General features: G+C 37.5%; 4 protein-coding genes across 4 annotated transcripts; 3 read left to right on the top strand and 1 right to left on the bottom strand.

The window, feature by feature from the left end:
- Positions 1 to 15897: 15897 nt before the first annotated feature.
- six3b (SIX homeobox 3b) lies at positions 15898 to 18393 on the top strand. The gene is made up of 2 exons (XM_065270429.2): positions 15898 to 16747; positions 17594 to 18393. Exons 1-2 carry the CDS (start codon positions 16056 to 16058, stop codon positions 17781 to 17783), a joined length of 882 nt encoding a protein of 293 aa, XP_065126501.1. The 5' UTR covers positions 15898 to 16055; the 3' UTR covers positions 17784 to 18393.
- A 3867-nt stretch (positions 18394 to 22260) lies between these two features.
- six2b (SIX homeobox 2b) lies at positions 22261 to 24397 on the bottom strand. Its single transcript, XM_065242810.2, has 2 exons — positions 23434 to 24397; positions 22261 to 22813 (listed from the first exon to the last, which is right to left on the bottom strand). Exons 1-2 carry the CDS (start codon positions 23991 to 23993, stop codon positions 22507 to 22509), a joined length of 867 nt encoding a protein of 288 aa, XP_065098882.1. The 5' UTR covers positions 23994 to 24397; the 3' UTR covers positions 22261 to 22506.
- A 12131-nt stretch (positions 24398 to 36528) lies between these two features.
- Positions 36529 to 104444, top strand: prkcea (protein kinase C, epsilon a). Its single transcript, XM_065270416.2, has 15 exons — positions 36529 to 37599; positions 58655 to 58718; positions 75844 to 76009; positions 76485 to 76519; positions 76671 to 76759; positions 78599 to 78728; positions 78832 to 78974; positions 80776 to 80875; positions 81123 to 81319; positions 81425 to 81598; positions 88384 to 88538; positions 97714 to 97852; positions 98400 to 98588; positions 99837 to 99983; positions 102073 to 104444. The coding sequence occupies exons 1-15, from the start codon at positions 37252 to 37254 to the stop codon at positions 102217 to 102219; spliced, it is 2223 nt and encodes a 740-aa protein (XP_065126488.2). The 5' UTR covers positions 36529 to 37251; the 3' UTR covers positions 102220 to 104444.
- A 1142-nt stretch (positions 104445 to 105586) lies between these two features.
- Positions 105587 to 137242, top strand: epas1a (endothelial PAS domain protein 1a). The gene is made up of 16 exons (XM_065270432.2): positions 105587 to 105889; positions 112939 to 113129; positions 115098 to 115249; positions 115380 to 115464; positions 117628 to 117746; positions 118000 to 118202; positions 120964 to 121070; positions 123154 to 123301; positions 124216 to 124430; positions 125469 to 125680; positions 129085 to 129186; positions 129539 to 129951; positions 131885 to 132005; positions 132088 to 132196; positions 132287 to 132436; positions 134964 to 137242. Exons 1-16 carry the CDS (start codon positions 105864 to 105866, stop codon positions 135113 to 135115), a joined length of 2505 nt encoding a protein of 834 aa, XP_065126504.2. The 5' UTR covers positions 105587 to 105863; the 3' UTR covers positions 135116 to 137242.
- Positions 137243 to 144179: the final 6937 nt, after the last annotated feature.

Genomic DNA, 144179 nt, shown 5'->3' with positions numbered 1-144179 from the left:
AAAATTTCGACATATGCGACTGCCACGAGAAATTTCGAGTGTTTGTGTTTCACCTCCCACCTCTACCATGGGTGTATAGGTGCACTGGAACAATCCTGTCTAAAATGCATTAAACTTTCGTTTACAAAGACGTGAAACTCACCGAGTGGTCAGGGGTGTTCACTGAAATGCTCACACAAAAATCGCTGCAAAAGATGCTTTCCAACAGGTGTTTTAGCATTCGTTGTTAACTTGTGGACCTATTTTTCCAAATGCCTCACACCCGTATATTCTTCCGTTGAGAGCTTGAATAATAGACACTCCAGCCCAGGTGGTGGCGCTAATCCGCCATTGCCAATAGCAAGAATAGAAACAAAGTTCCTGGCGCGGAGTAATACCGTACCTCACAGCACATCTAATACAAGTTGGAATGCGCATTTGTTCAGTGAACACCCCTGACCACTCGGTGAGTTTCACGTCTTTGTAAACGAAAGTTTAATGCATTTTAGGAAGGATTGTTCCAGTGCACCTATAAATCCATTGTAGAGGTGGGAGGTGAAACACAAACACCCGAAAATTCTCGGGGCAGCCGCATATGTCGAAATTTCAGTCAAAACCGTTCTATTTCATCATAAACAATCTGAAAACAGTGCTTTAAGTGTAAAATACAGAACTTGTCCTTTAAGAGGAGCCTCGCCTAGCCTCTGAAGGAAGTGACTTGTAGGATCCTTGACATTGAGAAACGGCCACAGACTGTAAAAAAAAGATGGACGACGGCCATTCGCTCTCTTCCATTGGTGAAAAGTGAAGCCGCCAGAGACCTGATACGGCGCTGACATCTTGGGTCTTAAGTCTGCAGTAGCGATTTCGGGACCAGTCCTGCGCAGTAGTGAGCAGGAAGTAAAAAGCCGCGAAATCAATGCCTTCGCAGAATGTGCATATCACAGCTGTCAATCATGATGTGACACCACCGTTTTTATAGCATTAGATAACTAACTAAAAACAAACTTATTTAAAAAACAAACACTTGAATTTACATCAGCGTTCTAAAAACTACAGTAAATGACAGAAACCAGTATCGGAAAAAAGATTATTGAAGTGTAATTAAATTGTTTAGTTGGTCTCAAGTCCCACTGAATAACATGGGGAGGCGGGGTTTATGACCTATACTGGGACGAGTCACTGGGGGGCGATCGAGACGTTTTGGCTTCACTTTACGGGGCTAGTGCTTGATGGGGATCAAAGACATCCTATAATTTTAAATGTAACTTAAATATAATTTAGAAAACTAAACACGTCAAAATAACACCTCTCCAGAATCACATTATTTTCCTTCAAACAACAAAGGTTCACCTGAATTTGTCGCTTTGCCACTTGCCTGATCAATGTGTAGGTATGATGACAGAATTTTCAAAAAGCCCAAAGCTCAAAAGGTATCACATGACTAGACAGAGCAGACATTCCCATTTACAAAGATACCTGGATTGTAAAATTTGTTGTTGAGGATTGAGAAAGTTATGATATTTTTAATATTAGAAATCAGATGAAAAAGTTATATACGGATGTCTATGGAAGGTGTGTGACCAAAAATGCTGCTTATTCACATGTTTTTGCTTGTAACTTTAGCATTTGATCAGATATTTGCATAAAATTTGAACAGAAGGTAGAATTTTATTAGTTCTTTCAAATTAAATCATGAACATTTACTGTTTTAGTTGGAAAGGGAATCAGATTTAAGTTGGAATGGGCAGTGGACCCATGGTAACCACGGTTTTTACGACAATGCCTGCAGTGGACATTTTGACCGAAAGTTCGCTATAGTCTGTTACCAGAAATGCGACTACCACATTTCCGCAATTTATTTAAATATCTTCTCCATCATAGACTTAGATTACCATGTTTCAGTACCAAGATAAAATATATATATTCATGTCCACCTACCTTTCATTAGTGTCCAGAGTTTATCGGAAGCAACCGGTTGAAAGTGACACAAATTTTCAAACAGTTGCTGTGAACTAAAAGCACCTTTGGGTTGAAAGCTGTTGATGTAATTATTGTCGTATTTAGTAAAAACATACTACAACCATAAAGCGAGGAGTGGATATTGCATGAGACGCATTGTAAAAGTCCCGCACGGGCAGAAACAGATTTTATGCCTAAGAATTTCAACGCGTGAGCCTGCGATGTCAGCATTGCTACAATGTGTTTGAAGAACACAGAAAACCCATTAGACAACATGAGCTCAAGACAACATCAAGATCACTTGCTAATGCAACCTGATTAATTGTGCACATAATTTATGTGTTTTTCAAGGACATTGTTGTTAATAATGGAACTACTCTTCTTGAGAGGAGGTTATAGGGGATATTCTTCATATTTCTCGCATTTTTCCATGCACATATTTCCAGTATTTCTGCCACATTACTGGCCGCAAGAGTGTACAGCACACCTGCGCTTGAAAAGGATGTCATGTCACCAACATAACATGTCCTTGTAGCGTGAATACAGAGCTACTTTTTGAATTGTAGCGTTATGCTGTAAGGTTCTGGATAGCTTTCCCCAGGCTTTATGAAAGAAAGAGAAACACATCAATTGTGATGTGTCACAAGCTTTGGCCTTTCTTTAATACATTGGCCTTGTGTTCTCACTACTGTATCTGTACTGAATGTATTTAGGTACACCAGTCAAACATATATAAGCTAAACAGAATATTTCTATGCATGTATTTGTATTCAAGGACATAGGTCCCTGCTCAGTCAGTAATGCTTTATAAACTGGCTTGTATTGTGTAATATTTCTTTACGGTTTGAATGCATACATAATAATGCATTGCACACATACCATGGGTAAGTAAATGGTGGTCAGCTAAAGATCTCCCAGGCTCCAGTTTTCTTTGCTGCCACACAAGATGCGTGTCTCAAGTATCTGTGACAAGCGTATTTTGGCCGGCCATCACAAAGCATGACGGGGCAAAAGTCCGGGAAGTTATTCTTGCTCCATCTGTGGAGGATTTGCTCAAGGGCTCTCAGCCGAGACAAAAAGAGCCAACAAACATATGCGTAGACTCACAAAACAAAAGTGACAAATCACCTCATTCACCTCCTTCCATGCTCAGATAAGGAACGCTTAGGGTAATGATATAACTCTGGAAAAGTTTGTCACACGAGTCTGCATTCTGTTTTAGGTGTGTCTGCGCCCTTCTGTGTCCTCCAGGATGAAATGCACCTGCACACAAGAGCTCCAGGCCACCCCTCTAACAGCACAGATACTGTAACACTGTGTCAATGACTGTGCCATTAACATTACTAAAGGAATCTCATTTAAGACTAATTGATTCAGGAGCTTATTTGCCTCGGCTGTAGGGCGTTGACTGCTGATATGTTTTTACACTAGCTGGTAAGAACAAGTCTCACAGTTAACATATTTGGGTTCAGTCTGTGTCAGTGTGTGTATTGTGTTTGTACTATGAGGTTTCTTTCTCATGGGAGCTGTTTAGTAAAGGCTTAGTACAACAAGTTTGTGGGTTTTAACATCAGTCTTTACATTTTTAACTATATAGCTTGCATGTTTAACAGTCTGATCTCATTGGAATTCATACTTATTTTACAAGCTGGTATAAAAAACATTCGATTACCATAAAAATCAATAATGAAATGATTTAAAAATCTTTCAAATTATTTTATTTTATAGTATTATTTTTAAATGTGAAACAAAATGCTAATATATAATAGGTAAGTATATACTGTATTGAATAAATAAATTTGTTTTCTATACCAAAAATGTGACAAGATGAAAACCACTATTTTCTATTAACAAACTTTCACATAGCATCTTTAGGTTATAAAAACATAAAAAAAATATCATCTATAATTATATTTTCAAAGATTTATTATAAAAACTGATTTTTTTTCTGCAAAATGCAGAAGTTTTTTCCAAAATGCTATAAAACTATTGAATCAATATATAAGTGTGCATTCATCTTTGCCATGTTATATTCATTTAGTTGACTAGTGGTGATTAAAAAAATAAACATTAATGTCTTTAATCAAAACACTTACTTTGTTATAACACTGTCATTGCTACTATCATCCTTGGGACGTTGTCACTGAACTTTTTTGACAGCGATCAGCTGTAAAATGTTTTGGTCCTGCTCGGTTCTGTTAAAATTATGGAAAGATCCCCTGGGGTCAATGTGTTAATATGACAGAAGCTTGGTGCTGTTTTGTGAGAACGAGCAACAGCCGGCATTTTTCCTTCGCCAAAGTGCCTCTTACGTAAATTATTTGATTTTGATGACTTACGTTTCTTCCCTGATACAGAAAACCACCACATGGTTTATTAATGCCATCAAAATTACTATTTTATTTTTGTTTGTTTGTTGATCACAAAGTGCAAAGTAGATGAGGAAAACTAGGATTCCGTGTGTATTCAACGCACCACCACCATTGTTGTTTACAATGCGTGAAATGGTGCGTTGTGATTGCTTAAGCGGATTTATTGTGTTATGCAAAGAAGGAGGACTGGCGTTTATCGCCTTTAGGTAAAAAAGGTGGCAGAATAACGCTGCGGATATTGGATTTTGCGTAAAAAAAAGATTTGACTTTTTAATACTGACCTGATACAATACTGAATTTGGCAGTAACAATTTTTTGAAAATGACGTTTATCACGTTTTGGAACCAAACTCTTCATATGTATGTAATTTTTAGTGTAAAAACCCCTATTACAAAGAGCCCCTATTACATTGCTAAAAAGAACGGTATTTGGTTGGTGTATTTGGTGTAATGCAATGTGTCAAAAAAACACATTATATATATATATATATATATATATATATTTCTGAAACGCATCGATTTCAGCATGGTGAAGCATGGTGCTCTCCGATTGGCCAGCTATCCAGTGCGTTGTGATTGGCCGAACACTTTAAGCGTGTTTCGGAAATGTGACGCTCCTCATTTGGAAGATCAGCTCCCAATAGGAGATAATGTTTTTACTATCTTATCAATAAGAGCTCGAATCTGATCCGGAAATTGCAGTTAACCTACCTGATCGATCAACTTTGCCAACACGCTTTGAGAGGAACGCTACAGATTGATAAGGTCATAGAAACGAGAAACAACAAGTGCTACTGTGCACTGCTCAAAACTCGTGTTTGAATCATGGTTTGACTAGTCAGTAGCTTATTCTTTAGCAAACTGATCTCACGGAAAGCCGTGTTATAGTCACGAAAAATGAATGGCACAAAATTCAGCTTTTTTTCCTGGCTTGAGCACGAATGTATTTTTCGTGACACTTGCACAAATTTCTATAAATAGTTTTTCGTGTTCATTGCACGACTTTTTTGTTTCATTTTATGTATTGTTTTCTCATTATTTTTTTTCTATTTTCTTACCATTGTCGCTTGGGGTTGGGGTTAGAATCACTTTTTGTTACATTTTAGACATGCTAACCCAAACCCCAAATCTAACCCCAACCTTAAAATAGGAACAAAAATGAGAAAACAAAACATAAAATGAAACAAAAAAGAAAATTGTGCCACGGACACAAGAACGTATTTAGAGAAACTTGTGAGAGTGACACGAAAAAGACATCCGTAGACTTTGGGATTTGTAACTTTCCAGATCTTTAACACGTACTAAGACATACTTTCACACCAAAATAATGAAAATTGGGCTGTTTAATTAGCCTAGAAATCTAGACGCACCCAGCGGCCGCAAAATATATTTGCTGCCAGGGTTTAGTCTAGGCACTCACAATACACTTAACAGCTCCAAAAACCAAAATTTGGTCAGGCCAATCACATCGTGTGTAGCGTCTGTGGGGCGGGCTTAACATGATGACGACAGAGCTGCAACGAATGGCTGCTGCTGCTGGCGAACAGCTTTCTTTTGAAGCGGCTTTGGCCGCGACTCTGGAGGACTTAGACTTATGTTTTTCTTTGAGAGAAGAGCAAATAACCCTACTGAAGTCCTTTTTAAGCAAGAAAGATGTGTTTGGAGTTTTGCCGACTGGTTACGGTAACTACGTCACCTTCTTCGTTGTTCTCATTGGTCATAGCGCTATCCTATTGCGTGCAGAGGCATTTTGAGGGACAACTTTATATCCCGCCCCTTGCATTGAGCCGTTTGTGTGAAGAGTTGCCAGACCTTACATCTTGATGTAGGTCTGGCTAACCAGGCTACTGTTTAATCATTAAGTAGCCATGTATATACAGTATGTATATTTTGTGTTGTTTGTGCAGTTTCTGATCGCTGACACATATAGCTGACACTGCATTTACCCTGTTTCTCAAAGGCATCGTCCACATGATCAGTCATCTTTCCAGATCAGTGCACGAGCTCCATAACCAAGCTCTGTTTTTATAGTGTTATCCATATCCTGCCGGATTATGGTGGAATTCTTTTCTCGTGTTTGCTTTGCTCACTGCTGACAGGCTCAGCTCTTCCCCTTTCTGCCTCAGCTGCTGAAAACTAAGCTACAACAAACCCTCTGTGTCATTTTCCACCTTCACTTTTGAGACTTTACATCAGCATTGTGATTCACCGATTTGAACCTCCAACCTCCCCGCCCCACCCTTGCCGACTTTAGAGTACAGAGAGTTCAGTGAACTGTGATTAGTAAGAGAAGACAGCTCCCCGGTGAGTCGTCTTTTATCGTCTCTTTGTCCGACACGATGAGTCATTCCCAGATGTCGCACTGGCCTCTGTGAATTCCCAAACGGTGGATCCCAATGTTCTCACTGAGACTACTGACTGTTCGTAGCTCCACGACGAGCTGACCACGGCATGATCCAAGAGAATAGACACGTGTGGCGGGCGGATCTTTTCAACATAGAAATGTACCCAGTAGGCTGCCGGTGAATTATTTACATGATCCGAGCAGAACATGGTGACCTAGAAGCTGGTGTAAAAGATGGTAATTAAAAGGCTCGTTAGATGAGTCTTGCATGGAGGTTGGGGTGGAAGTTGAACACAAATGCAATGCTTTTCTTTTTGATTTCGGCTTACTGAAGACAGATATGGTTTAATATTTCATCATCTTTCCGTCTTCCACCCGCTCCTGTGTCATATCTCCAGCTTGTTCTTCTGCGTTGTGAGCTCACACCCGGATGTGACAGGATATCTGCAAAGTTCAGTTTAGTGTGAGTTGCTTGTCATCAAGAATGATTTAAACTGCCTCCTGCTATCTAAAGATCTGTCAGAACCAGCCCAGTGTGAAGGTTGAGTTCTCTGGCACAACAAGGTCAATCTTAAACTTCAACGCTTCGTGTAGCAGTGTGATATGAAATGCACTGGGAATCGTTGGTCATCAGGATAAACAAAGACGGCTTTCTGTCAAAACTTCGGAACTGAATGTTCACGCCCTCCTATCTTTTGTTTTCTTGTTTCCTTATAAATAATGATGCAATCAACCCTCACTGCTTGATTTTCACACCGGGAGGCTGAACCAGGGGTAAAATTCTCATCAGGTTTGAGGGAAAAACAATTTAGGGGTGAATGCTGCTTAATACGTAAAACACATTTTGCTTTATATGGTAATGAATTTCAAATGTCTTTCTCACTTCAGGAGCAAGAGGCTGCAGTGAGGGCCTTACAGTGGTTTTGCGGAGATAATTGATTTTGGAATAGGCCGGGAAGAGATCGGGCAGGCGGGGTCGACAGTGTTCTACAGCAGGGTCCGAGCCAATTTCCGCAGGCCCAGTCCCTTTAATTACAGCGGTGCTGGAGCGCGGGACACGGCAGCGTGGCACCCTGGGCAAATTCAGCCCCTCACCGGTCCTGTCTTTGCCCTCCCCCCACCACGCAGAGGTCTGATGAATTTTTCATGGATCTGCATTTTTCTCCGGGTCTTTTGGTATGGCTGCCAGCAGTGCTGAGTTTTCAGAATAAGGAGAAAAAGAGAAATGACTGAGCCATCTTAGAAATGATTTTTTGAAAATCATTCTAATATCTCACTTATTTCTCCTAGACATCAATGAGAATAAATGGAGAGGGTAGGGACACTTTTGCTTAAGTCTATACCGTCTCAGATATTGATCCTGAAAAAAAGACCCACACGTATCCATTAAAGTTTCGCAACAATGTCGTAATCTGAGCTCAAATGTGATCCTGTCTGTTAAATCCAGGCTAAAGTCTCATTATGAGATTAGGCGCATCAAGTTTGATTTCAATCACACATTAACTTCAAATATATCAAGGTCACAGTATATTCTCAATGTATGTTATTTACACTGGATTTATCACAAAAAATTGCCAAGCAATCTGCAATCAAAGGTTAATAATATTGAAGATTTTGTATCAACTCTACTAATGAAGATCCAGATTACTCTACCTAACTTTTGACACAAACTCCATCAAATCTCCTGAGCTAGAAAGAGCAAACTGTGAACAACAACATTTTCCAATGTGTTTCCAAAGTGCACAAATCGTTTAAATCAGCTTTGGAGAGAGAATAAAGCGTTCCCACAGATTGAAGTAGAAAGACCAGCATACTTTACAAATATTTTAATAATTTTCCCACAATTATGTTGTGTCAATGGCTTCCCTCTTCATAACATACATAGGAAAGATGCATTTTCTTTTTAGAAAGTGATTGTGATAGAAGCTTTGTTCACTGAAGAAAGACAATCACTTATGTTCGGTAATAATGTCCGCATTTGCATCTCACAGGGATTCAAGCAAACATGGAAAAGTTTGGAGAGCGGAATAGATCAGCATCTGATTTTGGATTAAAACCATGTTCTTTTTTTAAACAAATTTTTATGTTGATAGAAATGCAAAGTGCAAAGTGACTTTTCATTTTGTTGGCTTGATCTTTACCTAGATCTGCACAACACTTGTGTCATGATGTTGGCTTGCGGGTAATGTAATTTACACCTTAATGATAAGTTTTCTTCTTACTCAACTTTTTAAGTTTATATCAAGCACTAAATGTGACCGTGTCTGTGAAAACGTAGCAAAATTCATATTTTTGTGATTTTGTGTTTTTTTTACATATAATATCTTCCTACGTACTGTAAAGAGCATTCTGTTCTAACCTTGATATCTTTAATACTAACTAATCCATGTCAACCATTGAAATCAATGTGAAATAAATGGCCAGAACTGTAATGCTCCTAATCGTATAATTAGATAATGAAACTTTAGACTGGTTTTCACAGACAAGGTCACAAATCAGCCAATGAGTTTTTGTTATACCAAAGCAAACCTCAATGCTGTCGTTGCGTTATTACAAAAAAATATGCATTTCTCTCCTTACATAATTGATCTTTCATGACTGCATTTCTGCTTCGGTGTGGAAGCCAAGGATGTTAAAACTGGAAGATCAGAGGAAAAAGAGATTGATTCATGGGCCTCAGTTTGGGTAAGCAGATAATCTTCCTTAATGATTATGTTACCAGATTTCATATTGATCTACACAGCATGCCTGGATATAAAGATGAGGGGCTATCCCCCAAATCTTCATTTTGTATCACAGACCCATTTTGTCCTGACCCTGCATGCTTCATTTTTATTTCTTCTTGTTCTCGGAGACCCAACAAAGACAAATCTAAAGGATTATCATATGCATTAACTGGACGAGACTACACAAGGAGATGAAGTTCAGAACTTCTGCTCAGTAACCACATTTTGAGAGTAAGAAAGCAGCACTTAACTGTTTACAGTTCCATGTTGAAACAACCCAGCAGTTGGGTTAAAATAACCCATTATTTGGGTAATTTTGACCCACCAATGTGTTCTGTCCGATAGTTACCCAGCCCTGGGTTAACAACAAGCAAATATTTTTTTAGAGTGTGGTGTATCCCAAGGTTTAAAATGTTTTATAGGATTTTATAGACATTATTTAATTTCTACACACAATATAGAGCTTAATCTTTACATTTGTGGTCTTGTCCTGCAGTGTGACACATGTTCACTAAAGACATTATACGTTTTCAAATTATAAGTCTTCCCCAATTAGAAGAGAAGACAGAGGCAGAATAGGGACAGAGCCTGACAAATCATTATTTCATGAGACGTGGGACAGGGATTGAGAGAAGGGTTATGGTATTGGGGTCCGCTTGTCCTCAGCTCTCCACAATCAGCTTGTCTGAAGAGTGCATTTCCATGTAGATCCAGGCTATGGTTTCCCCCAGCACTTCACCGGCATCCCTGCCCTGACTTAGCCGTCTTGATGTTGTCTCTCAGCCAGTCTCAAGGCTTTTTGAGGAACACACAGTCAGATGCTAAACCTTAAGCAGGTTTGTCAGGCTATATAAGTGAGCCCATATCAAGAGCTGCATGTCTCTTTCTTGATGTAGAGAATTCAGGCTCAATTCTGACCTTTATTTACAAGGGTTCATTAATCAGCTTGCACAGCATTAAGTACAGGCATCAATCATAGTTTGAGCAAATGGCATAGCACCACTTGTGGTAAATACTGTCAAGAATGTGCGCATCATTTGATTACAAGAAGCAAAAGCTTTAATCGAGAGCGATGTGAAAGTGAAGGGCTGAGCCACCTATTGGGATGGTATTCAATATTTAACATTTATTTTGTATGTTGCACCTAATAAGCATTGCTTTAATCTGTCTTTGCTGAATTGAAAATGTATTACATTTCTTTTTGCTTTTCACTCCATTGCTGCTTTCTGCCACTGGCAAACAAAAAGGCGATCTGGACCTAACCTTGAATCTGTAGAATCTAACATTTTGGCATACTATGTTAAAATGTCATTGTGAATGCGGAGGTCTGTGTGTTCTGCCCATCTCGATCTCTGTGTATTAGTATGCGTGTTGTGTTTACACCTGTGGAGTGGTTTATGAGTTCACCTTGATACGGTCCCAGCACAACAGACAATTATTGACTGAGCTGCACATGTTTAATGCATTTATAATGAAGCATGTGAATATTCGCTTAACTGTATATTTAGTGGGGAGATAGCAGTGACTGTCATTGGCTTGGTTTTGTTCCACAGCTGGAGGCTCTTTGTAATATTGCCTTTAGAGTCACCATGTAAACATCTCATCTTTAATCATGATGTGCATAGATTTAATGCTTTGCGCAACATGACATCTGCTGTCACCGTAAATTGGCATTAGCCCTTTAAGTCTCACACAGATTCACTGGTGTGCTTCCATTGTTAGATTTATTCGCCAGTTTAGTGGTCAGCCATGTTTATTTTGAGGTTACATTGCAGAAAATTCCCAAACCTAAGATACATTTAAAACCAGTCCTTTTTTGTTACACCAGTTCTGAGTGCTTAACAGTTATTTAATGTTATTCAAAACATTTCCACAGCATAATTAAGCACAAATTCAATCCTGAATGAATCAGTCAGTTCAGTCCCTATTCAGTCTCTGAGGCTTGCGTTTCTCTAAAACAACAAAAATGCTTGGCTTCATCTCCATTTTAAATTGAGAAGAGGTCCATACTCTCAAAAATGGTTAACTATTTCAGAGCAAACTATTTCAGGCTAGTTAAAAACTAGATCTCACAAAATAAATAGATACATTTATGTTTCAGGTTTTCTGGTAACATTTCAAACCACACTTTTTTAATAAACATTATTTTACATTCTTCTAATGTTGTTTTCCTATTGTTATCAAGTAAAACTTAAGTGCTTCATATTTATTTTATGTCCAGATGCTGAAGTTCTGAAATAAGTGCAAATCATATATCAGTATCTCCAGCAGTTTTACACAAAAATAAATTATGCAAAATACTGCCAATTACCAATTGCTCAGGTAATGGACATTGGTAAATATTAATGTAATTAATAAAATAAAACAATATTTACATACAAATAAAGAGTGAAAGTGTCCCAAAATTAAAATCATGTGATGTGATAACTATATATATGAAATTATAGCCCTTTTTATATTCAGTTACCACCGCCAATAGTGGCCAATAAATTTGCCAAAATTGGTGCTCAGCATTATTCATGATAAACTGCACTTTAAGTCTAGGCCCAAGAGTACAGAACAATGTGAAAACACAGCAGTCTGGCCTATTTATTATCATTTTAATAACACAGATATTTCTATTAGGCTAAGAAATTACGTTCAATAACCCATGTCCCACTGATGACCCGTCTACATATATCAAAGTGGATGTTTCCCCTTAGATGTGTGTGTGTGTGTATTGGTGAGAGCGACTGTATTGGAGAGCAAGGACTGTAGGGCTTTAGGTTACTCATGATGACAATAGGGCCTGAAGCCTCAGTTTCAGGTGCAAATTTAAATGAAGTTCCATAACATTTACTTTACCCATTTATAGGGTAAATTTCAGCAAAATGCATGAAAAAAAACATCTCGATGCACACAAAAGGAGTGAGTCCTTCAACCTGTCATGTCGCCATTAGCATTTCTAAACAAATTATGCTCTGAACCTTGCTCACATGGATCAAAGTAAACTGAACAGTGCCATTAGTCAGCTTGTCCCAATGACAATATTGTTAAACGCTCACTGTAAAAAAATTCCGTAGAAATTTCAATGTTATTGCAGCTGGGTTGCCGGTAATTTACCGTAGATTTACATTTATGTTATTTACTGGCAAGAGTTTGTTCAAAGTTAAATAAATTTCAAATATTAACAAGTCTTTATCTTTACAGAATAAAACTATACAATAACAGCCTCATGCAAAGCATTCTGGGAACCAGAAATCATCATCAACCTTTTTCTGTTTTTTGGTCCAGATTTTGTTTCCCAGAATGTTTTGCTTGATGCTGTTTTTTAGTTTTACTCTGTAAAGATAAAGACTTGTGAATGTTTAATTTTCATTTAACTTTGAACAAAATGTTGCCAGTAAAAAACATAACTGTAAATCTACGGTAAATTACCGGCAACTCAGCTGCAATTTCTACGGAATTTTTTTACAGTGTGGTTTATAGGCCACTGTTGCGGAAAATCTCACTTCAGACAGCTTATGTTTCTGTAAGTGGGCAGTGTTACAATTTACATTTGCAACAACCTAGCCAGGCATGTTCAGGCCAGACTGAACATTTTGAAACAAATAATAATAAGATTATCATAGCTGTATCTTTTGAGAGATTTGCATTAAAAGCTTTTATTATTAGAATAGCTTTGACAAAGACACCTTTATTCAAAATTTTACAGACTTTAAAATCAGACGTTATATGTATTTTACGTTTGTGACAACGTTTTGTGTTTTTCGTTGTATACTTTACCGTGCGCATGCGCATGTGCTGGCAAATAGTGCAGATCACAGTGGATTGGCTGGGAAAGCTAGCAGGGTAGATATAATTTAATTCAATGAATATTTTAAATACGGACTGATGAATATGGTTGGTGGCTGTAGACAGCTGTCCACTATAAATCATTCATTTAGTGCTCAGGTAATGTCTTTATATCCGGCAAAGCAAGTCACACTCAAGCATCATTCAGACGGCTCAACATCTGCTCTGTTGGAGAATATTAACACACTTCGTCTTTAATTAAATATGTATGAGGTATCTAAAATATGCTAGGCGGAAAATAACTGTCAATTTTGATATCCCCTATAATATTCTCTTCAGTTTTAATATAACCACTTACCTGTAAATGAATAGTTCTTACAATATGTATCATTTTTAGAAGCATATTTAATTAAAGATTAATTGAAGGTTTATTAAGAAATAATTATTATGATTAATTGAAAATGTAATTAAAATAATTTTAAAAGAGACTCATGATAACAATTAAATAAACAATAATATTCAGAATAATGAAATATATGGGCTAATTTCATGTTCTAAAAAATTATATAATATAAAATAATTACTACAAACATTTAAATATGTGAAAAATTCCAATAATAAATTTAAATAATAATAAATTAAATGATTTCAAAGGTTTTGTTATTTTGTATAACAGCTGATATTGCTCAGCACGGAAAGCAATGTCTGCAGATTATGCTTGAATGACTGAATCTCTCTCAGCCTCCTCCCCGTCCACAGAGCTGCAAACTCTGTGTAAAGGGCGACTTGTTGCATAAAGGATACAATTCACATTTCTCTTTATTCGCGATAACTTTATATTTAAAGATTTGGTTTTAATTAAGTAATTTTGATTTAAAACTGTTTGTGAACGAACCCATTCTGATAAACTGCCTTAAGCTCATGGATTATTAAGACTTCTCCAGCGACAGAAATGCTAAAGTAATCGCAGATTAATTTTGTATCCTGTTATCTGTAACTTTAATAAGTGAGTTTGACTGTTGGCCAATGAGGATTTAAAGTTTTAGTTTTCCACTAATCTAATGAAGTCTCATGTATCTGGTCGTCCCCTTGACAGTCCCCTTGACCGTCCCATTGACTCTTAGCAATACAAGGTCATCTGGTAAATTCAGATCACGTTCACTAAAACAGTTTGTATCACCTGATAGATTTGAACAGGTCAGTTTATTGAACAAATATTTTGTTCCAATACTTTTTTTGTGACTTGAAAATTGTACAATGTATAGAAAATCATTGTTTAATATAAGATTTTATATATATATATATAAGTTATAAGTATATATATATATATATATATATAATTAACAGTCATGATGTAGCCTATCTCACTGGCATGATGTAAATATAGGCTATAGCTTGTTACTTATAGGCTGTTCTTTTTGTAAAGTTGCAATGATCATGCAAAATAAATTCCTGCCAGTTTTTTTCTGAAAAAAAAAAATCTGCTCCTTGAACTGCTTGCTGTCATTATTTATGCGCGCAGTACGTGTGCAAATAAAGGTTCATATTTGCGGTGAACACGCTATTCAAACAATTAACTAATCCTGTTGAACAAAGCCGCCTCGTTACTTATCTACGGGAAGCAAGATTAGTGCTATTGTTTGCGGTTATTATTATGCCAACACCTGTAGCCGACATAAGATAATGTTTAAATCTTGCCTTGGAGCAATGCAGTTTATTCAAATAATTCATACCGCATATAATCGTCCGACAGTTTTTGTAAATACCCAATTAATAACAAATAATAAATCCGACGACATGATCGCCATTAACTGTACACATTAATCTTTAATCTTGGACAGTAGTGGTGTGCCCACTGTAGAGAAAGCCATTAAGCGCTAAGCCCCAGGATAAACAGACAATTAGGCCAAGTGAATTAACTTGTTTGTGGCATTAATTACACGGTTTGTGCAAACAAAGGGCCTTGTGAAAGAATGTTATTTGACTCAAGCCTAACAAGCCGATCTTGTTTCCTATTGACATTTTATCTTGCCTTTTAAAATGATAAGGAGGCAAATAACAGTAATAATAATAATTACACTGAATAAGCCTTGCCAATCGCGTGAGGAATTGTTAAAGTATATAATTTTAACAATTGCATGTCGAATAAAGACATTCTTTGAGGTTGAAGTGTTTTTTTCTTTTAATTACAAAAACCGTGTAATTTTACCAGGAACTATGTTTCTTGAAATTCATTTAGTAATATTTAAAATGTATTTTTTCTTGTAGTCATAAAAAGTAAATTTGTTATCCAGTGCTTTAGCCTTTTCCATCGCAAAGAGAAAAGAAATAGCAACTGTAATCTAATTCATCGTTCACCTGTTATAAAAAGCATATTTGTCTTTCACACCTTATATCTATTTTAGGCTATAAATATTTAGTAAATAACTAAACCAGCGTTTGTTAATGCATTTGTTAAATAGCTCGCAATCTTTAACACCCACGCAGGGTAGCATTATATTCGCCTTCAGCAATATTAAGTTCGCAGTAATAAAGCAATATGCTACCTATTAATCCTCCTACCGTCGAGTGAACTGGCGCACCATTCGCCTGCTTGAAAACATCCCGCAGTGAGCGGCCTGTTCTGATTGGAGCGACGATAAAGCCGTGCGCGCGAAGCGAGTGTGCAGTAGGGCAGTGCGCACTCTCTAATGACGGGCATGCTTGACAGTGATTGGCAGGGCTGCCATGACAACCACAGCACGACATCAGGAAGACCAATAGAAAAGCGAAACAAGATGTTTCTGCGTTGCATTTGAAGTTGATTAAGGGTAGATATTACTCGTGCACTGATTCCAGCACAAACACCACGTTAGTTTTGCCGTCTTTCCCCATCCGTTTGTCTCTCTGCAGCGACTCCATGGTTTTCCGATCTCCTTTAGAGCTTTATCCCTCGCATCTTTTTTTGCCCAATTTCGCGGATCGCCCTCTGCTTCTAGCGGGCAGCATACCCAGGGCGAGGTCCCCGGAGGACTTACCGATGTTTCAGCTACCCACCCTAAACTTCTCGGCGGAACAGGTGGCCAGCGTGTGCGAGACGCTGGAAGAAACCGGGGACATCGAGAGACTTGGACGTTTTCTTTGGTCTTTGCCCGTGGCACCCGGAGCTTGCGATGCCATCAATAAGCACGAGTCCATCCAACGAGCCAGAGCGGTGGTCGCTTATCACACCGGAAGTTTTCGTGAATTATATCACATCCTGGAAACCCACAAGTTTACCAAAGACTCACATGGAAAGCTCCAAGCGATGTGGCTGGAAGCGCACTACCAAGAGGCCGAGAAGCTGCGCGGTCGCCCTCTCGGGCCCGTTGATAAATACAGGGTCCGCAAGAAGTTCCCCTTGCCACGGACCATTTGGGATGGCGAACAGAAGACCCACTGTTTCAAGGAACGAACTCGCGGCTTGTTGAGGGAGTGGTACCTACAGGACCCGTACCCCAATCCAAGCAAGAAAAGGGAATTGGCACAAGCCACTGGACTGACTCCCACTCAAGTGGGCAATTGGTTTAAAAATCGAAGGCAAAGAGACAGAGCAGCAGCTGCAAAAAACAGGTCAGTTTAATGATTTTAACTGAAACTGAGGGTGGCTATACAGTGAATACTGTATAGTGTAAATACGAACAATTATAAGTAACTTTAAATAACAAATACTGGCATTGTTGAATCACTAAATATGGTTAAATTCGATTTTGTAAAAGAAATGTGATATTATTATTTTATTTATTCGAGAAAAATAAATCAGTTTGGGTTTTTGTAGCTTAACTATTTATCATTTCCTGTGATTGAAATGTAAAATCTTTAGAAAAGTAAATTATATTATTAATTTTGTAGTGTTTAGTTTGCTGTCAAATATAAAAATGTTTGCAAAACATATTCAGCATAAAAACATGTTCCTGGATGTTCAATTGTCCATTAGTTTTGTCACTTTAATACTATAATTTATTTTAGAAACAATTACATTTTTAGCTTATTTTGAAATGCATTTCTGAGAAGCAATGTGCAATATTATACTGAAATGAAATCAAATTTGACAGAATACCTACACATAGTAGGGACACAGCATAGTTATCTTCAAATCCAAAATAGATTAACCAAATTTAAACAAATCTAACGGTGGCTGATAATGTTAACCTTATTAAATTTGAATAATCTATAGCTCAGGAGAACAGTTCTGCCTGAAAAACAAAATTAAACTAAGTCCCTTTTGTCCTTTTTAATGCGGTCTTCTCTCCTTATTTGAACAAATTCAGGTTTACATTTCCTATAGTAGAAACAGTGCATTATACATTTGTGATCTTTGTAGCCCTTAGTTTAATTATTAAATACAGTATGTGATGTATCTATATTTTAATATTGTATAGAAAAAATATATTTTAACCTAAACATTTCTCTATTTAGGCTTCAGCATCACGGACTGGGTCAAAGCGGCCTGCGCTCCATGTCAGAATCGGGGTGCACACCGCACAGCTCGGCTGAATCCCCGTGCGCCGCAGCCAGCCCAACTACCAGTGTCTCCAGTATGAATGAACGAGGCGATGTCGGTACAATTCTCTCAGTTACAGACAGTGATTCCGATTTCGACGTATGATACACCGTCAGACAAAAATGAACATTTTGCCCAGTGATAAATGAACTTGTGAAAAAATGGGCAACAAGAGGCCGGCCATTTTGCCACATTATGTTCAACAAAAGGAGAAAAGCATGCTGTTTTTCCAGCGCTTCAACGGACTGACGCCCTTTCATTTCCAATGCCTACACGACCATTTTGCATGTTCGTTTGTGAATATATTACATTTTTATTAGGCATTTATGAAGTGGATTCTGAGAGAGTATAACTCCTTGACGTTTCCAAATAATTCAGTGAACCTGGAGAGGCATATTTGTTATTTTGTGTTTATCAGACAATCAAAAGCACCTTTATTCCCCCCGTCGTTTACTTGACAGCAGATGTTCATACTAATTTTATCTCGAGATTTATATTGAATTGTCCATGTCTGATCTGAAGTTTTCCTTAAATCTAGGCTTGTCTAGATATGCTTGTATAATATCGCAATTAAGCCAATCTCTTTCCTACAAATTTCTTTATGTTGTGTCCATAAATTGTGTGTAATTGTCTGTTAAGTGCTTGGAGATTTTAAGTGTCTATTCATTCTGCTCGTTTTTATACTGTAAATGGGTTATTGGCGCTGAAAACACAGTGTTATGGGTCACTTTTATGCAAATAAATATAATTTAATATAATGACTATCAGTGTATTATTTGGTTATTAAGTGGGTTAACACTGTGACGGTTTCTGTTAAGAAAATTCAGAAAATTACAGAACTTACCGTCCGTTTCATTTTTCTTTAGCTTTTCTTGGAGTTCTTCAGAAGTCTTTAACTCGTCCTCTTATTTTTTTCTCTGAATATTATTATTGTAAACCTTAGTGGAAAGGCGGAGAATGCATGAACTAATTCGATAGTAGAGAATACATAAAATCTAATTGTATAGAAAATGGGTTATAGTTTTAGTCCTGTCAGTCGTGTCAGCTAAATCTGGTTATTTGCTTGTCATATCCTCTTTTTTTACTCTTTCCTTTAAACAAAATGAAAGTGTTTGCAAAACAACGGGACGCCCTACAAGAAAAAAAACAATTTCCGTTGCACTAGATTTTGTTTATCCAAACAAATAAAATAATAAAAAATTGTAATGAACAAATAAATGACAAAGGGGAACTGGAAAACTAGAATCAATTTCTATTTATTTTTAAAAAAACACGAAGAATAGTCTAATAATTTTGGCTATATATATATATAAATGTCTGACGTGTATGAAAAGCCGAGAAAAAATATAATTAAATAAAATCATATAAAAACTTTTTTACAGATCCAGAAAAAAACTTACAACAAATAATTAAACAAACACATTAAACACAAAAATAAATTTATACAAACTGGACTTCTGAGGAAAAAAAACACTGAGATACCGAAAATAAAATACATTTTATTATAGTGTGCACTAGTTGTCTATGGGTATATTGAGCAGATTCAATATTTTTGTGTACCTGCAGAACCCGCCGCGCATATTTTAAGTTAACTTATGCCGCGCTATTAATTTCACATTGTTTTATTGACGCATTTTTTCCAGCGTTCAAACATTTATCTGTTTAATAATGCAATAACCTAATATCAATATATTTTCTTTCTCTTACCAATCATAAGTGACATGGGAATGGCTTGTTTTGAGGTTTTCTATTAACATTCCATACGAGAGAGAGAGAGTGTGTGTGTGTGTGTGTGTGTAGTTACTGTGAGAGGATTTCTTTTCCCTCTTCTCCCTTTTGATTTGACTAAGCACAACTTTTTATTCGTGTTTATTCACGCGGCAGATCCCCTTGACCTGGCCTGGATTCATTGTGCTATTTGGAGCCGCGCAATAAAACAGCGCACCTCACCTTGTGTTTGTACAATGACGTGCAACTAGATAACCAGTTTAAGGCAAAGTTACAAATGAGTAAAAGTATAAACCTAAACCAACAAGTGTTTGGATATGCCAACGTAATTAAAAGACCTATAAGGCCATGAACTACTGTATGTCGTTGCTGTGGCGCATAGCTTTCCATGTTGTCAATTGTTACAGCTTAGTCTGATTCTCACGATCTCGCAAAATGTTGTCGATTTAATACACACAATAAGTTGAGCGAACTCCTGTCCCCCAATCTTTGAACTTCAGTTCAGTTGACAGATGGGATCATGGTCTACAGTAGCTGCATGGTCGGCTTTAGAACAATTTGATTGGAGTGACTTTGGAAGCATTGAATTACATTAAGAATCACTTATTAATAAATCAAGAATAACTTATTTATTTCTTTATTATATATATATATATATATATATATATATATATATATATATATATATATATATATATATATATATATATATATATATATATATATATTTATTTTAATGTTAGCCTTAATAAAAGTAATACAGTGTTTCCTGACGTCACTGTTGTCCCAAACATGCACACGTGCTATTACGCTCTTACGCGGCTGACATTCTTCTTTACACATTAATTTTATATTTACTGCATTTAGACAGCGACAGGGCATTCACGTGTGCTTTTCATTTTCTAAGCGAGTAGCTGTGTTATTTCAGAAAATTGTCAATTATAAAGTTTACTATTATTCTTAGTTAACCGTAAATTGTTGTGCTATGCTTATGGCTTGCGAATGTAATGCTCAGTTAACTTAAACTAGGCTTGATGACGTATGCAGCCTGCATATACGACCTCCGGAGACTGCAGCCTTGCGCGTGCGTGCGTTTCCTGGGTCGAACCAATGACCTTTTGAATTACGCAATGCGTTATCAATTGAGCTACAAAAACATAAAAAAATAAAATAAATAAAAAAAACATTAAAACAATTAAAAATGTTTATCAACACAAATAAAACCACATCACTGTTAACTGGCAGTGAAATATTAAAGATAACATTTACTATATGTGTAAAGCGAAAGAGATGTCAAAGATGAACACTGCCCATTTCTATTTTATTCATGTGCTTGTGTCGCCATCATGTGGCCAATATTAGATACGACAATCTGAGAGAAACTTCCTGTATCTTTGTTTGGTTCCTTAAAAAGCGTATCAATGAGCATTTGAAAAAGCGTTCATTAACAGGCCAAGAGAAACACTAACCATTTTGGTAATACATTTTGGTTTGGGTAACGTTTAAAAAAAATGTTTACCTTGAAATGAAATATTTCATGTTAGTTTCTTAAATATTCACCCTAACATAAATATGTACACGGTCAAGTTTTCAAGTTGGCTATGTGTTTACTATTGGCTATAGTGCACTAAGGAAGCTGGGCTTTCATCAATCAAATGCTTTGTAGAAGCAATTCCTCCTAAAGGATGATGGGGCAGTTTACACAATTTGACTTTAAATTATTCTATATATTTATATTTTGTGTATATAATATAATATTATGCAGTTTTGATAAAATTGTATTATTGATTGAAATAAATGAAGTATAAATGTGTTTATATATTTTTATTAATGTCACAAGATAAAAGCTGTTGGTCTTGCATGTGAACAAAAGCAAAGCCTTTATTTAATAGAAAGTATATCATTTATTTACATAAAAGTTAAAGCTGCATGTATGGCAAAGAATCATAAATGTATTAGGTTTGAGCAAGTCTGGCATATCATGTATTTAATGGGAAGTAGAAAAAAATGACTTATTTTTCAGCGTGTACTCCTTAACATTACCAGTAGGGGGCACTATAGGCTTATGATTGCTGTCCCAGGAAAAATCGTGGTAAAATGTGATGTTATGAATGTTAATTAAATGCTCTCAATGAAAATATTTAATTCACAATTATTTAACACTAGGCATTAGACGCGATAAACGTTTCGTTTGTGAACTTCATAGACCCGGTTTTCATTATTGCGTTTCTCATTATTATAATTAGGCTATTATATTCAGATTTATTCCAGTTCAGGCAAGGAATAAATTAAACTTAGATTGTTATATTGTTAGGGTGATGTATTATAGTTTTACACTATATTTATTATAGCTAAAAATAGATATCACACTATTTCTAATTCACCTGTTTTCGCTTCTGCAACGTGATATTAATATTCTTGATGTGAAGTAGATGAATTATGCAGTCATTAATAAACACATAAAGCATATAAAAGACAAAAGATAACTGTATAACATTCTGCGTAGAAAATGTGCAAAAGCTGTCATTGGGGCGGTATCCTTTCAAAACGTACTACACTGGTACCTTAAAGTTACATATCTCTACTATGGTATTGGGACCTTTTTAAAGAGTATCGTATTGTGACAGCTTTTGTACTTTTATTTCTGACAATGTATTGGTGTAGGCTATATAATTCAGGCGAAAATCTCATGATCATTTACACAAACTCAAATATAGTCTACAGCAGTAACATTTTGACATTTTCACCTCACTCTCAAAAATAATAATATTAAAACAAAGCTCTGCGTTAAAGACGCGCAAATATTTTTCTTTCCAAAAACGACAACATATTTCGACCTTTTAAATATATTTTATTGGTTTATTTTATAGCTGCACATATCAAAAACTATTCCTTGGTTATATTAAATTGTTACAGTAATATCTGATGGAAACATTGTTCTTCAGGTAGGTCCTATAGGTAAACTTGCACGTTGCCGTCTTCTGATAGTTTGGGTATTTTGTTTTCTAATGTCCTGTAAGCTCGACTAATAAAATGTCTTGTATATATTAAAGAAGCCATTTGTTGGGGAAAAAAGTCAAAGATCATATAATGTTGTTTCTTATGATCCAAGTTCCACCAGGCTGGCCGTCATGGTGTTGAGAAGGCCGTCGTGTATAGAGAAGTGATGGTGACTTTCAGAGCTGCTGACCGGGATGATGCAGCCGCTTGGGCCTGGCGGAGGAGCAAAGCTGTGCAGGGGTGGCAGACCAGAACTGGAGGGCATGAGGAGGGCAGGGCTCATGGAGGTGTGATCTGGGGTCGCAGAGGGAGATTTGTCGTCCTCTGAACTTTCACATAGAGATTTATTTTCGTTCACGTGAGAGGTCAATGAGTTGTGGCCGTTTGGATTTGCGCCCTCGTTTTCCCTGTTGGAGGAGATTATTCAAATTATTAGGGAGCCAACAAAAACAACCACCGTTTGCTTTTGCACATAAAAACAACTGAATCGTGCATATCCAAATGTGTCAAATACAAAATCGTTAAGGGGTCATTGGAGGTCTTTTATTTTAACGTTGGCATGCAAGAGATTAAACCAGTAATGCCATATCAATGCAATTTAAAATTTATTTAACCAATATTTTTATTTAGAAACTGTATTATATAACTAAAATAGGCTAATAATACGTATTTTTGATTAGAAGCCCGTCTTGCTTCACTTTCAGCAATTAATAAAGCAATTAAAACAATTAGGTAAGGTTACGCAAAATTTAAATGTTTTTATTATTTGTGTGTTCAGAGAATGATTGGCTTCATATAACTAGACAAAACAAAACAAAATTAAGCACGTCATTCATAAAATTTGGTATACAGTAGCCTATACAATATTTATAATCCGATTCAAATTGCATAATAACAAGGCGCATTGGTTGCTTTCAACATTCACTAATCTTGAATGTGAGTAGTTTTACATTTCTTACAGGACCACAGTAAAAAAAAATACTACTTTCTTTTAAAAGTATGTTTTTAAAAATGTATTTCTTCCTACCTTTCTTTTGCCTCCGCTGCCCGGTCCCTCTGTCTCCTGTTCTTGAACCAGTTGCTGACCTGCGTCGTGGTGAGGCCCGTGGCCTCGGCCAATTCTCTCTTCTCCCTCGGGGAAGGGTACGGGTTGTGAGTATACCACTCTTTTAGCACACACCGGCTCTTTTCCTTAAAACAGTAACTTGTCTCCTCTCCATCCCAGATTGTGCGAGGAAGAGGGAACTTTCTGCGGACGCGGTATTTTCCCACTGCGCCTAGAGGACGACCGCGCAATTTCTCCGCTTCAACGTAGTGCGCTTTCAACCAAAGTTGTTGTAGTTTGGGGTGGTTGTGCGGTGAAAACTGATGGCTCTCTAATACTTTGTAAAGCTCCCTGAAGTTTCCTCGGTGAAAGGCTACCACGGCTTTGGCTTTCAATACACTCTCGTTTTTATGGAGGTGATCACAAGCGGGTAAGGACCACAGAAAGCGTCCGAGGCGTTCAATACTCCCACCTTGCTGAAGGACCTCGCAGACACAGGCAACCTGCTCTTGGGTAAATCCAAAGCTTGGAGGCATGGACATAGTTGAGGGGAATAATGCAACTTATCTCCTGCAAGTATTTTACTCACACAGCTGCTGTATGAGGCGATATCCACTGTGGAGACCCTATGAAAAACTTTCCACCAATATTAGAACTTGATGTACATAAAAAATGATTTAAACAGTCCATGCAAAAGAATAACTATAAAAACAATAAAAAAGTTTTCCAGACAAATCCAAATTAATTGTTTAATTCCGTCTTTTGCATTTCTCAATATCAAGTGCACTATCGCGAGGCGTTAATCATTTCATTCTTGTCGTCGTGTACAATAGTCTTTCCTCGACTGTCCTCAGCTACCAGCCCGCCCTCTGGTTATCATATCTCTTACAGATTCGCCAGTGTGTAAGGGCGATTAGCGCATCCTCATGGGCAAGTGTAGAGAGAAGTTGTGTAGCAGAAACTGACCCTGCCTCTTTCACATACTTACTGACACTTGGATGTCACGCACCGCGGGGAAGGGAGTGCGCGCAACACACTTACGTGATATCCAAAAACAGACGCCGCTCTTATTATTTAAGTAAAACACAGGGGGATCCATTGCTAACAGACAATTGTGTTCGTTATTATTTGTTATTTAAAGCTTATTACAAAAACAAAGTCTTAAAATTCCAGTTTTCATGAAAAAGTCTAAAAAAAAAACACTAGATGAAATTTCCAAATACGAATAAAATGAACTTTATTACAGGATTTTTTTAGAATCCTATTTTATGCGTTTAGTAACCATTGTGATTTCACATTAAGAACATTGAACTTGACAGACCCTAACTTATAAGGGATGTATCTATAATACGGTCCCACACTGTAAAAAGATTCCGTAGAATTTACAGTATTACTGGCAGCTGGATGCCAGTAACTTACTGTAGATTTAAATTTATGTTAATTACCTGCAACAGTTTGTTCAAAGTTAAATGAAAATTAAACATTAGCAAGTCTGTATCTTTACAGAATAAAACTAAAATAACAGCATCAAGCAAAGCATTCTGGGAAACAAAATCTGAAGGAAAAACACAGAAAAAGGTTGATGAGGATTTTTGGTTCCCAGAATGCTTTGCATGAGGCTGTTATTTTATATTTTTATTCTGTAAGACAAAGACTTGTTAATGTTTAATGTTCATTTAACTTTGAACAAACTGTTGTCAGTAAATAACATAAATTTAAATTTACAGTAAGTTACTGGCATCCAGCTGCCAGTAATACTGTAATTTCTACGGAATCTTTTTACAGTGCAGATTTTGATTTTTGTATTTACATTATTATTATTATTATTATTATTATTACTATTGAATGGTTGGAAATAAGAGTAACGGGGAAAGTGAAAAGCATTTGCATATGGCTAAGGTTGATCATTTTAGAAATGATGGATGGTGGGCACTTGAGGTTTGCTGGATTGATGTTAGTGTCGAGAAGTCTCTGGTGTAGTGTATCTGAAGAGTTATTTTGAAATGTAAGGCGACTCCAGCGTACTTTTTCATATGGACATTGTAATTCTAGCATTTGGTTCCAGAGGGATTTAGATGTTTAGCAAATTATTTTATGGAGAGCTAATATTGCTAGCTCTGACCCAGTCACAAATATAATATAATTTAATTTTGTTTAGATCTAATACAAGCAAAGTTTTATTTTAACTGGACACCAAACTGTTACTTGGTTACTTTATAGATTTTTTTCTTTAAATGTAGCATTTAAATATTTTATTGCATTAATAGGCTTAAAATATAATGCTGTTGAAGTTTTTGTACATAAAAAAGTCTAAAGAGCAACCAGCCTACTGTACCTCATGTTTGTGCAATTCTTTAATGATCATATATATTTTTAAATTAGCCCTAAAGTAAAAACTGAAACATTATTACCGTTCAGAATTTGTGGTCATCTGTTTCCCTAAAGTACCTTCAGATTTGCATTGCATATTAGGCATGTTTGCATTGTGTGATATAGTGTTACATATTTTGCTTGTGTTTTTGTTAAAAGTCCACACCCGTCTCTATAGCCTGCCAACACACATGCTCTCACATTATCTCATGCGCATACAAAACCACACGCACAGACGTAAAGGGTTGAGTTTTCAGTAAAAGGACCTGATTGATTATACATGGCTAGGATCATTTACCAAGGAAGGGGAGGAGGTGTCTGAGCAGACTTTAGCCAGTCTGAGACCTCCTGAGGGTAGCCACACCAGTAGCGCAGAAGGTTTGACAGTGGAGGTTTGGTGAGTAGATGAACAGAGGGAGTCAGTTCGAGTCCATTTTGAAACCCATTCTTTATTCAGCTTCACGCTAGCTTTGCTGTGTCATTCTAAACCCTGCGTCAGAGACGGTGAGCCGAGCTTGGCTGCTGTCTGGAGCTTCAGCCTTTGACCTTGATGATGGAAGAGTGAGCTTTGGAGGAAGAGATGATGGAGAAAAGTGCCTCCTAAAATCTATACACTCACTCCTAAACTAAGATTGCCATGCAGTGATGGACAATTTCTCTTCAAACATACATTTTGCAATGTTACCAATTGACCAATAGGTTTCCTATCTAATGATGTGGTCACGTTATTGGTAACCCTGCACTCTCAGAAAAAGGTACAAGAAGGTGTACAAAAGTTGTCACTGGGGTGGTGCCTTTTTGAAAAGTCCCCCTTTGTAAACTGTGCCTCAAAGGTACATATCTGTACCAAAATTGTACATATTGGAACCTTTAAAAAAGGTACCGTCCCAGTGAAAACCTTTGTACCTTTTTACTAAAATTGTGCGTTACTGTGAGATAATAAATTTTTTTATACAAAGTCTTCACCAAAACTGTTAACTGATACTTTACGAACCATTTAAGTGGCATTTGGTATTCTGAGAAATGTACATCACCACCTGCACCAGGAGAGGAGGAACAGGCAACCCAAGCACTTCTCTGCACACACCTGCACCTGTCTAATGTTTCGTGGGCTTGAGGTAGAGGTCTGCTAATCTGCCCACGCGGCCAGACAACGTTCATTTCTCCTGGAGGCCTGTTGCTGACCATGCAGTGGCCTGAGTCTTTCTTTATTCAAATCAAGGCGGTTGTGTAGGGGGCCATGAGACACCCAACACCCGGCAATCACACTGTCCTCCACTCACAGCGCACACTCTAAATGATTAATGAAGCTGGCTCACCTTCCCTCTCTGGAGGGACGCGAAACCTGATAGCGCCGGGAGAGGCTGCGCTCAGCCGTGTGTGTGTGTGTGTGTAAGTTTGCATGAGCGAGGACACCAGGAGAAGAAGAGTAAGGCCTTCAGTCCATATAATATAAGTATCATTGTCTGGCCATTGACGCAGACGGAAGTTACAGTGGCGTATTGATGACAATTTTGTAATAGATGATCACTTCCTCTAACTAACAGCTTAACAGCTATTGGATCACGTCTATTGATATGTTGTATGGCATGAGAACATGTTACACTACCATGAGCATCTCTTTTGAATCTGAGTATTGCAGCATTATCTAAGATGCTAAATCATGTTAGTGCTTGTTGTCTCTCTCTCTCTCTCTCTCTCTCTCTCTCTCTCTCTCTCTCTCTCTCTCTCTCTCTTGTCCTCCTGGCCCCTTGGGTGCTCAGGTTTCAGCCCTGTGTCCTCCAGGCAGGCAGAGGGATTAAATGTTCATGCATAGGGAAGTGACACCACCAGTGTCTGGGCAGGAACATGCTTCTCAGACTGTAATCAAAGCACTATCTTTCATTCTCTCTCTCTCTCTCTTTCTTTCTTCACTTGTCTCTCTATCTTTCTGGCTCGCATTTATGTACTGCTTTTATGTCCACTCACTATTTCATATTATCTTGTCACAAATTAATATTAATATATAAACAAATTTATCCAATAAGTAACTCTATTTACTTTATCATCCAAAATGTGTTTCTATAATTATTTATCTATGGTATAATCATCCGTGTAAACATATTTGCTAATCCAGTACCAACGTTATGATGTGTAGTGTGTCAAGCACCTGTGACATATAAATCTAACTTTGTCACAGATTTTATTAACAGCTGATCATCTGCATTCCCAAGTGTTTTATTGGGTATGGCTTAGCAGATGAGTGGCCTGGTCAGGAAATGACAAACTCCCCTAATGTTTCTTATACATTTGAGGAATGTGTCCATATGTGTAGTACAGAGTGAGCATTGTACATTTCCAGAACCGTAAACTGAGCTTAGCATTTATAGTTTATTTGTGTTAAGTTTATTTGTGTGAATAGTTTTTTTTATGTGGTAGCGGCTAAAAGCGAAAATCCAACTTTCAGGTTTTCTTTTTTATTTCAAATATTTTATAAAGATGCATAGAAGTTTTTGTTTGCATGTTGCATTGGTGTGTTTGGAGTTAAAACTGAAGTTCAGCTTTGCGAAGAATTTAAGGGAGCTTGGCCAAAACTGACATACAACAATGTGCAACATTTATAAAGACATAGACACAGAATATTACCACAAAAGAGGATGAACACATATCAATAACAAATAAAATGGTAGTCAGTGTATGCTTTATAACCTGGAGCTTTCAGTTTTATGTATTTTTTTGCATTCGAATAAATTCGAATTTGTCTTTTTGCCAAATTAATTTAAATAAATACCTCAAAGTTTAAAGTTTTGTAGCATACAACTCATATTGATGGTTTAATCTAACCTGTGGAGGCAAATTTGTACAGATTTTTCCCCTGGACATCGCTTTTGTGTGTACAGTTGTACAAAATACATAAGGTAACAATATTTGTCATCATTTATAATGCCATTGAGTTATTGTAGCAGATATTTTGCATACATTGCAAACGGTGATTACGGGAAACATGTATCGCAACCACAAATCCAAAGTTTGTTTTAAAAAAGGTTTAATGTTTCAAAAGAACATTAAGGGCCCAAAATCAACAAATTGATACCATACGCTCTTGTCTTTCAATGAAGCAAACCCTACAAATTTTGCTCTACCCGTAAACTAAAATTGAAAGGAAATAATGACTGATGTCGCTCTTGGTCCTGTTACAGCGATTATTGTCCACTCAGAGATAAAGCCTTCTTGTTTGTTCTCTTCTGCTTGTTCTGGGGTTATAAAGAGTGTCCTGTAAATATTTTGTAACCGTCCACCGTTCAAGTGAAACCATACACTTGCTACAATGTGGAAAACATTCTGACTACATACTCGGCTTCTGCTTGCCAGATACTGAAAGCAGATCTTGGAACTTAGGAATCAGTCCAGTTGACTGGGTCATCTGACCTGTTCTGAGGCAGCTGTCTCACTTGCAAACCCCTTTCACCACGCTGAATGAGGGTCAACACATTTAACTGTGAAGTTATGGGAGCAATTCGAGGAATAAGCAGACAGAGGCTTTTGGGGAACCCTGTACATAAGGCTTTTTCTGACCAACTTGACCTTTCAATCGTGACACTTTAACTAGCAATTCAAATTCCGGCTGATTTGCCAACATGCAAAAGTTGCAACAAATTTGTCATGAGGTTTAATAAATCAGCAGCAGGGTCCTGTTTTAGGGATCTGTCAGAGTAAAAAGCGTCGTGTTAGATTAGGTCTGCATGTATGTTTGAAGTTTACCATGTCTAAACAAGGTTGTTAAACGCGTGCTGATAGGCCTAAATGTGCACAAATGATGAAGTGTTAATAGAGAGTTAGGTTGCAATTGATACTCCAACCCTGTGCCTTTCCCATTGGGTCAATGGCAGGATTTGACACCCTGTTGTACTTGTACTAGAATGAGGAGACCCTATGTGTGTGCTGGTTTGTGTGTCTGCTCACTGTGACCAAGTTTCTTTGTATTATAAAACTATATCTAGGTTAACTATTGACCGGATATAACACGGCTTTATGAGTAACCCACTTCTAACCAAAAGTAACTTGAATTTGGTTTGAACTTGGTTTGCCAAAAACAAGATATGATATTTTATCCTGTAAGCAAAGTCAGTGATTACAAGGGGATTACATTTATTTATTTTATTTCATGGTTAGACATCTATTTAATTTTCATTTACAGCCCAAAGTTTATTTTTTAATGCAAAATTGCTTGCTGGGTTTACATTTATAGAAATGTGTCAACAAATAGTATAATAAATATTGCTTTATAAATAAATAAATATAATTATTATAATATTACATTTGAAATTATAAATACACACATTATTGTATGGTTCATATGATTGGTATTGCTATTATTAACCTAAAGGACAAATTGTTTTACCTGTTTGAAATGCTGTCTATACGTTTACCACTCATTTACATTTTTACCCAAAAGGGGAATGTTAATGCAAATACATTTGCATTGTTTGCTTCATGGTTCGTGGTTGTGTTAGTTTGTGTATTTAAGACAAATGAAATGTCTTTCACATTCACAAATCAATTGTGATACTTAATTCCCTAGAAACATGCATGCTTCTGTGGCAGGGGATAAATCATATAAATATTATACACGAACACACAAAATACATATACATAAATACAAATTACACTGCAAAAAAATTAACGTCTCAGTATTTTTGTCTTGTTTTCTGGTATAAATATCAGAATATTCTTGAATTGAGATACATTTACTTGGTAAGCAAGTGGCTTAAGATTTTAAATCTTGTTTATTGAAATAAATGATGAAAATCAAAAGGGTTTTTACTTAAAACAAGTCAAAATATCTGCCAGTGCAGTAAGAAAAATAAACTTAATTCCAGTTTCTACTTAATTCAGTAAACTTAATTTAAGTTGATTTTTCTTACTGCACTGGCAGATATTTTGACTTGTTTTAAGTAAAAAAATCTCTTGATTTTCATCATTTATTTCAATAAACAAGACTTAATATCTTAAGCCACTTGCTTACCAAGTAAATGTATCTCAATTTAAGAATTTTCAGATATTTCTATTAGAAAACAAGACAAAAATACTACACTGTAAAAAATACTTTGCTGCCTTAAATTTTTTTGTTGAATCAACTCGGATTTACAAGATATTTCAACTTACTATTATTTATCTTGACTAGAGATGAGTTGTTATAACTACAGGTGAGTTGTTATAACTTATAAAATTAAGTTGACTTTTCTCAACTATATTTTATAAGTTGTGACAACTCATCTCTGTTGACATGACTTGTAAATCTGAGTTGATTTAACAAAAAATTTTAAGGCAGCAAAGTATTTTTTACAGTGTAGTAAGACAGTCATTTTTTTGCAGTGTAGGCTTATAAGTTCAAAATAAATAATGTTTTGAGAGACAACCATGCATAAGAAAAGTTCTCACGGGTTAGGTGATCTGTTATCAATATCATATGACCTGAAACCTTCAATTAAATCACAGACGTTGCACTCATAGCCATATACACTAATGCATGAACACACAAAACATGTATTTTTGGCCTAGTCGGTTGGACTGAAATGAGCCCTCTGTGATTCTCTAAGAGTTTAGGGTGTATAGGTTTACAGTGTATGCCGCCGGCACATCCTCTCGCTAATGTTACAATGCAATGTTACACCACCATTGTTCGGATCCAGAAAATGACACTTCCCTTAAGGGCACGCACATCAACTTACAACCTCCATTCAGTCACACACCCCTAATAGACCAACTTAATTTTGCTTAAGTACAATCCATCAACAGGCAAAACTCGCAGGAACAATATATCTCTGTCAGTAACTGTTTATTTCCCTTTTAAACGGATTGCAATGTTAAACAGTTCTAACAACTTGCATCTTGTCTTAGCATTTATGTGTCTCATGTGTCCTTGAACTGAAGACACTCACTCAGTGTTCATTTATTGCTTTCTGTACACTATATAATCAACTTATGATTAATTGAAAAATGCAAACTTTATTTTTTATAGCCCACAGTATACAAATTGTGTCAATTTAATACACTTTGTACTTTTGTATTAATACACTGTTTTCTGACAGGCGCCATTGCCTTCGTCTCACAGCAATTGACCACTGCTCCCGTTTGTTATTTCTCATTTGGATAAAGTTAAATAAGCATAGCTTTTCATGCTCTCGCCATTTGTTTATCTTCCATAGAGACGAATAACACCCACCACTGCACGACTAAGATTATCTTATTCAACATTATTCATGTAAGCACCATTTTTTTACAACTCAACAATTACATTGACTTGTGCTTTTATTAGAAAAGGAGCATTCACATTAAAAATGATGATGGTCTCCATTTAATTAACTGAATGTGTCCTCTGTCCCCTGACCTTTCACATTAGACACCTGTGTGAGCAGACAGCAGGTTTGCTCACCTGAAAGGAAAAGAATTGAGTGCACTATTAAAGGACCACACAGTCCTAAGCAGCTGAGTCTAGAGCAAATAATCACTTCTTCATAAACGTCTGGAATTAAGCAAATCAATGCACCTTTGTGCACCTTAAGCAGAGAGGAACTAATGCCAGCTGGGGGTTCTAATAATGCTTGGCTTGCAATCTATGAATTCATTCGAGAGCTTCAAAGAGCAAGATCTTATAACCTCAGCTGATTTTATCAGCTGTTCTGGACAGACATGCCAATAAATGTTCAGAGCGAATGCACTTACTGTAAACAAACCATAATAAAATGTGACTGATTTTCTTAATTATGTTTCCAAAAATCATCATTGCTTTGGATCAAGCTATTTTTTAGAATAAGACTTGGTTCTCTCTCACAAGAGCTACAGAATTTAATTGCACTGCAACAAATGTCGAAATAAGTCCCAGAATGATACCAAATGAAGAAAGAACAATAAAACACAGCGAAGTTGTGTACAGTTCATTAACTTGTAATCAGTGTGATGGTTGGCATGGGTATGATTATGGCAGAATGTATAATTCAAACAAGGTTTTCTCTTCTAAAAACATTTGAGTTTTTTTTTTTACTGCAGAATGCTTTAATTTCTGAAAGAAGTCTTCCTTTTTTTGGATTACATATGGTCACAAAGTAAACTCTGTTTCTCAATCATCATTTTAGGCATCTGACAACAGCTCTGTTGTTGTAATATCAAAAAGTGGTGTGAATGCATTAAATGAAATTGAGTATTTCAACCACAATAATAATTCTGATATAATTTTCATTGGAAAATAAAATATGAAGTGTTTTAGTCATGTAGGTCTTATCAAACAGTGTATTTTACACTGACCACAGATGCCCAGTTTTAAATGTGCAACACTGTAAAAAATTGCAGCTGGGTTGCCGGTAATTTACCGTAGATTTACATTTATGTTTTTTACTGGCAACATTTTGTTCAAAGTTAAATGAAAATTAAACATTTACAAGTCTTTATCTTTACAGAGTAAAACTAAAAAACAGCATCAAGCAAAACATTCTGGGAAACAAAATCTGGACCAAAAAACAGAAAAAGGTTGATGATGATTTCTGGTTCCCAGAATGCTTTGCATGAGGCTGTTATTGTATAGTTTTATTCTGTAAAGATAAAGACTTGTTAATATTTGAAATTTATTTAACTTTGAACAAACTCTTGCCAGTAAATAACATAAATGTAAATCTACGGTAAATTACCGGCAACCCAGCTGCAATAACATTGAAATTTCTACGGAATTTTTTAACAGTGAATGTGGAACTTTAAGAAGGATCTCTTGACAGAAATGCAATATAATATACATAATGATATAATCAGTGGTGTATAAAGACCTTCGAAAATTAACTGTATTGTTTTTATTACCTTAGAATGAGATGTTTTTATACACCGTGTGTCCCCTTTACATGGAAGTTGCAATTTTGCACCGCCATGTTTTTACAGTAGCCCTAAACAGACAAACTCTTTAGAGCGTGTTTTGTCACTATGTTGTCTTGTAGTGTTTGTCCTGTGGTGGCTACCATAGCTTCACTATGCGTTTCGAAAGGGAGGGGTGCATATAATAAAGCTCACTGAAGCATAAATCTGGAGTTAGAAGCAGACTAGACACATGTTTTCATGTAGTTTTATGTTTATGTAATAACATTGTGCAGCTAAGGATTTGTAATGACACAAGGTGAGTAAATGATGACAGACTCTTCATTTTGGTTGTCCTACCCAGTGTTCGAATGGGGGGGAGTCCCGGGCCTCCTATAAGCATTGAGGGACCCCCTATAAAGCATAAAAATATAAATTAGAGGGGGGTCCCCTGGTTTTTATTTAAAAAAAAAAAAATAAAATACTACATAAATTTAAAATTCTTGTGTTGGCTGTCACAAAGCAATGCTATCCATTATTTGCCCTAACTTCGAAATAAACTTATACAAAATATTTCTGTATGAAATAAATGTAAACACTTAAATGCACCTCACACTGTTTTCTGGAGGAATTGACAGATTGTTAGATTTAGGATTGGAGTAGGGGCTATAACTTAAGGGTAATTAGGTAATCATACCTTACTTTGTAAAATCACTGCAACCCTTTACGAGAGGTGGGGAGGGGCTTTGCCTGGGGGGTGGTTGTTTAGCTGGGGACCCTCATAATCTTTGACAATTCGAACACTGGTCCATCCCATAAAAGTTATTTCTATCTCAGCATAGTTTTTATAATTTCCTGGATATAAGAAATTTGAAACCTAACACAAATAATGCAGAAATACCTTAAAGGAAGCATAGAGGGATCAGTCTGTTCTGTTGTAACATGCACCGCCTGTTGTGCTTCCTGGATTATAGGTGAGAAAAAGATGTTATTTTGTTTTGTTTTGTATATCAGACATTAAGATCTTAGCTTCGTGTCAATCACAAATTACGGTGCTCTGTCCATTTCTCTATACATTTGAGCTCCCATGAATGACAGATTAACTATATTAATTTCCCTTCTGGAGTCGAAATAAAACGCAAGAGTCCCCCTACAGGGCTATACTGGTACTGCAACTATGTGATGGGGCGGAGCGACCCTCTCGTCGGGTGGGGGGTATTGGCTAGTTACCCATAGATGCACTTAACTACACCCGTCTTGGCTCAAACAACATGTTGTGTATTTTGATATTTAAAAGACAAAATATTTTTTTTTTCATGTATGAAATGTATGAATGCGTCTCTTTCTGATGAGTTTGTGGCTATGCACCAGGTCAGTGTTCCTCAGAAGGGGGGTCTCAAGATTACTTTAAATGATCTCAAATAAGATAAAACAAGGGATAAGAAAAGCTTGATTAAAATCGATTTATATAGTTTAATTATATATGTTTATAGTTATGCCAAGCTAGGATATTTTATTGGGTAGAAATAAGTGCGTGCCTTCACAATGCGGGAAATCCAGCAAAACGGTTGAGATCACCTCCCTGTAGCCACCATTTCTTTCCTGCTCTTTCTTATTGCTAAGGTTAAATATTTATTATCTATGATAATATAACTTCCTGAAAAAAGACATGGGCAAAAATGGGTAAGTTTGACTTAAGAATGACAGAAGTGCTGAACATACAGTGCCACCCACAGGAATAATGCTCTCATTGCATGCCTTAGTAATACTGATATTTGATGTCTGCGCTATGGCTGTATGTGCACATTAAAATAATTCTCTTTATATTAAATTTGTTTGTTTATAGTTCTATGGCAGCTGTCAACATGAGCATTTCTCACATGATTTCTGTTAACTTGCTCTAACGTGAAGTGAAGCAACCCTGCCTGTGTAGCAATATTTTTAACCACTAGAGTTCACTAAATAACAAAATTATAACAAGTTCCGCTTCAAACAAACAAAAAATCTCTTGTCACACAATAAAACGTTGAGCATTTAATTTCCCTAAGTAACCATCATACAATATTTCTAAAAGGATTAACAAATATCTAATTTAATATTATTATTTTTAACAACGAGTAGATTTGGGCACATAGTCTGGTATTCTTGCCTGAGAGAAATATTTTCAATAGATGTTTCAATTTTAAAGGTTGGATTTAAGCCCCAGAGTAGCATGTGATACAGGCAAAAATATAGAGAGACTTTTTACCCTCACATTTAAAAATACTGTAGTATTTACTACAGTAAAATGTAGTAAAACCCTTATGAAAATAACATTTTTGTAAGGAAAAACCTAGATTATGTAGTGTTTAGGACCTATAGTATGTACTACGTACTACGTTTTATCAGTTCACAGTTGTCAGTACTAATGAATAGTATAGATTAACAAAGTTTAGAACAAAGTTTAGAAATTGCTATACTATACTACAATTTGCTATAGTAAATACTAAAGTATACAACATTATTTTTCATATGCTTCTATGGTACATTTTCTACATTACTTTAGATCACACTAATAATATAGTATAATTTAATATTTACTATAGTAAACTTCAGTATATTATAGTAACTACTACACTTTATAGTGTATAATGTATATATTTTACCATTTATATACTGCAGTAATGTGTAATCTTTGTGATACCATGTTTGTTTAAAGTAAATACTAAAGTATCTACTACAGTATTTTAATGTGGGTATGCTTTACAAACAAACGTTATCTGTGACCCCAACACATACAGGCGCTTTAAAACCAAACCCTTGGGTGTATTCCTGCCTCTCTGTTTACAGTTTTAGGCGATGCTGTTGCTCTCTTCTTCTGTCCGTACACACACGCTCCCCCATCCGGCGCAGAGTGGACGCGGCTAGGCTTAAATCTTCTGACGTGTTTTGCGCATTTCCTGAACTGGCGCTCGGGAGCAGGGAGGGAGAGAGCAGGGAGGAAGGCTGCAGGAAACCAGTGCACTACAAACCATTACAAACCATAAAGCTGTAATAGTGTCCTTTTCAACCCAACAAAGACAAGCAGCAGCTCAATTTATCGGCGAGTGGATGACAGTAGTCTCGAGCAGACTGAGAATGAAGATTCCCAAACGCCTCTCCCACATAGCGCCTGCTGGGAAACGAAAACGAGAAGACTGAGGACCATCACGTTTTGGATATTTTCCTCCGTGTTATTGCCTATACGTTGGGGTTGTAACTCAATCGTACAGTATTTCCTTATCAACCGAGCCCTGTTCCAGACGTTGGGAATTTCGCGTGTTTACGTATGGTTCCCATCAGAAAGACGGTAAACAAAAACAGGATCACTGAAACGTCTGCTTTTACCATATCGCTTTTTGAACGCTTTAATACTTTGCTCAAATGAATAATTCAAGTTGATACGCTTGGTTTTAGACTCAAATCTCATCTAGTGATCGGGGATTAAGTCATCAGCATCCGTCTATACATGCATGTATGCATATTGATGGCGTGATGGCATCGACGGGTCTAACGACGCCCTGAATTATAATCAGCATTTAAACCCGTTTGATTTTGCAAAGAAAGCCAGCTGCGTTGCACTTCATCGTCATCATGGTGGTTTTTAATGGAGTGCTGAAGATCAAGGTTTGTGAGGCTCTAAACCTGAAGCCCACACCTTGGTCACTCCGGCACGCCGTCGGACCCAAAACCCAAACCTTTCTACTGGACACGTACATCGCCCTTAACGTGGATGATTCCCGCGTGGGCCAAACTTCAACCAAGCAAAAGACCAACAGTCCAGCCTGGCATGATGAGTTCGTCACTGAGGTGTATGATGGCAAGAAAATTGAATTGTCGGTCTTTCATGATGCGCCAATTGGCTATGATGACTTTGTAGCCAACTGCACTATTCAGTTTGAAGACCTGCTGCAGAATGGAAGTAGACACTTTGAAGATTGGGTATGTTCATCTTTGAACTTACTGACATTGTGTTTTGATCAAATAAAATATCAATTCTAATACATAATACAAACACCCATTAAAACAATTTCAAAATTCCTTCATGTAGTGTTTTAGGCCTTATTCCAATGCTTTCAATAAATGATCTACAATTTGCAAAGCTGCATTGATCCCCGTCTGCCAGATAACATCCCACCTTTACAAAGCACACACATTATTACCAGTAGATACTATTATAGCTTCCATTAAAACTAATACAATTTCCATTTACTTCAATGAACGTTTCTATTGGGTTTTTCGTTCTAGCTCTGCGCATCTTGCATGTTTTGGATGTCTAAAAAATCTGACACACCCAGTTCATGCTATTCAGCACCCCTAAACCTAATAAGCTGATGGGTGAAATCAGGTGATGTAAGAGAGACAGGCAGGATTGTAAAATAATGGGGGAATCTATTCTGTAGGTCATGGGGGCTGGTCGGTTTAAGATTCTCCCCAGCAAAGCCCCTTATTTCCCAGCCTTCATCTGTCTTCCACATGGGTTCTCACGCTCTTGGGGTTTTCCCATTTCTCCACAAAACATGTTCTGCTGCTGCTGCTTGTATCTAGAACTGTTTTCACCTCTTCTGTCAAATGAAGAAGTTTGTCCAGATTCCCTCTGTGAAATGTTGCACTGTAACTAATGTAGCAGAGGGAATGAATCAATGTTTAATTATGCAAGCTGTAGAACTAGTTTGACACAGTTTGATAGTGTATAAGTTTCAACCTGCCCTAATCTGACCTACGTTTGACCATCTTTTCAAAATAATAGTCAGCAGATTCAAATAGATCTGAGCATGTGAGTCACCTCCACTTGGCTTTTGGTATAACTAGAGATCAAGTCCACTTAAGAACAAAAAGGACATGTGATGCTCAGTTCACTGCATGCTCCTCAACAGAGTTTTGGTAATGTTCGTGTTCAGGACATGTTATGTAATCTTAGTCCACCATAAGGCTGCAGTGGGCAGAGCTTTGCATGTTTGATTGTTAGACACCAAGAGAAAGGTCGGCATATATCGATTATGACGCTGAATTGGTCAATCTTCCTGACTTGTCACTGGTAGCTCATGATGTAAACTTGTCAGGCGAGAGAGTGAGAAGGAAATCAATTTAATCTCTGTATTTACCCATCACTCGAGTTTACTAAGCTTCTGTCTCATCACTAACCCATTTTTATCATTGCGTTGTTGTGTTTGCCTGCTTAAAAATGTCCACATTTTTTGCTGGACTAACAATGAGTTGTTGCGTAATGTTGCATTTTAAAACACTGACAGCACTGTAACTGTCCAAAAAAAATCAATAGCTGTATTTCACAGTGGGGGTAAAACTGTTGGCATCAAGATGCAGAAGTGCATGTTGCCCTTAAAATCGTTTAGAGGAACTTCTGGCTTCTGAAATTCTTGGTTCACAGGTCTCTTAAAGCTTGTTTTGAGAACTTTTATTGCGTCTATTATCGTGAAAGAAATAGCTGAACAAAAGGACAGGGAGATGTTAATCATGGCAAATGCATGTGACATCATTGGAGCCGAATGTTTTGTCGGACTTAATAATTACAGATGCGCTTGTTAACAGAGATTCAGACATAGAAGCTCTGGCATGTCTAATTTCCCAGAAAGGCGGAGAGGTACAATCATCATATGCCATGTTTCATTTACACAAATTAATGCTGGATCTTTTTAGCAAGAGCTTGATGACCGTAGAGGGTGAAGGTGTCTGGTAATGTGATGTTACAGGCCATTGTATGTTATTGGAGCATTACTGTAGTAGGGCTATAATACTGTTGTGGAATACTCATTAAGTTTGCAGCTTTAAATTGTGAAACTTCGCATTTAGTGTCTCAAATGAACAGTGGTATATATGACACTGAAATAGAAACCAAATGACGCTAATTCTTGGGTCATTTAAACACGTCAAGTGTCCGTTCAGAAACATGTAGGGGATTCTTGTCGCTCAGTTAGAGCATTACATTACTGTAGCAGTGGAAAGATCATGGGTTCAATCCCAGGCAACACGCATAATAAATGTATACACTTTATTGCACTGTAAGTCACTTTGGATAATACATAAATAATATCAATGTAAACCTACAGGGCTCGACCCACAGCGCCCTCCAAACAAGGAGAGCATGCATACTAATTTCAATAACTGCCCCTACTTCAACAACACAAATATAACCTTTGAGAAACAGTAGCAGCACTGTTGCAATAATGTTCAGAGGGAGAAAAACACAAGCAGGCCTTAAGACTTCATATTTAAAGTGATTTCTGTAATGAAGACACTGTTGTGTCATGTTTGTTGCTTACCACTTCTCTATTGGTGTTTTGGCCTGTAATCTTTCCAAAACCACATGTTGTGGTTCCCGGTAAGAAGCAACAGAATTTTCAGAAATTGCACCACTATAAGGCACGCTCATCTTGACTGAGACTGAAGTTGTTTTGTTTTTGCAAATAAATGCCCTTCACCCTCAGCTAATGCTACACTGTCAAAAGAATACTCTGAAATGTACTGCAACTTGCTGGCAGCAGTTAGCAAGTATGTTGGTGTAGTATAGTTCACAGCATGTTTACCAAGTGTAAATATATAAATGTTGGATTGCCTAAATTAAATGATCTAATCAACATTCAATACAATGCTTCACTTCTTTATAAACCAGTACTAAAGTCTTACTGTGCATTCAGACCGCCACCGGCGAGAGCGTCAAAGTGGCCGGAAGTCATTCATTTTCAATGAGAGCCGGCGGCGAGCAGCGGCGCGTCAAGTACAGCGTGAGCGTCGAGGAGAGTTGAAATCAGCTCAACTTTATGCTAATGAGATATGACGCGGTTCGGCGGCAACCAATCGGAAGGCGGAAATGTTCACCGGCAACCAATCGGAAGGCGGAAACCTCCGCCTGAGAGTAGTTCAGAGAATGCATTCGAGCGTCAGAGCGTCCACTACAACTTTTCTTTAGCGTCGTTGTCAGGGCAGCCAGAGCTTTTATTGACACTCTCGCCGGGGCGGTCTGAATGCACATTAAGGGGGCATAGCCTACGCAATGCCTAAGCCTAAAGTGCACTTCTCCCAAAATGTAACGGCACGTCAAAGCTACACAGACCAGCACAAGCACTGTGATTGGTCTGCTAGAATCCCTCCTGTCAGGTCAAAAAAATCTGCATCGCATTTCCTCATATGGTTTTCTGCTTACGACAGTAAAAACAAAGATTGGCCAAGTTGAGATGTTATATTAAACTTAAACTGCAACAATTTTTGCTGTCTTTACCTCCAGCACTCCAATTATATACACAAGCTTCTTCGTCATTTGTGGGTTAACTGGGCAAGTTGCTTCTTCTTCAGCTGTTGCTCTGCTATTGTGGGTTACATGTGTGGATACTGCCTACTAGCGGTCTGCATGTGTAATTGCACGTCGTCGTGAACAACGATGCAGAAGTACGAATGAAAACTGACATGTAGCTTACGGTGTTGAGGCTATGGTGTATGCCCTACGCAGAAGTATAATGAGTATGGCTGTAACGATTAATCGTGTGTCCCATTAAAAATGCCTGTTTTAAATCAATTCTGAATCGCTGCGATTCTGTGTTTTATGCACAGCGTGTGCGTATACTATGGCATTTGGTCAGTAGGAAGTCCTTATCAATCTAAAATCATTACGAGTCGGAGTCATTTATGATGTGCATTTAAAAAAGCCACACTCTCTAAACAAATTCATTCAAAATATTCTTTATTATCGTGAAAATACCTAAAGCAATTTGAAGAACAGCGATAAAAATATTCCTTTAGACATTTCCTGGAATAGCGTTTGTAATGCTACTACTTCTGTGGCACAAAGGGCGTTTCTGCATGAGAGCGCCCCCTGGCTTTTGGATGTGCTTGGATTTCACCGTAATTCATTAAAATTCATTCATTGAGAGTGCGCATTTGCATGATTAATCGTTACAGCCCTAATAATGAGCACTTTACCTGTTGATTTGTTCTCCTTTAGCTTGACAATAATTCCTCCTCATAGTATCTAGGAACAAAAAAAAAAATGAACAAGCTAGGCTTGTTGCAATAGTCGTTATAACTTGTAATTCCTGGTGCTTCAGCCTCTCACCGGTTAGATCACTTGCCCACCGCGACATCATCTCTCACCGTCGTTTTGATATTTTCTTGTAATTCAATCATTTAGTTTAGTTAGAGAGAGCTTTAAATTGAGAAAGAGACGGTTACTCACGGTTACTCGCAGGTTACGGACCAAACTGCTCAAAGTCCGGTCGCACGTCTGCATGCACATTTCAAATTTTGTCACCGCAATAATCCTAGAACAAACGTCTTTAAATGGGCAATGCATGTTATATATGATAATACTGTGTTTTGGTCAATCGGATCACATGTGGACGAAGCTAAATACAGGTGTAAATGTGAACTTAACCTTTTTGAGCTCGTCCACTTTCGACCACATACAGAGGTAGTCAAAAACAGATTTGATCTGATTGGTTTGTGGCTCATGTGGTCCAAGGGCACAAGAACACCATTTTCAAATTGATCATGACTTTTAGCACAACATTGTTCGGTGCCTTCTTTAGGCTATCACCGCTATAACAAAACCGGCTGTTCTCTTACTCTTTCATTTTGCGAGCGTGGGAAAGTTGCGTGAGCTTATTTCGGCCATTGTACAAAGCGTTGTGCATCATGTTTACTAACAACACAGTGGTACTACAGTGCATGTAAATGGTATCCCTCCCGCTTGTATTTTAACAAAAGCAGATGGCAGAAGTTTTTTGTAATAGGCACACAACAGCTTACCGCAGCTCTCAACAGATCAAACTACTTAAAGTCTATGATTCAGAAAAGTCTGAGGCAATTTCATATTTAAGTTTATTCTTGTAGTAATATACATAGAAGCTTACCATCTAAAGTTTAGAATTACTGTACTATGATTCACAAGAATATTACTATATCGCTAATAATATTAACTGTAATGTTTCCACCATTGAAATGTACCCATGATGCTTTTCAAATCTACGGCAACTCTACAGTAATCTTCTGTACAGATTGTACAAAGGGTATTTCATCATTGTACAGTAACAATGATGTGAAAACTACAGAAATTTGTTACAGAGTGTTAAGTTGGACAACTTGTTAGTTGTTTATGTAGCGTTAATTGGAAGAGGTAATTAGAGCCGTGTGCTAGTCTTTGTGGATGTATCTCAGACACTATTCAGACACGGCCTCCTATCTTTGTTTAGTGAAGCAGGAACGGACTGAATAATTTAAAAGCCTTCCATCAGCTACTTTATGGCATGTCTGACCCCACGGAGATCATCCGCAACACCCTCAGCTCAAGTTAGCAACACTCCCATTATCCCCAGAGAAAGTGGCTCTTATCTATAGGGGGATATATATCTCCCGCTCCCTCGATTACCAGTCTTTTACTGTGAAGTCATACAGTATTTAAGGAGCGGGAGAGAGAGAGAGATGCTTTGGTATGGAGGGGGCTTGCAACGGTCGAAGGATGGCCTGTGACACAGGAACTTTTTTGAGCCTGTCGCTCAGTGTGTCTTTTTTCCTGGTTAATTCTTTATCTTTCCTTGTATTGTCCTCCTCCAGCTGTCCTTTTGCTTCCTTCACCTTTTCTTTCCTGGGTTTTCCTCCCCTCTGCTTTGTGTGGAGTTCTTGTTAATTTCATAGAAATTTATGGTACTTACGTTATGTCCATCACAAACCAGCTCTGCAAGATCAGACCAAATGCTTAAACCACATTTCACTCTGAATGTTGGTTTAGCCACAGATAATGTGCTTTAAAGGCATGCCGTTTCCTTAATGTCTTTCCACTGCATTAAAGCTTACATTAGTTATCGACCGTACTCTGTATTTTACAGGTTTATGCCCAGTAGCTCATTTTCTGTTGTTTCCTATAAAAAAATTGGGGTTAGCTTTACAGCACTTCCTTGTTACTGGACATAGACATCAGCTGCCGCCAATTGGCAGAGCCGTATGTGCACATAGGCCTAAAACATCTACCCGTCTTGGCACACTGGTACCCATATCACCCTCCCGGAAAGGCAAAACTGGGCGTGATGAGATTTGGTGTTCAGTAAAGATCAAGTCATCCACCTAATCCATTTTATCACCATGCAGATAAATGCTTGTATATGCATGTTGAACTGAATTGCTGTTACATTTTGTTCTTTTAATTTTGACATTTAATAGTGTTTGTCCTCAGTTGTTCCCCTTGTATATAGCTGCTAGTGTGTTTTGGAGCTTTGTGGATACAACTGCTCGTTGTATCGCTTTCACATGCTGTGTTGAGCTCTTGCCTGGGGCACACTGAGCATACTTACAGTAAAAGGGAACAATACAGGTGACATGAGGTACTCCAGCAAATATGCCAGATCTGCACGGCTATCTGTATGACCTAGTTTCACTGTCATCTCCACAGCATAATACACCGATTCATTCACCACATATTCAAGTTAAAACCTCTTACATGTGGATTTTTTTGGTTGGATTCAGAGACAGTAGTTGTGAAGTTATCTGTAGATTAATGGTAAAGCATGGCATTAGCAGTGCAAAGGTCATGGGTTCAATTCCCAGCAACGCGCATATTGATAAAATGTATTGGACAAACAGCGTTGGGTAAAAAAGAAACTTTGTACAAAACTGTCCATGATTGGCCAGCTAATCTGTACGTTGTGACTGGCCTGAATACCTCTGACGTCAGCAGGAAATGTGACGCTCCTTACCATGTTTGAAAGATTCGCTCACATTGCAATGCTAACAGGAGTTAATTTACAGGCTGTGAGTCAAAGCGGGAGGAATTATGATAATGCCGGTCTTGTCTACATCACCAATATCAGGAAGTAAACTGTTGCCTACAATCCGTGTTTGTTGTAGTTCAAGAAAAGAGATTTACGTTGGAGAGGATTACTCCCGTTACTTTTAATCAACGATAGTCAGACATATGGCCGATTGCGAGCTTTCATGATGATAGTTGGCGATAGTTATTATTATTATTATTATCATCAAAGTTTCACATTATCATGCACATTGCATGCTTTTCCTCGCATGAGAGGGTTTGTGGGCTTTACTTTGCACGAGAGAGCTTGTAACATGTGCAGATTCCTTCTCGCGCGCACATGGACTTCTGATGCGCGCGTCTTGGACTCTTGCTCGGACCTGAACGCGTGCAACATGGACTCCTTCTAGCACTTGAATTTGTAATGCGCATGACTCGGACTCTTCCTCGCAACTGAGCTTGTATTACACGCGGCTCTGTCATTTCCTTGCACTAGAAAAGTTAGGCACGCAGGGGTTTAAAACCAGCGAGTTTGTTCCAGCTTCCTGGCACTCAGGAAATTTCAGATCGCCTGAGCTTTAATGATGCACTCGGATTAATGGCATCAGTTTTAAGCATAGACCATAAAAAATATGGAAGTAGTATACGTGACGCCACCCATTGGTTTGTGAAGATCGTTTTAGAAGCTTAAAGTAGGCGTTGCCTGCCGTCCCCATCTTGGGAGCGCGTCACCGCGAACATAGATAGAGGCTTAAACCACGCCCACCTAGCGCGAGTCTAGTGACAGCAGTGGCTGTTCAACCGTCACTCAAGTAGCCACGCCCTTAATTATGCAGAAGTTTAAGGTTTAATATAATTTAAACGGATGAGTTACAAAATAATTCACCCCCCTCACAGTTGTCATGAAGGGGAAAATTAGCTATATAGACCAAAAACACTTTTTGTACCAGGTTGTAATCATATTATTTTCTACTGTAAAGTTGGGCATGTTTAACATGGAAGTCTATGCTAATTTACTCCCTTTTGGAGCCAGCCTCAAGCGGCCAGTCGATGAATTGCAGTTTAAGTCACTTCCGTATTGGCTTCATCATAGAGATCGGAAGGTTGCCCCTCGGTTTTAAGACATTCATGACAGTGTTGCCCTTAGAGTAGACCCTCTGCTTTCAAACAAAAAAACGTTTCATCCTACCTTTAGTGGTTCTTTTGTAATCAGCTTTTGAATATGGATAGGTTTCTGCAAAAACACCACATTTTGAGCAAAAAGCAGAGATAATTCCATTTTTGTGACGCACTTTTCATAGAGATCCCATTCAGAGCGATCATTAAAACAGACACGGACATGCAGCCGCTTGCCATAGGGCAATACTTCCGTGTTTAAAATGTTGCGGAAGGGATAATAGCGGTATTGCGGAAAGACGGAAAATCTCGTCATTGGCGTGGAAGCGTTTTCTCTTAATTGACGAGATATCTCGTCAATGGTGGGGAAAGAGTTAAGGGACATCTCTGGGTGGTGAGTTTGTGGGTTATTTCAATGTGAACCTGCAAAACATAACTGTAACATCAATAGAAGAACTTTAGCCTAAACGTTAGCATGTAGCATTAACTAGCATATAGCGCTAATTTAACAGTCACAGCTTTGTTTTTAGCATTGTAACAACATTAATTTAATGTGTAATTTAATATTGGGGACGTTCATCACGCCTGTAATATCTCAGTCTGTGTAATTTACATAAGAATGAGGAAACATCCGTATTTGAGGTAGAGGTCTTCTCTGGTCCAAAGAAATGTACCCAGCCCGAAATGACCCGAATCACTTTATACCCGAACCCGACAGGCATAAATATGTTTATTTGTTTTTATTAAAGGAAGACCCGGCCCGAGAAAATTAGACACGAGTCCGACCCGAACCAGTGGCAATTGTTTTTTAACCCGACTGAACCCAAATTTAAACGGCACCGATGTGTGTGCATTCTGCAGCCCTGCACGCAGCAGTCAGACAGCTGGTCTCGCAACCAATTTGGCGAGCTGCTACATTTATTTAACTTGAGGCATTCAGGCCTTGGTGACGACGACACCAAGGTAACCTCTATAATTTGAAATTTACTGACATGTCTGTCTCAACAAAAATGAACCTACCACCAGCCACACAAGGTCTCATGCGCTCTTGGCAAACAGAGGAGAGGTTTGAAAAGGACATTGACGCACACAAACGAGAGAGTTCGGGTCTTCAGGTTTGTTCTGCAGAGACCCAATTCTGCTATTATTATACCCGACCCGCGTCCAAGGCACACGTCAAACTTTTAGACCTGAACCCGATCGGGTCTCAGATCGGACCTCGGGTTTTCGGATCAAAGTGGACCCGTGAAGACCTAGTTTGAGGCTCACGATATGTCATTACCATGTACAGAACTTTTATTATTCATCTATGCCTACGTTAATACAGGTTTTCATTCTACGGCACCTTTAACCCGACAAGTTAACACTGAAGTGCATCTTGAGTGCAGCTCTGGTTTAAAGCATGCTAAAGTAAAACCAGGTTGGAAAACCAATAGATGGTGGTATAGGTGGATACGGGGTAGCAGATTCGGTGCCTGTATGGCCCTCACTTGAGTGAGAATCTCTCCAGAAACCAGCAGCAGACCTGACTCAGCACCCTGTTCACACTCTGCGTGTTCACCCACAGCCCAGCGCGCTACAACCATCTGCGTATGTGTGTGCACATTTCATGCCGAGATTAAATCAAAGTAATTCACACCTCGTGATGTTTGCCACACAAAGGCTCATAGTCCATCAGGCCATTTTTATATCCATGGTACCATGGACGTTTCATCTCCAGACGTCTGTTTTCGTTTTGTCTGGCCTTTGTTTTGCTATTTACTAAATTAAAGCTGTCAATCCCTCTCAGGACCCGGTGTTTATTCAAACTGAATTCCAATCAGACCTTCAAAGGCTCTCATTATTAGTCTCTGTATCATGAATTATGCACCGTTAGCTCCGGTGTGGTGTCCTATTAGTAATTCATAAAGCTCTGAAGGTTTCGCTCAGAGTCGTGTGTTTGCGAGGACAGTTTGCTCGTGACTGCGCTCGTATGCCCGCTTCGGCGTGTGATTTCGAGTGTGAATGGAAACCGTGCACCCAGCCCAGCCTCCATGCTGAGACTTTGCCGTCGACAGATGGATTGTAGGAGGACCGAGCTCGAAACGCTTTGGAGACAAAATAAGAAATGGATGGAGGACAGTTTTTAAGGAGGAGAGAGTGTAATTGAGGCGGAGGAGGGGGGAGGAGAGATTGAGGGGAGAAAAGCGTTCATCTGTGTCACATTTAATCATTGCTGAGAGATTAATGTAGAAATTAATGGCACATGTGTTTAAACCTTCTCAGGCCTACTTTCGTTTCCCAAATGATTTTGAAATCACAAATGACCACATTCTTAGACTGCAGTGAGATTTCATAAAAATTCTGATGAAAAAAGACATTACGTATGATTTGATTTTATCAAAAGCATCTTATAGCACAGTCAAGCTATATAGCATGCGTTCATGCGTTGAACTACAGGAAGACCAAACTAACTTCAGATTTTTTTATAGTTAAGTAAAAGATTTGTAAAATTGTGCTCAGATTTGCAGACATCAATTAAAGTCAGATATTACCATATTAACTTATTGCATTTGTGTCAAATTTCATTCAATTATCTACACTTTATGTCTATATTGACCTGTATTTATTAGGGCGACAATCACAAAAAACATATCATGACATGATGTATGGGTTGCGGTGCAAAATGTTGCGCTACATTGCGATACTGTAACTAGGGGAAATTTTAGGGTATTTCCTATTTTAGGAATATAATAGGATAGCATTTTAGTAAAGCTGTCATTGGGAACATACCACTATATGCAAACTTTAGCAAAAAAACATTGTAGTGCAGCCCTATGCATGTACTTCTTGTCACAGTTTAATTTCAGATATAAGAAGAATGCTATCTAGTAGTCGGGATGTAAACTCCAAACAAAACGACTGTGATGAATTTTTGCTTTTTTATTGATACAGTATTGCCAAACAAAATATCACAATGCTCACATGTAACACTATTTTCTTACATTCTTAGTATTTATGCTGTTTGATGGTGTATATTTTAACCAAAGTCAACTGTCCACTTATTTGTGTCCAATTTTATTTCTCCCATTATCTTTAAAAATAAACATCTGAGCCAACACTGCAAAAAATGACTTTCTAACTCAGTATTTTTGTCTTGTTTTCAGTAGAAATATCAAAAAATTCTTAAATCAAGATGTATTTTCTTGATGATCAAAATGACCTAAGAAAATAAGTTTAGTTGTTAGACCAAAAAATATGCAATTTAAGTGAATTTGTGCTTAAAACAATAAATTTTCTCGCCCCATTGGCAGATATTTTTGCTTGTGTCACAAATTCAATTAAATTTTATATTTTTTTGTCTGAAAACTAGATTTATTGCTCATTTTGATATCATCTATCGACGATTGTCAGACATATGGCCGATAGTGGGCCTTCATGACGATAGTTGGCATCTTTGCATGTTTAAAATTATTATTATACAAGCTTTTTGGTCCACCAATACAGTGGCCTGTCATAAATAAGTAAAAATTCACAAATAAATAACCCCTCCACCCCCCCAATACTATCGTGTATTGCCGATCTCATTATGGGGCAGGGCTCGCAAAATTTCAAAATCCCTGGTAGCCCTTTGGGCAGGCACTCTTCAGTTTTTAGTAGCCCGAAATGAATGCAAGTAGCCCGAATAAAAAATACATTACTTTTAATGTAGAATATTACGACAAAACATCTATCAAAACACAAATAACACGTATCAATTTTCAGTACATATCAATCATCAGTACAAATTTTTCTTCTAACTGAAGTGAAATATCTATAAACTTTAGATTCTGAATCTGAAATATTAACTGAAGTCACAGATAAGAAAATGCCACTTGACTTTGTGGGCATAGCACAGGGTTCCTCAATTAGTTTTACCACAGGCCAAATTTTGCCAATACAAAGCCAATAGGCCCTCTAACCACAATGTTAAATCTGCTATTCTTGTTGTTTTGATGCTGTTGTTTTTTTTACAAAAAAAAAAACTGGATTTCCATGTAAACCAACTGTTCCTGCTCATCTCCACACCAGATATACTAACAATTTAAAAGTGGTTTAGTGGGTCACAAAACTCACAGTTTCGATCATCCAGTTACAGATAATTTTTATGATCAAAAAACAGGGGCTACTGTCGCTTTAAGAGCGATTCTGCACAGAGTCACTCTCTTCACTGCCTGTACAATCTATACTTTAAAGCTTGCTGCGAGAGATTTAATTTTCTTACGTGAGGATAGTAATGACTGACAGGACGAAGTTGGAGGATTTGCCCAACAAATCCATGACAAATCAGTACGGATTGCTTCATGTACTGCGGCTTTTCGCGCGATCGCGAAAGTGAAAGTAAAACTCGAGCGCACGCTCAAACGTAATTTAAATACCCAATGCCTGAATTTCATACACCATTATTACCCATCCAAATCTGTGAGAGAATGCATATGCATTTAAAAATATTTTTTCCTCCCTATAAGTCAAGATAGCCCGACGGGCAGGGCGGGGATGCATTTTGATAGCCCAACTGCAAAGCACAATAGCCCCGGGACGTCGGGCTAGCGATTTTGTGAGCCCTGTGGGGCATGTCACGCAACACTTTCTGAGCCAAAGTTAGATACTTAAAGCATACAGAGAACTCTATAAGATTTCCTGAGCTGTGAAAGAGCAACTTTTAAGCTATAATTTTTTCCACGTAGTAAACAGTCTTCAGTCAAATTCATGTGCCATGCCTTTCTCTTTCTCCACCCATACTTACAGAAGACTCTTAGTTTTATTCCCTGGTCAGATGAGTCCTAATAGGCCTAACAGCTTAATAAAATGTACCACTTTAACACAGCCTCACCCCCTTTGATTTGTTGTGCACACCCTTCTGTTTTTATGAAACAGGCAGCTCTGTTTCAGATAGCCGGAGATTGATGCATCATTATGGTTTTATATTTAGTCCTGGGACATGGATCCATAAATGATAACCACCTCCACACTCAGCTTTAGTGCTGAATGTACAGCATTAAAATGTTTTACATGGGTTGCTTTTTCAGTCCCTGGTGGCAGTGCAGCATGCATCTCAACTTGTAGAGCATTGGTGCGAATAACGCCAATATTTCGGCTTTGATTCTCACAGAATGTCCATATAGTTATACTTGTAGCTTTTATTCATCGGTTGCTTTTGATAAAGGCATCTGCCAATTGTGTAAACAGAATGTGAGATGTGGGCTGCATTCAAACGCTCTAAAATGCTGCCTCGGAGACAGCGTTCCAAGGCAGGAAGGCATCAAGGCACATCCGAATCCAATGTTTGCTTTACTTCCTGTCTCCTGAGATGCCTTCATCGTCTTGTCCCACACTTTTATGCATGGGCGTGCATGTGGAATTTGATTGGTCGAGCCTGGTCAAGTAAAAGAAATAATGAAAAGCGACTAGTTTATTTTTCACTTTTTACACCTTTCGAGTCCATTTCTAGCAAGAAATGAGTACTGTAGTTTTTCAAATATGGGAATCACAAAGGTGCTCTCTGTTTATTTTTCCAACAGAATTTCATAACGCTACCTATTAAGGCTGTCTGAATCCGTTTCCCATAGCTGCCTTCATGCCGACGAAGTTGTTGCTAAGTCAAACTCTGCAGGACACCGTCCCTCCGCGACCGAGTTTTGGCATCCCTGTTTGAAACCATGTCTGGGTCAAATATGGACATTTTCTAGGTTAAACCACCCATTTGGGTTTGTCCAAATTTTACACAAACAATTCATGTTTGAATTGCTTAGCATTCATGGTCCAGCTAAAGGCTTGAGATGATTTTCCATGGAGACGCGTGTGCTGGAGAGCGCAAACGACTTGTGTTCTCTGTGGCTCGTGGTATCTGTTTGCACAACTGTGATTAGAAAAGAGAGAGGGCAGGCGAGAGGCCAATGATGGGTTCTCGTTCAGGCACTGGATGACAGTAACCAGAGCAAGAGCTTGTTTTGATTTTGTTGTACATAATACTGCATGTACACTATATTAGCATAAGAGACTGTCTGAAATGAATGCGACAAAGACTGTAGAAAGGATTTAATCTCATGTTGACTTAGTTTGGCATGATGATATTATTGTGGAAATAGTGGTCTATATTGTAGATTTATATTTTTGTGTGTCTTTGCCTGACATCTGTTACATCTTTAGATCAACTTTGTCTCAGATGTTTGCCATTAATTTTCTATTTGAAACAAAATCTAAAATGTAATCAAAATAGACAAACAGTAAGAAGATAAAGGTACATCATTATTGTGGGTCTGGTTTAAATAATTGGACATTTGGATTTTGATGAAAATGTTTCAGTTTATATTGAAATTTCTGATTGCAGACTTTGGTATCTTGGGAAATCTGAGCAAAGAATTTAAAGCTGTGGAAAATATACATACCAAATTACTGTGGTCTTATTTGGTTGAAAAATACAGTATGAGAAGCAGCACACAACAGAAAAGGTCTCCATTTTTCATTGATGTCATCTCATCGTTGTCTAGGAGACAGATTTGAGATATTAAAGAGACCTCATTTGCAATTTTCTCTTATGTAAGGGGAGGGACAGCAATGCTCTTGAGCTGTTGGTGTGGATGAGGTTTAGCTAAAGGCTGTTACATAAGAAAAGCTGATTATGTCCCACAGCTTATCTCTTCATTTTAACCTACTTTTCTCTTATTTCGCTCTGTTTCACTCCTATTTTTATTCCCTAGAGATTTTCTTCTCATTTTATACATTTGATGCCCTTCGTTATTGACTCCATAGTAGAGTTGGGCAAAAAATCTCATGCGTATTGCCTCAGTAAAGCCGGTTTGGTGATTAGTAGTAAATCGCCATAACCTGCTTTCAGATGGAGCGACATTTACTATGTATTTCACAGAAGCTAGACAAAATCATGTTCATAATCATGGAAAATCGCCTCCAATAATGTATGCGATTTTACATAGCTTCTCTGTAAAATATGGCTCTGTCTAGTGTCTAGTAAATGCTGCTCCATCTGAAAGCAGGTGATGATGATTTACTAAATCACCAAACCGGCTTTACTGATGACATATGAATGAGATACGCAGGTGACTTTTTTTTCTTCTACTCCTTAGCATCCACTGTTTTTTACTGAATTTGTGTGTTTACAGACATCTTGTGCTAAAGTCTTCTGCTGGCTTGTGTTAACCCCATATATCTGCACGCAGTTTCTGTCTTCATTTTGTGTAGGTGTATACTGTCAGTTTGTTGGTACATATAATTTGTCTTTCAAAAAGGAGAAAAATAAGGAAAGAGACTGAGAGAGTTAGAAAAAGAGATGCCACAAAAGAAGGAAGAGAGAGAGAGAGAGAGAGAGAGAGAGAGAGAGAAAGACAAAGGAAACTCTTCTCTTTGGAAGTAATGTAATCTAATGCAGCACAGCAGTTGTGTTGTACATTATTCAGAGGGGCAAATCAGCATTGATTGACAGGCTGCTGTCCATTTGTCTGTAGTGTATGTTTACGTATGATGTACCCTGTGGTTCCCATTTTGTTTTGAAGCCATGTTGTGCCCCAATGTTAACCTATGAATTTATAAAAATGCAACTTGTAGTGCATTTGAGTGCATGTGTTTTACCATGTCCATACACAATTACTGGGAGCTGAACCCATGAGTCTGGAGTTGGTAGCGTCATATTTCACCATGTGAGCTAGGATTGTTAATGATACAAAGGTATGTAATAAAGGCAGGGTGTTTAACAATTTAACAATAAACTTTATTATACAAAATGAGTCTGACATCTGTCACTTAGCGAAGGTATTTGTGTACAGTATGGTAAAAAGTATGAGACCACATTGAAAATCTGCCATTAAAAATTAAAAAGTAATTATATCAAATACTGTATTTATTATTAATTTAAATGCCTTACTGAAATATTTACATTAATTAAAAATAAAGTATACAAACATAAAAATACAAGATATATTGCAAAATGTTTTCTTATGTTTTTTTAGTAGTAAGTTCACAGTAATTGAAATGCCTTATTTCCTCAAATCTGACATTTGTCATTTCATTGTTATTTAACAAATTTGACTGTCTTTAGCTGCAAAAATGAGAGCGAGAGAGAGAGAGAGAGAGAGAGAGAGAGATGTGTGTTATGCACTTATTTTTAATTTGTTTATCAAATAAAGCAAATTTGTAAGGAAAAAAAAGTGAGAGAGGCATTTTTATTCTTTGTAGAGTTTTGGATCCCATTGCATTTTTACAATGTGGATGCTATTAACATACAATAGTAGGTTCACATTTGCAGACTACTTACCACAGGAGCATCTTTTTACACAGACTTACTTCCTTCAGCACTGGAAGATCAAATTTTACTTTTTTAAAAGTTCACCTCTTGCAGTGTGGGGCTTTGTGTTAGATGATGCTTGCACACATTGTGGACTTTGCCTACCTTTGTGTGTCCCTGAAAACCATGTGATAATTTTTTGTGTTGCTTTATGATTCAAAAGGGTGCACTGTGTGCCATGAGCCCTTGATGCTATCTCATTTTTGCTGAGGCAACACTGATGTGAAGTTCCCAACAGCCCATGCAGCACAGAAGAGTTGAGGGTCATATTCGACACAAAATTTTGACATGAAAGAGGACCACAAGTGCTGGGGATTAAAGGCGGAGTGCATGATTTTTGAAAAACACTTGGGAAACAAAAGGGAGTCGAGCTGAGTACCAAAAACACTTGTAGCCAGTCAGCAGTAAGAGGCGTGTCTACTAAACGACATCGTTGCCTGGGTTGCGTATGTGTGGGGCGGGTCTATCAAAAGAAAGTCCAGATTCTATTGGGGTAGGGGCGTGTTTGTTTAGGTGATTTCAAATGTCAACAATGGCTTTTAGAGATCATGCACCCCACCTTTAAATGATTGGATTGAAATAGAGCTTGGCTGCATTTCTTTCAAATGTGTGTATTTGCTCTCGAGTGTACTGTAACTGGACAGTGCTAAACTGCTGTCTGTTGCCTGATCAATGCCACAGCAGCTTTCGAGCTTTCAAACTGACGGATATGCACACTCACAGACTCACGCACACTTAAGCATCTGAGCTGTCTTGCCAACATTGTTTAGCCTAGCGTTATACTTGTTTCCTGGAGAGTATCATTAGGGAGAATAGTACACACCACTTCATCCCTACGCACACATACACGCAGTGGCCTTTCCTTCCTTTGCTAAATTTAGTGGCTGGTGTACCTCTGAGACAAACATACTCAAGGAGGCTCTTGAATGGAATCTTGTGACATCACAGGAAGAGGGGGGTGAGGGGAGGAGCCACGTGGCTGAATAACAGACATGTCATCACCCTGTTAGCATTTCACATGACATCATCAAGTACTTGCGTAAAGTTATTCTTTTCACCACAATGCGGCTGTTTTTAAACTCCTTCATTCAATGATTTAAAGGAAATGTTTAGCCAAAAATGAAACTGCTTCATTAACTCACCCTCATAACATTACAAACACAGATTACTTTTCCTAATGCAGATCACATGACAAGATTTTTGAAGGTCGTTTATGCAATTACAGTGAGTGAAGACTGAAATGGATGCAAAAATTGGCATAAATGAATCATAAAAATCAGTCATGGGCTACATTCATGTGATAAATACGTGGGCTACATTCATGTGATTTGTGGGGAACATTCATGTGATACATACGTGGGCTACATTCATCTGATGCATACGTGGCTACATTCATGTGATAGATTTGTCGGCTACATTCATGTAATTCGTGGGCAACATTCATGTGATACATATGTGGGCTCGATTCATTTGATACATACGTGGGATTGAGTCATTTGATACATACGTGGCCTAGATTCATGTGATTTTGTGGACAACATGTATGTGATGCATACGTGGGCTACATTCATGTGATACATATGTGGGCTAGATTCATTGCATAAGTGGGCTTGAGTCATTTGATACATACGTGGGCTAGATTCATGTGATTTGTGGGCTATATTCATGTGATTTGTGGGCTATATTCATGTGATACATATGTGGGCAACGTTCATGTGATGCGTACGTGGCCTACGTTCATGTGATGCGTACGTGGCCTACGTTCATGTGATGCGTACGTGGCCTACGTTCATGGGATGCGTACGTGGGCAACGTTCATGTGATGGGTACGTGGGCAACGTTCATGTGATGCGTACGTGGCCTACGTTCATGTGATGCGTACGTGGCCTACGTTCATGTGATGCCCACGTGGCCTACGTTCATGTGATGCGTACGTGGCCTACGTTCATGTGATGCGTACGTGGCCTACGTTCATGTGATGCGTACGTGGCCTTTCATGTGATGCGTACGTGGCCTACGTTCATGTGATGCGTACGTGGGCTACGTTCATGTGACGCGTACGTGGGCTACATTTATGTGACAAATAAGTTGGCTACCTTCATGTGATAGATTCGTTGGCTAGATTCATGTGATGCGTACGTGGCCTACGTTCATGTGATGCGTACGTGGCCTACGTTCATGTGATGCGTACGCGGCCTACGTTCATGTGATGCGTACGCGGCCTACGTTCATGTGATGCGTACGCGGCCTACGTTCATGTGATGCGTACGCGGCCTACGTTCATGTGATGCGTACGCGGCCCTTGTCATGTGATGCGTACGCGGCCTACGTTCATGTGATGCGTACGCGGCCTACGTTCATGGGATGCGTACGCGGCCTACGTTCATGGGATGCGTACGCGGCCTACGTTCATGGGATGCGTACGCGGCCTACGTTCATGGGATGCGTACGCGGCCTACGTTCATGGGATGCGTACGCGGCCTACGTTCATGTGATGCGTACGCGGCCTACGTTCATGTGATGCGTTCGCGGCCCTTGTCATGTGATGCGTACGCGGCCTACGTTCATGTGATGCGTACGCGGCCTACGTTCATGTGATGCGTACGCGGCCTACGTTCATGTGATGCGTACGCGGCCCTTGTCATGTGATGCGTACGCGGCCTACGTTCATGTGATGCGTACGCGGCCTACGTTCATGGGATGCGTACGCGGCCTACGTTCATGGGATGCGTACGCGGCCTACGTTCATGGGATGCGTACGCGGCCTACGTTCATGGGATGCGTACGCGGCCTACGTTCATGTGATGCGTACGCGGCCTACGTTCATGTGATGCGTACGCGGCCTACGTTCATGTGATGCGTACGCGGCCTACGTTCATGTGATGCGTACGCGGCCCTTGTCATGTGATGCGTACGCGGCCTACGTTCATGTGATGCGTACGCGGCCTACGTTCATGTGATGCGTACGCGGCCTACGTTCATGTGATGCGTACGCGGCCCTTGTCATGTGATGCGTACGCGGCCTACGTTCATGGGATGCGTACGCGGCCTACGTTCATGGGATGCGTACGCGGCCTACGTTCATGGGATGCGTACGTGGCCTACGTTCATGGGATGCGTACGTGGCCTACGTTCATGTGATTCATTTATCAAAGTCCCTTTAGGAAAGTCGCGTCACTAGCTGTCATGTTTGCAACGCCTCTGTGTAGCTATTTCATTCAACTAAACTCTTATCAACTTAGATAGGAAACATATATTTTTAAAATTGTTAGGTAAAATCATATTTTATAATTTATACATATTTCTGACTTTTTTATATTCCAGAAGGCGCCTTACTAATTTAAAGCAATATTCTCAGAAAGTAATCTATTCGATTTCATTAAATAAGAGCAGATGACCGGTACAGACACTCTCGTGTAAGTGTGTGTATCTATGTGGAGTGGACGGGGTATGAAGTAGGGCAGTTTTGTAACAGTGCGACAGGCTCAATTTTGATAAATGCAGTCGACTTGATGATTTTATCGGGAATAGACAGAACAGATCTGTTTTTTCTTTCCCAGCCCAGAGGGCAAGTTAAACCTAGGGTGAAATGACAGAACGGCAACCACCCCCCACGGCACAAACTGTGACTGAAATCTGTGCAAACAACTCCTGCAGCAGAGCCCATTAGGAGAGCTTGTGTCGTTCCTCATGTCCTAATTCCCACATTCAGTAAAAGACTAAAACTGTAAGTGCTGATCTGGCATCAGTTCCACCGTGCTCACCAGATGAAGGGAAAAATAAAACGGAGCTCCTATTTTGAGACGCTCGGTGAATGCAGCTCAATATCTCTCTCCGACACCTCCATCCACCTCCACATATGCACACGCTTTCTCTTTCTCTGCATAATAGGATTAAGCAGTGGTTTCCTGACATTGTAGGTCTGGTGCCTCTCCCAGCTCTTCTTCCCCCCACGCAGTGCTGATGGTGAGTGGGTGTCGAATCTCGGCTAGGCGCCGGGCCCGCGTAGGGTCTGCGTGGGTCGTGTTGGGATGGGCTTTGCTGGCAGAAAAATATGATTTGAAAAGGAATCATAAAACCGAAGCAGTTTCCCTGCTGACTTTTTGCCACCCTCCATCCATGGAGACAACAAAAAGAGGCAAAGAGCAGGAAGTTCCTGTAGAAAGAGTCTCACAGAGGGAATCTGTTACTAAGATCCTGAACTTTGGCACCATCTAAAAATAGTAAAGTGATGAGAATAAGATGGAGTGACTTTACTTTAAGTGGGGTTTAGGCCAGTTAAAGGTGCTGGGTTGCCAAATCGTAACTGGGCTTGTATACGGCCCTAATAATCATCAACATAACGTGGCTTCATGCTTATGCAAGTTTGCAATATAAAAGCCCTTATATATTTGCTTTCACTGGTTTTAATATAAAGACAGTCTGTTATATATGAGAAATGCATTGCTTTCCAACAAATTAAAAAGGCGGGTGCATGATTTATGAAAAACACTTTGGAAAAGGGAGTCGGGCCAACTACCAAAACACCCTTGTAGCCAATTAGCAGTAAGGAGTGTGTGTACTAACCAACACCGTTGCCTGGGTTTGCGTATGTGTGGGGCGGGTCTATCAAAAGAAGGTCCAGATTCTATTGGGGTAGGGGCGTGTTTGTTTTGATGATTTAAAATGTCAACATTGGCTTTAAGAGATCATTTACCCCACCTTTAAGTGTGATGCCTGCAGGCCAGCAGAAAGGTTGTTTATATTCTTGGCTTAACTTTTATGGTAAAATGCTTTTCTCTGATTGGTTTCTCTTTGTTTCCTCTCTGCAGATTGACCTGGAACCAGAGGGCAAAGTTTACGTCATCATTGATCTGTCAGGATCCTCCAGTGAAGGTGAGAATATTGAGTCTACAGCGAGTTAATGTCAGAAAAACAATGACATGCATGCAACACTTTCAGGTTTCACTGATGACCACTACAGTGGTAATGGATTCATGAAATCCTCCAGCTGATGTAATGCATCAGTATAACAAAAAATGCCCTTAATATACAGCACTTGTGAGTGAGAGGAAATGTGTGTGTGGCAGAGAAAACAGCAGTGTCCATTAGGGAAATCCCACTCTTTAACTCTCATAAGGATGTGCGGGGGCTGTAGCTCTCGTGTGTGTGTGTGTGTGTGTGTGTGTGTGTGTGTGTGTGTGTGTGTGTGTGTGTGTGTGTGTGTATGCATGTATACTAGAGCATATGTTCAGAGAGCCCACTCACTGCCGAGACCCGAGGCTGGTGCGGGGGGAACCTTATGTAGTTGAGCACAAGTAATGATGCATGGCTAAAGACAAAATGCTGGATTACGATTCAGCATAAGCTCCATTGAAATTCACACCATGGTTATAACTTGCAGACAATCTTCATTTTATTACAATTTCAGTTTAAAGGTGCAATCTGTAAAATTCTATTAGGATCTATTGACAGAAATGGAATATAATATACTATGTTTTCAGTGGTGAAAAGACCTTACATATTAAACAGATATGTTATTGTTAGTGATGCACCGATGTATCGGCTGCCGATTTTTGATGAATTTGAAACCATCGGCATATCGGCAATAGCACGAGAAAGGCCGATACTGATTGTTTATTAACTAACTGCATAGAGAAATCCATTATATTTAAAAAATGAGTTAATATTGTTAATAAAATAAATGCTGAATAGCAAAAACCACCTTTGAAGGTTGTCATGCTGTCTTATTATATTTGTTTTAGCTTAATTTGTGCCTCTCTTATTATGTTGGTCAGTTGAGTGTTAATTAGATCCAATCCATGTTCAGTAAAAATAATTTGATGCAGAAATAAACTAGATCATAGACCAACTGTATAGGATTGTATACAAGTGTTTAATATCGGTATCGGCCAGAAGATGTCTGTTAAAATCGGTATCTGCCCAAAAAATCCTATCGGTGCATCCCTAGTTATTGTTACCTTAGAATAAGCTGTTCTTTCTACATGCAACCCGGGTAACCTTACATTGAAGTCGCCGTCATGTTTCTACAGTAGCCCTAAAGCTGAAGGTATACTAGGGACATCTGTGTATGTGCGCCGTCCGCATGACGTAATTTTCCTCATCAGGGGGCCCAAATTTTGAGGCCGTGCGGACAGTCCGCGTAAATATTATGACGGGACACTCCACTACAAACAATTACACAAAGGCATTTGCACACACACTATTGTTTTTTCTTCTTTTATTTTCACTTATTTCAAGAACAGAATCCTGTGGATCATTTTTGTCACCATTATTTTTTTATTTCTGTCCTTTCTTTTTCTTGTTGTTTGTTCTAAACTTTTTTTGCAATGGTGGATCCGGTTCTTTTCTTTGTCATCCTATTTTTTTATGTACCATAAATGTCGTGAATCCGTTTGGTCCTGCTGGCCTGATAGAGTAATAATTTGAATAAGAAATCATTTGTATTGCATATACGTGTCGGGTATACATGGAAAGCTGCGCAGAGGCGTGTGCGCGCAAGCCGGACGCGGAAAAAACTATATCGTGGCCTTGATAGGACAAACTGTTCTATAGATTGTGTTTTGTCACTAAGTTTTCTCAGACAATGACGTTTGTCCTGTGGAAGCTACCATAACTTTTATATGTGTTTTGAAAAGGACGGGTGACCTTTGGATTGAACTGTTGTTTGAAATCTCACCACTAGATGCCGCTAAAACTCCCTGATTGCATCTTTAAATTCAGGCCCTGTCCACACGTACACAGGTATTTTTAAAACGGTACCTTTTTCTATGCGGATTAACAGTTCGTCCACACGCAAAAACAGTATCAGGGAACTGAACTTATTTAACCCTGGAGAACCCACAGGTCAAATTTGGTTAATGTTAATTGATTCTTACTGTGGGTTTACACCAGACGCGAATAGATTACATACAAAATCAATGCAAAGATGCGATCAGACTCGTCCTTGTGTGGGGTGATGCGAATGACGCAATATGGGCGGCGCAATATGGGCAGTGCGTTTGCTGTGAAAACACGCCCTATTCGCCTCAAACGCGTCTTCGCTCAAGTTGAAAATATTCAACTCGAGCTAAAAATTCACATGACATGAACTTAAATCCCACGAGTAATCTAGAGCGAGTAACCCGATGCCCCGCGTTTGGTGTGTATGTAGCATAAGAGAAGGGTTCTTGGGTTCTACAGGGTTGAAACTCCTGCTAGGGTCAAGATTTTCTAGATCGGTTGCAATGTTGTAGTGTAAGTAGTGAAACTGGAGTTTATGGCCTGTTACGTGCTTAGGGGAGACTCTGCAATGGCTTATGATTGGCCAACATGGCTTTACTGTTAGGGATATATCGCCATCTATTGGTCTGGCATGCTCTTGACAGCCCTTCATACCAGATTTTTGCGTGTGGACATAGAGATTTTTTTAACAAAGGAGAGGAAAATACCTGTGTGTGGACTAGGCCTCAGATAATGGAGTGATTTACTTGTGTGTGATTCCAGTTCATTTTTTTTTAAATGTATTTACCCATGTGCATAAACTCAAACTTCATAAAGCACTAGTTTTCATTGATGTTTTACGTTTAACATTTTGCAGATGCTTTCATCCAAAGTGACTACAATGCATTACAAACTATAAATTTTATCAGTATGTGTGTTCCCTGGGATCGAACCCCACAACCTTTTGCGCTGCTAACGCAATGCTCTCATGAACATGACGTTTGTCTTTCAATACAGTAGACTAATTAACCAATGAGCTCTGATAACAAAATTTTTGTTTACAGTACAGTTCCCACGCATACACACACTATTGCAACAGGCAATAAAACACTTGCATACCAGCTGAGTATGTCTAAATAACAGTTGTGTTGCCTGGATGTAATGTTAATCACAGACCTCTGTTCAGAGGTGTCAGGAAACCGAGGATGAGCTTGGCTGGAGACCACTTAATTCCAGCATCTCTGTGCAAACAGTCAGTTACTGCTAATGTGCGACTTGCACAGACTCAGCATCCTTCTGCCTCTGGGTTCAGCAGGTTTTTGGATTCAGTGACCTCACTTAAACCTTGTTCTGTACAAACGTGTATCCACACATTTATTGACCTCTGGTTGATCTTTCGTATTGATCCAAAGCACTTTGTTGTGACCTGACTGGGTGGGGTGATATGACATGGGCGTAAGTATCCCAACAACACACTGACTCAGAAGAAAAGAATAGGCCAATGCAAACTAGTCAGATAGGATGTGTCACTTTCATAGTATAGCAAATTGTGCACAAAAATGGTGAAATGGGATTGTGCGTTATTATTATATATTTCGCTTACATTGATTCAACTTAAACTGCCCAGGCTTTTGAAGGGAAATACACAGCAAAAAGTCCAGGTTAACAGTGTATGTAGACATTTGGAAATTTACTTGGGTATATAAGGTTTCCCATTTTCTCCTTGACCAGGGACAGCTTAAAAGCACCAATAAAAGCACTTACTATATTAGACAACACTATTCCATTCATGACCCTTTTATGTCATGACCTTTAATCTTTGACCACACCACAAGCAGGTGAGAGCAGTTTTTGGTACCCAGAGGTGGGAGGTGTTTTGTTGTTTTAACAGACAGATCCAATCAATCAGTCTTACACACACACGCACATATACAAACAGGCCAGACAATCTCTCGAGATATGAAGGGCAGTCGAGCTATTTTCAGTCGCACCTCAAGCTAGGCTGACCAGAATAGCTGAAGCGCTGCTGCTTGTCTGTACAATTACTCACGTTCATACCTGCCTGACCCTGCGTCCAACCAAAACCAATTCAGCACTAAAACGTCTCGGTTTATAGACTGATGATAACAGAGCTGCCAACTTCTGAGTTCAGCTTGGAGTGAGATTTTTTTTTTTTTTTGGGGGGGGGGGGGGGGTTGTGGTAATAATTTTTTATATAAGTCCTAACCATTTGCCAATTGATAATAGTGTGGATTTTAGCTATTTCTGTGTTAAATAGTTGGAAAAGACTGCGTTAAAATGGTTCAATACAAATCGAATCATATTTTAGAAATTAAATTGAAATAAAAGCTTTTACTGAGTTTAAATGCCTGAGATTAGAGTCTTTACTATTGTTTTATACACTTATGCTTTCCTTCTGATAAAAGTGCCAAAAAAGTTCTTAAAATCTAATGAATACTGGTCTCTGTAAAATGTATAACTGCAGATGACAGCAGCTTTGATTCAGTTTATCCAGTGAGAAAGAGAAGCGTAAAGTGATGATTTGTGATTGGTGATAGAGGACTGTCACAATCAAATAAACCAAATTAGTAGTTTATATTAAACTAAAGCAAGAGATAATGTGTACGTCAAGACCATATAATTATATTTCGTATATATTATTGTTTATAGATGTCAAATATAAATTGACCTTTTTCTCTTTTATTAAAACCTGTCACCGCAAACATCACGCAGGCTTGTACTGCTTGCAAACATACACACGTGACGCGAGTGATGGTTGATTAAAATTGCTGTTTTCTGAGGGTATCTGCGTGCGTGGAATCCGGGCAATTCTCTGCTTTTCATCCAGACCTTGACGCTTTGTGTGTTCGACTGGTGCAGAGCTGACTGATCGGCGTATGACATCAGAGTCACGCGATAGCAAAGGTAAAGGCGGACCCTTTTGTAACATTTCGACTTGCTCTCGCGGTACTCTGATGTCCTCGCTGCCGAACTTCCTGCGCAGCGCCACATAAAGTGAAATGCTCTTTGACTCTTTGCAGCAAAGTACCAGCAACATGAGAAGTGGTGGCACATAAGACAGTGAAGGTACGCTAAAATATAAAAGTGTCAATAATGTGAGCACTGCTTTAGCTACTTACATCGTGCGTTGCTCTTTCACCATCGCGCAGCCGCGCACTCGCTCTCTGTAGTTTGTAGCTGGCGCTTCGGCATTTGTAGACAATAACTCCACCTTCTTTGATTTGATTCGCCTTCGCATCATTTGGACTTTGACGAGCGCTTTATGCTGTTTGAGGCACGCCAGATAGAGATAGGCGTTTTACAGTATTTACAGTTAGGTATTTTTATAAAATTATTTAATGTCTTTTATTAAACTCAATGGGAATCTAAATGGTGGGCACGAGCCTGCGTGAGAAAATGGATGTGTGGCGTGAGAGCGTGAGAATGGGGTCAATTGCGTGAGTCTCACGGCGAATGCGTGAGAGTTGGCAGCTATGTGATAAGAGCTTCTTCTCACTTGAGCTGCAGTGGTCACAGATGGTTCATTCAGGTAAAAGAAATATATTTATGTCTCTTTCTCTACTTTAGTGTGTACATACACACATAAATCTTGATATTCTGTAGAGGAAAAGAGACTAATAAAGCATCTCATCTCCCACCTGCTTTGCATAAATTTGTCACTTTAGCTGTTATCAGCTGAGCCTTCTGATTGGAGGTGACAGACGCTTTGAATCTATCTTTATCTCCCTCTATTAATATCCTCTCATCAGCCGAATGTATTCAGACCTGTGACTCATCGCATCTTCAATACATTTAGCCATTTTAAACTAATACAGGTTGGAAAAGGGATAAGTGAGTTTGTATGTTGGCGCATGATTGGACGCGTTTTTGTTGGGTGAAGCATATAAGTTGTTCTGGACCTACTGTCTAAAAGTAGTCTAAGCCATGGATTAGGAGATAGAAAGATCTTGTAGGTGAGCTTTAACAGTGGTGACACATTAAGTCATGCTGATAATATTGCATAATTGCATAAATGTAAATGAATACATGGCAGAAATCACCCATTTATAAGTTTTGTTTTTCTCGGTCCCCATTTCATTTGCTTTAAAAGGGACATTTCACAAGACTTTTTAAGATGTCAAATAAATCTTTGTCCCCAGAGTACGTATGTGAAGTTATAGCTCAAAATACCATATAGATAATTTATTATGGCATGTTAAAATTGCCACTTTGTAGGTGTGAGCAAAAATTTGCCATTTTTGGGTGTGTCCTTTAAAATGCAAATGAGCGGATCATTCTGACATCACAAGGGTAGCCAAATTTCAATTACTTCAATTACTTAATAAAGCAATAAATCCCAAGAAGCAGTGGGTTACCAGTGCATTTTATAATGGCTAAGGGGCGTTGTTAGGCACCTAAAACCCCCTTAGCTGTTATAAAATGCACTGTAACCCCACTGCTTCGAGGGGTTTATTGCATTAATAAAACTGTTACTTCATATGCATAACGTTGTAATTTGTAATTATATTAGTACAAATAATACTCTTCCGCCAAACAAAGTAGTTTCTCAGAATCAAGTGTGACTGAAACAGAGCGCAGTTCCCAACCAACAGAGATGCAGCAAAGACACAATGAAAATATAATTTAAGACTGTGGTGTTTATTTTATAAATCACCATTCATCTAATTTATACATTAACATTTATATTGTGCAACTGTTGAAGTGATGATCAAATATGCTTGGAAGCATGCTGAACTGTTTCCCCGTCAGCGTTTTTTATTTTTTTAAGTTGCCACCCAGTTTTAGTTTAATGCCTTGCAGAAAAATGATCTTCTTTAAATAAACAATAACTATCATATGAAAAAACAGACCATTCCACTTTTCATATTAAAAATATGATAAAAGACTGTGGCGTTTATTTTCATAAATCAGTACGCAGCAACAGTGGCGCAGTGATACTTATGGCGCATTCACACGGGGCGTAAGCGTTAACGCCTAACGGAAGGCTTGTCTGAAGCGTGATCAACAGCCAATCACAGTGGCCGCCCGCTACTCATGCTCCGTTCTTCCATAAACGTAATTGGCTGGCTCTGCCTAGCTTATTTGCATAAGGCGATCTGATTGGCTGACCCACACGCGTTGCCGCTTGAAAAGTTGAGAAATGTTCGACTTCTGCCGCGAACAACGGCACTGACACGGCGCTGACGGATCCACAATTCAGTTCGGCAACCCATGACATCACCCATTAAAAGTGAATGGGAAGCGTTAACGCTAACGCCCCGTGTGTATGCGCCGTTATGTAATGTGGTCTGAACCATGGGATTACCGGTGTATTTTATCACGGCTTAGAACGCGTTTCAACCAATCAGAATGAAGAACCAGAATTGCCCGTTTTATAATTATATTTTTTTACATGCTGCAGAAAATGGTTTACCAAGATTAAGTTACTGATGTGTTAATTTTTTTTAATTTCAAAGGTACATAATGAGGAAGAGCCAGATGTCAGTATTGGCCAACTTAGTTTTGAATACTCCTGAAACACACACAACTCTTATAATTTACTTACCTTAAGGACATCCCAGATGTATATTACTTTCTTTCTTTAGTTGTTTTTTGATTGTGCATTTCAATTAATATCAATCAAACTGTACTTGGTTTGTTTTGATTTAAGCCTTCATAACTAAAAAAAAAATACTGCTAAGTAGCACACTAAAACACAATAAAAACATAATAACATAGTAATAAACATGTTTTGAGAAAAAGTTTAAAAACGGAAATCTCTTTTTGGAACCAAACTCTTCATATTATCTTTTCATCTGGGTTGTCAGCATTGCAAAGCTTCAAAAAGTAAATACATTCCAAAGTAATATTATCAAAGGAATATAAATGACATCAGTGGATTAATAAATGTATAAATGTTTGGAAATTTACATTTGTGGGAGAAATTATCATTATGTAAGCTTACTTAGTAATCGCATATCCATGAAAATAATGTGAAAAAGTCAAATATGGAGACTTGTGGTTATCAAATCTGACCTGTTGGTTTTTACATGTTTTGTCACAAGCCACAAATAAACCAATGAGATTTTAAGTTATTGCTGTGCCACCATATTTTGATTTAGTGCACTGATCTGTATGTTTCCATAGATACCCGGAATATTAAAGGATTAGTCTAGTTGCTTTAAAAAATCCAGATAATTTACTCACCACCATGTCATCCAAAATGTTGATGTCTTTCTTTGTTCAGACGAGAGGAAATTATGTTTTTTGAGGAAAACATTCCAGGATTCAGGATTTTAATGGACTTTAATGGACACCAACACGTAACACTTAACTCAACACTTAAGTTTTTTAACGGAGTTTCAAATGGCTTTAAACGATCCCAAACGAGGCATAAGGGTCTTAACTAGTGAAACGATTATTATTTTTGACAAGAAAAATAAGAAATATGCACTTTTAAACCATAACTTCTCGTCTATATCCGGTCCTGTGATGCGCCAGTGCGACCTCACGCAAAACGTCATCATGTCAAGAGGTCACAGATGACGTATGCGAAACTCCGCCCCAGTGTTTACAAGTGTGGAGAAAGAGGACCGTTCCAACGTTGTTGTATGTGGAATGATACTAATTAATGTCTTTGTGTCAGTTAATTGTTTAAAATGGTCCGCAAATGTGTGTTTCATATATGTAACACGTGACCTTTCTACGTCACTACGCAATAACGTGAGGTCGCGCTGGCTCGTCACACAGCCGGAGGAAGAAGAAAAGTTGTGGTTTAAAAGTGCATATTTTTATTTTTCTTGTCAAAAATGACAATCGTTTCACTAGATAAGACCCTTATGCCTCATTTGGGATCGTTTAGAATCCTTTGAAACTCTGTTGAAAAAATTGTTAATTGTTGAGTTAAGTGTTTGTGTCCATTTAATGTCCATTAAAATGAGAAAAATCCTGGAATGAACAAAGAAAGACATCAACATACTTGGATGACATGGTGGTGAGTAAATTATCTAGATTTTTTTTTTTTTTAAGAAAATGGAATAATCCATTAAGTGAAATAATCTGGGATGGCATGAATACATTCTAAAAGAATTTTCATATTTTGATGAACTATTATTTTATTGAAGCACACAAACACGTTACAGTTATAAACATACATAGTGGGACAACCATGACAGACCCTTATAAACTGCTTTAACATCATTTCTATCCCTCTGTCTGTGATTGGCTGCCATTTCCACTTCTTGTTCAGCCCACACTTAAACTTTCTCCAAGAGTTTATGTTCTGGTGAGTTTCCGATTCTGTTCAATTACTATGCAAATGTATGCAGGGCTGAAAGGAGAGTTGGTATCAGCTATTTTTAGATTTTACATTTCTCTCTCTTTCTCTCTTACGCTTAATGAGTTCTTGAATAGATGGCTGCAGTGTGCTTAATTTTCTCCCATCAATTTTTTTTCTCACCTTAACATCTTCTGTCTCTTTTTTTTTAAGTCTGTCCTTCTGCATGGAGAGCAGGGGATCTTCTGTGTTCATTACGTGTGTTTGTTCATCGGGGCGGCTTAGGCTCTGAGATGGTTTAGATTGCAGGGGTTGTCATGGAAACGAGCCTGTGAGCTCACACTTTTCGATGGATAGAGTGGGTGAGAGGTCTGAGAGCAGGAGAGAAAGAAAGAGCGATGGAGAGATTGGATGAAAGATTGAACAAGGTCAAAATCTAAACAATGACATTGCTATTGTAAAGCGTATTCAAGTCGTAGAGCAGCAGCTTTGCCAAAGATGTTTGTAATTCAAATCTAGCTGTAAAAGACACCACCAGTAAATACATGTTTTGAAATTATTTATGTATAAAATTTGTTCTACCAGTAGAAGATACTTTTATGTAGTCAAAGAGCCTTATCAGAATAATCTGTGCCTATTTTGTAAATTGCAAAAAATGAGTCATGTGACAGATGGCAAGTTAGATAACATCTCAGATCTCTATGCCACTGTAGCTCAGTTATATGACTGTAATACCACCTGTCAAGCTTGCCAAAGAGAGACATCAGTGCTTAACCATTTCGCCCATACCATCACATACAGTATTTGTCACAGTTTAAGATGCCATTAACAGTGTACCACCTAGAGCCCGACCGATATGGTTTTTTTGGGGCCAGATACCGATACAGATATTAGTGTGTAAAAAGGCTTATAACAATATATCAGCCGATATTTTTTTTGTGTATATTATTATAGTATAGCACATTTATAGTCAGCTCCATAAATATTAAAACAGAAGCACAATTTGTGTTATTTTAGCTGTTTACCAAAATGTATTCCAGTTGCAGTCATATAATGTGCGGATTTAGCTGTTTGTAATGAACCCTTTTTAAAGAGACCAAAAGTAATGGAGCAGTTGAATTAAAAACTGTTTTATGGACAGGTATTGGCTATTTGTTAAATCATTTAAAAGAGAGGTCTCCTACCTTTCTGTGTGCAATGTCTACCTTAATGGATAAAACAATATGAAGGGCTACTTTTTGAAATGGTCTACTCAAAACTTTTTTGTTTTACTTGTTGATTTTATTCTATTTTACTTGTAATAAATAAATATTACAAATGAGACTATTAATAGAATGTGCTTTGGCGGGCACCTCACAGACTCTGTGCGTTGGAGACCCCTGATTTAAAGCATGTTAAAGTTCTGGAATTGATTTTAAGTGTGGCATTTGGATTTGGAAGCTTTAGCTGTGAACCCAAATCTTGTGGTTCAGGGAGATCTTCATGCAAGTGAAACAGACCATATTTAGGTTTCAAAAACACAACAAATCCATCAGAAAGATAGTAGGAACATTAAGAGTGGCCAGATTTTGGTACATTCTGACAAAAAAATACACACTGACACTGGTGAGCTCAGTGACATAAAAATCTTGTAAGTCTATACAGGATAACAGTGGTGGATGTCCGCACAGGGCTCCAGGCTAATTTAATATATATAACTGAAAATTTTAGGGGCGCAACCAGAAAATTTAGGGGCACACACCGTAAATCAACATGCTAACCAAATATTCACATTTCTACTAATTTCACCTGTATTACTAATAAATACTTTGATGATAAATGCAGAAAGTACAATGTGCTGTTTCAAATTCAGTGTCACATCACAAAACATAAAAGGTCAAATTTACTGGTCGCACATGTGCGACTGCATGTAAAATTCAGTGGCACACTCTCAAATATTGGTGGCAAAATGCCACCATTTGGTGCCAGTCTGGAGCCCTGTCGCATTGCAGATTTTTCATGGAAGAAATCGAATGGCCAAAAATCAGACCCGGACAACTTTAACTCCCTAACATGCGATTGACAGCTGGACATTTTTTGTTTTGTTTCGACCGTTCTGTGTTATGGACACAAAGATCTTATATTAATGTGTTTCTGAAGGGAACTCTAATTTCAATTAATTACAGATTATGTAAAAAGTCAATATGACCTGTTAACAAGCAAATAATCATTTTGTTTACAGTATCTACTCTTTTATTATTTCTTGTCTTTTGTTTAAACCAGGGGTTTTTAAACTTCTTTCTCAGCCGAACCCCCTTGATCTAAATTATTTACTTAAAGTACCCCCTGAGATTTAATGTAGATATTTCAATAATTTTATACCACATTTGCATGTTTAGTTTTAAATTCTTTTAAGAATTTTTATCAGTAGGTATGATACATAGTTACTGTTATTATTACATGTGGACCTTTATCTGATAATTTTCTTTTATTAGTAAATGAATCATTTTCTCAGTTTTCTGATATTGTTGTGTTGTTTAATGGTCACATGACATGCAGATTAAAAAAAATGTTATAATTATTTTCCATCAACTCATCGGTCATGAAAACTCTGTGCATGTTTGGTGCATTACTAATAAATGAATTACTAATGTTCCTCGACAACGTTCTTCTCTTGTGTTTTGGCTGCAAAGTGACACCAATGTGTGTCACTAATGCTCTTTTAAACAAAGGTTTGCACTTTAAATGGTTAATTTATTTCTGTCATCTACTATATCAAACTATACCAACATATAACACATATTCTAGCGGATATGTTATCAGCGTTTAGTTTTCATCTGCTGCTGGATCAGCACATTGTTTCCAACTCTCCCATCTCACACAATAAAACTGACACTGGGTGCCCGGCATGAAATTTAAAAAACATGGACGAAAGGGAGAATAACATAATGACTGAAGGTGTCCATAAGAATCTTTATAATTTCTTTCCCTTTCCTTTTGCCTTCACGCACTTAACGTTTTTTGCACTGTTACTAGTGTCTACTGTAAAAGAGTTATCAATATGCCAAAATATTTTTTACAAAAACTTGCAAATAGCAAGGGATGTGTAAACTTGTGCGTGCCATGCATTGAAATTCCATCCGAATTTGCTGAGCTTTCTGTGTAGTACAGCACACATGAAGATTACATGATCTAGTTTTATCGTACACAACACTGCGAGATATTTTAAAAGTGAGCTTTGTCTGCATCCTTTTCATCTGCAGCAAACTAAAACCTGTTGGCACTGTTGAGTCTGGTCTGACTTCCTTTTTGCATGTTACTCAATAGCCTAGTACAAAATCAAACATGGTGTCATGTTTTTAACTTTGTTGGTTGGCAAACGTGAGACACGAGACTGTGACATTCGCTGTTCCTGCCAACCAACGCAGCATGTCACAAACTCTCTGACAGCTGACGGCTATCAATGCCGAACTGAAGGATGCATGGATCATCCACCACTAGCTGTTATAGGTGGACTGTCATTGAGATATAAGCAGATTTCCAGTCCCTTTCTCTATCTCTGATTGATGCCATTTTAATTGGTTCCATGCTGTGCTCTGGCTGGATAAGAGAGTGCTTGTGGGTGGCGTGTCTGGGGCTGAAGTGGCATCGGTGTGGGTGGCGGCTGCCCCGAGCTCCTCGTAGCTGTCTGACTGTGGGCGATGTACACACTCTCATCAGCTCAGCCGTCCACTAGCCAGAAAGGCGAACAGAGGTTGTAATATAGACAGACAAAAAGAGAAACAAAGGGAGGTGTGGAACGATGAGTACAATGTCGATGGAAAAAAGAGAACGTGGTTTGGAGGAGTGCACATATACGGTTGTTCAAGATCACCATGGACACTGTCACTAGGGAATGTGTAAGTCTGATGTCATACATTCTCACCTGGTGCATACCGTCAGACTTAATAAGATAGACAATAAGTCTAAAAGTGTGACTGTGTTTAGTGTGCCCTTTGTTGAACTAAAATATAAATTAAGTAGGTGCTTGTCCACTGTGAGAGACATAATCTAAAAAAAATCCAGGAATCACAATATAAGATTTTTTTACTATTTATTTGTATGATGCAGCTGCAAATAACTATTTGAACACCTGTCTATCAGCTAGAATTCTGACCTTGAAAGACCTGTTAGTCTGCCTTTAAAATGTCCACCTCCACTCCATTTATTATCCTAAATTAGATGCACCTGTTTGAGGTCTTTAGCTGCATAAAGACACCTGTCCACCCCATACAATCAGTAAGAATCCAACTACTAACATGGCCAAAACCAAAGAGCTGTCCAAAGACACTAGAGACAAAACTTTACACCTCCACAAGGCTGGAAAGGGATACGGGAAAATTGCCAAGCAGCTTGGTGGAAAAATGGTCCACTGTTGGAGCAGCATTAGAAAATGGAAGAAGCTAAACATGACTGTCAATTTCCCTCAGATCCATGCACCTCGTTGGGGTCTGAATTATCCTAAGAAAGGTGAGAAATCAGCCCAGAACTACACGAGAGGATCTGGTCAATGACCTGAAAAGAGCTGGGACCACCGTTTCCAAGGTTGCTGTTGGTAATACACCAAGCCGTCATGGTTTGAAATCATGCATGGCACAGAAGGTTCCCCTGCTTAAACCAGCACATGTCCAGGGCCGTCTTAAGTTTGCCAGTGACCATTTGGATGATCCAGAGGAGTCATGGGAGAAAGTCATGTGGTCAGATGAGACCAAAATAGAACTTTTTGGTCATAATTCCATTAAACGTGTTTGGAGGAAGAAGAATGATGAGTACCAAGAACACCATCTCTACTGTGAAGCATGGGCGTGGTAGCATCATGCGTTGGGGGTGTTTTTCTGCACATGGGACAGGGAGACTGCATTGTATTAAGGAGAGGATGACCGGGGCCATGTATTGCGAGATTTTGGGGAACAACCTCTTTCCCTCAGCTAGAGCATTGAAGATGGGTCGAGGCTGGGTCTTCCAACATGACAATGACCCGAAGCACACAGCCAGGATAACCAAGGAGTGGCTCTGTAAGAAGCATATCAAAGTCTCCTGACCTAAACCCAATAAAGAATCTTTGGAGGGAGCTCAAACTCTGTGTTTCTCAGCGACTTTTGTTCTGTTCCTGTTTATATAACTCAATGGTTGCGCATTGCTTAGAGCGCCGCAAAGGTCACGGATTCAGTTTCAAAGGAACACACATATAGATAAAATGTATACCTTGTAACTTACACTGTATGTCGCTTTAAAAAAAGTTCCTGTCAGATGTATATGGAATTTAATATATTCAGGTTTTAAAACTTTTTCAAAACCATGTATACACGTGTGTGTCTGTACAGTATGTTTCTGTTCCTTCTGAAACACAAATCTGGGAATCTTCATAGACCTGAGTCAGAAAAGGCTGCACATTTAATTTAGTGCAAACATCAGTTGCTCCATGTAATATGTTTGAAAGCTCTTGGTTATTTCTAATTTTCACCCAGGTTTATCTTTCCATTTGTGGAGGGATTTGTTCACTCTTTTCCCAAACCTGCTGGAGTTTCCTTTACTAACTACTACCTACAGTACATAGTATTCAATATATGTTGCATAGTTTGAAAGTAGCTTTATAACAACGTAAACATGATTTATGAGGACACATGGTAATTTTATATTAATTAAAAAATTTTTTAAAGTGCTCTACTCTTCTGCCAATCCACCACTCAAATGAGAGAGAGACTACAAACTTTCTTGTTTAGTTCTAATAAACTTATCAAACTCCACCTCCGCTTCTTGTCTTTCTGTGCAGCGGTGTATATGTGTGGGCTGCATTATTTTAATGCTGTCTGTAAAGACAGTGCCGCTGCAGAGGTGTTATTACGTCTGAAATCTCTCCATAGGGCGGCATACAGCCCCTATAGAGGTACTAGGTTAGATATTTATATATATAAAGATGTTGATGCGTCACTGCTGTAGCTACTGTATGGGGGAGATCGCAATGGTCAATATGGCCACTAAAAGACTTTGGGTAGGATATACAATTACCTATTCGAAGATCCTTTAGGAAACGCAGTGAGTGTGTGAATATCTCTGTGTATCTGCTGTCTGTCTCGTGTCAGGATGCTCCTGGGGCAAGTTGTGTGTGCACGTGTTGTCTGATATTAGACAGTGTCTTATGGAACAGGCAGCTGCTTAGGAGAGAAGCACAGCGGCTAAAAGCACCATTAGTGGGATAGATGTGCTTATATAATACATTATCCATCTGTTCAAAACGCAAGGCTTAACCACCTGTACCTGCATCTTCCAGCACAACCCTGTTCACCTTAGGGGACCACAAATACACACTGATTAGGGCTGTGCAATTAATCGTTGATTTTCAATTACATTTTTTCAAACAATTACAAAAAACAAGATGTATAATATACATCCCTTAGGATCCAAGCAGATAAAAAATATGTACTATATTGTATGGAGAAAGAGCACTTAGTTTGCAGCACTTTGACCTTGGCGCGCAGTAACACCATCACTCCTGACTACTCACCATCTCGCTACCCAATTTTTCTGCGCCCGCGGTCGAGATAAGTTAAGGTAAGAACATAGTAAAATATTGAAAAACTGTGTTTTTTCCTTTAACATAAGTTGGAGTTACATAGGTTTGTGGTTACAGTATTAGAATATCACATTGTAAGTTTGCTACCATATTGCTTGACTACATGTCCTAAAGTCTCAGTATAGACTACAGTTTTTCATGCTGTCATTATAAACATTTGTGCCTAGTAAACCATTTATACCAGCACACACATATATCATAGGCACTGCCACAACACATACACTAATAATAAAAAATTAAAAGAACCTTTTTTTGGTTTCTTAAAGAACCATTTAGTCAAAGGTTCTTTAAAGGACCATTTCCTTCATAACCCTTAGAAGCTTTTTTCACCTTATAGGACCTTTTGTGAAACAGAAAAGTTCTTCATATGTTAAAGGTGCTTTTAAAGAAGCATTTAGACTGAAAAGGTTTTACTTTGGCATCGTAAAGCACCATTATTTTAAGAGTGTAGTGATATGAATGTAATTTCACACTTGCTGTGTGATGAAAGCATGCTGTCTAGCCCTCAAAGGCATCACCTGACTCCTGGAATGCATAGAGCGCGGCAGTGGTCACATGGAGGGTCAGGTGGTCCTTGGCTTCCAGTTCCTCTCATATATACACAATTATTGCAGCCCTCAAAGGGGCAAAGTGAGGGGAAGAGGGCATGAGATCAATGATGTGTTTGTTCAAGCTCTCTGCTGGTTGGGTTTGACTTTAGATCATGAGGATGTTTAAGGACATCTTAGTTTGGTGACTGACCATTATCTTAACAGGGTATGTGGATATTTGTGACCCTGTGTCTATAAAATCCATACTGAAGACTCACAATCAAATTAGCAGGATAGAAGCATCAAAGTTCGATTTCAATTATTGGTTTTACATTGATTTCAATCTGTTACATGGCCTTACTTGGTCAATATTAAGGATATCTAGGTTATATTTAAATTTTTATTATGTTGTTGGGTGATTTTATGTATGGTTTGGAAGCTGCTGATGTCACTTTTGTTAAAGAGGACATATCATGAAAATCCGACTTTTTCCATGTTTAAGGGCTATAATTGGGTCCCCAGCGCTTCTATCAACGTAGAAAATGTGAAAAAGAACAACCCAGTAACTTAGTTTTGGTAAACCATTCTCTGCAAGCATGTGAAAAAATAGGTCCTTGAAATTTGACTTCCCTTGTGATGTCAGAAGGGGATAATACCACCCCTTAATCTGCACTATAAAGGACACACCCAAAAACGGCACCTTTTTGCCCAGACCTACCAAGTGGCAATTTTAACATGTTATAATAAATTATCTATATGGTATTTTAAGCTAAAACTTCACATACGTTCTCTGGGGACACCAAATATGTATTTGACATCTTAAAAAAAGTATTGTGAAGTATACCCTTTAAGCATGGCTAAGATAGACCCACCTAACCCCCTTTCATTTTTTCATGGCAGCTGCGACATCTAATGAAAATGAAGAGAGAGTCTTTCGAGAGCGGATGCGGCCGCGGAAACGGCAGGGGGCGGTCCGGAGGCGTGTCCATCAGGTTAACGGACACAAGTTCATGGCCACTTATCTGAGACAACCCACCTACTGCTCCCATTGCAGGGATTTCATATGGTAAGACCCTTAACTCACCTCACCCTTAGCCCTTCTCACTATACAGGGCCACCTTTATTATAAAAAGCATGTTTTTTTTTTTTTAGGTGAAGCAAGACAAATTTAAATGCTACTTAACCTTCCTTACAATAAATGAGTTTTGTGATGAAAATTATTATTAGAAAAGGTTCAGCAAATTAGGACCACTGTCAATATTGACCTGTGCATTCACAGATTAGAAAGATGTTTGCTGTTTATTTTTACACCTGAATAAAGTTTATTCCTGTAATGACAGAAGTCTAGCAATTTGTTTACCTGGTAAATAGTACATCTGTTTGGCTCCACACAAATGTTGCCTGTTTGTCTTTTAAAGGGTCACTCCGGTAGACTCTGTATTGTAGCAAAAGATCCCCTCTGCTGGTCACACACAGAACTGCATGTTACAGTTTTCTGCATGATGAGAATCTAATGCATTTATTTCACTCTGGTTCTGCAGGGGTGTGTTGGGGAAACAGGGTTATCAGTGTCAGGGTGAGTTGGACTCATTAACTGAAATAAAATTGTCATATCAGTTTTGTTTTTAGTACTGAATCCATTGAAAAAGATTGTTTGATTACCATGCAAATGCATTTCTCCTGGATTGCCTTTTTTATGCTGTTATCATATTGTCCAAATCTCTCAGTGTGTACCTGTGTGGTTCATAAGAGATGCCACGAACTCATTATAACAAAATGTGCTGGCTTGAAGAAACAGGAAGACACTCCTGAAGAGGTTTGTTACCAAAACATCTCACTTACAGAAGCAAATACTTTAAGAATAACTTCTTGTACTATTTCTGCACTGTACAGCATGTTGACTGAGCATTATAAAGGTGTATGTTTAATACATGACCATGGATGTCCACCAATGTGCAGAAAGCAACATAGCACCCTATAGAATACTTTAATACAAAAAACAATGCGAGTGATTGGACCTTCTATTACTAGTTTGTAAAATGTATTGAAATTAAATGAATAGTTTACCCAAAAATGAAAATCTGTCTTTATTTTAATCACCATCAAGCCATCCTAGGTGTACATGACTTTCCGCTAAACACAGTAGGAGTCATATTAAATATCCTGTCTCTTTCCAGCTCTATAATGGCATTGGATAGTGCCCCATTTTTAAAGCTCCTAAAAAGCGCATCCATTCATCAAAAACTAATCCATTACAGTTAATGTCTTCTGAGGTAAAGCAGTTTTTGTGTTTGCCTAAAAGAAGAAACTCATATACACCTAGGATGGATTGAGGGTGAGTAAAAATGAGCTGATATGAAAAATGAAAATGCTGTCATCATTTACTCACCCTCAAGTTTTTCCAAACTTGTATATTTCTTTGTTCTTCTAAATACATAGAAGACATTTTTAGATTGTTTGTAACCAAGCAGATGTGGGGCACCATTGACTTGTTGAATTACATGGATGTGAATGGTGCCCCAGATCTGTTTGGTTATTAAAGGATTAGTCCATTTTCTTTAAAAAAAATCCAGATAATTTACTCCCCACCATGTCATCCAAAATGTTGATGTCTTTCTTTGTTCAGTCGAGAAGAAATTATGTTTTTTGAGGAAAACATTCCAGGATTTTTCTCATTTAAATGGACTTTAATGGACACCAACACGTTACAGTTTTAATGCAGTATAAAATTGCACAGTTTCAATGGAGTTTCAAAGGACTCTAAATGATCCCAAACGAGGCATACGGGTTTTATCTAGCGAAAGGATTGTCATTTTTACAAGAAAAATACAAAATATGCACTTTTAAACCACAACTTCTCATCTATCTCCGGTCCTTTGACATGCCTTCGCGACCCCACGTAATTGTGTAATGCCATGGAAAGGTCACGTGTTACATATATCAAACGCACATTTGCGGACCATTTTAAACCATAAACTGACAAAAAGACATTAATAAGTATCATTCGACATACAGCAACGTCGGAACGGTCCTCTTTCTCCACACTTGTAAACACCGGGGATGTAGTTTCGCATACATCATCCGTGACCATCATCCGTTACGTGTTGGGGTCCATTAAAGTCTATTAAAATGAGCAAAATTCTGGAATGTTTTCCTTAAAAAACATAATTTATTCTCGACTGAACAAAGAAAGACATCAACATTTTGGATGACTTGGTGATGAGTAGTTTATTTTTTCTTCATTTTTCTACATTTTTTCCTTTGCATTCAGCAGAACAAGGTTGAGTAAATGATGACAGAATTTCCTTTTTATTGGTGAACTGTCCCTTTAATATTCTTCATATTTTTAAAAACAGATTCTCTACCATCTTTTTATTAATATTTGTATACAAAATTGGATTAAAATGATTTGTTTTTTATTTCAGATTATAGTTGGACCTTTTTAAAATGTTAATTTAACAATAGGATCTTGGGGTTTAAAAGAAATGTTTGTAATTGCATAATTCATACTGTTTTACATCATCAAGCAATGTATTCTGTGCACTATGCAGTACTCTAGTATTTCATTCTGAATATAACCCATGTACCGACTCCTCAACAGAGCGATCAGTTGAATTGTGGGAATTGTAGTTTGCATAATGTTTTGTTGTGACAGGTCGGCTCCCAACGTTTCAGTGTAAACATTCCCCACATGTTCAGCATTCACAATTACAAAGTCCCCACCTTCTGCGACCATTGCGGCTCTTTACTTTGGGGACTGATGCGGCAGGGACTGCAATGCAAAGGTAAGCGAAAGAAGTTTTGCAGTGTAGTGAAGAATTATTTTTAGTCAAGCACCTTTATTCTTGTAATGTGCTGTAGCCACTTACTGTCTGGCTCTGTTTTCAGCTTGTAAAATGAATGTCCACCGGCGCTGTGAAAGTAATGTAGCTCCTAGCTGTGGCGTTGATGCCAGAAAAATTGCTAAAGTGCTGTCTGATCTCGGAGTGACGCCAGACAAGATCTCCAACAGTACACAACGCAGGAAAAAGGTGAGTCGCCTTAAATATCTTTATTCATATGTTGATACAATAATAGATTGTTGCTAAGGGGGTCATACAGTAGTGGCCAAAAGTGATGTCCAATATTCATCATTTTTTTTTTTTTTAAATAAGTGACACCAGACAATTGACATCTTCGCTCTTTAGTCAAATATTTTACTATGCATTCAAAAATGTTGTAAAACTAAAGCTCAGTTCTGAGAAGAATTTAACCTCTCGACGCGCACTAGTTCGTGTGCGGGATGACGTCAGGGTTTTTTTACGTTGCTAACAATATCTATATAGCCTATTGTCTACAAACATTAATATTATTAACATTACTATACATCGTTTAAAAGGTATAACTTACGAGTTTAATTCAATTCAATTCAATTTTTTTATTATTTTGTGCAGCAGTCCAGATGACAACATGCAAAATATGAACGGGACTTCTTACCTTTGTGTAGATATAACGATCGCGAGTTGTATCCAGTCTGTTTCAGATGTGTGAATAACCCATGAAAACGGTCTAATAGAATACATCCAATGACCATTTTTGTCCACAAATGCGTATAATCCATGAAATGTAGATATATAGTCTGTTGTTTACATCAGATTGCGCATGAACGTCTTGTAATAGAATACAATCTGCGGACTATTTGCGTCGTAACACTGTATATAAGATTACACTTTAGGTTCCGCTAAACACATAAACACGCGGTCAAACTTTGTTTCCAAAGTAGGCGGGAATATAATACCTATTATTCAAACAGCGCTGTCAAATATCGTGACGTCATCTGACGCTCGTTGCCAAACGTGAAAAATAACTTCTTTAGACTTGTGGCTTTGGGATCATTGTATAAGTTTTTTTAGTATTAAAAAAGAAGTTATGCAAAAAAGTTTTTTCCAATGTACTTCAGCCTCTCAAACTTTTTTTAATTTTTAACTTAAGATAATGTTGCGACCTGGAAAATGAAGCTCAAAGTGTCTTCTCTCTAATGATACCATAGTTATGCTTACACTCTGAATGGTTTAGTAAAAACAACCCTTTTAGTAAAAGTAGGTCTTTTTATGGTTTGGGCTAAAATGGGGGTGCTTTTCTTTAAGGGGGCTTTGCAATTTTTTTATGTTTATAAAGACATAATTCAGGACATTGACTTCAAATTATTACCACAAAAGAGGATCAATAAATATTAATGGTAAATACAATTGTAGTTAATGTTTGCTTTATTACCTGTAAGCTTTTTGTTTCTCCATGCATTTGTTTTTTCCAGATTCCCTAACATACTGTGGTTTGCTTTTTTGCCAAATTTGTCTTATAAATACCTAATAAATATCTAATAAATATTTATGTTTGTCCATTTTGAACCATACACCTCATATTTTAATGGATTAATATAACTTGATGGGGAATTAAAAGCAAATATTTTACAAATTTTCCTCTGGACATTACTTTTGGCCACTACTATATCTTGATGTTTTTGTACTATGAATACTGTAAATTTAACTCCCCCAGTCCAAAAAATGACATACTTGAAAGCTAAATGTTACTAAGTGTTTGTTAAAATCTTAGAGAGCAAAAACGGCCTGTTTGTTTAAGGGGCCAGGGTGAGTGTGGAAATATAGTCAAGAGAACTAAATTATGATTTTGTTGGCACAAAAATACTACAAACATTACAGCTTGACCTCGGCCAAAATAATAATAATAAAATGACAAATTTAAATAATCATGCAGTAAAATGAGGCAAGTGATGATTGTGATGATGAAAAAAATTTGAAATATTACTGTTGATAAAAAAAGTTTTTTCATTAGCTGACCCCAGGACAGGACCCTCAACAACCAATATCAGAAGCCCTCTCAACAGAGGATTTGGACCGCTGCAAATCGGCTCCAACTTCACCATGCGACCAAGGTACAGATTTACTTCATCTCTTTCTCTTTCTCTCTCTCTCTCGCTCTCTCGCTCTCTCTCTCTCTCTCTCTCTCTCTTGCTCTCTCTCTCTCTCTTGCTCTCTCTCTCTCTCTCTCTCTCTCATTCTCTATCCTTCATGTCATTTCTGGATAACTTTCTTTCTTTAATAACACACAAACAAATTTCAAGCTGTTTAGATTTTGCTCTGTTTCTCACTTAAACCTGTGTTTGTGTTTGTCTATTGCAGAGCTGTCAGAACTGGAGAGCATTCGTAAGGCTTTGTCATTTGGCCAGGAGCACAAGTCTTCCTCATCTTCCTCCGGCATTCAAAGCGCTGCTATCGAGGGCCAGGAGAATGGAGATGTGAAGACTATCCAGACGAAGAGGATGACTCTGGCAAACTTCTCCTTTATCAAAGTGCTGGGAAAAGGCAGCTTCGGCAAGGTGAGGGATATTCAGAGTCCGTAATATGTTAGCTAATATATTCTCATGGGTTAAACGCAGTTAAAAACCTCCTCACCATCTCTCCTGATTTTCTTCATACTGTAGGTAATGCTGGCAGAGCTGAAGGGTACAGATGAAGTCTACGCTGTGAAGGTGCTGAAGAAAGACGTCATCTTGCAAGATGATGATGTGGACTGCACCTTGACTGAGAAACGAATTCTTGCCCTTGCAAGAAAGCATCCCTATCTCACCCAACTGTTTTGCTGCTTCCAGACAAAGGTATGAAAGACATGTGTGACCCAGTCTGAACATCCAGCTAAAGTCATTTCTTTTTTGTGATTTACTGTTTTCTATACATAACCTTGATGTCTTTAAAATTGACTAAGGTTATGTCAAATCAATGTAATTTTTAGATTAAGACTTTAGCCTGGAATTCATAGACAGGGTCACAAATAATAACCTCAAATCTACTGTAGTCCAGGACTCCAAATAAATGTAAGAGCTTTCCAAACGGAAAACAACTTGCACTGACATATCTTAAAATACATCAGTGCCCTTTGCTTTGCCTCAAAATGCACACAAGTAATGTTTTTAATGAGGCATGTTTGTTAAAATTAGTTATATTTCCTAATTAAACTAACCCGAGTTCGGTTTTAAAATAATCCCTGTCTGGGAAACTAGCCCATAGTCTTTTTTATCTGCTCAAATAAATCACTTACTACAAGTTTCTGGATAAAGACATTAAAGTATTTCTTTAGGAATAAAAAAATTTGTAAATACATTTGGCATATGCTTTTTCTTTGAAACACAATCCATTTTCATAAAATCCATAATGAAACAGACATATCAATGTCTCCAGCAGGTGGCAGAGCCACACACTATAGATGCGTTTATCAGAGCTGCTCAAATAGTTGCACAGGCTCTCCAGTAGGAGGCGTCATTCTGACTCAAGGAGTGTACCCTATTATGAACCAGGTTTCTTAAGATGCCTCATGTGGTTTTAGGTGACAGTCCCATGAATCATTGTTTCCAAAGTGGCTGAGAGGTCAAATAAGACTTTCATGAGGCTTTTGTAAATGTTTCAGAGCTTAACAGAGTTTGGGAGTACATTTTATGTTACGTTTTGGAGCAGGTCTTAAGCCTAGTCCATGCTGTTTGAGCTCCATTAACTGAATCAGTGCATTTGTTCTGTCTGTAGTAAGATGCACACCAGACACCAATAAAATTGTTTGTAAGGTATTTGTAAAAACTACTCAAGGCCTAGTCCTGGCCTAGACTAAATCCTTTAGGGCAGTTACCCAGACAGGGTTTACAGTAAAGGACTAAGCTTTAGTTATATTAGGACATTTAAGTAGTTTTTACAAACATACTTTACTGTACAAAAAACAATACTGGTATGCATCTTTTGGCAAAACATTGGTACTGATATATGTGAAGATATATCAGTGCAAGTTGTTTTTAAAATGAATGCCGAGTTCATACTGCATGATTTTAAAAGTAATCTGGACACAGATCTTTTCACACTGCATAACTATCTGGGGTAGAGTTCAGTCGCTGCTGTGTTAACACTGCACGATGGACTGGTGACAGTGGGTTTCACACGGCATGATTTTACCATAGAAAGCATCGCAGACAACTTTGTACCGGTCCGCAAACTACGTCTCACAACCAAAACGCTCGTGAGAAATGATAATATAGCAGCTCTGGGTCAAGCATTTTTTTTTTTCGCTGCAAATGAGCACACATGCAAATTGAATGGCAATCTCACGGGTGTCTGCGACTTGTCAGAAATTTTCTCAAATCGCGTCTTTGATATTTCACACTGTTTGTTCATGAGTGAAGAAGCACCGATTTGCCTGTGAACCGCACCATTATGTCTTTTACATTTCTTTAAAGAGTAACTAAACCCTAAACCAACTTTTTTTAGTTAATGATCTGTAAGAATGATGCTTTATTAGTGCTGTTCATTGATTTTAGTAACTTTTTTGCCATTTGGATATAAAGTGTTTCAATACTGCAATATATGGTGTAAAAACGTCTGAGTGCTGCCCTCTTCAGGTTGAACGGTGGCTACTGCAGTTGAATTTTCCTATTGGATGTTGGGTCCAAAAAATGACTCGTGACGTAAGAAGGTTTAAGCTCACCACGCCCTTGTTACGATCTCACCACACACTTGATACGAGCTTAGTTCGTCCCCTCTATCTCCGTTGGGATCTTCCCACTTTTCTTGCATTTTTCAAATATTGCCAGTGGGCGGAGTCAGGCTCTGACCAGGGGTTTAGTTACGCTTTAAAGTGCTCCTATTTCATTGCTACAAAACAACTTATTTTGTGTATTTGGTATAATACAATGTATTCGAGTGGGTTAAGGTTCAAAAATCTCTTTTCTTGGATTACAACAAACACACGGATTGTAAGCAACAGTTTACATCGTGTGATTGGTGATGTAGTAAAGACCGACATTATCATAATTCCTCCCACTTCGAACTCACAACCTGTAAGTTAACTCTTGTTAGCATTGCGAGTGAATCTTTTAAACATGGTAAGGAGCGTCACATTTCCGGCTGACGTCATTCAAGCCGATCACAACGTACAGATTAGCTGGCCAATCAAGGACACAACACTTTTCAAATCAATGAGTTTTGTACAAAATCAGTGCGTTTCAGGAAGACAGTATATCTGGAGCTACAAAAATGTACTGTATGTGGAAAATAATGTGATTTACGTTGGAGAAAATAACTTGTGACATCGTTTACTTTGGGTTATGTACCCAATGCATATTGTTAACATGTACTAATACACACCTGAACACCAAAGTAAATGTAAAATCGTGAATCGGACCATAGGAGCTCTTTAAACCTTCTTTGTTAATTGGTACCTAAACCCACAACGTCCCTATCTGCTAATGCAGCTCTGTGTGAAACAGCATTCAATCTATCAATGAATTGCACTCATTGCCCATCCTTTTTCACAAAAGCTTTAATCTGTCTTTTTAATTTGTTCTTCTCTATTTTACACTTTCACTTCATTTTAACCTCTGGCTCCGTTTCCCCTCCCGTGCCCTAGTTACACTCACTTTGATATCTAGTGTCCTCATTTCTTTTTTTACTCTTCACCGCGATATCTCCCCTCTCATTTGCCCACATCTAAGAATGCAGGCCGCACGGTAACGGGTGGGTAACAAAGAAAGAGATGCAAGAAAAGAGAAGACGACGTTATGGGGGAGCTTTGTACTTTTTGTGAACTGGAAGCTTTGGCTTTAATCAGCCTCGGGATCGCGGCCATATTCTTATCGAGCATAATTACGCGGCAGAAATGTAAATACTGTTACACAACTGTTTCTGATGAGGCCTGTTGGGACCGCGGGTAGACATGCTCGAGCAGATATAAAATGGGAGAGTAGGGGCTGTGTTAAAAGACCACGAGGACATCTAAAGTCTAAGGCCTGGGGATATAAGGAGGGGTGGAGATTTAACTCATGCTTGAGCTATTCAATGGGGTTTTAATAAAATTTTACTTTAGTTTAAAGTGACAGATTACCCTGCAATAACCTTTTTTTTGTAAATGCAAATGATATTTACTGAAAGTATCAAGCCCCAAAATGTACAATAATGTACTGGAAAGTATAAATTAATTCATAAATAAATAAAAATGTCAATAGAAAGCATACCCATAGATGGTATGTGTCATACTGTGACTCTGGGTCAATAACACTACAACATTTTTTTTTACATTTCATCTGGCAGAACACAAACTCCGCCCACTGCAGTTATAATTTTCGCAATCTGTCAACAGAATCGCATGAGTCAGACAATATGTCTCTGTTTTTACGGTTAGTTGGTTATAGATGGTGTGATAAAGTGACATCACAGATGAGGTCACTATTGCCATAATGACCCAGAAGCCATCACCAGTGTAAAGAAACCTAAGAGTTCAGTTCAGTTCAGTGAGGTTGTGTCCTGATGTCCTAAATGATTTACACCTGACTTCCACACTTCACTTCAGTGATGTAATTGCTTTTAGTGTTAACGTCACAAACGCACCTTTATAGCCATAAACTGTGTCATAGTCAGACAATTGTCCTGTTTGACAGTTTTGAGCACTGGGTTTATGAGTTATTAAAAATGCATAACATGTTACATAAGTATGGATGAGACTAAACAGACGTTTCCTTACACCACCCGTCTCTTGCAGCGCCGTCAGAGAGACTTGCCTCACACTACACACATACATACCGCAAACATAATCACAAATGTAAAGATGTCCTGGCGGTGTTGTAGCCATTTTTGGACATTTTCTGTTTTTAAAAGCACTTTGAAAATGTTTGCATTTCCTGTTGAGCTAACAAAAGCAGAGCCAGTTTTGACTAAGCCGAACGGGGTTGTGCTCCATCCGCTATCTTCCAATCAGAGCCGTCGTCTTGGGGTCCAGCCGAAACGGAAGATGCTATTTGTCCATTTCTAATTAGGGTCAGGAAATGTTTGTTAATATTGGAATGGGTGGACCTCCTTGAGATTTCTTGGCACATTTACACAAACCATTTAAGCATCCTGTTTAAATTCCTCTCTGCATAAAGAACAAAACAGACTGAAGTGGGCTCTTATATGCTTGAATAAAAGAACTGTGCGTCAAACGCCAAAGCCTATAAAATTTGTTTCAGGTAAAGAATGTGAAGTTGTCTGATATGACCCTCATTCCATGCAACAGACGCTCGGACAGAAATGTACACTGAGGTCAGGCGTAAGCTTTTGTGAAGCACTGTGAAAAGTACCATAACATTGGCACCAAATAATCAGGACTTTTACTGTCAAAACTACTTTGACGTTGTCATTTCATTTTGCATAGGAGACAAAACAGTGGTTGTGCAAAATGTACAACAGGTTGAAACAAACATGATAAAAATGCAAATATGGACTATCGATAATTCAAGAGAATAAAGATTCATGTGCAATTGATATTTATACCACGGGGGTGTTGAATGCATGGGTATGCATTATTTTTCGATAAATGCACACCTGACCCATCAAATGTCTTAAAATAACCACTAAAGCAATGTCTGTGGTAACCATCGTGTAAGTGGAATAATTGACTCCAGTCCTTCGATTAATTGAATTTTTATTAGCCAGGCTAATGCTTGCCTAAGGACAGTAAGTGTTTTAAATGTTTCAATCTTTTTTTAAGTTATTTTAGCTTTATTAAAGAGCACCTATTCACGTTTTTAAATTTCCTTTGGTGTGTAAGTGTGTATTAGTACACCTTAACGATATGCAAAAGGTCCAAACCCCAAAGTAAACAATGACAAAGTAAACGAGTTATAGTCTCCAACGTAAATCTTTTTTCTTGGACTACAAAAAAACACATGGTTTGTAAGCAACAGTTTACTTCCTTGGATTGGTGATGTAGACAAGACCGACATTATCATAATTCCTCCTGATTCGGACTTACAACTTCTGTTAGCAACCAAATCTTTTAAACATGGTAACGAACGTCACATTTCCAGCTGACATAAGAGGTATCCAGGCCAATCACAACGTACGGATTAACTGGCCAATCAGGGACACAGAGCTTTTCAAATTTTTTCCACTGAAATTGAATTTTTTTTTTTACAGTAGTTTACATTTTTTATGTATTTATGCCCGCCCCCTTTCCAAGGACGACACTCAGGTGAACGATTCTAAGGGCCCACACACTTTTTGGGCCCCCAGAGATATTTTTTATTAGTAACAGTAATATTAGTAATGTAATTGTTTTATTGGTAACTCTTTGTTAGGTTTTATCCAGTCTTACATAGCTTCAAGACTAGAGGCAGGCACTTCTGTTTGAGATGCTGGTGAGGAGCAAATCGCGAATAACTTATAAACAAAGCTTCAGTTAGTCACTGAGTAAGATGGTAAACTACCAAATTAGAGATGTCTTTGACTAGGAAGTATATGTCTGGACATTAGAAAACTTAAAGAGAGACTACAGAGGGGGAGAGAGAAAATGGACGGACAATAACCCAATATTTTTTTTAAAGAAAGGTAGCTTAAAATTGCTTCACAAAGCTTCCTTTTGCCGTAATGTTAACGTCAGTTATAGCCAACCGCTAACAGTTACCTAATAGCCAATTCAATTGGTTACGTTTATCACCGCTGAGAATGAGAAAGATATCATTTGTTTCCATATATAGATCTTGAATTTGTATCCAGCATTCTCCTGTTAACAAATATTGCTAGCGGACTTATACACATGTGATGTATCTCTGTGTGTGAAAGTCTCAAATCTGTGACAAACAGTGTGAGATTTCAAGCATTTATTTCAATTGCTGACATGAACTTACTCAGACAATATTTAACATATCAAGTTTTTATTTTCACAGAATGTTCTTTACATTATGTAGGATGATTTTATGAAGTAAAAAAAGACTTCAACTGGGCTTTCACAGGCAGGGTCACAGTTATCTAGTGGATGAAGCTAAAGGTTTTTGGGTTAAGGTTCATACACACCATATCATGTATGTTTAATCTTTGTTTTAGACTGTTGCATTTTCTCTGAATATTTGATTACTTTACTGTATTTTACTATTAAATTTACATTTGCACAATAATTAATCATCTTAAAGCTACAGACATGGTACAGTAGGTCTCTGACTAAACACTGATTATAGTGCTCAAAAACAATAGCAAACATAATAGGTCTGTATTATTAAATTGCTGCAGACAAAGATTTTAGATAGCTAGGTTGTGTTTTTGGTGCGAAATGGGAGCGATGGGGGGCCCAAACTCATATTCTTTCATAGGGCCCAGAATCGCTAGTGGCACCCTTGCCCCTTTCTCTACTTCATAAAGTCCTTACGGGTCTTCTACTAAGAAAACAAATCTGTTATTTTATGACACATGAACATTTACTGTAGTACTGTTATGTAATGGTTTTTACATCAAGTTGACCGTCTATTATCTGAACAAGAGTAATCTGAAACTGCAAGGTTACAACAGAACTATATGAATCATGTTGGTAATGATTGTGAGATTTCTCATTCAATAAATAAAATATTTTTCCTCTCTCTGTCTATGTGTCTCTCTGTAGGATCGGTTGTTCTTTGTTATGGAGTATGTGAATGGAGGAGACCTGATGTTTCAGATCCAACGCTCGCGGAAGTTTGATGAAGCTCGATCTCGCTTTTACGCAGCCGAAGTGACATCAGCTCTAATGTTCCTGCATCAACACGGTGTCATATACAGGTAAACACATGCACGCAGCTAAAATAATTTCAGTTTTTTTATTCACCCCATATGATTTTGGTAGATATAATCCAAACCCACACCCACCTAAAGAACATAGTTGAGCCGATATGGGACAAACATTTCAATAAATGTTATGCCTTAGATAAAAGCACCTGTTAATGTAAATCTACAGATAATTTCAGATAGCGCCACAGAGAGAGAGACGGCTAAGCTATAGTAGTACTAACATGGGACAATGAACGTATTTTTAACCTTTAAATAATTACAAACTTTAGTTAAATACACACGCCAAGACTGCCCTGTGACTACAGATACCAAAAATATTCCTAGTCTCATCTAAGCATGACCTAAATGCCTGAGAGACATTGAATGCCTGTTTTGCATTTGGGGTTAGATGCTAATTCCAGTTGACCCCGGTGAGCTAGCAAAAGCTCACGCTATTATCAGTGCATCATGTAGTCCAATGGCAGACTGTTAGTTTGCTCATTCAGGTTTTCTGTGAGGAAAAGACAGCGTGTACTGGACGCTTCTCTGTACCCTTGATGCATATTTACCAGAACCTGATAAGATGGAACAATTGCACCAATTCTCAAGGGTCTAATCCGCATCCTTGTTTTAAAGTTGCCATGGTAGCGATGTAAGCAGGTCTTTTCCTGCCTGTACGAAACTTCGCGAGAAGCCCCCTCACCTGTTTTGAACTTCCTTTTTTGCACACCCATTTGAACAGCCATTGACACACACACATATGCACTTTCATTGTTATATTTGAAACTTGCATAAGTATGCATGAATACACTTTCTAATCTCACTGTCTCTATTTCTCTCCCTCATTTACACACACACACAAAATTTAGTCTTATTAGCAAAAAGATGAAAACTAAGTATTGAAGCTGCAGTGGGTCACATGACCGCAGAAAAGCACAAAAAGCAATATTTGTATCCAGAGCTTGAGTAGATAGCGTTGTTTGTGCTGAGTCTTTCAAAATCCAAGAGGTCAAACTACACATGACGCTATTTGTAACAGCCGTCATCAATGCAATGCTAACACCTCCATCTCCTCTTCTCGTGCCGAAAATGCTTGTCGTATCAGTGTCCTGATGTCGCAATATCGATCATTCAGTAAATTCAATTAAGTTTGTTTGTGTTCAAGTCCAACTTATTTAGTCTGGTCCAGTCTTTGTCTTTGGTAGTTACTCAAAGACAGATTATCCACATCTATATTTAGATCTATATGAATAGATCGCATTTGATAGTTTTGTGGATTTTTACATGTAAATGTGTGGACTCGTTTGACATCATAGATCCGGCCCTAGGCAGACCTGTGGAATGTAAATGGAGGTGTAGGGTGTATTTGTTCATTTGAACCACAGTCAATGGTATGGGAGCCCTCCCCAGCCCCTAGCAATACCAGAACATCTCTTTATGTTCCTCTTTTAAGGCTATATTAAATGTACTACAAGCATTTGTTGGGTATACTTTTCAACAATATCGGGTTTCTTGATCTGTGCCAAGACCTCTTAGGTTAATTGTTTATTTACTAGCGAACTTCTGAGAGAAAGTTTGTGTATGCCATATAAATTGTCAAATATCCATTTACATTTTACTCTATAGGCGTGTTGTTTGCTCAGTTAAAAAAAATATTTGGCTTTGTTGACACCGCACAGATTCCAGTATAGTTTTTCAAGTGAGCAAAATCCAGGATTTATTTCGGGGCAAAACTAATGCGGGGTTAGTTGTAACACGGACTGTTTACATTGTTGCGCAAGGGTGAGCATTTTGTTTTTCCGGTATTGTTTTCACGCTGCCAAAACATAAACTCCAGCAAATTTTCGAAATGTATAATGTTTTTCCAGTGAGTTATTGATGAAAGAGTGTTTTGGTGGCATGTATGTACTGTAAATGTGGGTGTGTAAGATACCAAATCCAATTCTATGTCATATTAGTCAGTGTCTTGTTGAATAAAACATAGCATTGTTTTGAAATATGTCTGCAGCTCTTAGCAACTTTTTTGGTGGGCTATTTTGACCCAGCGGGGTTAATTGTAACGCTGTGTTACAACTAACCCCTCAGCCCTTACGATATGAAAACCGCTTACATTAGCGTAATTCTTGCCATTGTCTTAAATTGGCTACACACGAATGATTGCTGACTGCCAACAAAATAAATGTGCCTGTCTTATCAAAAATCTTGTGTCAAATTTATTTTTGTTAATATCTTTAATATTAATTGGATAAAGTCACGTTAAAGATTGAATTCATAATGAAATGAATGGATAAAATCAGACTTTGATGCTCATTATCTCAGAATTTGATTTTGAAACTGTAGTATGGTTATTACAGACTGGGTCACATATAAAAAAAGTTTTGTCATAACTGTGCTGCTTTTTCTCACATATTTAGACATTTGAATTTTTAGCAAGTGTTACAACTAACCCCCACCTGTTACAATTAACCCCACCTATGGGGTAAGTTGTAACGTTTGCACTTCTGTCACATTTTGTGTAATTGTCCAAGAATGGTAAGTACTAGAAACAAACTTCAAATGTTCATTTGTAGCAGAGATGTGTGTGACCCGATCAGTGGCAGACCTTCATCTTAATGTGATGAGGGACTGTATGGAAAAATCACTTCTATGCACAAAAGGAACACAGGAAAGGATTTCAATAGGGCCTAATTGTGTGTACATGCACATGTGTTTGTGCGGTTGTCCCTGCAAGGTGCCATCGTGTGTACGTGTTTACTGCAGGAAACCACTGTCAAAATCTGTTGATCTAGGGTAAAATGTGTCAAATATTTTTTGCTGTTTGGGTCATTTTGGGTTAAGCTGATAAAAGAATTCAGTGACAATGAATGCATGTCTTGACTGGTCTGTTTATTTGCATGCTCTGTCTGTATTGTTTTAGCATCTGTTTCGCTTAAGGAATTATGCAAATCAGCCATTTTTACAAGCTGTTTTCTCCAGGTTGCAGGTTTGTTTTGAGGGCATGATCTAGCATTTTACTGTTACATCATCGCAGTACATCATGACTCACTATGATTCAAGCATCTGCATTGGCCTTTTAAAAGTGGACTGGACTATACTTCATATCTGAATATGAAGAGCTGCTCAGATGCAAAAGCCGCCAAACGCCACCTCTGTTAAAATGAGATAATGATATTAACAAAATGCCCTTCTTGGCATGTGTTATATGTTCATCAAACTTTCACTTCAAATTTTCTTAATCCTGCCCCCAAGCTATTTAGAATGAGTTGTTGGCAAAATCTGTTAAATGCCACATTGATTTTTCAGCACAGTGCATGGAAGAAGAATTGGATGAACAATGGTACATGTACGTCAGGGTGCAAGCGTTTTTTACACAGTTAAATGAGGTTTACTGAATTAGGATTTTTTCCCTTTTTCAGAAATGAAAGTGAAGAGTGACTGAAGACTTTTTTAGAAGTGGAGATTTTAGCATTTAGAGGGTTTTGCAATGAAAGACAGTAAAATTTGTTAAATAACAATGAAATGACTAAAGTGACATTTGTAAAAACAAGACATTTCAATTACTAATTAAAATCCATTTCATTGCCATTAACTTAGGAATAATTGATGACGGGCCATTGAATTATGCGAAAATAATGCATTAATTTCCAAAAATTCAAAGGACCGGAGTCGGTTATTCCACTGATACCATGGTTATTACAAACATTGCTCTGGTGCCTATTTTTAAAGACATTTGACAAGTTAGGTGTGCGGTTATCAAAAAATAATGCATATAATGCATACCCGTGGAACATTTCTCAACCAATCAGAATACAGCATTCAACAGACCCATGGTATAAAGTGAAATTAATGAACCTGAAAATAAGAGCAAGAAAACATGTTAGGCGCACTTAGAAGGTTTTGTGTCTAATGCTCTTCATCATTCATCATCATTTAATGACAAACTTTATAACTTTAATGATGCCACAATTAATTAACCATATTAAACCATTGCTTCAAAATGGAAGTCCGCCTACAACCAGAGTTATGTGAATAATATGCATTTCATTTGAGTTTGAAAAAAGAGTTTCAGGCTTTAGTGCCAGATTAAATAAGATGATTAGCGAATGAGACGCGTGTTGTTTTGTTTGACCTTGAGCAGTAGGCGCCATTGATGACGTTTAACACAATTCATTTTGACAGATGAAAGCTGTTACGTTTAAAGTACCTTTGCTTCCGTCTGCCGTGTATAAGAGTTGGTCTGTTGTCATGTTAAGTGGATATCACCCGAAAATGCTTTCACCTTTCATGGTCACTCTCAAAAATAGAACAGTTACATAAGCCGGGTCCGCCCCATTCCCGCCCCTCCTGTCGTAACAGCACCTCACAAAAAAGATCTTCGCTTGAGTTATGCCAGCAAAGAAATGTTGACATTTTTTTGCCAGTCAACCATCAAAGTCCAAGCCTGTTTGGCTAACTTGTGCTATCTTGGTCAAATCGTACACTCTACAAAAATGCAGGGTTGTTTCGAACCCATACTAATATTTTCTAGGTTAATTTAAACCCATTTAAAATATGGGTTGGTTCCTATTTTACCTAAGACACATTTTTAAGCACAGTGACCTTGTGGGTGGGTGAGTGAATGAGAGAATGTAAACATGAGGGAAAGAGAACAAAATATGTAAGGTTTAATCTAAAATCTGATAAGCGGTCCCTGTTTGGGACAGTACTATATAGCTCCAGTTTTTGTTTCTTTCCTGCCATTTGGTTTTTTGTAAGTTGTTGTAAAACAGCACTGCATTTTTAACACACATAATGTGGATGGAGGTTATCTAATTATTGCTAATGTTCCTCTGTATATGTTTAGTTGTGGTGTGGGTGCCTCTATTATTTTAAATTTAGATTGATTCTGTATCTTTGTAGTTATTGATATTGCCCTTGATGTGAACCAGCCCTTCCTCCAGAAAATGCTAATCTCATATTTTGATATTTTAGGATTTTTGAGAAATTAACTTGCGCTTCCTCAAAAATACATACAGTCTTCAGTCACATGACTAAGTCCGCAACAGTAAATTGCTTGTAACTCAATATGATAGGCAGGTTTTACATGAGCGGTGTGAATTCTTATCGGCAAAAGTGTGTAAATAGATAGCAGAAGAGGTGTAGTAATGCACCACACCCTGGCGTCTGTATTTCTCAATATAACCAACACAAAGACACAGATACAGACTTGCGCAGGTTTAAGCAGAGCGCTCCCAGGTCATCAAAGTTGGGACCCGCCGTGACACCCGTTGGCTGAGAGATCTTACTCTTTTAGTACAGTGGGAAGTTGATTGCCTCACACCTGTTCGCCTTTTTCTGCCTTCTTCATTAAAATGATATCTGTTAGAGCATGTCAGCTGCTGAGAGGTGGTACACGTCGCTAAGAGTAATCTATGGCTCATTTACTCACTCTGAGAATCTCAGATCACATAGACTACCAGTTATGCGCCAATACATCCGAAAAACATTAGCCTTCTCCATCAGTGCATTCTACCCTGATGACCTCTTTCAGATTACCCTGGAATTTAGGTGGAAGAAGTAAAGAGAAAAAATAAAGGAACATGAGAAATGAAAATGACATGAAAATTTACAAAATTAGAATTTTCAAATCTGACTGACTTTTGTTTAACAGAAAAGGTGAATTTTTGAGTAAGTGTACTGATTTTCTTTTTGTATAAATATTAAATCTAAATGCTGTGTGATTTTTAACTTAAAGTACCTTACCACAAATATACACTGTAAAAAGTTATTACAAAAAGTGGTAACACGTAAAATTTATTTTTTTTCAACATAAATTTTCTCACTTTAAAGGCGTGGTCAAAGCATGATCTCTATAAGGCAATGTTGATATTTGAAATCACCTAAACAAACACACCCCTACCCCAATAGAATCTGGACCTTCTTTTGATAGACCCGCCCCACACATACGCAACCCAGGCAACGATGTTGGTTGACACACCCCTTACTGCTGATTGGCTACAAGTGTCTTTTGGTACTTGGTAGTGGCGCCCGATGACTTCTTTTTTCGAGGGCGCTCTATGCGAGGTTCGTCACAACATGTATGTAGCCCATCGTGTGTGGTTCGTAATTTCAAAATGTGTGTTCTGCGCGTCGAGTGATCCTATGTGCATCACGTGTTTTTTCGAAATAAGTGCCTGCTGCAGACGCATCTAAAGGGTTTTTGATAAAATGACACTCGCGTTTGCCAGATACTCGCATAATCTCATGCGTAATTAGAGTTTACTGTTAAGGGATTGTCTTGCTTTGTGAACGTGAGCGTGTCTTAACGTGTCATAAACGGTTTTGACGCATGTGCAGAAGGCACTTATTTTGCCAAAACGCGTGATGCACATGGTTCACATGATGCAACAAACACATATTTTGAAAACACGAGCAACACACATGACACTCACATATTTTGAACTTGCGCTCCTCGGATGAACAGTCACGAGCCGCCGCTAGTACTCGGCCTGACTCTCTTTTCCAAAGTCAAAGTTTAATTTGAAAAGCCTTTTTTTACTAAAAGTGTTGCCAATTAAATTTTTTTTAAGTAGATCCAACTTTTTACGGTGTACTTTGGTTGCATAAAGTAAAGTTGGTTCTTTTTAGAAATGAAGTGAAATCCTTTTGTAAAAGCAACCGGTTTCATCTAAATGTCCTGACTTTCTAGGCCAGGGCTACCCAAACTCATTCCTGGAGGGCCGGTGTCCTGCAGAGCTTAGCTTCAACCCTAATCAAACACACCTAAAACCACTAATTAAGGTCTTAATATGCATACTAGACACTTCCAGGTGTGTATGCTGAGGCAAGAGCTAAATTCGGGAGGACACCAACCCACCAGAACCGAGTTTGGGTACCCCTAATCTAGGCTCAAGATGTACGAAAATAAAGCATTGCAATGGGTCAAAAAATCTTTGTTTTAAGTATAGGAATAATGTACATCAGAACTTTTTTTCAACCCCTAGGATGTCAGCTGACATTGGATCAACTTAGCACCCTCTTCAATGCGCCACATTATTACTGAGCTCACTAGTACGGTTTAATCTTAGCCGCTGTACACTGCTGCTTACTGTATGTTGTCCATCGATTTTTCTGTGTTTTCTCCTGCATTTACTAATGTTAAGCTGCTTTGACACAATTAAACAATTGTGAAAAACGCCATATGATTAAAATTGAATTGAACTTGTTTGCAATGAACATGAGTAAATATATGAACATAAAATATAGATTTGATATATTTTATTAGCTTATTTGTAAGAAATGGAAACCTTCCACAAAGAAAAAGAGTTTATTGGTGGATTTAAGCCAAGACACAAAGTTCAAACAAGATGCTGGCCAATCAGAATCAAGCATTCCAGAGTGAAGTGTAATTATGACTCTTAAGATTTCTTAAAAGAAGCTATACCATAACTCTTATATATGATATAGGACAGGAAAATTCTTTAAATTGAAATTCTTTAAATATGTTTTTCCCTTTTGAATGTTAGTTGAAAGTATTTATCATATGTAGTAAATGCAAATGTATATCACAAAATATTGTAGTAATGAAATAACTGAAGTGCTTTAGTTCTTGTTTTTTGTGTACTGAAGCGCTGGCGATTCCTTCCAGAGATTAACCTGAGCACTGGGTCACCAGGCACATCTGAGTTTTTTTTTTTTTAGTTCTTGTCTTTTATTTTGCTCATACACACTGAGAAAACAGGATTTATCAGGCATGACAATCAGATTAGCTTCTCTGAACATTCCTTCCTGTGTTTAGCTACCAGCCAGTTTGTCCAGGTGTACCTGTGTAACAAACTAACACATTCAGTGTGCACTTGCATAGGAATACACATGGGTCCTGTGTATCATTTTGTTAGACACGAACAACTTCAAATATTAAAAAGTCTGTTTGTTTTCACGTAATGTATCTCAGCATTATGGAAATCTGCCTGTTTAATCATATGAATCCTTGAGACACCTTTCAACTTGACTGACACAAATGAACACATCAAACGGTCATGTGACCCTTTAAGCTCATTTAATTTTTCGACATGTTTGAAAGGTCCCGCCACTGAATGCCCTCGGCCAGATTCATCTGTATGGGGTCTCGTGTTTTAACCTTTAAAAGGGTACGGTAAACTCTTTGTTGTCCCACCTCATGCTGTTTTTGAACTCTATGGTACTGTGCACAAACATCCTTCAGTGCAAAACAAGCTGTCTGCACTGTGGCAAGTCTCTACAGCAACTCTGGTGACAGTGAATCAGATGTTATCGTCATGTGCTCTTCTTTATTTTCGGTATCTCCACAATCGTTAACCCATCCATGTGGCATCTAAGGACAAATTTTGAACTAAGTATAATCTCATGTGGCCGTCAGGCGTGCATTTGTATAACATACACGTATGGCTAAGGTACAGGGTAGTTTGGCGAATGGATCTTATTTGGTCACATTTCACACATTGAATAAGAAAATTATCTGTACTGTTCAAATGGTTTGTTATTTTTTAGTTTATTACAAGTACACCCCCCCCCCCCTTGTAGTAAAGATCTTTTACTTAAGTTTTTTTGTTGTAATTCACATTTTTTTCAGTAATGTTAAATGTTAGGTTTTTTGCATTGCATTCTCATTATTGTAATAGTTTTTACCTATTCATTTCTTAGTGGAATATGAAATATTTGTCTATGGTATATGCTGCAGAAAGCTTAAGAGATGGGGAGGGTAGTGTTGTGGGATGAGATGAAATCTGCCGTTCTGGGTGGTCTGTTGGGTAAGGCCTCTGTGTAGACACAGCAATAGAAATATCCAGAACTTGGTCCTTCATTGCTGTTGTTAACCTTTCACTAGATGGTCCATTTTTCTTATTGCAGAATCTTCGTAGCATATGGTGTTGCTTTCACCTACATAAATGTTCTGCCATAAGCACTTCCAAATCTAAGACTAACACGCAGCCATTTTAGGAATGAAACCGAGAGGAGGTTGACTTATAGGTGAAGCCCAAAAGGTCTACTGAACCCTCAAGGCCCAATAGATCAATTGTCAGCTTACTGTCTTGCAGGTGTTTCGACTCTTTCACACCCCTGTTTGAAACAGCCTAAATCTTAACAATTTACAAAACAGTTTGAGCTAACGCACCCAAAATGTCAAGTGCTTTAATTGTGTGTATTGTTTTATTTCTTATGTCTGTAGAGACCTGAAGCTGGATAACATTCTGTTAGATGCTGAGGGCCACTGTAAACTTGCTGACTTTGGCATGTGCAAGGAGGGCATTCTGAATGGGGTCACAACCACCACTTTCTGTGGGACCCCTGACTACATTGCACCTGAGGTACAACCTCACTTATTCATACATTATACTCTAAAAAAATGCTGCGTCGTTTCAACCCAAGTTGGATCTAATATGGACAAACCCATTTGTTGGTTTAAATGAACCTACATACGCAGGGTTGGTTTAACCCATGGATTGACATTTTCTAGGTTAATTTAAATCAACAGATGGTTTTGTCTTTATTTTACCTAATCATAGTTTGAAACAACACAGCTTTCTTGGAGTGCATATATTATTGTACATACCCATGTACATTTTACATTATACTTAATAAAGCTGACATTTTTATAGATTTTGCCTAATTTTATATTAGAAATATTGTGTTTGTTTTTTTGTTTATTACTTTAAATCTATTTACTATTGTATTAAGACTGTGTCATGTTCAGTCATTTGCTTGTCTGTTGCTAATGCAATTGTAAATTCTTCAAAGAAGCATAGCAAGAAATGTAGATATTATGAAAAGCTACTTTTAGCCTGGCAAATCATAATGAACAAAAGCAGCATCACTTACAGTTATCTGAACACAGATCCTTTTCTTCTAATATAGATCCTGCAGGAGTTGGAGTACGGACCTTCGGTGGATTGGTGGGCTCTGGGCGTGCTAATGTACGAGATGATGGCTGGCCAGCCGCCATTTGAAGCTGACAATGAAGATGACCTGTTTGAATCCATCCTACATGACGATGTGCTTTATCCCGTGTGGCTCAGTAAAGAGGCAGTCAGCATTCTGAAAGCTGTAAGCGTCCCGTATCTTCTCTGTTGACGTGATTTTTTTCATTGCAGGGTTTTTGGTTGACCCATTTTTTTCTACTTTTAATCTTCTGCAGTACATCCAAAAATTTAAATTCTGTCATTATTTTCTCACACTCATGTTGTTATGCAAACCTGTATACATTTCTTTGTTCTGATGAATACGAAGGAAGATATTTTTAGCAGTGTTGGTAACCAAACCGATCATGAGCCCCATTCACTCCTATAGACGGTTTCATAGGATGCATGTGTGATGACGCGATTACACGTCTGGTCGGAATTTTTCTTCCGGTTTCAGGTTTTTTTTAATAGTCTGACTAGTTGCTAAACTGATCTCTTGAACAAATACCTAGTCAAAAATAACAAATGTTTTGGTTTTCTAGGTCATCTAAGTGTTGTTTATTTTGCTTGTTATATAAATAAACTACTTTAAAAGGACTTTTTTGTTATTTTTGTTCTCAGCTGAGTTTACCGGAAGTTACGTGTTGACCACGAAAGTTGCTTGTTTATGTTGTTACTGCTGAAACTGTCTATAGAAGGATAAAAGAATACTATGAAAGTTAATGGGGTCTCTGATTAGTTTGGTTACAAGCATTACTCAAAATATCTTCCTTCGTGTTCATCAGAACAAGAAATTAATACAGATTTGAAACAACATGAGAGTAAGTAAATGACACAATTTTCATTTTTGGGCGAACTATTCCTTTAAGGCTGTTACCAAGACAGGACACAGGACAGAATGTATTTCAGAGATATCTGCTAGATTGAAGAGAAATTTCATATGTGGTATTATATAAAATCAGTTAAAGCTCTTTTAAGATGGTTTATATTTACCTTATTTTTTTATTTTAATGTATAAAACAATATGAACTAGGGCTGTAAAAAAATCGCCTACGATTCTCGTGCGCGTTTCATCAGTAAAGCCGGTTTCTTGATTAGTAGTAAATCGCCATCACCTGCTTTCAGATGGAGCTGCATTTACTACACAGATCCGTATTTCACAGAGAAGCAAGGCAATATCGCATTCATAATTGAGGAAAATCAACTCCGATAATCTATGCAATTTTGCCTAGCTTCTTGGTGAACTACAGCTCTGTGTAGTAAATGCCGCTCCATCTGAAAGTAGGTGATGGCGATTTACTACTAATCAAGGAACCAGCATTACTGATGAAACACGCACGAGAATCGCAGGAGATTTTTTTGCACAGCCCTAATATGTACTTCCTTTCTTCAGTTTATGACAAAGAGCCCAAGTAAGCGACTGGGCTGTGTGGTGACCCAGGGGTTGGAGGAGGCAATCAAAGTCCACCCCTTCTTCAGAGAGATCGACTGGGTCCTGCTGGAGCAGAGGAAAATCAAACCGCCGTTTAAACCCCGTATTGTAAGCATACTTGCTTTCTCACACACAGAAACCAACGCACACAAATTCATGTGACAGCACATATCACAGACGCTTATTTCACACACACGTTGCCTGCAAAAAACACTTTCTCTCACACACTTTATCTCTCATGTTCCTCTGAGTTGAGCGTTTGTGGTGTAGACTGAAAGTCGGATGCCACAACGGCACTTCTTGACTTCTGCTTTCCCATGACAGGGGAGGGCCGAGGCTGTTGTGTTGCTGTGTATATGTACACATGTGGGTGCAGATAGAAAGGTCACAGATGGGTTAAGAGACCGTGTGGCCGCCACTTGCTCTCTTGCCCTCTGAGTAACTTTGAGCTGGCGCTCTGTCACCACTGTGGCTTACCAACTAACTCTCTACATTTTTAGTTACGCACTTGTGGTAGTTAACTGAAAGCCTTTCCTGTTTCTTAGAACCTAGAACAGAACAGAACATGAGAGAAAACATGAATGTAAAGCCATGCATGTTTATTTATATATACACACACATATACACACATACACATACATACATATACACACATACATATAAAATGTCAATAAGGGGCGGCACAGTAACTTGTTGCCTTACAGCAAGAGGTCCCTGGTGGCTGTCCCGAACACTTACCTCTTAAATTAAAAAAACTTTTGAAAATGACATTGATATAATAATTTCATTGTTATCTTTATTTTTTTTAAGTGCAGATAATTATAAATTGTATATTTTCTTTGTAATTCATGAAATTTTATGTAAAAAATTTAGTCATTTTTTTTAGCCATTTATATCACAATAACTACATGAGCGTCAACACCAACAGGCAGTAATGTTGTTTATTACAGCTTAGCACTGCAGTTTCACATATTCGTACATACAAAAATTTTGATTGGCTTCCAGTGTTTTATTGTTCAACAGCTGGAAAAAATTGTTCTGAAAGTGATCACAACTGTGTATCTTGATCATTTAAGTTGTGGTGTGAATGCTTTTTTAAGATCTTCATTCAAAATTGATTATCATTATTGGTGTGAACGGGGCTTTAGCCTAACTTTACAATTGAACCAAGTGAACGGTTTTGGAATGAGAAAACTGTAGAGCGGGACTTGATTTTGTCCTTTGGGATTTGATTGGATCATTGGAAGGTTGGTGCCTGACCATTGGACAGTTAATGTAGGCCCACCCCTAAGACAGACATACATAAGAGAAAAGAGGTTTGTTCACCTTTGCGGCGCTGCGCAGACCGATCGGCAGCTGACTTGAAGCAGTGCATGCCGGTTAGTAATTTTGTCCGCCTTAAGCTGGCGCTGAAGGCGTGTGATTGTGACGTATGGTTTAAAAGTACTGCAAGAGCGTTTCGAGAGTAGCCGGCAAGCACATCCAGAGCGGCTGCACGGAGTTCTGATGACGATACAGTTCTTCGTGATTGGTTGCCTTACTGATGAAAACGATCACGTGGGTTTCATGTTTAATCCAACCTTCAGTTCAACGAATAAACATTTTAAATTCATGTTTTTATAACAGAATAAAACACATTAATTTATATAAATAAGTTATAAATAAAATAAAATAAATATATAATAAATATTAGCAAAATACCAAACTATATAGGTATTTTATTAATGTACGCTTGTTTCCCATTATTTTTGGGCATACAGTATATGCAGCAATTAAAATATTCAATATAAAATGTTTCTTGTTGCAACTTTTTTATTAAAAGGTTTGTTTTTAACAAATCCACCATCTAATTCACAAAAAAAAAGGAAACATGGCACACACGTCAATACAGCAAGCAGCAGGTGTCCGGCTTGATGGCTCCGTCTTCAGCTCCTCTCTCGACTGCAAGCGGCAAACCTCTCTGATCGTTCTGCGCAGCGCCGCATGTGCTCGTAAACACCTAAAAATTTCGTTTAGAGGGGGAGGAGATCAATGTTTATGATTGATAATTATGATCTGTATGGAAAAATAAATTACAATAAATACTGCAATATTCCATAATAAAAAAAGAATTGTCACTTTTGATGTCATGGTGACCTTGAAGTTTAATAATTCCTAATACAAACATGTTTCTCTTTCTGTCTCTTTCATGTTGCAGAAAACCAAGCGTGATGTGAATAACTTCGATCAGGACTTCACCCGCGAAGACCCCGTGCTCACGCCGGTGGACGATGCCATCATCAAACAAATCAACCAGGATGAATTCAAGGGATTTTCCTACTTTGGAGAAGAAACCTTGTCTTAAAGCCCCACCTGGCACCGTTCAGTTCTATTCCAAAACGTCAATTGTACCTGTAGACACTCAGAAACCCAAGTCATTACGCAATACATGAACACACACTCAAATCAGAACAGGAGGCCCAGATATCGGTTCTCCTTTACTGCTGTCTTCATCTTTCTTCTCTGTATCTTTAAAAAAAAAAACAACATGATTCTCATTACAGTGGATCTAACGCAAGGCCTCTAAAGTAACATCACCTCTCCGTTTCAAAAAGCTAAATCAATCAGATAAGAATGTTCTCCAAGACCCCGGAAGGGTCGGCACACACTACCTTAAACCAAATTGACGATACGGATGATTGTAGTGCCGCGTGAATACTGGTCGGGCTGTCGTTCCCCCTGATGGATGGAAGTGTCAGAGGTTGTGCCCTTGGGGAAGAATATACACTGCATACATGACAAAGAGACATGTTGTGCTATGCAGTCAAATGCCTTTTTGTGTATTCAGATGACATTTTGGGAGCAATTTTATAAAATATACAAAGACATTAAAAAAATTTAATTTGTATTATATAAATATATATATATATCTATTCCATCACAGTGTTATGAAGGTCCATTAGGAATGATAACCTGCTGTATATGGGTTGTGTTATGATGTGTCTGTTGGCCTGAGTAGGTGTGTGCATGACGTGTATGTGTGCATGTGTTTGCATGAATGAGAGTCGGAGGTCTTGTCCTCTCAATGCTCTAAAATTTTCTTGTTGTTTTATTGCTGTTTCGCAATTAATTTTCTTTTGCGCTTGACTGTAAAAATTGCTGTTTGCGTGTATGCGTGTGCGTGTGTGTGCGCGCGTGCGTGCGTGTGTCGTGCTCGCCGCTATGCACAAGAAAGTGTAGTTGTGAAAGTCAGACCAGCACCCATAGCTCATAAGTCTTACCAAGAAGACTTAACATGTACATAGTATTTGCTCCAAAGCCCGTGGAAGCTTTTTAGAGTATAGGCAATTGTTGCATGGTCTTGCAAATTGTGTTGTTACTGAGTAGCATCAGTCTATGTTTTGGATATCTATGTGCAATACCCTAAACACACTTTCCCTTTTCTTTTCGTATTTTTATTTCTTGATGTCAACGGTTTCTCTTTTATGGGCTGATATTCCTGCTGGTCTTAAAGAGTGAAGAGTGTCCTATAGGTTAGGGCTTCACCAAAGGCTTTCTCTCTCATGCTGTCTCTGTTGCAACTCTGTATGCCACTCTCATGTACATAGTTTGCTGAAGTACATAAGCTGTGGAATGTAGTGGAACAATGTGTGAGATATAACTTATAATTTATTCAATATACATGTAGCTATACTTCCCTTGTGTCAATAGGTCACTCATTTCCCAGTGTCTTTTGAGTTATTGTATTTCAGGAAATGAAGCCTCAGTAGAATCTGTTTTGTTTTTCAAAACAAGGTATTTCTTCTTGTGAAGTCCTTGTACTGTAGTTTAGAGATTTATTTGTAAAATGTGAAACACTAGAGGTAAACTACAAGAAAAGGGTACATTTCAGGCGTACTAATTAAACCTTCTGGAATGTGATGACTTTTGTTTTAGCAATTCAGTGTCAATTTGAAGAATTTGTGTTTAAAAAAAAAAGTGTTTTTAATTTTTCTCCCTGACTGACTTTAAATGTTTATTGCTGTTTAAAGTTTATTTTTGTTTTGTTTGAAGTTTTATCGTTTTGTTGGTTTTTTATGTGTCTGTGGGTAGATTTTGGTATAGGTCAATGTTTCTATGAAGCCTTGTCTCCTGCAGGCATCTGTCTCAGTCTCAGCACCATGCCAAATGTCTCGTCATCAGTTCTTCAGCTTTATTTTTCCCATTTGTTTCCTTTTGAATTGTAAAGGAATGGACTTGATATATAGGAAACATCCACGGTCTGTCTACAAAGTCATAAAGTAAATAAACTGAACTATGAATTACCTCTTAAATTAAGTGCAAGGTTTCTCTGGCTGAATATTGAATATTTGCGCATACAGTATTGAAGTACATAAATGTTTCATATGTATTATAGTGCTGTATTATATACATCTGGTGTTGGACTTTAGTTTCTGTACGGTGAAGCTTTATGTGCACAGAGGTATTTCGTTCATGGATACATTAGCGTTATCCCATTGTAAGCATTTTACTATGTGCCAAATGTACTGTCATCTAAAGGATGTGAATGTTTTGTTTATCCTATTAAATCCCAAGGTGTATAAAAATGAACTCTCTTGTGATGCATTGAGTATTATATGCCACACGCAAGCATCAGTTCAGAGGAATTTATCAAGTTGCAAAAACATTGTGTGTATGAGGGGGAATGAATAATCTGTGCTTCAACAGTCATTTAGAGAAAAGATCTAAATGGAAAAGTTTGGTGTTTTGCAGAAACAAACTTTTGTCACTATCTCAGAAACAATCTTTTGTATAAAAGCATGCATGCACACAACCTGCTTTTCATAGTTTGTGCGTAGTGGGGATCTATTACATGTTTGTTTGCATGGTAAAATAAGCCAGATCAAGCCTGTTATATTAAATAGGAATTGTTACAGGATGTCACTACATTTGAGATTAATCCTCTGTTCCAGTGATTTTCTCGGCAAGCTCCGTAATGGTATTTTCAAATGGTCAATGATCAGTTTTGTTTGCTTGTCAACGTCCAAAGATTAACATTTCAGCCTTGATTTTACTTAAGCCAGTACCACATTAAAAATACTTAATACTTTAGTAGTATCCTGTATAATGTTATGGTAATAATGTATACTATATTTACTCAAAGTTATGTGAATTTATAAGATGTTATAAACAATTTAGACCTAAATATTTATTGGTAAGGTTAAAAAGCAGTACATAGCATTTGGAATTTTACTACACCAGACATTTTAGTTTACTTTGGTAAGTTACATATTAAACAGTATTTTTCTGTTGGTTTGCTTTCAAACGTTCGCTTATTTTGGATCATTTTCAAACACTTCACGTTGGCATGTAGTTTTATGTACATTATACTGTCATATTTTATAATCTTCAATAATTAATTTAGTCGATCTTCAAAAGCGCAGCGCGCTCACGGTAGTGAAAATATGAGACCATGCGCAGGCGCTGACTGAGTGGCAGGCGCGAGCATGAAGTGACAAATCAGCAAGCACAGATTTGACTATAGGTGTATGCGACTCAGTTGGTCGCTGCGCAGACTGACATAGTATGACATCAGCTTCAGGAGCTTCACATACAGTACAGCACAGCTTATGAATTGCTCTTGCGATACTTTTATGTCAAACATCGATCGGTCTGTGCAGCGCCGAGCACACACATAACTTGCACCAGCAGGGAGGCGTGAACGAGCGCACTGAAGCGCTCACGAGTTTTTTCACCTTTTGCTTGCCACAAAAAACGTCCAGCTGAACCGGGCAGCCTCTCGTGTACTCCGTGTCAGTTTGGGGAGGTAGTGCAATCCTCGGCAGTGTACTGAGACTGCACTAACTGCTCCTGTCAGTACTGGACATATCCGGAGAATGGACAATACGCAGACGAGATAATAAAGAAACATCGCACCTGTGACGAGATTCGCGTTTAAAAGTTTTTTGGAAATTGAATTGAATTTGACGCAGGAGAAAATCTTACGGTTGTCGTCTGTGTTCATCCATAATGACAGCCGAAAAGGAGAAAAAGAGGTAAAGAAAGTCTTTATTACTACTTGCACCTTCAATGTTTTTTATTGTATTTTGTTCATATTCACGTTTGAGATTTAATTTGCCGCGCAATGATACGGAGGTAACGTTTAGTTAACGTTAAAAGCGGAATAAAAAATAAGACGCACTGAACTTGATCATTATTCAGAAAATCTTTTAGAAGCAAAGTCGTTCAAGCGTAACTAAGTTGTTTCTGTATTTTAAACAGTGTTTACATTTTGTTACTTTAACTTCGTAATTTTAATTTAACATTTTGACGTGTAGTTTGTTGGTAAGTGTAGTCAGATTTTGGTAATCTCATAAAAAGTCCTGAAACGTATAAAACGTCATGGCTCAAATTAAAATAAAAACAAATAATACATTTTCATTAATTTTTTTATTAAACTGATACTACATTATCAATTCTTGTAAATAGCTGACCCACTTTACAATCAGATCTGTACACTAGACTGTGTCAGTAAGTCATGATAACGTATGTTTCGACATTAACTCATCTGTATACTTTTTACTTACTTTTTGTAAGTTATAGCAATTAGTCAAGTATTAATAAATGAGTTAAAATGACTTCCACAGAAAATTTGATTAATCTTAAGCATGTAATGCAGCGACTGAACTTTAACAAAAATATGTGGACTTTTTTACAGTATAAACTAAGAGATAACCACAGTAGTTTTGCGCAGTCTGGAAATAAACAGCTACTTGTTGAATCCGGCTACCACAAATTGTTTTAAATGTTGGGATGAACTGTGCCACTTTGTCTAAAATGCAAAAAAAAAAATTAAGCCCAGTCTTGACAACAAATAAAATTTTAGTATGTGAAAGTGCTTGTATACTTAGTTTTTTTTTAAAATCCCCTGTTAATATTAAAGATGATAAGAAAAAATATGAATCATTTTGTCTTTTAATCTGTTGAAAGTAACCGACTACACAACATACTTCCTCTATGGCTTTGATTCACCTACGTTTACTGCTTATGGTCTCTTTGTCAGAGTCATCATGAAAACGCGTAGACAAGTTTATTAAGCTAAGTCTGATACATGATATATTGATCTGACAAAGTAAACCAGCAATGTCTTTCATGAAGCCTAAGGGGATACACTGTAGAAAAGTGCTTAAACAATTATCCATGTTTTGTTCTCCAAATGGTTTTTGGTTGCTTAATATTATTTGAAACCGAGGTTAAGTTGTGCTTCACCTGTATATTTAAACTGTTTAAAAGCATGCGAAAATCCAAACTGGTCATTTTGATGTGTCCTTTCTAGCAATCTATCAGCTTGTTATCAATTATCTCAAAGTTTGTTTAACTTTCTTTTTTAAGTGTTTAATTAGCATTGTGATTAAGTGTGATGTCATTTAAGTCCTTTGTGTTTGTGATTATAGGAACATTGCTTTAATGTAATCATAATAGTATTTCTTTTTAAAAAACAATTTTTTCCTACTTTTTGCTCCCTACTGCATGGCAGAAATCTATTCAATACAACTGGTCGGGTGCCCTGTGTTCAACGATCATTGTCTGGATTATTAGTTTGGGGGTAAAGGTTGGCCATCTCTTAAGGATGTGAAATAAGATTATCTGGACTGAATGGACAGTCTGTGCAACCTGGCTTTTGGCTCTTTGCAAACTCTGTGGTCTAATCGGGTTGTGAAGAGAGATGCAGAGAGAGATAGAGGGAGGAATAGGTTTACTAATCACATGATCTGGTGTCTTTGACAGCTTTTGCTTTGCCTTTGCGTGCGCGATGTCGCCTAAGGCAGTAGGTGATAGGTAAAGCTTTCTCACTATTGTGTTTTCTAGTCTAGTACAGTATGTGCACATTAGGATTCATTTCCATTCTGATTCGTACAAATCTCCCTCGAGATCTGGTTCTGAAATACTGAATTTCCCCCTGTCAGGTACTTGTTGAGTGCCGGATTGACACTTAATGAAAATAAATGGGGGATGTCAAGAACAGGTGGAAGCGGCTACATTTTTGTCAGTCTTAATAGCCATATTTTGCTTCAGTAATGCATTTAAAAAGATATATGATTGACAAGAGGCAAAAACTGCAAACAGGACACTGTCCTCAGGCTATCTTGACCTGTAGCACCGGTCATTATATAGATCTCAGAGAAGTTGTTGAGCCAGATATATTGAAGGGGGTGAGGGGTTAAAGTCTGCAGCTGGACTGTGTGGGAACAGAACTCAGTAGCCTAGTAAAGGGCAGAGGACACAACTCCCCTTCATTTGAGGGATCCAGGCCAAAGGATCCCTCAGCGGAGAGATAAACCTTCACCATCAACACAGATCAAAACGTGTAGGCATCCAAGGGTTATTTGGGCAGTTTAGGTCTGGTTTAAGTTACTGAACAAATAAGCTGGTAGTAGGCAGCTCATGCATTGGTTACTCAATCCAGCTGGCTGCGAGAGATTGACGTGTGTGGTAATGTTTTCAAAACTGTGTGACAGATTTTTTGCATCTAATATATTTTATTTTGGTTATCAAGTCTAAGAAGTAATTAGCTATTTGTAGGAATGCTGATTGTTTGTCATGAATTTCATACTACTACAATATTTGTTATGTTCCTATTTTGCTTTTTTGATATGCAAGCTGGCATCTGACGGATTTCATAAGTTTATGCAAATCCTGTTGATCCATGTTTTTCTGGAATGATCTGAGGACATTCCAAAGAGCATGTGTGTGCCACAACTGAAGCAAGGGAATCTGACCTTTTGTACAAAAGAGCTGGCATGATCAGTTTTACAAAGTTGCTTATTTGATTAGACCTTAAATATTATATTATAAATAGTGCCTTAAATATTTATAATTCAGTGCACAACATTACATTCCCAAAAACTGTGTTTACTTCCAGATCTAAATTAGATTTTGAATCCTAGTTTTAAAAAAGTATTATTATTTATTTTCGTTAAAATGAAAAAGAAAATTACCCCATGATTTACTCACCCTCAAGCGATCCTTGATGTACATGATTATCTTTGTTCAGACAAACACAGTCGAAGATATTTTAGAAATGTCCTTTTAATCCACACCATTGCTGGGTCAATAAAGACTTTTTAAATGTAATAGATGCTCATTTAGTCATTTTATGACCCATAGCTTTGGCCAAGACGTATTCCCAAAACTATTTTTTTTCCCGTTTAATAGCAAGTAGCACCAACATTAAGGTGCATTATCGCCACCTACTGTGTTAGAGTGGTGAAGAGAATGAGTTAGTTTGCGTACTCTCTGAGAACAATATGTCTATTGAATCACCCCAAAGCCTTGGTTGACCTTTCTTATGTATTCAAACACAGCAGATCACAGATTTAAGATGTTTGGGTGACTTATTCCTTTTAAACTGATGTGTTTTTTGTTGGTTGCAGACAGACGGCACTCATTGAGTGTGGGGGTTTAAATGGAAGTAGCCATTTCTCATTTAGCCCAGAGGAAAAGCTGACTGTAAGTTCAAGTTTATTCCCATGGGTTTGACCTTTTTATCAGCCACTTCCTGTGAGAAGAACCCATGGTTAGTATAAAAATGACATTTTTTGTAGAAAATTGGGGTAGTAGAACTTAGAATGACAGAGAGGGCCATTTTGAGGTTGCCAGATATGCAACAGCATAATAGAGGGCAGATTATCACATTCCTGCTTCACGCTGTGAACATTTTAAAATCACTACCAGAGCTCGGCCAGCCTTAGCCAGGGAAAAGGGAATTGGCACTGGGAGACTACTGGAATTGCATCACAATATCCACGATTCATCCTCTTACAAACTGTGCCCAAGACACGTGCCAGGCCAAGTATAAGTCAGTGTCAGCAGCACTGTGGAGAGCGGTTGTGGTGTTTTATCTTCCACACTACATGTCACTTGGTTTTTTATAAGGGTGGCATACCGCATACAGGGGCCACGGAGAGTTCACTTCTCTCTGCCACGGGCCTTCAACTCCCACACATTGGCAAGCCACAAACCGCTGAATTGCTTCATTTGGCAACATATGCTTTCTCTCTGGAGAGATAAATGAGGGCAGACTTATCAAAAGATCTGTTTCGTGAACAAAGCATCTATTATGCCTTATTACAGTAAGTCTTCTAAAATGCACAATTAAAGGTCCCATTTTTCCTGTGTTTGCAAAGCTTTCTTTGTGTTTATGGTGCGCAATATAACATGTGTTCATGTTTGGTGTGTAAAAAACACAGTATTTTTCACACAATTATCTCTATACCACTGTTTTCACTGTCCTAAAAATGGCTAATGTCTTCCTTGTTCCTTCAGAAATACGTAACGAGTTTTGATTGTGTAGTTTGTTTAGTGTATTGTGATTTAACAGCAGCTTAGCTTAGCCAAAGCCGTTTGTGCTTAGCTGGCGACTGACATATTCCTTTGGGCGGAGGTTAGTCAAAAACTTATATTGACGTCATTCAACCGGGAAGTAGAGGGCTGTGGTCCAAACCGGCCATTCTCTGTAGTCCTTGAAAAGCTAATTCTGTTAAATAAAATTTTATCGCTTGGCATGGAACTTGTATAACTTATAATTTTGCATTATTTATGCTCTAACAGCAACCTTACACACCAACTAAAGTTTAAAAAATGAGTAGAGCCCGACCGATTTATCGTTTTGCCGATTTTATCGGCCGATATGAGCCTGTCGCAGATATATCTGTATCGGCGTATAAGCCGCCGATATTAACGTTCCTTACAGAAGACATTAAATGCTTTTGAAAGATGTAAGTACTTGTTTGTCCAGCAGAGTGCGCCCTACTGGTTGCTAATGGTGACCCAGGTCACTCACTGTAGTGACACCAGCCAACCCCCCTTCACTTCAGTCAGTCCCTCAGTTCAGGTGGTGGCAGTCAGGCGGTTTCTTCACAACATTTTACACCTGGTATTAAGACGCGCTTTGGTCGATTGGATTATAACTGGGCGAGAAAGACACATTCCGGTTTACATTTGGTGTTTTTAATCCGTCTCTTTTGTCCACTTGCGAGTTGTTTAAAACGCAAGCGGAAGAAATGACGCGAGGCGGAGAAAGGACGCGCTTTAACTGACGCGCAGTCTGTGGGAGTACATCTGCTTGTGCTGTTACTGAACATGCTCATTTCAAAGCAATTGATTAAATAAGCTCACGCAACTTTACACCCTCGTTAAATTAAAGAGGCGGAGAGAAGACGCTTTAGTTTTATAAAAGTTTAAAGTACCGGCAGAACACTGTGGGTTCGCGTCATAAAAACGTTGTGCAGTACATTAAACATAAGCCTACAGTATGTTGTCAGTAAAGCATTGTCGTCTTAACAGTAAGTTTCTAATTAATTTGTGAAATACATAACTTACTGTAAAGCAAATAAACAATGACTTTATAAGTTTCCATTTTCAAAATAAGCCCAATATAACATTATTCTCGTCAAAACTGACAATCATTTAAGTTCTATGCATTTTGTTTTGTTTGTGTTTTAAAGTTATTTATAATTGGTCAAGTTTACTGTTTTGTGCACTTATATCAGAATCATTTTGGATAATAAAGTTTATTGTTAACTTGTAAAACACACCTGCCTATACTACATATCTTTGTCACGTCAGTTGTCATTTTAAGTGTTTGATCACCACATTTGTGAGTGATCATTGCAAAAAAAGTATTTATATATAGTATATTCTGTTAATGTATATAGTGTATTATATGTACAGAAGCCTGCTGTAGTATAATATACTGTAGTATATGTGTACTGTACTACCCTGCTGAAAAAAACAGCATACCAGCAAGACCAGCATATGTTGTGTTTTGGTGCTGGTTTACTAGTGAACACCAGCTAAACCAGCATCAAACCAGCATCAGCACCAGCATTAGCACCAGCTAAACCAGCACCAAACCAGCATCAGCACCAGCATTAGCACCAGCTAAACCAGCATCAAACCAGCATCAGCACCAGCTAAACCAGCATTAGCACCAGCATCCCATGCTGGTCATAACAGCATATGTTGTGTTTTGGTGCTGGTATGCTGGTGACCACCAGCTAAACCAGCATAGACCAGCATGATTCCCATGCTGGTCCATGCTGGTTTGATGCTGTTTTTTTCAGCAGGGTATAATATACACATAAAGAATATCGGCCGATATATCGTTATCAGTGTTTTTTTACTCCCTAATATCTGTATCGGCATCGGCCCCAAAAAAATGCATATCGGTCGGGCTCTAAAAATGAGATCACGAAAAACGTCCGCTTTAAAGCAACACTAAAGAGTTATTGCTCTTTGCTCCCCCTACATGTTAGAAGCGTAATTGTTCATTAGCACTGTCGTAAATACTGCAGCATAGCTGGCTTTGATTGGATTGTAGGTCTGCCGTAAAGCAAGTTTTCGAACTACAGGACCACTACCCGACGGTTGGAAACTTCTTTAGTGCGGTTTTGGCCGATAGAGGGCTGCAAAGCGAATGTGAAAGTGCCATTCACCCTGTTTTGAGTGGATGAACCACTGAAACTTTTTTGGAAACGTTATTTTAAGGTTAAAAAAAAACTCTTTGGTGTTGCTTTAAAGAGAATTGTCCACCGACAAAATTTTGATATACACATCAAATTGTACTTAATAACATTCACTAACAAGGTCACATTAGACTTCTGAAGATGCTGTGATGACCTGATCTGACCCAGTTTTTTTTTTTATTCCTTTCCATGTAGACCTAAATACTCAGATTCTCACTGGTGTGGTTTTGGAGTGCTCATAGATGGATTTTTTTTTAAAGGTAGTTAAATCGAAAGCTGTAACTTATTATATTTGTCATAAATATTTACAACTACATGAAATTTGGGGCAGCATCCCTTAGAAAGCCCATTTTAAAACATAAGCGGTTTTCGGTATCAAAAACATTCCTGTAGCCCAACTGGTAGTGTGGCGCTAGCAACACCAAGGTCATGGGTTTAACTTCAAGGGAAAACACAAATTGGTCAAACAAAGAGGGACTGAAACAAATTGTGAATTAACTTTAAAGTGTTGGCTAAATGTATAAATGTAAGATGCAGCTTGGGCTGTGCATCATTGTAATCATAATCTTGTTTTCTAGGCATCCATCAGAAAGGCGCAAGGAAAAGTCTCGTGATGCAGCACGCTGCAGGCGCAGTAAAGAGACGGAGGTATTTTATGAACTAGCTCACCAGCTCCCGTTACCCCACAGCATCAGCTCACACCTGGATAAAGCCTCCATCATGAGACTAGCCATCAGTTTTCTGCGAACACGCAAACTCTTCAATTCAGGTACATAGCTACAAGATATTCATGTATTGTATATTACCATATTTATGGTTTTTACAATGTTGTTTATAAATATTGTAAACTCACCCTAACCAACTTAAATGTTCTCAAATTAATAAAAAAAAAATTGTCGAAAAGGCTTACAATTTTAGGTTTTACCAATAATTTTTTAAGTGTTAAAAAATTGAAGTAAATTATTTAAGTAGATCCCACTTTCACTTGTTGCTTTATTTATTAATCATTTTGCTAATTGAGAATATACCTAAATATATCCAAAAGAAACATTGTTTTTTATCTAGACTTCGATTTCAGATGCATTGTGGGAACGAAAGTGTCTCCACAATGCATGGAAATCCGTCATTAGACCTCCCAACGAGAATTTTGAGCTTTTCTAAAGATTATGTTTAGCGTCAAAGAAAAAATCATTAGTTTTATATAAGAACAAAATGAATTAAAAATAAAGGAATACTAGCGTTTGTGAAATTATGACTTAATGTGGAATCAAATAAAACATATAAAATGTGTGTGTGTTTGTGTGTCAGTAAAATTGGGGCGGGTTAAACCACAAGATGTCCTGTTCTGTTCAATTTACAATAAGAACTACAGGAAGGCAGACAAAGAACACAGAACATTGTTTCCAGACTTCATTCCTGACGCACATACATGTGTATCTCTAAAAGAGGGGAAAAAGAGAGAGAGAGGAGGCGAGGAAGTTTGCGAGGGGAGGGGGTTAAACAATGAAAAGGGTAAGAGATGGAATCTATTGATGAAAATGTGTGTGGGTGATGTGGAAGTCAGTGGGTGGAGATGGGTGGACGGCGACAGACGGAGAGAAACAGGGAAAGAGGGAGATGATGAGGTGTGAGGTAATTATGGGCTACTGGTGGTATTGTTTTCTTAAAATAGTGAATTATGATTTCTTCTGGGGTTTTTTTAGCCACATCACTGTCAGTCTCGGCGCCATGCAGACCTGGTTGTACGATTCTGTACTGTTTGGTTCTGATTGTTCTTCAATGTTACACTTTGATAGGCCACACATGAACCAGAACCTGTATTTGGTCAAACTGATTCAATATTTTGTTTAGTGGTCACTTCTGCATACTAAAACTATCTTGACCTGGCTGCCTAAAAAGTCGTGAACCTAATGAATTTAAAATAACATCTTATATTATTATTTATTTAAATTCCCTATACCATTCATAGCTTTATGCTTTAACTGTGTGTCAACAATTGTCTTGTGTCTGTTTTTATTTTATCGAAATTTAATTTACTTTAAACATTAAAGAAGAAAATGGTCAATAAACCGCTAAGCAATAAAATCCTCTAGGAGTACATTGTTGACATAAAGCTCTGAATAAATGTAAAAAATGTTTGGGGATGAAAGTACATAACAGTAAAGTATTTATAGCATGCTGGATGACTGCCGCGGGACTCAAAGCAAGATCACGGACACTGACCACCTGCTGGTCGCCAAACTCATACAATGTAGATGCAGAATAAAGATGTCTGAATAGCCTCAGTGCTTCAGCCCTTATTACTCACTCTCAATGAGCAGGGCAGGGGACTCTTATCTGCTGGAAAACAGGCCTGAACTTCACAGCATGGAGCATATCTGTAATTATATTGTCAAGATGTTAAGGCATTTTCAATGGCATTATATAACTCAAACATCCCTGAAGCTGAAGGGTTTATTTTTGTGGGAGGTGAATTATAACTTAAATGTTAAATTGAAACTAAACCGTTTACTTTCTTGGTCATGCTAATTGGACAGGATTTGCCTTTTAATAAGGCATGGATTTGAATCTGTTTGTGTATGAGTGTGTTATAGTGTGTGGATTAATTGTTGTGTCCTGTAAGAAAGCGTACACAGAAGGAATCCCCTTTTGTATAATTTAGTATTATTCGATTATGATATTAAAAGTATGCACATGCACACACACAGTAATTTGTCTTTACTCCTTTTTGTTGCAGGCCGCAGAGTTCAACAAACTCGGTCAAGGGATGACAGCCAGATGGACAGTCTATATCTGAAGTCTCTGGAAGGCTTTGTTGCCGTGGTAACATCAGATGGGGACATGATATTCCTGTCGGAAAATGTCAGTAAATACATGGGCCTCACACAAGTGAGTTTTACCTTTATTCCTGCATTTATTTGAAAAAAACATTATTGCCGGGCAAGTGAGGAAGATAACTTCTTGCTTCCCTGTCTGTGGTGATTAAGCATTAAGCTTTATTTCCTTATTAATGCAACAGGTGGAATTGACGGGTCACAGCATCTTTGACTTTACACATCCTTGTGATCACGAAGAAATCAGAGAAAATCTCAGCATTAAATCTGGTAAGTGTCAGCTCAGAACAAGTTGTTACAGTTATATTTAAACGTATGTACATTTTATGTGACTTTCTTATCTAGAATCCCGGAATCTCACAGACTTCCTTATCTTTTTGTGAGATTTGATGTGGAGATGACCTTATCTTTGTGTACTCACGATTGTAATTTTGAACATTCTTGATGCAGTTCCTTTGAGGACATGTCCTCTTTTTTACAACATTAGCCCATGGCTGGCAGTCCATGACTATTACATGATTTAGATTATGTGAGTGGAGCCGAGCGGGAGTGCAGCGGCATGAATTTTTTTTTTTTAGCTTATTTTTTGAAAGTGGGAGGAGCGTTTTTTTTCAGCAATACATAAGTGCACTGGAAATAGTTTTATCAAGTCCAACACAGTATACCTAGCCAAGGGTTGCTTAGTAATAAGAATAAGGAAAAATAGAGAAAGATAGTAAGTCCAATATTATAAAGTGAGGAAATGTCTGAAGAGATGGGTTTTTAGCTGATTCTTAAGGACAGCTACAGAGTCAGCACTTTGTATCGCAACCGGCAGATCATTCCACAATCATTTCACATATTGATGTTTTCCTTATATTATTACATATTTATCTTACACTGAATGCATCTTCTGCACAGAGGTTTGTTAAAAAAAACAGTGGAGTGTTTATTAGGCACAAAACTTTCCATGGAGCGACCTTGGAGCGAATAGTAAGTAGGGAGGGAGCGAGGAGCGGGAAAGAACTGGATCAGAGTGATTATGAAATGCTTTGAGCGTGGGGCAGAAATTCTTGACACTCCACTCACATACTCTGATACCAACTCAAATCAATATACACACTGTGGTCTACAGTATGTATGATGAGTATAAGTCATTCCACAGTCAATCGATGAAAAAGATCATGTGATATAAGTGATTAGATTAGCTCAGGGTACACACTAGTCATTAGCAAGCATTTTCAGGGTCTGACAGGGTTGGAGTCACATACTCCATGATTCACATTTTCACAAAATACATGATTTTTTTAATAAAAGTGTTCAACAACAACACGTACTCTAAAGAAAAACTATACTACTCAATTGTTTAAAGATTTATTCAACTATCCAGATTTTTATTCAGGAAAATATATATGCAATATATAGTTTTTGAATATTTTATACTGCAAGTACACAAACACATAGTCATAGTGAAAGTGGAGGGGACGTCCCAAAGGAGCATGTTTCTGTCTCTATTTGTCTCACTGTTTCTCCTTCTACCTTTTACCAGCTTTGTCACCTGACCTGCTTAAAATGAGAGCTCTTGAGCGAGTGGTGTAATTTTCTTACCTTTTCATTGGTCAATTGGAGATAATCTGTTGGCAATAGTACAGAGACTTCAATATACTGTAGTTAAAGTTTCGACAGACTGATTTAGCTTTAGTTGCACTTTGCACAGTCCCTCTATAATCCACTAACAAACCAAAGACCAAAGTCTGATTCTGGACAGCCAGAAAAAAGGTTTATGGTCGATTAAATACTCAGGTCCACTAAACTTTTAATGGCTTTTCACACTTGAAATAGTTAACCCTGTGTTATTCTAAACCCCTGGTTAATGAAATTCTGGGTTATCTGTTTCATGTTTCACACTGTTCTTACTTAAACAGGGGTTAGGTAACCCTGGGTATTCATAATCTGAACATTCCTAAACCCTGGGTTAACATTATTATTGGCATATTTGCGGTGTCAACTGTCATGATTGACTAACTGAATTAAATTAAATAAACTGATTAAGAACGGGGTCAAAAGCAGGGTTTAAAATGAAGATAACCCGGGGTTAAACACAGTGTAAAAAGCCTATTAGTTCTTATATTTAAAAGAATATAGATTTAAAGAAAATAATGCTTTAGTACCCCTTTATAAAAATTCATAAATGTGTTGGAGAAGACTACTCTGGCATTGCAGATATTAAAATAAATGTACAGTATATTGATTTATAATATGTGTACATTATATGTGCAATACCAGTAACAAATATTTTTTAAATGAACAAAATGATTTAATTATGTTTATTTAATTAAGATAATTATTATTAATTTAATAACATTTTCTAATCTTTTTACTTTGTAAGTCCATCTTAAAATGACAATTTAAAATGATTATAAGCACATGGCTAATAAAGTTTTTGTTTGGCAGGACCTGCCTATGGCAGAAGAGGTAAAGATATGAGCCCAGAAAGAGATTTCTTTATGAGGATGAAGTGTACGGTCACCAACAGAGGTCGCACTGTCAACCTCAAGTCAGCCACATGGAAGGTAAGAGCACAAATTCATATCTATTTATATCATACAAATGCCTGTGCAAATGCACACACTGCACATAGTATTTCTAAATATGGTTTCTCCTTATCTTAGAAAAATACGTAATGCATGGTGTTCCTAAAGCTCAGTTGGCTCAGCGCAAATGTCTTGAAAGTATAGCCTGAATGCACTGTAATTGGCATTTAGGATTGAAGTGTCTGCCAAATGCATAAATGTAATATAACAGTGTCGCCACTCTATCTGTCAGGTGTTGCATTGCACGGGGCACCTGCAAGTGTGCAGCAGCCACCCACCTCAAGTCCTGTGTGGATTTTCAGAACCGCCCCTCACATGCGTTACTATGCTGTGTGCACCAATCCCACACCCCTCTGCTGTGGACACACCCCTCGACAGCAAGACGTTTATGAGCAGACACAGTATGGATATGAGGTTTATTTACTGTGATGAAAGGCAAGTATTGACTTAATAAAGTACATTATGTGTATGTGCGTTGGCCCTAAAAAGTATTTAGACACTTAAGCCACATGATCAATTTCAGTAAGTAGGCAAACTGCAAACAAGATGCCATTTGCAATAAATTAGATAGAGATTTCTTTGAACTAACTTTACCATTTTCTATTTAGTACAAACATCTTTTTTAATGTTAAGAAGCAAACACGTGTAAAGTGTGCAAAGTAGCAATTGAAAATAAATTATCTTTGGTTCTACATAAGATGTGGTTTATAACACTTTTTTGGGTGCACAATATATTTAATTTACAGTTAAACATACTTTTTTTCCATGTATTATGCAATTTATTTGCAATATGCTTATACCAAATCATGCATGCTGTTTACAGGTATATGCATGTTTCAAAGGTCATTATTGTAGACCCTTATCATAATCCTTTTGTGCTACTGCCAGTGTTGTTATCGGTATATTTTGCAAGTGAGAGTGATTATGAGCTTTTCTTTTCAAAACTCCTAAGGCCAGCAAAGCTAGTCGAGTTAACTTGTCCCCTAGGTATTTGACCAGAGCAGCTCTGAGTGGCTGGTCACCTGTGGGTTCTGCCATATGTACTTTAGTGCGAGCAGGTCACTGCCACAAATGGATGTGCTTTGAGGCGTATTAGCAGCTGAGGTCAGATTGGTTTGAATGACACTCGTGTGGTACCATCCAATTAGACTCATTATTTACCAAGCAGAATTCATTAAAAAAGTCCACCTGTCTTTATTGAAATGGAAATTAAAGCAGTTTTTTATAAAATAATGAAGGTTCATGTAGGCTGTATTTCAAAACCTGGTGCAAAGCTGCTTTCTAACTGAAAGAGAACCTCTGAAGTGACTGATCTGCATTGCTCGACAAAGGAAAACGGCTCTGTAAGGCAAACAAATAGCACTTTTTATGCAAAGTGTACAAAAGACTTGACCTGTCATTGCCAAGATGATGACTCAATTCCCTATAACCAAACAAATACTGGGAAAATAAATTATTGATACTCTTTTATACTAAATGAATTAAAATCACATACATAAGCTTACACAGACGTTCGACGCATGTGCATTGCGACAAAATGCAATGCATCTCCTGGGCTACATACTACATTCTCCTTTAGGCGCAAATGCAAATGTGTCAGGTTTCAATGGGGTGGTGAGCGTACAGTATTCATGCACTTTGCTGATGCCGAAAGTTGCACCACGTGCACTTTACGTAAACCCTCGCGTATACGTAAAAAATAGACCATGCTTCGGCCTTTAAGTGTCATGCAGTACACACTTTGTTTTTTGATGAACACATAAGAAGATATTTTAAGAAATGATGGAAAACACACAGCAGATAGTGACTATGGTCACTATCTGCTGTGTGTTTACCATCATTTCTCAAAAATTTCTTCTTCTGTGTTCATCAGAAAAAAGAAATTCATACAGTTTTAGAACAACATGAGGATGAGTAAATGATAACAGAATTTTCATTTTTAGGTGAACTACAGTTAAGCTTTAAAGTTCTGAATAATTAAGGGTGTGGTCACTTGAGTGACAGGTGAACTGCCACTGCTGTCACTACCATCGAGCTAAGCGGGCGTGGTTTCGGCAACCAGCCATCTCAGCTTCACCTACATCCCACTTTTTTACCCATTTTCTTTACCCATGCACGGCGAAGATGGCCAACTATATTTACAAACCTATTGGTGACGTCACAGACACTACGTCCATAATTTTTACAGTCTATGGTTATAATTAGGCATTTCTTATAAGCTGTTTTAGACAGATCAATCAGTACTTATATTTACATTACATTTACACATTTTATTCAAAGCAACTTACAGTACATTGCAAAGTATACATTTTATCAGTATGTGTGTGTTCTTTGGGGAACGAACCTATGACCATTGCAGTGCTAATCAGTGCTCTCTTATATTTCAGCCCTACTCATCTGCATTAAGCTGAACTAAATTGTGTCACATTTCTTATTACTCATAGCTCATGCTTTATCTTTGCAAATGACCTTCAGTGTACAATTTATCCAAAACATATTTTGCAAACCATCAACGAATGAACCCTTAAAATGCACAGCCCACTAATTTTGAACCAAACCAAAATACTCTCTTTTGATGGGCAAATAACAATTGCGTGGGTTTGCATTGTGTATTCCACACCACAAAAATCAACACTGTAAAAATATTGATAGTTGTAATTAACAGACAATCCCACGTGTGCCTTTAATCTTGCTGTTCTTACAAAAACTAAAGCAATAGATATGCACGCAGTGGCTTTTACAGACCACGTGTTGATGCATAAGAGCTACTCTCTGTCTTTTAAGTCAGTAAGTTGGAAACATTAAGGATAACCATCAGACAGAGCAAATACAACTCTCTTGTGTGAGAGAGATTTATAACTTCAATAAACAAGGGCCCTGCTTGTAACCATTTGTTTTCACTAAGCTAAGGAAAGGGTTTACATTGGCTCCCAGCAGCAGAAGTTTGCCTGTTTAAGCGGGATTGATTGTTTTTACCAGATGTAATCAAGAGTCATGAGTCTTGACTTTAGCTTCACAATGGTTTAATGCAATCAGGAGAAACCATAGGACAAATCACACATTGTCCTAATGAATATGGCAGCTTTAATTTTGTAATGGCACCTGACGTTTACATAACGGACCATCTGACTGTTTGTTATATGGAAGCTTTGTTCATTAGTTTCATTGGTTTTCTTCATCTGTCTTTGTGTTGCAGAGTAAGCAGTTTGATTGGCTACAGACCAGAGGAACTTCTCGGGCGTTCTGTGTATGAGTTCTGCTATGCTTTGGACTCTGAGAGCATGACAAGGAGCCACCAAAATCGTGAGTTCTTTCATCCTGTGAACACAAATCCAGGAAACGCAAAATTAAACAGTAAAACAAACACATGCTTTGTTGTGAATTTGCTCCCATTTCAACAAAATCTCAAAGTTTTAGCGAATTGGTGGCTAAATCAGATTTATTTGTACGATCTAATTTCTACGTTTTTGTACAATCTGGTTTCACACCACACTCTTAGAAAAAATGATACTTTTAAAAAGGTCCTTATATATATTATTATATATTCTAATAGTGCAGCCATGTTTTTATTCAGTTTTTGCCCTGTTTTGTTATCAACAAAGTGTGTAAAAAAGGTCTTTGCATTCACGTGGTCTTTAATCAATAAAATGGATGACGTCGCGTAAGTTTTGGTGTATTACAAAAAAATCTGACCTTATGCCATTACCATGCATATTTTTGGGGAATACTGCAAATTATCTTCCTTTTCTGTTTTTCCTCTTCCTTTTTTTTTTTTAATATAAAGAATATAGTATTCAGACAGTTTATGGAAATTTTCATGTCATTAAAATTTCACAAAAAATGCCAATGTACAAAATATCCTAAGACAACCTCAACAAGCCGTAAAGGTACAAATTAGTGGTTGACAGATATGTTTTTTATGCCAATATACCAATATTGATAAAGCGGTGTGATTGATAAGAAGCCGATATTAAACAAATGTAACAGTAAATGGGAGACAAACCCATGAGAGACACAAAGATAAATTTGAATATTGAACCTTTGCTATGCATAAAATTTATTAATTCACAATTTTTAAGTACTTGAAAATATCTACAAGACATGAACTGTGTATATGACACCTCACGGTACAGTTTGAATAAGATTTTGCTGCACACCAAAGTGTTGTTGTGTGTAACACAACACAACTTCACATTAAAAAGTAAATAATGATTGGTCATTTTACTGTTTGTCAGACTTTGTCTTTACATCAGAGTGTCTTTTCATTACAAATAACACATTTAAGGAACAAAAACATTTATTGGCCGATATAAAACTTAAGATTATCAGCAGATGGCAATAATTTAAATATATAATATATCGCCCACTGCAATATATCTGTCTTTCACTAGTAAAAAAAATTTTGTTGTCGTTCATTTAAATACCGTAATATGAATTTAGTTTTGTCCTGAAATGACCCACAACCTAGAACATAATGTCAATGGATAAACTCAAATCCCCCAGACCTGAGGCGGTTCCCATAGGCTTTATGATGGAGGGAAACAGATGTCCCGCCGGGCTCCAGGAATTGTTGTGTGATATTTATAAACTCTGCTTTATTTATTTGCCTATCAGATGCCGTAGACAGCTTATAATGTTTTCCTCTGGTCTTTTGAAACTGGTCTCTGAAGTTAATCCTGGCATATACAGTAGTCCAACTTTACAAAGGCCCAAAAAAGACAGAAAACAACTTTCTTATTGTGTGTTTGCCCGTGCTGTACGATGTGAAATCCAGCTTGTGTATCAGTTCTGCCGTTCTGTCCACAGATTGAGACCCACCTTTCATACATATCAACATGTGTTGCCACCGTAAATGTGCAATGAGATTAGTTCCCTCACATTCAGTAATGGACAACTTAGCCAATTTTATAGTGAAGTACAAAATGATCTCACTGTTCCAAAAGACTCTGATTTGCATTATATGTCCTCTGTCATCTGTAATAGGCTCTTAGATTAGAAAGCCTCCTGTTTACCAAGTGCATTAGCTGCTAACAAGCCTTTGAAGTGAGCAGCACCTCTGATCTGCTTCTTATGATGTCTTTTCAAAGCTGTGATCCAGATCAGTGCTCTGGTTTCCTTTTTTATGGGCATAAACATGTTAGGCTCTGTGTCTGCGGCATTACCTAAACTGTAGTTAGATCCTTTGATTTAAGGTATGACAACACTTGCATAATACTACATGGATTTCATTCATGTTATTTATGGCAGACGCCTTTATACAAAGTGACATACGGTGCATTCAGGCTACAGTATATATGCTCTACCGGTTGAACTGCAGGTTTTGTCATTTGAAATAAATGAGTAAGTGGATTATTTACCTTTTCCCCATTTTGCTTTTATTCTGCAGTTTGTAATAAGGGTCAAGTGGTGAGTGGCCAGTACAGAATGTTAGCCAAACATGGAGGCTACGTTTGGGTGGAGACTCAGGCAACTGTCATCTACAACAATCGCAACTCCCAACCACAGTGCATCATCTGCATCAACTACATCCTGAGGTTTGTCTGAGAAATATTTATGGAAACCCTTTGGGTGATTCTCGCAAAATTAGACTTATGAGGTGTCATGAAACATTTAAAAAAAGTAAATGCAAAGTAAGAGTATCAAAGTAAGAGTAAGAAGCATGCAGTTACAAACATCTCTTCACGTACTATTTTGCACATGATTTCAAATAAAATCATACAAACCAATTTTGTTGTTTTTTCCACATTTAAGGGGAACATTTTCATTACCGCAACGTGTCCTTGACTGGATTTGGGGTCTTTGACATGGAATATTTATAATTAAAAAATCTAAAAAATAAAAAGCTTTAGTGCATGTTATACTATAAACATTTGCAATAAAGAAACATGTGGTATTTGGTGATCACTGGTAAATGTAGACAATAATATGGAATATAAATGTGTCCAAGAACAATTTTCTCATCCTCCGCAACAATTTTTAATCATTGTTTAAGCCCTCAAGGAACTTATATTTCGTATTTTTCTCTCCAGATAAAAGTTGAAATTTTGTTTGTGATAGTACCTAGACAACTTTTTAGTTCTCATTACCGAAACTGCATATATTTAATGTAATATCATGTTGCGGTAATGATCATTTTTAATAATGATAATCTAAAAAAAAATTATAATTCTATAGGAAATATATTTTTTAATTCTCTAAAAATAATGGTTGTAGTAAGTTCAGACCTTAATCTTATATGTGCAAAAAAAAATAGTCTGGGTTTTGTGAGAATCACCTTTGCATTGCTTTTATGCTGTTTTGGCATTTGCCTCCGTACATATTCCAAACAATTTTATCCAAAGTGCATTCATAGTCTACATCAGTAAGCGTGTTCCCTGAAAATCAAACCCATGACTGATATGCTTTATCAGTTCAGCTACATGTTGTGTTTTTTTGTGTTGTTCTTCAGTTCTGTCGAAGAGCAATCTGTCATCTTCTCCATGGATCAGACCGAGTCTCGGTTCAAGCCGTACCACTTGCATAACACCGAAGAACTGTTCAGTCAGGGTGGAGCAGACTCCGTTTTAGAACCTCAGGACCTTTTCACTAAGCTCAAGACAGAGCCTGAAGAGCTAACCCAGTTAGCACCCATGCCAGGAGATGCCGTCATTGCCCTGGACTTTGGTCAGAGCGCCACCTGCCTATACTTCAACCATTGCCCCTGCAACTCCTTCACCCTTTTCACCTCTTCAACCCCCGATTACAAGGCCACTCGCATCATGCATGCATGAACACTTACTCTTTCCATTGGTTCACTTTATTCTACCTCATGCACACATATGCACTGCCCAGGTCATAGACTTTGATGTTGCGACAGACATTTTGTTTTCTTGTAGCTGTGTGGCAATGTAGCTTGGCTTTGCTGCAGGATAAGCAATATGTGATGTAAAGTATTAAGGAGTTAAATCTCATCGAATGGCTTTGCATTGGCTTAAGCACTTTTTTAAAATAAAATTAAATAATGTTTTTAAACATTTTGTCTGTTTTCTAGTATGGGAACTGCAACATGCTCAAAGGTTTACCGATGGCATTCGGCAGTGTCTGTGTGTTTTAAAAGTATATTTCACCCAGAAATTAAAATTCTGTCATCATTTTCTCATTCTCACGTTGTTACAAACTTGTATAAATTATTTTTTTCTGAAAAATGCAGTTTGGTTAAAAACATTCCTCTGTGTTCATCAAAATAAAGAAATGAATACAGGTTTGAGGGGTAACGATATGAGGGTGTGTGAATAATGACAGAAATTTCATTTTTGGGTGAACTATACCTATAACCGTCATCATAACAGGGCTTTGGGTCTACTAATTTCTTCATTTTATTTATCATAATGCATGCCTTCATTTAAAATCACTGCATGTGATGGAAATCAATGCACTCATCAAATTGGTGGTTCAGCGGTTGCTTTTGGGATTTACTTGAGTAACCCTTTACGTTCACATAACCCTCACTCATGGATGACACCTGCTTAGATCTGAGTAAGAACTCAGCTTTTGTTCATTGTGATGTTTAAGGTGTGCCTTGTTTGTCCAGTGTTAGTTGACCTTCATTTGTTATTTATGTTGTAATTCTATGAGACGGCATCCTGTTTCAGTTGTTTTTCCCTGGTTTTGAACTGTGATGTAAAGGACATTGTTTGACCGTGTTGTATTATGCATTTGCAGAAAGGCCACAGTTTGAAGAACCGTCTTTCTTACCCGAGTCTACAAAGATGCCTCTAAGGCAATCATGGGTTGTTGACACCCCTCCTGACAGAAGTCCTGATGGTAGCTTTTCCAAATTGTCTGCGGCCTTCACAATGCCACAGGTACATCCTGCCGGCAAGACCACACCCTGTTCCACGCCCTGCTTAAGCAGATGCAGCAGTTACTCCACAGTATGTTTATTTTTCCAATTTTTCTCCTTGTCTCTGTGATCTCTTTTTGTGCATAAATGACCAACATTAAACAGCCTTTCCAAGCCCACTTATATAATGTAAAAGTTTTGAACAAAACGAATAGGAATGGACTGGATTTTATCCAGCCAAAATTGATTGATGTATAATAAGTTGGCGCTATGTGACATGTTGGAGGGGTGGAGTTGTTTACATAATCCCCAACTGAAAGTAATTTACATACAGTAACTGTATTTGATGGACCTTACAGACACAAATGTTTTATATTTGATTGTTGGTGTAATGCATTACTAAGTAATTAATTACTGTAATTAACTCTTTCCCCGCCATTGACAAGATATCTCGTCAATTAAGAGAAAATGCTTCGCTGGCAATACATATTTTTCGCTATAATGCAGTAGGTAGTGCCCACCTTACAAAACACCATAGCATATATGGATCCAAAAGCGGTAAATACTCTGTGTATGTTTAGATCTTCATTCTGAATCTCTAATCTCTAAGAAAAGTCCTTAAAGGGATGGTTCGGCCAAAAATGATATTAAACCCATGATTTACTCACCCCCAAGCTGTCCAAAAAATTCAGTTATTTAAGAAAATGTTTTAGATCTTCTTTCAGTTAATCAAATGTAAAGTTACGGGTCCACGTCATTCAAGTCTAAAAAAATGTGCATCCATCCTTCACAAAATAAATCCAAACGGCTCCATGATGATAAACAAAGGCCTTCTGAGGGTAATTTGTGCGGTTTTGTTGTAGAAATATCCAAATTTAAAACTTTATTAATGATAACAGCTAGCTTCCGGTAACGCCGCCATCTTAGTCTTGGAGTTGAAGGAGTGGACCCAGTAACTTTACATTTGATTACCTGAAAGATCTAAATAAAATTAAATAACTGAAAATGTCTTTGTCTAAAAAATTATGGACAGCTTGGAGGTGAGTAAATCATGGGTTTAATGTCACTTTTGGCCAAACTATCCCTTTAACAAAAATGCAATTATCTCAAGTTTTTGTTTAAAATTTTGTATTTTTTAAGAAACCTACCTATATATAAGAGGTGACAAAAAGAGAACAAAAGAAGATAGGATGAAACTTTTTTGTTGTTGTTTAAAAGCAGAGGGTCTGTTTTTTCATTTAAAATATTGTTTGTTTGTATATTTAAATTCAATATAATTTTATTTATATAGCGCTTTTCACTTGTTAATTGTTTCAAAGCAGCTTTACATGAATAGATGAAGGGGAAAACACAGAATAATCAATAGATAATAGAAGAAGAAGAATACAGGGGCTAAGAATAAACCGTACAAGCGAGTGTAGTAATAATGTAACGTAAACAGTAAAGTGCTAAGTTAAGCCAATGTTGGCGGACTCTCCCGAGGATGAAAAAAACCCTAGGAGAAAAACCCTGTGGGAAAACTCCTAGAAGGACAAAAACCCTTGGGAGAGATTAATATATATTTATATATATAAACACGATAGGGATAGGAAACCGGTAAACGGATTAAACTGGTTCAGCCGGTGGTCGTTGGTCGCGTATTGGCTGGGCATCACGTTGAAGGACAGCCATTAGATCAGTGGTGTGATGACCTTCACAGCAGCAGGAACTGGGTCTGTTTGTCTCCCCGAGGACAAGACAGGGAGAGAAAAACAGAATTCTATTAGCGTAGGGACCGCTCGCATATAATGCAAGTGTCATACAGTATTGTGGTTTAAAATCTGCTCGGTTCCAGACAGGCAACCTATTGCGGCATAAGTATATTACCCAGATGAGTATGTGAATGCTTTGTTCTGGACAAACTAGCTATTGCCGATAGGTACATTTACTTGCTATTTTATGTGAATGCTTTGTTAAAAAAGAATGTCTTAGATTTAGACATAAAGTGATCGACTGTGTCTGATTCTCGAACATTATTTGGTAAATCATTTCAGAGCTTAGGGGCTAGATATGAAAACAATCTACCACCTTAAAGAAGAACATTTTCTGGAAAGCATTAAACTTTTGTGAAAATCATAAAAATGCTGGCACTTGCTGACAAATTTTTTTAAATGCTGGCGGGAAAAGAGTTAAGAGTTAATTAAGAGTTACCCTAATTTTTAAGCAATTAAATGATAGGTACTTATTATGTACTTGCAATATGTAAGGGATAATCCACGGCTAGCCATGCATTAAAGGGTTTTAATGCACGACGTAGAGGCGAAGAACCACCCGACGCGTAGCGGAGGGTGGTTGTCTCTGCGAAGTGCATTAAAACCCTTTAATGCATGGCTAGCCGTGGATTATCCCGCTTATACCTTGGTTATTTGCCAAGTTAAAGCTGTAAATAATGTTTACAGTGTAATTTTTTAACAGACGGGTAAAAATGACGGTCATTTTCTTAAGTTAAGGCTCGCACTCCATCCGCTTTAAATAAAGTAGTGCTGAAATAAAACCTGTGCACTTTAAAGAGAGACGCACTTATGTCTCGCTCGCTCGCTCGCTCTCTCTGCAAGTGTAACTGTGTTACTATGGTTACCAATGTTTATAGTAGCAGAATAATTTCTAACTGTAATCAAACTGACTGGAACTACCTGTGCATTAAACGGTTTTAACGCACACCTTCCAGCCAATCAGAATCAAGTATTTAAACAGACCATGGTATAAATTGTATATACTTTCTGTTAAACAATATTTAATTTAAATTTTTAATTTATGGAAGTTTGCTTTAAAATGAGTTACAAATTTTACTAAAAGTGCTTTTTTTACATCTTGTTACAGATCATTTTTAAATTTAACCTAGATTTTATGGATTAAAAAAATTTAAGATTAAAAAACATTTTTGATTGTCAATATGGTCAACATTGATTCAGATTTTGAAAAGTAATTAGTAATGAATAAAGCAATGACTTGTAGACAGAATAATTAGTCATTTAAATAAAAATTTTCTTAATTTTGGGAGAAGCATGGTCATGTAATCCAACCAATTAGCATGAAGAGGTTTCTATATATAGTCGTCCCTTACCTCTGTCCTGTGACGCATTTTTTTCCTCCACCATCGCCTCACTCCCTGCTTGTACTGTGCATCTATCCCAGTTAAAGTGGGGGGAGTATTCTGGGTTCAGGTTAATAATCTGAGCTCTGAGCCCTCCCATTGGATATCTCATTATTCTTTTGATTACATGTTAATTTCGAACTCGTGAAATACAATGTTGACATTGGTAATTACTGTAGAAATGAATAATAAATAACTTTTTGAATGAACTTACCCGACACTGTGGCTCGTTCACAATAAGACAGAATACATGAATTAATAAAGGAAACCGGGCCTGTTTGAATTTCATGTTGACTTGATTATGTGATCATGTGATATTTGACTGATTTACTATAATGCGTTTGTGATGTTCTTGTTTGCAGCTCAGCAGTCCGATAGTTTACTGTGACAAGGATCTAAAGGTGGAGATGACAGAGAAACTATTTGCCCCTGAAAATGTGGCAACAAATCCCTCAGACTGCCAGGTCAGTGTAATATAAACCTTATAAGCATTGTATCTAAATTTGTTTTTGTTAAATGTGACCCTAACTGTAAAATCCAGGCTAAAGTCTCATAAATGATTTATGAGATTAGGAGCAGCAAAGTTTGATGTTAAGTTTCACTTTAATTTCAATCTTTGACATGACCTTACTCAGTCAATATTAAAGATATTAAACTATAACATTTACAGTATATACTGTAGGATGATGGTATGTAGTGAACAGTAAATCACAAAAAAGGCTCACATATGTTAAACATGATATTCAAAAGATTTGTGAACCCTCTCTAAACCATATTAAAGCCATATTAATCTCTAAACACATCATCTGCATGTAGCTGGACTTCAGCGATCTGGACCTTGAGACTCTTGCTCCCTACATTCCCATGGACGGTGAGGACTTCCAGCTGCACCCCATCTGTCAGGACGAGCCTGTTTCTAACACAGGTCCAGGCCCGGGCACAGCCCTCCAGCACACTTTCAACAACATAGCTGACCTCTTTCAGCCCTTGGGCCCATTCCCTTCTGACAACAAGAGCAGTTCTAACACATGTCCAGACCCAGTTCATATGCAACCCTATCAAAATGCACTCGACGTCCCACTCTCCTCTAAGAAGGGCAGCCAGGTTTTTCGATGGCCGTCGGACCCATCCTCACAGTATGAGCATACAGAGATTAGACGCATGGATGAACAGAACACAGAAGATCGAAGACAAACGTATAATTTCACTGCAGCACTGCCAGAGCAAAGGTAATTTGAGTTCTCTTATGTAAACATGCTTTATTTTGCAATGCTTGAAACAGGAATCATTGATTAAGTAGATTTGCATATTAAGAAGGAAACAGTGGGGATTGTTAGGTAGTTAAAGAGCTTTTAGGTAAACTTTTGATATGGTCCTCGCTGCAGAAACACGACATCCAAGGGGCGAGGTTGGATCCAACTCCTCCCACTTGATACTTTGCTCCGCCAAGTGAAGCAGTATATTTGCGTTGTTGCAGCCTGCAATAAGTTGCAACCTGTGGTCACCAACGTTTGCTCTTATCAAATTAAGTGTACGTTTGATGAATAATATAATCAAGAAAGATTAATAATTTCGTAAGTAATGATCACAGTTAGGTGTAAGGGGAGGTAAGGGACACGTTCCCGACAGGGTGATATCACTGAAAGGATTTTTTGCAACCCGGTTTGCTGTACATTATCCCATTTATTACACGCTATTCCTTAGGGAAGTAAGCAAGCATTCCTTAGGGCTGGGCATATATATATATATATTTTTTTTTTTTCGATTAATCATGGGGTTTTTTACGTGGTCGATTAAAAATCGATTCTCAAAGGCCACTAATCGATTTTTTTTTTAAATAACCTGATCCTGTGTTCAAGGAATGTTTTGAAAAATTAGATATAGGTTCTGTTTTAATGTACCCAAGTGTACCTAAAATAAAAAAGTGTAATATACAGGTTGGTGGCTCTTAATTTCTTTTTATTAATTTCCCACTTGTAAACAGTTCACAGTTTTTTTTTAAAGATAAAGTATTTGTATTAAATCTATGTTCAATAAAGTATTTATATTAAATCTATATTCATTGAGTTGAATCGAGAATCGAGTATAAAAATCGGTCAGAGAATCGGAATTGAACCGAGAATCGAAAACGAATCGATCCGATACCTTATGAATCAAAATCAAATCGGTCTGGAACATCTGAATCGATACCCTGCCCTACTATTCCTATACGAGTAAATATACAAACACAATTTTATTTTATATCTTTTATTAGCACATTTATAAGAAAAGTAACCCTTCTGCGAGGGAAACCTGTTTCCTAATGGCTGGAAGCAAAGACGAGTTAAAACAAATTCAAAGTCCATACAAGATAAACATTCAATGTTTACATTTCTAAATAACATGCCGTATATGTTAATAATAACTATGCATATCTATACTGAATACATTCATAGGTATTAAACTGAGTGTGGTAAGATTGCCCGTAGTACCCAAAATGTTTTACTCCGTACATTTCACCTTAAAGGCACTACTTTTATTGTAGTCATAAGTAAAGTTTGTTTTTCCGTCAAAAGAATAAATTAATTACGTTACAAGTCAATGCGGAATTGGTAACGCAACAACAAGTGTATGACGTGTCTTGTGGTAAAACTGCCAACCAATCAAAAGGCAGTGTGAAGAGATCTCTGGACCTGGATCCAGCCCCGCCCCTGGATCTGGATCTAACCCCGCCCCCTGGATGTTGTGTTCTGCAGTGAGGTGCTACTGAAACTTTTTGTAAAAATGAAACTGTGCAATGAAAGTCGTTTGGTTGTTGTGGTCGTGCAAAAAGACATTTCACCACCTTTGCATAGTAAACAAGCTGTACAATTTTGGGCTGGAGGAGATTTTATATGGCCTTGTGTTGCTCAAGTGCTATGGGCCCTTTTCGCGTCCTGTTCCTTTTTCTTTGTCAGTAATTTATGATAATTGACCAAATAAAGTGTTAGGCTAAGCTTTCCACTCAAAATATAAACATCCTTTGGAGAGGTAAACACAAAAAATTGAAAAAATTACATGTCGGATTAAGCAGTTTAGTATTTAGGATTAGTGGTTTAGAACAAATGATCAAGCCGGATGTTTGAGGAATGATCCCATGCATTATGTTAATTCTCAGATTTGACCCAAGTTATTTCATTGCAGGTACTTTGAGAACTTTGGCCCTGTACAGAAAGACATGAGCCTGGGGCAGGCCGCTCTCATCAACAGCTTTAAACGGAAAAGACAGTTCAGTTCCTCGTGCTCCTTCTCTGACATACCGAAGGTAAACTGCCGTGACTCATCTGTCTTCATCACAGGGTTTCAAAGATAAAAGGTTAAAGTGTGTGTCGATGTGTATTTAACAGGAGATGGTTCCTTACCATGAGACTGCAGATGTTAAGAGAATGAAGACGTTGAACGTGGACAGCTGTGTTTTCTCTGTCAGGAAGTGTCTTAGCACGAGTGTGCTTACAGGTACATATATCAGCTCTCTCAAGTGTTGATCTTCTTACTGTCTCATTGTTCTTTACTCAAATTTATGCTCTCTTTTCTACTCTACACCAGATAAATCGTGTATGCAAAGTGGAATTGATGGTCCTCTCCCTCTGAGAGACTATAGAGTGAGATCGGAAGATTTTAAACAGCATCGTACACAGTCGTTCTGCCCTCCCGACAACAGACAGTACCATGTGCCGCCTTCACCCAAACACAGAGGTCAGTTTCTAGTCCTTACCTCGCATCAGCTGCAGTTTTTTTAAGTGTAATGTGAATGTTATGAAAGGGATCATGTATAGGCAGCTGACAGTGTGATCATGACCTGATGTGAAGCCGGCGCTTATTTCACGATAACAACCGGCTGCCTGTACATTATCCAGCTTATTACACTGTTATTTACCTGATAAGTAAGGTAAGAAACATTAAATATTGATTTGAAATATTTTTAAAGAATGCAGACTTTCTGCGAGTAAACCCGTTTACTTTCGGTTTTAAGATAAGACAATATTTTTTTTGAAAATATTCTCATTTTCCAGCTCCCCTAGAGTTAAAGGTATAGCGAAAGATTTAACCGAATTTTTGAAAACAACCCCCTCTCCACTTTTTAAAAAAATTGCGCATGCGCAACACTCTACCTGCTCCCGAGAGGGAATGTCTATTAAACGTGTGCATGAGAGAGAGCATGCACAAGCCTCTTCAAGTTGCTGCCAGCATGGCTTATACATTGAGATGTCTGCGCGGTTCGTGACTTGTGCCAGGGCTAGCATCGCTTATCATAGCTTACATCAACTTTTACTAGCAGTGATTTTAAATGGATTACTCCAAATAGCATGCCAAACTTTACCTGTCAAGTTGAAACTTTGCGACTGAGGCATCAGTGGGAAGCCCAATCTGTGCTTATAGTGCACGCCAGCGTGTGAAATATTCTCCCAAAAACACTCTGGTCCTGTTTCTTTTTTATCAGAGGCCTTTCTCTTCTTGTCATAGACACTTTTTCTCTTCGGACCTTCAGACATTTTGAAAAAACACAGTGAGAATGCGAGCTTCAATGAATGGCTAAAACCATAGCCCATCACACATATACACCTGAAAGTGCACATGTGCAGAAAGCGAACCTAGGGACGAGCACGTGCGATGGCCTTATGTAAACATATCACCAGAATGATTGACAACTGGGATGACCAATAGTCTTGATGATTCACCTGGAAAAAGAAAATCTGCCGCTATACCTTTAAATAGTTGATTTTTACAGTTTTGGAATCCATTCAGCCGATCTCCGGGTCTGGCGATACCCCTTTTAGCATAGCTTAGCATAATTCATTGATTCTGATTAGACCATTAGCATCGTGCTAAAAAAAAATAAAGAGTTTGATATTACACAGCAGCCGAAAATAGTCCCCTAAATATCTTTCAGTAGCAGGGGACTATTTTTGGGCACTGCGTAATATCATTGTGCCTACTGCAGCCATGTTACGGCAGCAAAGTCCTTGATTATTATTACGCCAGAATGAGAGTATACTTCCTAGACATATCTGCCAAGTAAACGCAACTTTTCATTTTCCGTGGGTCTTAGTACACGATGTAACTACAGAAGAGTCAAGTTTTAAATAGGAAAAATATCGAAACTCTTTGGTTATTTTTTGGCGTAATGCTAAATGGTCTAATCAGATTCAATGGATTATGCTAAGCTATGCTAAAAGTGGTAGCGCCAGACCCGGAGATCGGGTGAATGGATTCCAAAACGGTAAAAATCAAATGTTTTACTCTAGGGGAACTGAAAAATTTGCATATTTTCAAAAAAAGTGGAGTGTCCCTTTAAAATGCACGAACATGCTATTCGGTTTAATCATTTGTAAATATAATGTCATATATGTTATTAAAATACAGATTTATATTTAATTTGTGTTACCTCATGTTATTAGCTTTGAGCAGTTGTCTGCAAATGTTGCGACTGGCCAATCAGAACAAAGCATTCCAACGACCTATGTGTTAAGGGCTCATTATAGTTGTGCATACGTCCTACGGCGTAGGAAACGCGTCGGTTTTCATATACTTCTGCATCGCCGTCCGCGTTGACATACAAACACACATGCAGACCGCTGGTAGGCAGTATCCACTCGTGTAACCACAGTAGCAGCGCAACCATCAATAAAGAAGCAGCTTGGCCAGTTTAATTCACAAACGAAGAAGAAACAGCAACTTGCTGTGTATGTTTTGAGAAGACCAGCAGTGATGGAAGTAAATAAACAGCGACTTTTGTTGCAGTTTGAGTTAAATCACTCCTCAACTTGGCCCATCTTTGTTCTCACCATCGCAAACTGAAATACATACTGTATGATGCAGTTTTTTCAACTGACGGGAGGGGTTCTAGTGGACCAATCATAGCGTTTGTGGTCAGCATATAACTGACGCGCTGTTAAAAATTTGGTGAGGTGCACGTCAGGCTACAGATAACCTATAACATAGCTACAACGTAGAACTTACGTGCTACTATAAATTGGACTTTACACTGTAACATTATTTACGACTATGTTTAGGTCATAGACATGAGCTAGCAAGTAACTACAGTTGACAAAACATGCTTTTACTGACAGCTAGCCTGAATTTTACCAACTACCCAATCAGAATACATTATTCCTTATGTTATAATTTTTTGTATCCCAATATATTTTATTTAGTATGCTTTACAGTTGGGCCTTCATTTGATAACATCACTGAGTTACTGCGCTTGTGTTTCTCTTGACAGGAATGATAAGTCAGTTACTGGCCCCATCTTTCGACACATACTGCCTTCCGGAGATTACACGGTATGACTGTGAGGTAAACGTGCCTCTACAGGGAAACCTGCATCTTTTGCAGGGCTGTGACCTTCTGAGAGCCCTCGACCAGACAACGTAGATCCTGAGCTTTTGTTCCTTTCATCTTTGTTGATATCCGCTGTTTTCTTCTATCAGCCTTTATTTAGACCTGTTTGTATATTTTCCTGTGAGATGTGTAATATTTTAATATATAATTTTTTAATCAGATTGTTACTTGTTTAAAATGTGTTCAGATATTTCATTTCTGTGCCGACTCATAATCTTCGAAAGCTGTTCCTAATAGTTACAGTCAGATTTACTGTTGTGCATTATATATATAGCCTATATATCAAATAACTACAATATATTACATTAATATAAACAGTACAGTAGTTTAACTTATTCATGCAGCTCTGAATACATACAGGGAATAAAAATTCCATGTTTGTATGAAACAAAGAAAGTCAGTGTTTTGCCAAGACTATGGCCTTGAACGCCTTGAACTTGTACCAGCAAAAAAGTTGCATTGATCTATGTAGCTCCAAAACATGTCTGTTTTACAATATAGCACATTAATATTTAACCCACGTTCCTATGCGTATAATCTAAACTTTTCTCCACATTCCCCTATAACGCAATCATTATGATAAAGACGCTATTTTAAGGATATAGTTTCTCTGTCATCTCAAGCACTTTATTTTAAAAGATGCAAAAGGAACCTCGATGTTGTCTGTAGTAGACTAAAATGTAAAGAAGCAGGTTTATTCCTGGTGTAGTGGTTTGTCACATTTTATCCCACACTAGCCAACCACTACCTTTTATAACTGTAATAAAGGTAGTGCTTTAATAACACTATAGCTGTAACTATAAAGGCTTATGTATATTTTTCCATACAAACATATCTATTGTGTCTACAGTCTGAGATCAGAGTTGTGTGTTCTGATGTCTGTAACACGTAAAGAAATGTTTGTATTTGGTGTTCAAAAGTGCCTTGGTACTTGTCTACCCCTTAGTAGACTGAGATGAATTTGTAGCTTTCTCCTTTATATGTATATATATATATATATATATATATATATATATATATATATATATATATATATATATATATATATATATATATATATATATATATATATATATATATATATATATATATATATATATATATATATATATATATATATATATATATTTAGCAGTTTAAAGTTATTATATTTTGTAGTAATTTGTGATGTGTATCACCTTCTGGTGATACTCTGTATTTTGTGGGTTTCTTTACAGAAGATATGCTTATGAAAGATTGTATCACTGTAAAAACAGAAGCTGTTCTTAAAAATTATGCTACTTACAAATCATTCATTCTGATATTCAATGTATGTTGCTTTTAATTTTGCTTTGTTGTATTGTTGTTCGTATATTTTGCCAGGCTACTATAAGCTAGTGATTTTACTGTAACTTTGGCCCTTATGATGATGACATTATCTGTTTTCCCACTGATTCAGTTCTTATAGATTTTCACTGGCTGACCACACGCACAAACACACAATTACACATTACTGAATGCAAGGCGGGATTGTAAATGGGGCCAGTGGCCCGGTTGCTACATACAGCACTGACTGTGTATACAGAAGCTAATATTTTTGCATTAAACGCATTATCCCCTTTAAATGTGAAGACATTTTAAGTGTAAGATAATTTGCTTTTTGCAGATAACGTGACCCAAATACATATGCTATAAACGATGTCTGAGATCTCAAATTTTTTATGCACTATATGCCCAATCTAAGATTCAAGTAGGATTTATAAAAATGACAAATGCTTTAGAAACGAGCTTGGCAATCTGTTGAGAAATGTTTGTTTTTGCATTTTAAAAAACAGTGTTGATTCAAACTTAAAGCTTTCTAATACAGGGGCGGTTTTGCTGGACAGGGCTTATCCTAATCCCAGACTAAAATGCATGTTTATGCCTTAATTTAAAAATCTTGCACTGACATATCTTAATATATATATCAGTGCCATTGTTTTGTCTCAAGATGCACATCAGTAATGTTTTTTTTAAGGTATGTCCTAAAATAACAAAGCCTAGTCCTGGATTAATCTAAACCCTGTCTGGGAAACTACCCTGTTAGATATGATTTGTGTATAGGTTGTTCTTCTGTATGGAAGTCTAAGATTGTTACATAAGTGATTATTTTAAAAATAAAAATAAATAAATTTGTGTTTATTGGTGCGTTAAGGCAGTTTATATCACACACACCTTCCTGTAATACAATTCACACAACACAAAAAAAATTTACATTGATAGCACCTTATGTTTATTTCTCTGGCTAAATTCATGACTGTTCAAGCAAGCCACAAGAAACTGCAGGAGATATGCAGAATGAGTTTAGTTTTTTTAAATGACAAAAATTGGGTTTTAAGAACATTCCGATCCTGTCCTCTGTGTGTCCCGTAAGACCATAACACTGCTAGCCAAAAACAAATAGGCCTCTATAGTGCCAAAACACACAAATGACCATAAAAGGAATTAATATTTAAACACTAAACATGCAAAGGCTGATTTCAAAAGCTTCTGGGGTAAAGAGAAAGCCAAAGGCATTAATAATATAAAAAATATATATTATATTCAGGTGTTTATTCATTTCTCAGGGACATAGAAGAGATCGCAATGGGTTAAACCTTGAGTAAGAGATGACTTGTGAATGTCCGTTTGTATGAATGGTAATGACCTCAAAGCAACCTCTAACGTCCAGATATTAAAAGACTGCATTTCTATCTGAATAATGTGACAAATGTCAGACAAGGTCTTGTTTTAAGAATGCTTATAATTTTGGATATGAGGAATTGGGTCAATGCTGCTTCTAAACTTACAGTGCATTTATGGATTTGCCAGATGCTTTTATCTAAAGGATCTTACATGCATTGCAAGATTTATATTTTGCGTTTAACCCATGACCTTTGCACTGCTAATGCACTAGTCTACCACTGAGCTATACAGGAGCACTTAAGCACACAAGATAAAAGAGATGACTTTCTAAGAATTTACTAGAAAAAAAATGTTATCAATTTTGTAAAGAGGAAAAAGTAAAGAACGAAAATATTTTATAATTTTGGGATTAGAAATGTTTTTCAAAGCTATGTGCATCCACAATAAAAGAGAAATATTGTTTTGCTCATTTGTAGGCGAGGAACAAATAAGGAATGGAAAATTATCATCATTTTGGACCCAAACTGTTTGTAACAAGGTTTGTGATTTAGTTTAATATTGCTCATACGGTTTTAGCGAGATGTTTCATATTTTAAGCTATGTCACAGACTAATAAAATCTGTCAGTAGATTGAGGTCAAACTAATATATTATGTAACTAGCTCTTGGAAAATCTTAATAGTCATTATTCAAAATAATCTGAGCAAATCTGACAAAATCTCAGAAAACAATGCATATAACACACTGGATTTCAAAACTCTAAAAATGGCTACACATCTAACATGATAAACAAGACTTTTGTAATGTTGCTTTCCCTTTTGTAAAAGCCTGATCAGTATAAATCACTTTAGTATTCACTATAGTAAACTGGCTTTATGTTTTGAGCCAACAAATGATTATATATTTTCTGGCTCAGCCTTTATCCAATCTTTACTAATATCATCTTAACTTATTTTGGATTTTTTTCTTGAACTGACCTTTCAGCTATAGTTTTAATGCAAAACTTATAAATGCAGGAGACAACAAAATTAAACTGTTTAAAATAATTCATCATCATTTATTTACTAAGATTAAACCAACTTTATAATTTATAACAGTAAAAGTTTAGGAAGATAATACAAAAAACAAAACAATTCTTCATCAAATAGAGGTATTACCTTCTGCTAAACTTTAGTTTAGCTTCTTGTAGGCTGTGCATATCATTAAATATTAATATTGATGTATAGATTGTAAATCTTATTTTTTTATATGTAAATAAATTGTTTCTCAACAAATATGTTGATGGAAAAGAAACAGCTTATTCCCTAAAGCGAGTCTCCCGTACAGGGTCAGACCATCATTTTCCATGCAGAAAGAAAACATGGAAGAGTCAAACGATCATTGCATAGAACCCTCCAAAGTCTAATAATAAGTTAACTACTAATAATGTTTAATAGAGTAAAAAAATAAAATATATTAATTATTACAATATAGAAGTAGGGCTATGTAAATATTACAAGATTAACCTACTTTCTTTTGTGTGTAACAGAGAGCACATTGACCTTTGTGCAAAAGACAATTCATGTTTATTACTGTAGTTTCTCAAGTCAAGTGAGCATTTATTTTAAGCAATATTGAAAAACTAAATAATTAAAGTATTAGTATTTGTTTATTAGAGGCACAATTTTGAGCATTATCAGTTAGAAATTGCAAAGAAAAATGTTTCCATTAACGTCTCACATGCAACAGTGATGACACAGGCTACTAAAACATCATACTAGTGTTTGTGAGGTTGCAAAAGGTTTTCTGGCTGTGGTTGGGCACGATTCTCAGACTTCAGAGGGGTTAAAGGTAGGCTATAGTTCACCCCCCAAAAAATAAAAAAATTATTCATCATCATGTTGTTACAAACCCGTATAAATTTATTTGTTCCTATGAACAAAACGGAAGATATTTCTCAAACATTTCTCAAAATACCTTCCTTTGTGTTCATGAGAACAAAGAAATGTATGCAGGTTTGTAACAACATGAGAGTGATTAAATGATGACAGAATTTTTATTTTTTGGTGAACTATCCCTTTAACAAACTAACTTGACCTAAATATGACCTTGTCACCAGTCTATGATCACATGCAAGTGTTAGATTTCGGGTGTGATTTGTAAAACATGAAAGACAATAGACAAGTTATTCAATAGCATAGCAAACATAGCATTTTGGCATTATCTGATGACAAGGCAGTCACTGATTTCAGATCAGCAGATGCAACGAGCTTTACGCAAACTCAAACCACAAAACCATTATTTCCGGCAGTAAGGCACACGATTGGCGCTTTCTCGTGGGAACTTGTTCGACACTTTACATCTTTACTTTCTCATATTCACGCGGCTCTGTACTGTAGCTCTGTAGATGTATTTTTTTCTCTGTACTGAGATGTGTGTGCATATACATCACACGCGTACATGCAAACATGAATATGTAATTATATAATTTATTCTCTCTGTTAATTAACAAATATATTATTACTGGTCACCTAACGTTTTGTGAGCTGCTATGACATATTGTAATACTCATCAAAGAAATGGGTGAAATTTTTGACTCCTGAATTATTGACATCTGCGCGCCATCTAGTGGCAGACAAAATAGAAATGCATGACAGTGAATTTGACGGAGCCGAATTGGTTACTTTCTAGCCGTAGTGGTTACCACTTTATCTTATGCCAATCTAATATGCAGACCGTTAAAATGAAATCAGTTTTTCGAAAATTATAAAATGTGCAGTTCTATGGGACTATAAAAATACATATTTTTGTCTTTTGCTTCCAGTCTAGCCTGACTCAACTTAATTTTTCAGGCTGGCTAGTTGCCAAGGCTACATGAAAGCAACAAAAATCCTTATACCTGTTTAAAGTTGCAATGGAATATAAATAAAAAGAGTTTACATATTAATAGTTAAGCAGCTTATATAAATATAATTTACAAATAATTGGGTAACACTTTACAATAAGGTTTATTAGCTAACGGTAGTTTACTACATTAGTTATCATAATGTACTGCACTTATAAAGCATTTTTATCTTTGTTAATGTTAATTTAAACATTTACTAATACATTATTCAAATCTTGTTAACATCAGTTAATCCACTGCGAACAAACATGAACAAACCATGAATAGCTGTATTTTTATTAACAAAGATTAACAAATACAGTAACATATGTACTGCTCATGGTTAGTTCATGTTAGTTAATACATTAACTGATGTTAACAAATAAGACCTTATAGTAAAGTGTTACTAATAATGCATAGGCCTATAGAAATTAATATTATGCTTTTATATCTTTAAATGTCGTATCCTTGTCCTCGTTTTTTTTTTTTTTTTTTTTTTTTTTGAGGGGGGGCGTAGGGGGCTTCGGGATACCTCCCTGAAATGACTTTTTGCAGGTTGGGATGTCTGCAACTAATGCTGTGGTGGCCTGTCCCGTGGGGAAGGGTTGTTTTTGCACGTGTGTTACTGTAGGTGGCGCTAATGGTGCAAATGTTATAGGACAAGCGATTGCAAAACTAAAAGTATAGAGCCACATACTGTAGGTTAAGTAAATGTATATTTTTAGTGTATGATGCATATTTATATATAAATAATGTAAACAGTAATGTCTAAATCTATTCCAAAATTGACATAACATTTTTGTATTAACTGGTTTTGTTTTTCTTGTTATTCTTCTAAATGATTATATATAAAATAGTATTGTAAGTGGCGCTTTTTATTTTAAAGGTACAATACGCTGAGGCTTCAAACTGCACATTTATCAAATTTCTTTTGGAAAGCATTTTTAAATACATTTTGTTGTTGTAAAAAGACAAGTATGTTTGTTATATAAAAAAACTAATACTAAGAGTATCAGATATCTTGATTTTAAGTTGTTATAACTTATGATTATTTATTTTGTCTTATTTTAATTTTAACTCCTAAGGCACCCTTTAGAAATTGGTTGTGTGGGCCCCCTAGTGGCCACTATCCTCAAGTTGAGAACTGGTGCTAAGTTTAAATGTTCGTATCTGGACAAATTATATTTCCACCTTAGTTAAAGGCGGGGTGCATGATTTATAAAACATGCTTTGGAAAAGGGAGTCAAGAAGAAAATTAACCAAACTACAAATGGTATGGCTGAATGATATTTGTCAATATAAAAAAGATTTAAAGGGATAGTTCACCCAGAAATGAAAATTCTGTCATCATTTACTCACCCTCATGTTGTTACAAACCCACATACATTTCTTTGTTCTGATGAACACAAAGGAAGAAATTTTGAGAAATGTTTGTAACCAAACCGTTTGTGGACCCCATTTACTTCCATAGTAGGAAAAAAGAATTCCATGTAAGTAAATGGGGTCCACGGACGGTTTGGTTATATTTCTTAAAATATCTTCCTTTGTGTTCATCAGAACACAAAAATTTATACAGGTTTGTAACAACATGATGGTGAGTAAATTATGACAGAATTTTCATTTTGGGTGAACTATCCCTTTAAAGTGCCGTAAACAAAAACTCATTTTGACCAATAGATGTCAGTATTGCAGTGTTAATATAATAAGGCAAGGACAAGCCAGACAACAACATATTGTAATTAAAAAATCTAAATTAAAAAAATCTATTTAAAATCTAAATATCCTTACTTTTTTATTTACTTATTAAGCAAAATGATACATCATTTTATGTGTTGCTTTTAGTAAAATCTGACAAAATATTGGGATGTTTTTGCTTTTAACAAGAAAACTCTGCAAATGGGCTAAGAAAAATAATGTAATGTAAAATAAAAAATCTTGTTAGATTTCTCTGAAATTAAGCATAAAATCCTTTTGCTTCTCATGTGATTTTTTCTTGTTTTAGGAATGTTTAGATATTGAAAGTCAAGACAAAAACATTGCATAATAGAATGATTTTTTTTGCAGTGTGGAGAAAAACAGGATTCGCCCCGTAACTGACCCTTGTCAGTGCGTATGGCTTTTACAACCTTAGTAAATGACCCTCAGACATAAACACCACTGATAAAGCACTCGGACAATACAGAAGAATCCATTGATTTATTGATTAAGCTATATTTTATCTAATATCTGAGTCAAATTTGTGACAATTCATGGTATATGACTTTGTTTTTTTGTTTTTGTCAAAAAAGCTTCCAAATGATTATTGACAGCCCTACTTAAAATGTTAAGCCACATAATAGGCTACTGGTGTTTTTCACATTCTGTTCATAGTTTAAAGTAACTTGAGTCACACAATGAATAACTGATAGAGAGGCTGAGTTGCAGTACAGTATAATGTGAGGGTGGGCTGAAGGTGGGACTTTGTAGATGGAAGACTCATTAAAACTTAATTTCCTACAATCTATACAATGCCAAAGAGGGTCGTGCATTCCTGCTAATGTACAGAGGATGCAATTCTTGGAACAACACATAAAAAGACATTTTAATTTACAACCTCTCCCCGCCCCCAACGCGCCCGCCTCACCCTCCTCTCCCTTCATCCAATCACGCAGTAGGTGTTGCCTCTGTGTGAACCAATAAAGGCCAAGTGCTTGCCCTTTGAAACATGACCATGATAAATTATTGCATGTCAGTTGTGTGTGAGGAGGAACCATGTGAGGGGGAGAAATAGACCAGGGTGAAAAGAAAGCTAGCAAAACAGGATCTCAGACCTCAGTATTTCTCCAACACAGACAGTAGCTTCCAGCTTTTCCTTTCACAAAAAAACAAGTCCTCAAAACATTGTGTATTTAAAAGTAATTTTAAGTTATTCTTCTAGCTTAGTTGGTAGAGCATTGTGTTAGCAGCCTAAAAGTTGTGGATTTGATTCCCAGGATACATATATTAAATGCACTGAACTGTAGAATGCTTTGGATAAAAGCGTCTGGCATTTTGAAAAATAAAAAAATGCAATCTGTAAACAAATGCAATAAAATGTTTTAATTTTCTCACTAACAAAATGTTTGTAATAAACATATAACCACATTAAGATGCCCTGCCTTCAAGTCTCATTACATACATTCGTCTCCACATCAGCATCAATGTCACATCTTTACAGTAACAAATGTAGTACTAATGATGTATTTTAGCAATTTATCATCTATTTCTTCCTTCCTTATCTTTACAACTTACTATTGAGACTGATTGTGAATTAAATTGTTAAAGAACATTGCATAACATATGCTGTTTCTCTTTAAAAATACCTAACTATCTTCTCTTATCCAGTTTGCCTTTATGTGTAACTCAGTCAGAACATCCAAAACTAGTACGTATGTACTGATTGATGACACACATATTACGTACAAAGACTAAAAACGACCAGAAGCCAATAACTCTGATGACATGTTTTCAGCAAATACAAGCTTGTAGCTTATGGTTAATATTTGCTTGTTTTCCTAACCAGACTTGAGGCCATTTGTACCCGGGTCCATAGAGATCATTCCTAATCTTATCT

The sequence above is a fragment of the Paramisgurnus dabryanus genome, chromosome 1 (assembly GCF_030506205.2).
Source record: "Paramisgurnus dabryanus chromosome 1, PD_genome_1.1, whole genome shotgun sequence".
In the NCBI taxonomy this organism is placed as follows: domain Eukaryota; kingdom Metazoa; phylum Chordata; class Actinopteri; order Cypriniformes; family Cobitidae; genus Paramisgurnus; species Paramisgurnus dabryanus.
This window is presented reverse-complemented; position numbering and strand designations above follow the sequence as displayed.

What these genes read in the sequence shown, in the direction of transcription:
- six3b (XM_065270429.2), top strand. Translation starts at nt 16,056, where the DNA reads ATGGTTTTCCGATCTCCTTTAGAGCTTTATCCCTCGCATCTTTTTTTG. An exon ending in GCAGCAGCTGCAAAAAACAG is followed by an intron (nt 16,748 to 17,593) that starts GTCAGTTTAATG and finishes TTCTCTATTTAG; the next exon opens with GCTTCAGCATCACGGACTGG.
- six2b (XM_065242810.2), bottom strand. Translation starts at nt 23,993, where the DNA reads ATGTCCATGCCTCCAAGCTTTGGATTTACCCAAGAGCAGGTTGCCTGT. An exon ending in GCAGCGGAGGCAAAAGAAAG is followed by an intron (nt 22,814 to 23,433) that starts GTAGGAAGAAAT and finishes CTCCTCCAACAG; the next exon opens with GGAAAACGAGGGCGCAAATC.
- prkcea (XM_065270416.2), top strand. Translation starts at nt 37,252, where the DNA reads ATGGTGGTTTTTAATGGAGTGCTGAAGATCAAGGTTTGTGAGGCTCTA. An exon ending in TTTGCTGCTTCCAGACAAAG is followed by an intron (nt 81,599 to 88,383) that starts GTATGAAAGACA and finishes GTCTCTCTGTAG; the next exon opens with GATCGGTTGTTCTTTGTTAT. An exon ending in CTGACTACATTGCACCTGAG is followed by an intron (nt 97,853 to 98,399) that starts GTACAACCTCAC and finishes CTTCTAATATAG; the next exon opens with ATCCTGCAGGAGTTGGAGTA.
- epas1a (XM_065270432.2), top strand. Translation starts at nt 105,864, where the DNA reads ATGACAGCCGAAAAGGAGAAAAAGAG. An exon ending in AATACATGGGCCTCACACAA is followed by an intron (nt 115,250 to 115,379) that starts GTGAGTTTTACC and finishes TTAATGCAACAG; the next exon opens with GTGGAATTGACGGGTCACAG. An exon ending in TGCATCAACTACATCCTGAG is followed by an intron (nt 123,302 to 124,215) that starts GTTTGTCTGAGA and finishes GTTGTTCTTCAG; the next exon opens with TTCTGTCGAAGAGCAATCTG.